This window comes from Symphalangus syndactylus, chromosome 3, assembly GCF_028878055.3.
Source record: "Symphalangus syndactylus isolate Jambi chromosome 3, NHGRI_mSymSyn1-v2.1_pri, whole genome shotgun sequence".
Lineage (NCBI taxonomy): Eukaryota > Metazoa > Chordata > Mammalia > Primates > Hylobatidae > Symphalangus > Symphalangus syndactylus.
This window is the reverse complement of record NC_072425.2, coordinates 141,533,259-141,649,987: the sequence shown is the minus strand read 5'-3', so window position 1 is coordinate 141,649,987 and position 116,729 is coordinate 141,533,259. Positions and strand designations below refer to the sequence as shown.

Sequence of the window (116,729 nt, the reverse complement as noted above, 5' to 3'; positions counted from 1 at the left end):
AAACAGGGGCTGGTAGTACCATCTGCCCTCTCCTATCTGGGAAGTAGGAGCTTTTTCAGATTTCTCAGAAGAAATCGGCTTGTATCTCATTGGCTATATCTGTGTCTCATGATTAGCCCTAAACAGGCTTAGACTATGACCCGTTGTCATGTCTGGATCCACAACCACCCCAACAAAACTGCAGCTGCATTATCAAGCAAGAAGAGGGAGTGCATGGATATTGACTAGGTAAGCAAGAGTGTCTGCCATGATGGTTTCATTACAGTCTACACAACCCCACTTATTATCCCAAGTGCACTTATTATCCCACTTATTATCTCCTGCTGAGGCAGGAGAATCGCATGAACCCAGGAGGCAAAGGTTGCAGTGAGTCGAGATTGTGCCACTGCACTCCAGCCTGGTAGACAGAGCCTGGGGGACAGAGAGCGGTTTTTTTGTCTCAAAAAAACAAAAAACAGATTTATGTGAATGAATCCCTAATATGCCACAATAATACAAGAGATGTTCGAATGCATCAGATCAATGCACCTATCTTTTTGACAAGATGAGGACAGCATGTGGAAGTTGTTTCCAGGGATTCTTTGACAACAGACCCTGAAATGTCTAAGTTGGGATGCCTTGTAATTCAGACATAAATTTATGCAATCTTGTGCAACCTTGATTTCCTAATGGGTTGTTCTAGCTTGGCTCTGCTTAGCTGAAAGAACCATTGCAGGATTCCAAGTGACTGTTTGTTGTTCCCGTAGTCACACTCAAGCCTTTGTCCCGTGGTCTCTCTCATTATTTCTATCATGTCAACCTCTCCCAGTTGTCCCATGTCTGGAGTATGGGCTTGCTGTAATTTGAATTACTAGTAACTAAGGAAAATTCCTTTAAGACAAAGATGAGGACCCAGAGATAGATGAAGACTGGATGGGTTTAGGCATTTTATCTCTTAGCCAAAAGGCCAATGTATATTGGTTTTAAAAAAGTGATAGGCGGTAGGCCCTTACTCCCTTATGAATGGCAGTGGCTGGCTGATCCTCATTCCATCCAACTGGCCACTGGTTTGGCCTGGTAGGCAGCAGTCATTAATCCATGAACTTAGTCAAGGGAATTAGGATCAACCATGTCAGACAACCCAGTGAGGAAACTTCTCTTCTCTTTCGATAAAAACAAAACTCTCCAAGGTTAGCACTGAGAGGAGATTGATTAAAGGCAGAGTGAATGTTCATCTAGAGTCCCTCATTTGTGCAGCCTTTGGAGCTCCTTTGGGGGGTGGTGCCCGTCCTCTGCCATTCCTGCAGACAGCACTCGGTAGTCCATAACAGTTGCCAATCTAGTTATTCAGATATTCTGAAAGATTAATTAGATACCCTTAGGACAAGGACTCCCTAAAAGTTCTTGTCTCCCTTAAAATGAGTATTACTTACTTTTAATTATTAGATGGAAATGGCTTATACTGACAAGCAGAAACCTCTGGGACACTGGTAGGGCACTTCTTTTTATTATACATTTTTATTATTGTAAACCAATGTATATATACATATATACAAGGGCTTAAAAATTTATTTTAGGCTGGGCACTGTGGCTCACACCTGTAATCCCAGCACTTTGGGAGGGCAAGGCAGAAGAATCGCTTCAGCCCAGGAGTTCCAGATCGGCCTGGGCAACACAGTGAGACCCTGTATTTACAGAAAACGAAAATCAGCTGGGCATGGTGGCACACGCCTGTGGTCCCAGCTACTCAGAAGGCTGCTGCAGGAGGATGGCTTGAGCGCAAAAGTTCAAGGCTGCAGTGAGCTAGGATCGCACCATTGCACTCTAGCTTGGGCAACAGAGTGAGACCCTGCCTCTAAAAATATAAAAATAAAAAGAATTTATCTTAAATTAAAGCAAAGATTCTATAAATCTAGAAGGTCTTAAACCATTTTCCAGGGAGCACTTTCTGTGCCAAATCTTTATTATGAGCATTTATTATGTGCCATCTGCTTTGTACTAAGTGCATTATATACTGTATTGATCAAGACTCTTTGGGTGGAAAAGGATAGAAACTCAACTTACATTAACATAAGCACTGATTCACTGAAAGGGCAGAGGTGGAGTTCCAGGAAGGTAAAATCTTATTAAGACTGTCGTCCTCCCTTTATGCCGCTTGTTTCTGCTTCCTTCTGCATAATGCTGACATTTCCATAATGCTGGAACGGTGGCTGCAGGCAGCTCTGAACTTAAGCCATTATAGCCTTGGGACTAAGGAAGAAATAGAATTCTTCAGTTCTGACCTCATTAATAATAATTGTAAAATTCCCAGAGGAGATCGCTGATAAACCAGATTTGAGCCTTATGCCTATCCTAGCACCAACCCTTGTGGCTAGGTGAGGGAAGTATTATAATTGACCCAGCCTGTGGCACAACCGTGTGGCCAGCTGGATTCGGTGACTGGCAGGGCCCTGCAGAACAATTTGGTAAGAGTGGGGGAAGAGCAGTTCCACAAAAGAAAAGGGTGTTTTGGACTGGATGACTAAAGAATGCACGCGCATCTCAATACATTATGTTGTGTCATACTCACAATAATGCAAGCAAATACCAATGGTGAAGAAATACCATTCCCCAATGTTTTATAGGTAAAAAATATACAGATGGGGAAAGGAAAGGTTAAGTAACTTGAACAAGGCCATACAGCTGGTAGGCAGTAAAGCTGGGCTTCTATTCAAGTCTGTTTGACTCCAAAGCTGTCCCCACTATTTGGCCACCTCTCCTGCCTGGATGAATTTCTCCTCAATCTGTGTATTTTACTTAGAGTGACAAAGCCATTAAGACAGAAGACTAAATTTGCATATTAAGCAACATTCTCCCTCTCTTCTCCCCTCTGGGAAAGGTCATTTTGGCACTGAGGGCCCTCCCAGGGTTCTGCTTCCTTCTGGAATAACTATCTCATCAAACCTGGGGATGTTATGAAGCCACTTAACTGGGCTGACGTGGCTGGACCAGGAGCGTAGAACAATGCCATCAGGTTTCTGTCTCCCTTTCCATTTTTCAGCAGTGCCTCCCTCAGGGTGTCTCTGTGTTATATTCATCCTCAGATTGGCCTTTTATGGTGGTGGAGAAAGGAAGGTTATTAGAATCCCCAAACTCTCAAGAGAAAAAGAAACCGTCTCTCTCTATGTACCTGTGTATAAAATTTCATGAAAGGGCTCTAAGCAACCTTTCTTGGGCGTTTGCTCATGTTACTGACAAACACTCCAGGACCACACAGACTGGGGCAGGGGTGAGCCAGCCCTGGGAACGGACCTTGGCAATCAAAAACATGGCCATGTTGACGCCTAGCAAGGCAGAATCATTGCAGAGTAAAGAGCTGTGATCGGCTCCCCCATTTCCCTGTATGCCCTCTCGCCAAGCGTGTGCCTTATTGGCAGTCATCACACTGCCTTGCCCTTGTTTCTGTCTTACCTTCCTCACTAGGCTGTGACTGCCTATAGAACCAGGATTTGGCCTTTCATTTTTTTTTTTTTTTTGGTGGGGGAGGGTGGTGTCTCGCTCTGTTGCCCAGGCTGGAGTGCAATGGTGTGATCTCGGCTCACTGCAACCTCTGCCTCCCAGTTCAAGCAATTTTCCTGCCTCAGCCTCCTGAGTAGCTGGGACTACAGGCGCCTGCCACCACGCCTGGCTAATTTTTTGTATTTTTAGTAGAGACGGGGGTATCACTATGTAGGCTAGGCTGGTCTTGAACTCTTGACCTCAGGTGATCCACCCACCTCGGCCTCCCAAAGTGTTGGGATTATAGGCATGAGCCACCGCGCCCAGCCTGGCCTTTCATTTTGACATCCCAGCATCTAGCATAGCGTTTGACACATGGTAGGAGCTCAATAAATATTTAATGAATGAATGACTATAATACAATGCTACGGTTTATATGATTTACAATGCTATGGTTAAGAAAACAAGCATTTTCCAAAAATCTGGTATGCATCACAATAGTAAAAAACCTACCACTTAGATGCCATTGCATAATTTAAAAAGTAAATTATAGGTACTTGGTCAACAAATTTTACATCTGTATCTCATTTAAACCTAAACACTATGGAAAGTTATGTGCCACTTCTTATCAGCCTTGCACTTGGCTGGATGAGGGTGAGGGAAGTTCGCAACGTAGAGGACGCAGTCTGTACAAAGTGTTTGGTCTTATGGAGAGGCAAGACAATCAAGATAATTAGAAAACCTCTTCCAGATGATGCATAATAAGTTCTTCCATACAAATCGATGCTTAGGTGCTTCCTGGCCAAAGTCCGGTGTCTGTTTGGGGTTGCAAGGAGGAATTGGGGATATTTTCAGAGCAAGGTTAAAGGAGTGACAACAAGATGAGCTAAAAAAAAAACATGATGTGTGGAAAGGTTCACGGAACGGGAATGACTCAGGTTGGAGAAGAGAAGACCGAGAGGAAACTGAATCATTTCCAAGACAAAGAAGGGCTCTCTTGCTGGGGGATGATGGCCAGCTGTCCTCCTTTGCCTCTGCATGCAGAGCAAGGGGAAATGGGCTTAGACCGAAGGCAGGGCTAAGATTAGAGAGAAGGAAGAACTTGGCAGTGAAGGATGTTGTATAACCTAGTTTTTGAGACAACTTGGGGACTGAGGAGACTCCCACACGCCTGGTCTGAGCCCAGTGGACGTGCATGTGGGGTGATCTGGCTGACTGGCTGGGAAGGGAGGAGGAGGTCCTGAGGCTGCATTTTTTTTCTGTGTCCTCGATTTCCCGTTGGAAGTTAAGTTCCCATATTTTGGAGCTGGCAAGGCAGCACCTCCCCCACCCACCACGCACTGCACCAGTGTTCCTGGGCTGGGTAATAATGCCTGTCATTTCCTCTCCCGGGGGAGTGGGGCTGCAACCGCCCTGACAGCCCCGAGGGATTGAAGGCAACTAAAAATAGTGCATTAAATATAATCTGTTGAGGGGCACATTTGCATTGCTTTTCTTTCCCCCTCGCCTGTGTCTCTTCATCCTTCCTGGCAGGCCAGGCCTGGGTCTCGCTCTGGGCACTGGGAATGAGGTTCTGGGCACTGGCTGCTCTCATTTTGTTGCAGAAGGGCTCTCTAGACAAGAGGCCCGAGGGAGAAAATCCATACAGTACAGTCAAGGATCCCCAAGGGTGTCCCATTCCACTCCTCTCCATTCCCCCTGGGCCTCTGGGTCCTTCAGGGCCTTAAGGTGCAGGGGGAGGAGCTGCAAGTAGGGGAGGCAGTGTTGAAAAGGAGAGCCAGCCAGGCCTTTGTTCTCCCATCAGCCACTTCCGTCTGCTACACAATCTCTCTGAGGTTAAATATTAATTAAGAGCAGAATGACAGTGAGAGCTGAGCAGTGTCACTTTCTGTCCCAACACAAATGCTAATTTCCTCCCCTGTAGAAAGTGACTTTGGAGTGGGATTGGCAGCGCAGGGGGAATAGCTGGGGAGAGGGGAGGAGAGGCAGCAGGGAGAGATGGGTGGTGGCAGTAGCAGCCCTGCGTCAGAACTATTAAGACTGATAAGGCAAGGAAGGTGTTTGTGCTGGGATTCCAGAGGGAAGACAGGACATATCCAATCACAGAGGACACCATCACAGCACAATCCTAAGCTCTTCCCACTTTAACAATAGTCATCTAAGAAGTTGAGGTACAGCTGGGTCTCCCCACTTCCCTACGACTGAGTTCTTAATCTTGGGTCTGTGCACTGGTTTCGGGGCTCATCAAACCTGGGAAGTTGTTTGCGAAACTGTTTCTGTGCACATCACCAGTTTTTTTGGATACAGAGTTTCCAGCAGGGCTGGTATGTGATCCACAGTGTCATCCTCAGCAGGTGGTGCCATCTTTGAGGTCAGCTTATGGTTTGAGATGGCTGCTGGAGCCTCAGCTGAACACCTAGATTCTAGGCAGGAAGCAGGAAAAAGTTGGTGGGCAGGAAAGACCAGAAAGTTCCACTCCAGTTTTCTGTCCCTCTTTTAATGAGCTTTCTTAGAAATCCATTTCCGTCTTACTGTCCACACCTACCTGCAAGAGAGGCTGGGAAAATATAGTTTCGCTAACATGGGGCATCTCCATGTAATACTGGTGTTTGTGTTTGTAGGAAAGAAAAGGAGAGAATGGTAGACAACTAGGAATTTCTGCTGCAATGTCTGTCTCACAAAAGGTCAACAACCTTGGATTTGGGGGGGAGGAGATGCTACCATGTCTCAAGGGTCTTTGTGCTCCTGCTCAGACAAAGCTGACTGGAGGAAAAAGCCTACCATGGAGATGCCTACTTTGGTATGGATTCCTAAGCTCACAATGGGTCCTCAGAAGCTGGTCCTCCTGAGTGAGGTTGGCAGGGTTATTCTCTGACCAGGGCTTGGTTATTAGAAAGGAGGCTAAAAAGGAGACACTTGTTCCATTAAGGACCATGGCCTTGTGGGGGGCTTTGCATCATATGCATGGGAACACCTTTGTTTGGTCTCTGATAATCATCTTCTTCTTGGCAATACTTTGCTCCGCACAGCCTGGAACAGGTGGCTGAGGAGAGGGAAGGCATTTTCACTTCTTAAGGAAAGATGAAGTGAGGAAGGCTCTGGGATGTGGGTATGGGAGGGGTGAGCTGGGCCAGTCTGAGATTCTGCTTGTTTGGGACCTGGGTGGTATATTTACTTCAATCTATTTCTCTTGGATCTTTGAGCCTTTGTACAAGCTGCTCCATCTGATTGGAGTGGTTACCCATTGGTGGACTCTTAATCCCTCTCTAAGAGTCAGGTCCATGAAGCTATTCCTGATTTTTCTTGACCATTCTCTCTATCCCCAACCCTTGCCCCAGGAACCTTCTTGTGATTCTGTAATCCTCTGTATGTGTTCTGTGATCTTCACAACAACACCTGTCACATTGTTTAAAACTATCGACTTGCCTTCCTCCATTGTGCTAAAAGCTGCTTCATGGTAGAAAATGTTTTGGGCCATCTAAGGCATACGACTCTCAAAGTGTTCGATGGGGATGAACAAACTTTACAAAGTGTTAATGAACATCTGCTGTGAGCAAAATGCACTGGAGATAAGAAGGGGATTAACATTAAAAATGACAAAGACAGTCAGGCATGGTGGCTCATGCCTGTAATCCCAGCACTTTGGGAGACTGAGGTGGGAGGATCGCTTGAGTCTAGGAGTTCAAGAGCAGCCTGGGAAACGTAACGAGACTCCATCTCTATACAAAAAATTAAAAATTAGATGAGCATCATGGCACATGCCTATAGTCTCAGCTACTCGGGAGGCTGAGGCAGGAGGATCGCTTAAGCCCAGAAGGTCAAGACTGCAGTAAACTATGATCACACCACTCCACTCCAGCCTGAGCAAGAGAGTGAGACTTCATTTCAAAAAAAAAAAAAAAAAAAAAAAAAAAAAAAAGATGAAGACACTGGCTTCTAGGAGTTCACAGTCTAGTGGGGGAGACAGAAGTGTAGATTATAGATCTGATAAAACGGTAACCGTGATAAGGTGCAGGGATCTTTAGAACAGGGGAGGGAGAGATTAATAGAACTGAGCGGCTCTGGGAAGACAACACCAATTTGTGCTAAGGCTTTGAAGGAAAAGTCACATCTCTATCTTTAGGGCAGAGAAAGGGCAAGGACAAAGGAAAAAGCAGGAGTCATCTCTGGAGATCAGGTGTTTTGGGGTTGGAGAATCCACAGGGAATCTGGGAGTATATCTATTTGTTGGGTTTTTTTAAACATGGGGAAGCTGGTGCTGTGTGTGTGTTAGGTTGATTTGAAGACTTGACCTGTGTCTGCTTTTTGTGTAAGAAGACTGGGCCATTTGTTCCTGTATGGATTGAAGGTGTTTGTGAAAGTGTCAGGACTGGGTGATGGTGCCGTTCAGGGAAGAGGAGGCAAGAGGCCTCCTCTTGGGGACAGGGTGGGGACAGGTTCTGGGATGGTTGTCACCTTGGTCTGAGTGTTTTGGGGGCCTGTGGGAAGGAGGGCCCATGCTAGGTTCTCCCCTCACCCTTTCCTTTTTTGTCTTTCTTAAAATACCCTGTGTTCCTGCAGCAGTGCGGCTGCTAATCTAAAATAAAAACAGCAGGAAATGCAAATGGTCAGGTTCTCCTAGCAACAGGAGCCAACCCACGCAGGGCGTGTGGAGCAGAGCAAAACTGTCCTGAGGCTGGGATGCGGGTGGCTGGGGTAAGGAAAACGTCTTCTCGTACAGCTTGGCCCCTCCAACTTCCAAGAGGGACTGGTTGGTGGACAGCCACCTGCTGTGCAGAAGAAACCCTCACTGGGCTGGACTGGGGCACAGGACTGTGTGCCAGGGAGAAGGTGCAAGGGTTGAGGAGAGAGCAGAGCCCTAGTTGAAGACACCTGACTACAGTGGCTGGAATGCTGCCTCTCAGAGAACCGACACTGGGAGTCTAACTAGGTGCATGGTTGGGAAGGGCCTGGATTTGTGTATACATTTCCATGTGTCCATTTCAATAAACCTGTGGAGCCTTGTCATTTTTAAGATGATGAAATGAAAGGATGTACAAGGTGGCTCAGATTCCTAGGTAAAGGGTTCAAAATCAGGAAACTGCAAGATTCCTAGAGACATCTGGTTCCATCCCCTTTTGTTACAAAGGAAAAAACTGTAGTCCAGAGAGGTAAGTGACGTTCTCAGAACACAGACGTCATTAGTGGAAGGGGTGGAAATGGAAAACAGGCATACAGGCTGAGACATTTTATTTGAAGTAGAAGCTGCCGATGTCTCTCCTCTGTTCATAGCTAGACAGTTAGAAGCCATGATAACCTCACTGGGCCCCTGGGGGGTTGCAGGGAGAAATCATCTTAGGCACATCAAAGAAGGCTGAAGACATTTGAGAGATAAATGGGGGTCACATCCCCAGTGGGGTGCCGTGGAAAAGTGAGCACCTGGAGGTGAGAGGGGCATTGGCTGGGGGTAGAAACCAAAGGATGTTGCTCAGATTGCCACGCAGCTCCGGCGGTCGCTATGCACAGCCATTCTTTGGGGATCTCATCATGGAAAAGGGTAAAAAAGAACATTTTGTGTCAAGGCTGCACAGCAGGAAACTGGAGAAGGTGAGGTGACTTGCTCAAAAAGACAGACCCAAGTGTGGGTGAACTTGGAAGAGAACCTTGGAATTCTGGCTCCCTGGATCCCAGAGAAGTCCGTGTGCCCCAGACAGTGTGGCTTCCTATTACACAAGCAACTCTTATCACTCACACTCGCTTGCTCCTGCAAGACTCCTACAGTACCTCCCCCTAGAAAACACAGTGGAAGAAAAGGGTTCTTCGTTCCAGCTGAGTCTTGGTGACTTGAATGCCTGGTCACTCCTAAGGATTCCAGGGTAACTAGGGAGGTGAATAACAGCAACAAGCCGCGTCAGGGAAACTGGTGCACTCAGAGCTTGATTTCAGAACCGTGGGCCTGCAAATGATCTATACATACATCTGCATGCTTCAGTTCCCCATGGCTGCATGGCGCCCCATGGCCAGAGCACTCTGAGTGCACTCAGTGCCTTCCCATGCTGCCTCATCCTTTCTGGCCAAAGCCCCAAGTAAGGCAGTTGATGAATAGAAGAAAGAACATGGGCTTTGATATCTGCAGCCTTGACTCAAATTCTAGCGTAGTAACTGTGTGACCTTAGGGAACTCGCTTAGCTTCTGAGTATTGGATTCTTTAGCTGTAAAACAAGAGCAATTATGCCTATCTCATAGATGTACATAAAATGCTAGCACAGCCAGACATACAGTAGGCACTCAACAATATTGATTTCTACACTTCTTACTTGTGGTTGCAGTTGCTCAGGGACCAGGTGGGAGTTTCAATTGCTATTGCCAAGGCAGGGAATGCTATTTTCCAGGTATTCCAAGATGGAGCTCAGAATGCAATGCTCCCACACACAAAGAATAGTTTGCCTTTATTATTGATTAAATAGGTTTTTATGGGTGGATCTGGGAATGCATCCTCTGTTTTTCACCATTATATTCCCAGCATCTGATAGAGTAGACAATCCATAAACATTTGTTGAGTGTTGCATATATGAGAAAAGGCATTCTAAATTATAGACAACCACCTTACAAAATAATATTTGAAACATAATGAGGTTCATAATACTTGAAATGTAAGTTCAATCTACTTATAGAACTCTTTGAGGTCAGGCCTAGGAAGACAGATCTGGGGACCCAGGGTGGTACCTGCTATGCTAGTGACTCTACCAAGCCATGACCTATTGCAGCCCAGCCCCTGGACAACTCCCTGGGTCAGACAACAGACTGCGCTAATCCCTATACATGGGTTTTGAGGATGTGGGGTTGGGGGTGGGTTCTTCCCAGGAGACCTCTGGGTCGATGGAGCCAGTAAAGTGTATCATCATCACCCTTGGCCTTGGCCACTCCATCCTCTATTCCAACCTTCCAGCAGCACAGACTAGGGTCATATTCAACTGAGATCTCCTCCCTCCAAGGAGTTGTTTGTTCTTTCCTCTTAGTCATAAAATCCCCTTTCCCCTGTCTCTCTCCTTCCTCCTTCTCTCTCTCTCTCTCACACACACACACACATACACACACGTGCACGCACACACACATACAGCTATGAATTTGAATATTGATTCTGCCATTTTAACTCCAAATTCTCTTTCTCAAATGTGGGTAGTGTTGGCTTACTCACTGTTCTCTTGTTGCTGGAGTTGTAAAAATCAATGTCCCATTGCTGAGATCGAAGCTCCCTGTGTCTCTGGGGGGCTCAGCAGGGACGATGGCCTCCAGAGTGGACCTCTGGGAAATCGCAGAGGCGTCAGAGCTGTGGGCTGAGCATGTGAGGTCCCCAGGGGGCCATAGACCCCTTCTTCCTGGGAAGAGTGCTCCTGCAGAGCTTATTTGCAATCTCCTGGAGTCCCAGACTCACCAAAGGATTCAGATCCTCTTCTTTTTGCTTCCTACATAGAGCACATTATAGACTTGAAAGAGGAATCAGAATTCCAGACTCCCTTAGTGAGAGACAAAGTGTTAGGTCTTAGCTTTTTCCTTTCTAAATTAAGGGTCCTCCCTGGAATCAGGCTGCCTGATAGCATTATCCGTGAAACTGGTGGAGAGTAGGAAAATCGTATTTCTCTTTATGGGTGGGAAATCAGGTCATCCTCTGCAAAGGTATGGAATACTCCCCCAGGCTGTGGAGAGCATGTTCTGGTTTCTACCCAGAAAAACTATAGAGGAAAACTGTGGCTGCCTACTACTGAGTATCAGGGGAAAAAGCAGAGATATTTTTAACAGACAGAATATCAGTGAACAGAATGCTAAGGAACTAGAAAACTTATTCCAATAAATAGGAAGCATATGCTCTGCCTAAAGCAAACTCAGCTTTTGCTATATACAAATTTCATGAGGGAAAATAATGTAGGAAATTGCGGAAATATCTGGCCATAGGTGGGCTACTACCACTTGCTACAGGAGACCTGGAAGGCTGTGCAGATGGACTGGGGAAAGTGACCGGTGAGCCACGGTGCGTGGAGCACTTGGCCATCTTGTCACGTGAGTCTGGGATCGTCCAGACTCTTAAGAGTCCTGGGGGCACAGGTTCCAGACGGACACTCCCCCCCCACACACACAACCCCACTGTGTAATGGGGTGCACGACACTGACAATCCGAACATCTCCGCTGGCTTCACCTCCCTGAGTCTCCAGGCATGGACGACGGCAGTCTCAGTGGCAGAGATTCCTGGGCTTTGGGTTTTATGCCACAGGTTCTTCTTGCAACTAGGAAAAGCAATTTGTATGCATCTCATTAGCGAGATGCTAGTAATTGGGGATATTAATTTTATTGCTAAACCTGACAAATATTTTGCTGTCTCCTGTAGTGGGTAATTGCATCCCCAACAGCCTATCCTTTTGTGCTGCCAGATGGAAAGTGTGTGTTTGCCGTTTTCATTAATACAATTAGTACCTTAGCATCTCGCCTGCCTGCTCCCTGGGTGCAGGCTCCCTGCTCCCCTGAGACGGGGAGGAGAAGGGGAGACGAAGCGGGAGGCCTGCCCGGGGCGAGGCGCTGGGACGCGGTGCGGAGGGGCAGGTGGGAGTTACTGGGATCCGCAGCCGCCAGTCGGGAACGCAGCGTGGGGAGGCGGCGCTCCCAGGCGCTAAGCCACAACAATAATACCGCCGCTGACAAGTGTGTGGTTAGGGAGCAACAACTCATTAAGCTGCCTAAACCTCCCCCTGCTTCATCTCGGTCCCAGAGCAGTTCCCCACACGAAGGGCACCGCACACGTGTGGGCGTCGCTGCCAATCTCCCTCCCCGCAGTCTGACGGCGGACTCCCCGCTGCGGCCACTCCCGACCCCGCCGTCCCCATCCTCTGTTCCCGTCGCCGCAAGTGCAGCCGCTCCCCTGGGAGGTGCTGGAAGGCCCCTCCGGCCAGGGGGATAGCAGCCTATTCCCTTTCACTCAGGAATAGGAGCAAAAATCCTGCTCCGGCTGCAGGGGGCCTGCACGTTGCCCTCTGAATCACTCAGTCCCTTCTCTATTCCCGCTCCGAAGGCTGCTAACTTTGCCAAATATTTACTATGCTCTTCGCCCAGGCTCCTCAGTCATCACAGGACTGTGACTGGCAGACGCTCACTTCTGATACGGTTTCCCTCTCGAAGAGATGCAGGCAATGGCATAATCTTCCTGATGGTCCCACAGAGGAGAACTTGAGTAGAAGTGGGTTCTAATCCTGGTGGGAAACTCTGAGTTTAATATGAACTCTCTCATTTAGGAATACTTCCTGACCCTGGGATTTTTGAAACAAGGCTACATGGAAATACGCCAGCTGATTAGCTGTTTTCCCCGACTGGACCCGACTAACCCTTCCTTTCCAGCATATGACCCCTCAGTTTTACTATTGCGAAGAAGCTTTCCTTGAACATAGCTGTGCAAGATAACCCTTCTGGAGAATGCACTACCTGCTGTGTTCACTTACCACTTGGTCAGTGTTATCCTGTGTGACTCAGTGAAAGGATAGCTTGCCTGGACCTGCTGCGAAGTTTTTTTTGTTTTGGATCCCACTCAAAACAGACAGTCTTATTACCTTATTATGAGCTTCCCGATAAATGGGTAGAAGGAATACATTCGTAGGTGGTATATTTTGATTCTAAAATCCAAACAGACTTGCCAAGCGCTATGCCTCTTTCTTTGGTAGGTAGATGCAACCTGTTGTTTTTTAATTTTTTTAATTTTTTTTTTTTTTTTTTTTTTTGAGAGAGTCTCGCTCCGTCACTCAGGCTGGAGTGCAGTGAGGTGATCTCAGCTCACTCAACCCCTGCCTCCCAGGTTCAAGCGATTCTCCTGCCTCAGCCTCCCGAGTGCCTGGAATTACAGGCGCTGACCACCACGCCTGGCTAATTTTTGTATTTTTAGTAGAGACAGAGTTTCGCCGTGTTGGCCAGGCTGGTCTCGAACTCCTGACCTCAAGTAATCTGCCCACCTCGGCCTCCCAAAGTGCTGGGATTACAGGCATGAGCAATTGCCTTTTTTTTACTTTAAAAAGTATATCTTGATATGAACTAGACCTGTAGACCTTTATGAACTTCACTGAAGTGGCAAGCCTTTGAACATTCTATCATGTTACCAATACAATGGACTAGTGTGATGTTCTATAAAATATTAAGACAATCAAGATTCTCCAGGCTATATGATGACAATCTGCAGGAGCACTACCATAGCCTGAGGTAAGAGATTGCTTCTGATTTCCTTTGGTGGTAGGAATGGGTTGGGGGAGGAATTTGTTAGGCTAATATCTGCATACCAGCTTCCAAGGGCTGCATTGTGGCACTGCTGATTAAGTGTGTAATAATCCATAGTCATTCTCCAAAACGCATCTGGCTTTTCTAAGAGCCAGGAAGGAAGTTAAGTGGAGATGTGGTTAGAATCCCACCTCGGCCTCTGTCAAGCCTTTAACGGGTGGCACTAACTCTGCAGTTCCTCTGGGGTGGTGGGTTTACTTTGGGTTACTAGTTTGGCATGGGGGAGTGAGTTGGGTAGGGCAATTCTAGGGTCTTCTACTTGCTACTGGCTGCTCCCTTATGGCCATAGAATACCTCACTCTGTGAGCTAGGAAATAGATATGAGGATCTTGGCAGTTTTTTGGGGTTTTATTTTATTTTTGAGACAGACTCTCACTCTGTCACCCAGGCTGGAGTGCACTGACACGATCTTGGCTCACTGCAGCTCAGATGTGAGGGTCTTTTAATTACTAAATATATCTATTTTAAATATACCTCCTGAGGCTGGGAGCCACAAAATGAATCCATGATTCCACTGGACTTAGACCAAAACTCCCTCTTTTACCTGACTTCCATAAGCACATTCTGATTAGTGAACCAAGGTAGGATTTCAGGTTTTAGGATTAGTCAGTTTAATTCCTTTCTTACTGCCTTAAAGAAGGGAGTATCCTCTGGGCCCTCCTGGGGGGATATGGCTAGGAGGGGTTAATCAAGCTGCATGTAATAGATCCATTTTAGCTTTCTCATGCCTGTTCACATTTAGACTTCTTCCTCTGTCTATAGTATGCCAAGTTCTGGCATTTCAACTTTACTGACTGTGGCTTGCTGTTGAGATTGACCAATCTAGCCGACTATTAATGCCACTTCCCAAGTGCTCAAACCATGACATTAAATACTGATTCCCAATTGTGCCCCCATTTCAATAAATTCAGCTTAATCAAGTCTTAAGTTACATTCTTCTTGGCCTACCAACCTTACAGTCCACTTAAATAAATGTTCTCCAGACTCCTGCTGTTAAAAGTTAATGAAGTTCTGCAACTCTTTTGGCATAAAGTCTATCTTCTTGAGGCCTAGCCTCTATACTTTGCAATCTGGACTATGCTGGCATTTTACTTTCCTTGTGGATCTGGAAGCAACGAGGGGCAGTGGAGGTGGGTCTTGAGGAAAATCACATTTTTTTTTTTTTTTTTTGGTAAGGGAACTGCCTGAGGAATAGCCATTGAAAGGATTTTATTCAATGGAATTGGGGTTGCAGGGTATAAACCTCCTCAGAGAGGTTTAGGGAGATTTTAGGATTCAGATTCTTAGTCTCATCCATGTCTGCACAAATGTCTATATCGCATCTCTCAGGGTCCCATATCTCTTCCATTAGTACCCTTTGCTTATTGTAAGAAATTGAAACTGAAGGATTTGAGTATTTAATTGGTTTTGCATCTCTGCAACTATTAACATCATTTTCTAGATGTGGTCTTCTTCTATATCAGTCCATTGACTACAGGAGAAGGACTCCATTAGAGCTACTGTGGAGATATTCTGATTTCCCATCATGTTTTCAGTTGGGTATGCAAGGCTTTCAATATGTTTTTTTCCCTGTTTACTCTTTAGAGCCATCAGAGACAGTCAGTTGACTCCACAGTCTTTATAATCACTATTGTCACCATGGTGACTAAGTACCACAGTCACTTTATTTCTATTGTCATCCTCCTTGAATTTATTCCTTGCCACCAACAATGGTAAGTCTAGTCACTGTTATGTCACTGAATGCCATGGATTACCAGTATCCACTGTTCTCCTGGTGAGGAGGTTACTTAAGAAGTTTTGTGCTTCTTAAGTATAAAAGCAATAGAGAATATCAGACTCCTAGTGTGGGGGTCTGTTTTCTTGGGCCCTTCCTGGTACCTATTCTTATATTTCTCTGGAGCCCAGAAGGCAACATGAGGCAACCACTAAGCCACACTCAAATGTGGCTAAGCTCTAGGTGCTCAGATACACAAAAATAGGGGTAATTGACATGGATTTAATAAAGGTAATATTTATAAAGATGAAGGCATGGTGGCAGATTAAAAAATTGACTTCAATTCTTCATTCCTATCTGTATCTGTATCCTTTCATGCCCTCTTGATGGGTGGACCATGCTTCCCTGCCTTGTGTCACTGGGCTTGGCCTTGTGATTTGTTTTAGCCAATGACATGTGAGTGGGAATGACAGCATGCCAGTTCCAAGCTTAGGCCTTCATAGGCATCACGTATTTTTATTTGTTCTTGTGTGCCTCTGCCACCACAAGCAACATGTTTGCTGGTCTAATGAAGATGAGATACGTGGGGAACAGAGCTGCTCCAATCACCCCATAGATCTACAGTGGGAAGCATAGCTGCTGTAGCTAGCAAGGCATGATGTGAAGATGCTCAAATGAGCCCAGCCTAACTCAGCCCCGCTCTAGCTGACCTGCAGATGTATGAGAAAAAAAAATAGTCTTTTAAAAGACACTGGACTTTGGGGTAGTGGTTATGCAGCATTAATGTTGCAATAGATAACTGATGCTCTGGAGTAAATAAAAAACAATAAGAGATGGGACAGAACCTCAGAGATGTTGATGGTAGGCCGAAGGAGAGGAAGCAGTTACTAGAACCTGGAGAGTAGCTAGAGGAGAGGACTGTATGGTAAGAGCTGTGGCCTTTGGTTGAGGGATGCAGGCAATCCATGAGAACCAGGGAGGGAGGCAAGGGGAATGAATAGCATCACCTCACTCTCCTCCTACCTTCTGATCTCCTCTGGTGCCTGCCATTGTCCAACCTAGAAGGCTAAGGAGCTCATTGATGCAGGTTATTTAAAAAATCCTCCTAGTGCATAAACACAGTGAAGAATAGGTCTAGAAGGGAAAATAGAAAATATCTAAGCCATTGTGTGTCTGAAAATATCTTTGTTTTACCCTCATACTTGTAGGAGAGTTTGGTGACATAGAATTCTAGGTTTGAAATAATTTCCTTGAGAAGTTTGAATACAATCCCACTACTGTGTGTGTATCTAAAGGAAATAAAATCAATATGTTGAAGAGCTATCTGCACTCCCATGTTTATTGCAGCATTACTCATAATAACCAAGATATGGAATCAATCTAAGTGTTCATCAACAGATGAATGGATAAAGAAAATGTGGGGCCATGCGCTGTGGCTCACACCTGTAATCCCAGCACTTTGAGAGGCTGAGGCGGGCGGATCACGAGGTCAGGAAATCGAGACCTGGCTAACACAGTGAAACCCCATCTCTACTAAAAATACAAAAAAATTAGCAGGGCGTGGTGGTGGGCACCTGTAGTCCCAGCTACTATGGAGGCTGAGGCAGGAGAATGGCATGAACCCAGGAGGCAGAGCTTGAACTGAGCTGAGACTGCGCCACTGCACTCCAGCCTAGGAGACAGAGTGAGACTCCGTCTCAAAAAAAAAAAAAAAAAGACAAAAAAAAACAAACAAACAAAGTGGTACTTACACACAATGGAATACTACTGGGCGGTAAAAAAGAATGGAATCCTGTCATTCATATGGATGTGGATGAACCTGGAGGACATTATGTTAAGTGAAATAAGCCAGGTACAGAAAGATGAACACTGAATGATTTCACTCACATGTGGAATCTAAAACAGTCAATCTCATAGAAGTAGAAAGGAGAACGGTGATTACCAGAGGCTTGAGTAGTTGATGGGGGGATAGGAAGGTGTTGGTCAAAAGATATACCATCATGTGTCACATAATGACATTTCTGTCAATGACAGATGGCATATACAACGGTGGTCCCATTAGATTATGATGGAGTTAGTTGAAGAAATTCCTGTAATCTAGTGATGTCATAGCCACCCTAACCTTGTAGCACACTTATTATTTTTTACAAATTTAGTGTAGCCTAAGTGTGCAGTGTTTACAGTGTTGATAAAGTCTACAGTAGTGTACGGTAATATCCTAGGCCTTCACATTCACTCACCCTCACTCACTGACTCACCCGGAATAACTTCCAGTCCTGCAAGCTCCATTCATGGTGAGTGCCCTATACGGGTGTATTATTTTTAATCTTTTATACTGTATTTTTACTGTACCTTTTCTATCTTTTGGTATGTTTAGATACACAAATACTGGCCATTGTGCCACAATTGCCTACAGTATTCAGTACAATAACATGCTGTACAGGTTTGTAACAGGAGCAATAGACTATACCATATAGCTTAGGTGTGTAGTGGGCTGTATCATCTAAGGTTTGTGTAAGCACACTCTATGATGTTTGCACAATGATAACATCGTCTAAAGGCAGAGTTCTCAGTATGTATCCCTGTCATTAAGAGATGCATAACTGCATAATTACAGTTAGGATAAGTAAGTTCGAGAGATTTATTGTACAGCAAAATGACTATAGTTAATGATGATATATTGTATGCTTGAAAAATGTGGCCAGGCGCAGTTGCTCACTACTGTAATCCCAGCACTTTGGGAGGCCGAGGCAAGTGGATCACTTAAGTCCAGGAGTTCAAGACCAGCCTGGGCAACATGGCAAAACCCCATCCCTACTAAAAATACAAAAAAAAAGTTAGCTAGGCATGGTGGTGTGCACCTATAATCCCAGCTACTTGGAAGGCTGAGGTGGGAAGATCACTTAAGCCTGGGAGGCAGAGGTTGCAGGGAGCCAAGATCACACCACTGTACTCCAGCCTGGGTGACAGAGCAAGACTCCATCTCAAATACAAAATAAAATAAAAAGAAAAAAAATGCAAAGAGAGCAAATCTAAGTGTTCTTATCACAAAAATGATAACCATGTGAGGCAATGCATTTGATTTAACTGTTCCACAATGGATATATACTTCAGAACATCATATGGTACATGACAAATGCATACAATTTTATCTGTCAATTAAAAATGTCAAGAATAGGCAAATATAGATAGATAGAAAGTACACAAGTGATTGCCAGGGCCTGAGGGGTTGTAGGGAGAGGATGGGGGCAGAGAGAAACAGGGAATGACTACTAATAATTATGGAGCTTTTTTGGGGGTTAAAAAATGTTCTAAAATTGATTTTGGTGATGGTTGCAAACTGCGAACATACTGAAAACCATTGGATTGTACTTTTATTTTATTTTATTTTATTTTAGACAGAGTCTCGCTCTGTCGCCCAGGCTGGAGTGCAGTGGCATAATCTCGGCTCACTGCAAGCTCCGCCTCCTGGGTTCACGCCATTCTCCTGCCTCAGCCTCCCGAGTAGCTGGGACTACGGGCGCCCGCCACCACGCCTGGCTAATTTTTTTGTATTTTTTTTGTAGAGACGAGGTTTCACCGTGTTGGCCAGGATGGTCTCGATCTCCTGACCTCGTGATCCACCCGCCTCGGCCTCCCAAAGTGCTGGGATTACAGGCGTAAGCCACCGTGCCTGGCCCATTTTATTTTATTTTATTTATTTTTTGAGACAGAGTTTCGCTGGTCACCTAGGCTGGAGTGCAGTGGCGCGATTTCGGCTCATGCAACCTCTGCCTCTCAGGTTCAAGCGATTCTCCCAGCACCAACCACCATGCCTAGCTAATTTTTGTATTTTTAGTAGAGACAGGTTTCACCATGTTGGCCACTGTGGTCTTGAACTCCTGGCCTCGAGTGATCCTCCCACCTTGGCCCCCCAAAGTGCTGGGATTATAGGCATGAAGCACTGTGTCGGGCTGGATTGTAGACTTTAAATGGGTAAATTGTATGACATATGAATTGTATCTCAATAGTTTTATTTTTTTTAAAAATGTTTGAAGGAATTTCCAGTGGACTCTACTGAGAGGTCTGAAATTCTTTGGAGTTCTCACTCTTCATGTGTGAACTGTTTTGTCTCTCTCTGTCTATCTCTATCTGGAAACTAGTAGAATCTTGTTTTTGCCCCAGTCAAATTTTCACAAATTTTTACCATGTGCTTTGCAGTGGACTTGCTTTTATTCATTGTTCTAGACAATTATAAGTTTCTTTCAGTCTGGAGACTATGCCCTTTTTGTTCTGGAAATGTTTCTTGAATTATTTCATCCATAAGTTACCCTATTTTCTTTCACTGCTCTCTGTTTCCAAATTTCTATTTTTCTCTCTTCTATTCTCTCTCTTTGTATTTTTACTCTTCTTTCTGGGAGATTTCCTTAACTTTTTTTCTTCAGTCCTTCTATTGAGTATTGTTTTTAATAGCATTTTTTTTTTTTTAAATAGAGTCTAGCTCTATCACCCAGGGTGGAGTGCAGTGGTGTGATCTCAACTCACTGCAACCTCTGCCTCCTGGGTTCAAGCCATTCTTCTGCCTTAGCCACTCAAGTAGCTGGGAGTACAGGTACGTGCCACCACACCTAGCTAATTTTTGTATCTTTTGGTACAGATGGGATTTCACCACATTCACTGGGCTGGTCTCGAACTCTTGACCTCAAGTTGATCTGCCCAGCTCAGCCTCCCAAAATGTTGGGATTACAGGCGTGAGCCACTGTGCCCAGCTGAGTTTTACTTTAAAAGCATTTTAGAATTGAAATATGCTTCACATAACATAAAGCTCACCATTTTAAAGTGTATGCTTCAGTGGTTTTTATTATAATTACTACATTGTGTTTTTAATATAATTACTACTTGCATAATTGCACAAATTACATCATCCCCAAAATATTTCTATCACCCTGTACCTATCAGTAGTTAGTCCCAACTCCCCTCTACCTTCAGCGTTGAAAATCACTTATCTATTTTCTATCTCTGTATTTACCTATTCTGGACATTTTATACAAATAGAATCATAAAATATGTGGCCTTTTGTGTTTGGCTTCTTTCACTTAACATAATGTTTTGAGGTTCATCCATGTTCTAGCGTGTAACAATATCTATGTCATTTTTTATGCTTGAATAATATTTTGTGGTATAGATAAACTGCATTTTTTTTATCCATCAGTTGATGAATGTTCAAGTTGTTTGTCTGTTTTGGCTACTATGAATAATGCGACCATGAACATGTGATCACTAGTTTTAGTGTTCGCATGTTTTCAATTCTCTTGGGATATACCTAGAAGTGGAATAGCTGGGTCATATGGTAACTCCATGTCTAACTTTTTGAAGAACTGCCAAACTCTATTTATAGAGTTTTAAAATTCTGCTAACAAGCTTTACATTTCTAAAAGCTCTTTTTATTCATTTTCTGAATGTTTCTTTTAAAAAATTGAATGTAATATCTCTCTTCCCTCTCTGATGATGTCAATACTTTTTTTTTTGAAATTTTCTTCTCCCTGCATAGTCTGTCTTACAAAGTTAATTTAATTTTTTTTAAGTATTTGTTTTCCCAAATATCTCAATCCTTGGCTAAGCCAGAGTGATTGTATTCAGGAGTGGGGAACCAGAAAGCTGATTGGATCATGGTCTTGATCATGTGGTGTGGGTGGTCTCAACTTGGGGTTTTAAAGTTATTTGATCGGACATTTGTTGAGAACTCCTAATGTCAGTCATCTTTAGGCCAGATGTTTTCAGAGAAGGACCTTCCAATCTCACATCTAGAAGGTTAGGATCTTTCTACCAGTGCTCTGGGAAGTGTTTGGGAAAGATGATTGGAAGTCTCTGTACTTATGATTCAGAAGGCCCATGACCACTGAATCCTCTTCTTCGGGCATGGTATTTCCATCCTCAAAGGGGCCTGGTACCTCCCAGTCTAGAGACTATTCTATTTCCTCTGGACTCTACACCTCCAGATTTCTACCAGTATGACGGAGGGGCAGGCTCCCAGTGGCATGGAATCTAAGGATCAAATACCTCTCAAACAGCTTTTACCCATGGTTTTTGAAATTTAGCCCTCTTGACTTTTACTTTTTTTTTTTTTTTTTCGGACGGTGTCTCGCTCTGTTACCCAGGCTGGAGTGCAGTGGCATGATCTCGGCTCACTGCAACCTCCACCTCCTGGGCTCAAGTGATTCTCCTGCCTCAGCCTCCTAAGTAGCTGGGATTACAGGTGCCCACCACCACACCTGGCTAATTTTTTTTTGTATTTTTAGTAGAGACGGAGTTTCTCCATGTTGGCCAGGCTGGCCTGGAACTCCTGACCTCAAGTAATCCACCCGCCTTGGCCTCCCAAAGTGCTGGGATCCGACTTTTACTTCTAGTTCTGGCAGTACCTGGTACTTGCTAATCCTGTGCTGTTTGTGAATTTTGTGATGCTAATTGTGTTGATTCTCAGCCTTCCTCATCCTGTAGGCTTGGGATTTGGCTCTCGTAGTCCTGCTGGATGAATTTGATTTCCAGCTTTCAAAACGTGTCGATGCTGTCTCATTTCTTGTTGCCCTACCCGTGTGTTAGTTAAAATCATTTGCTGTTGTTGTAATGGAGTTTTTGGAGGATGCAGAACTAGCTGTATGTTTTCAGTCATTCGTGTTAATCTAGAAGTCTCCAATCCACCTTTCTAAGTAAATAAATCAGACATTTCTATCTCTATCCAAATCAGTCATGGTCTAATCCGAAGACAGAAACCACTATACTTATTTTAACAGATAGAATTTAATATAAATAATTGTTAGGTATAAAGAATTGTTAGCATAGTGACTGAGAAAGCTCAAAGAGAAGACACAGCTATTGTGGAGATAGAAACTTCAAGAAGCAGCTACCACCCCTAGGCCCGAAGCCCTGAATTACTAAAACTCTGAAACTTGGAGAAAGAGCCTCAGGGAGCTGAAACTCAGTACTCTGAGGAGGAACCTGATAGGCTGGGGCTGGTGTTTCTGAGGGAGCATGATGAGGCCGAATGCAAGTGCTAGGACACTGGATTCCACTGTTCCTGGACTGAATTGCTGCTTGGGAGTGAGGAAGAAGCAATGTGATACCGACAGGCATTGGAAGATTGTGCCACTCTCCACTTCCAGCCTTGAAGTCTCCTCTAAGGACCCCTATTCTCCGAGCCTAAAAAATCCACCTGGCAGGGGAAAGAGGTGGTTTGAAGAGCCCAACTCCAGCATCACAAAGCCAACTAGAAGTGGGACTGGAAGCTGAGCACCCACAGCTTAGTAGTCGGTATGGTCTACCACTTCGGCTACTCGGATTCATATGCACACGACTAAACTCACTTAAATTTCTACACAACCACAAAACTGACTGTTTCTACCTTCCTACAAACAAAGGCATTTTCACTTTCTCCCCAGTATGAGGAGACACAAAGTCCAGGCAGCAATGGTATTCGTATGGGGGAGAGTCTCATGATCTATTCTGGGCTATATATTAACTATCGGTCAAATTCAGTCATAGTCCAATCTGAATATTCTGTTTCTAAATACTACCTTGCTTTTTTTTCCTATAGAGATGAGGTCTTGCTATGATGCCCAGGCTGGTCTCAAACTTCTAGCCTCAAGCCATTCTCCCATCTCAGCCTCCCAAAGTGCTGCGAATACAGGTGTGAGCCACTGTGCCTGGCCTAAACACTACCTTTTCTTCCCTGCTTTCCTCCTTAGTTTCCCTCAACTGGTTCAGAATTTGGGTTGGGAAGAGGGGGTATTATATATTGACCCTCTTAAACTCTGAGTGTGCTTATTATTGTGTTTATTAGCTATGGTGCCCATTTACATTTGTAAGAGCAGTATAAGTGAGTTCCAGTCATTCCACATCATCCACTTAGTATTGTCAGACGTTTTAATTTTGCCAATCTATGAATGAGAAATTACATCTCACTATTGCTTAATTTGCATTTCTCTTGTGGAGGAGGCTGAGCATCATTTTGCCATATGTTTATTGAACTTGAGTTTCTCTTCCGCTCATGTATTTTTTTTTCTTTTGAGACAGGGTGTGGCTCTGTTGCCCAGGCTGGAGTGTAGTGGTGCCATCATGGCTTACTGAAGCCTCGACCTCCTGGGCTCAAGTAATACTCCCACCTCAGCCTCTCAAGTAACTGGGGCTACAGGCTTGTGCACCATGCCAGGCAAATTTTTTTATTTTTATTTTTAGTAGAGATGAGGCCTTGCTATGTTGTCCAGGCTGGTCTTGAACTCCTGACCTTGTAATCTTTCTGCCTCAGCCTCCTAAGAGTTGGGATTACAGACGTGAGACACTTCTCCCAGCTGCTCATATTTTTTGCTTAATTTTTGAGATTTTTTTCCTTGCTGATTTGCAAGAATTCTTAAAAAATTTTTTTGGGGGAAATATATTTGAAACATATAGATAAGAACAGAAGATAATTTGAGAGATATTCATATTCCCACCATCCAGCTTCATTAAATCTTAACATTGTCTTATTTCTTTTAAAGAAATAAAACATATACATACTTACCGTCCTTCGGGCCTTCTTCTTCAATCCTATTCTCCTACTGTTCTTCCCCTATGATAAGCACTATCATAAATTTAGTGTTTACCATTCTCATGCAAAGCTTTTACACTGAGTAGGAGTTTATATTCTGGATACTAATCATTTGTTAATTTTATGCATTTTGAATTGCAAATATCTCCTCGCATTCTGTGCTGTGTTTTTCACTTTGCTTATGGTGTTTTTTGATATATGAAAGTTTTTAATTTTAATATGATCATATTTATCAGATGTTTCTTTTATGGTTTGTGCTTTTTGCAGTATAACTTTTCTGTGGATGTATGTCTTATCTCCTTGGTGAATGTCTATTTTTCCTTAAGGAAACGACCATGATTTTTATACTTTTTGCATCTTCTACAGTCTTATTATTATTATGATTATTTTTCTGAGACAGGGTCTCATTCTGTCACCCAGGCTGGAGGGTGGTGGCACAATCTCCTCTCACTGCAATCTCCACCTCCCAGGCTCAGGCAATCCTCCCCAGTCAGCCTCCCGAGTAGCCTGGGACCACAGGCATGTGGCAGCATGCCCTGCTAATTTTTTATATTTTTGGTAGAGATGGGGCTTCACCATGTTGTCCAGGCTGGTCTCAAACCTTGATACTCGAGGCATTTGGGCCAGATAATACTGTGTTGTGGGAGGATCTGTCCTGAGCATTACAGGATATTAGGCGGCATCCCTGGCATCTGCCTATTAGATGCCAGCAGCACTCCCCTTTTCCACATGGAGCTGTGATGACCAAAAATGTCTCCAGATATTGCCAAGTTTCTCCGGGGGGGGGTGAAATCACCCCTGGTTGTGAAACACTATCCTAATTAAATGGTCCTAAATTGTGGGTTCAGAAATAATGACAGGCTGCTGAGTGATGGAAGGTGCTGATTGGCTTAAGCTAATCTAGATTTATCTCCAGGTTTGGTTCAACCTTTGTTCTGGGTTAATGAATGTTCTAGAAACAAAAAGAAAAGTTAGGTACTAGTAGAAAGGGAGAAGGTGGAAGTGGAAGTGATGCTAAATAATCAAGAAATGGTCACCCCCAGAAAATTCTGATATGAGGCTCAACATGGCAGCTAACTGATCATTGCCAAACTTCTCCCATTTTAATATCCAATAATTAATCCAGAGCCCTCACCAGCAGCTCATCCATTCCAATTTTCTCTTCCCTTTGTCACTCAGGTATATACATTATAGCAAAATTAGAAAGGAGTAACTACGTCAGTGGTTCAGAAAAGATGGCAAACACTGACCTGGTATTAAGTTTTGCACATATCAGGTGTTCAGTTGTTACTTAGCTTGGTCTTTTTAGGATGCCATAACAAATACCATAAGCTGGATGACTTAATAACAGAAATTTATTTTTTCACAGTTCTTGGGGCTGGAAGTCTGAAATCAGGGTGCCAGCATGGTTGAGTTCTGGCGAGGGCTCTCTTCTTGGCTTGCAGACAGCCACCTTCTCACTGTGTGCTCACACGGCCTTTCCTTGGTGCCTGTGTGAGTGGAGGCTGGGTTGGGGGCAAGCTGTCTGGTGTCTTTTCTTATAAGGGCACACCCTTATAAGGGACCCACCCCATTAGCCTCATCTAATCCTAATTATCTCCCAAAGTCTGTCTCCAAATACCATCACATTAGGGGTTACAGGACTTCAACATATGAATTTTGAAAGGAACACAACTGAGTCCATAGCATTACTAGTTGGGGCTTTGGTAATTGTAATTCATTTAGAGAAGAAATGTGTATTTTTTTCTGTTATAGATTATCCCCTGACAAGCAAATATGCCTATCATTGAATTTTTATACACGTCACATTAGAGGAAGCAAAGGGTTTAAAAATGTGCAAGCATGCCAGAAATTTGCAACTTAATCGGTCATAGGTCAGGTTTTTTGGACATAGTTTTGGAGACAGAATTTGAGCATAGGTGGTTTACTAGAGAGTGCATTCTGGAAAAACACCTGTAAGGATGACAGAGAAGCAGGACTGGATAGATGAGGCTGAACTGCGATAAGGCTGCACTAAAGGTTTAGCCAGTCCCCTGAGTGAGAGCTGGGATGGCTCTGCAAAACTATCTAAATTTGAGGTAAGGGATCAGCCCTGGTACCAGAGCACTGACTAGGCATTAGATGGGGGCTGCCCCCAGAGAGGGCACAAATTTAATGCTGAGGGCAATTCTTAGAATAGAGGCAGCTTTAAGTCCTGAAAGAGTGGGGAGAAGGGGGCATATCTGGGTAGCACATTACAGCATTGACTATATTACCCAAGCAATCCAAAGGCCAGTGTCTCTAAACTCATTACTGGGACAACATCACTGCAGTAATCATTCTTTCCTACCAATTGCTTGTTAAGGGTCCAGGTGAGCATATTTTCTATAATTTCAAGGAATTAATAAACAAGTTTTTCTGATAGCTTCCAAAACTGGGTTTAGTACTTGGTTTATTAAACTGGACCGTACTTCTTAGTAATATAGTTTCAGTGGTATAAGATGCTATACTTTTTGTCATGAAGTCTTTGCCCAAGCCTATGTCCTGAATAATATTGCCTAGGTTTTCTCCTAGGGATTTTTTTTTTTTTTTTTTTTTTTTTTTTTTGAGACGGAGTCTCGCTCTGTCGCCCAGGCTGGAGTGCAGTGGCACAATCTCGGCTTACTGCAAGCTCCGCCTCCTGGGTTCACGCCATTCTCCTGCCTCAGCCTCTCCGAGTAGCTGGGACTACAGGCGCCCGCCACCACGCCCGGCTAATTTTTTGTATTTTTTTTTTTTTTTTAGTAGAGACGGGGTTTCACCGTGGTCTCGATCTCCTGACCTCGTGATCTGCCCGCCTCGGCCTCCCAAAGTGCTGGGATTACAAGTGTGAGCCACCGCGCTTGGCCTCTCCTAGGGTTTTTATGCTTTGGGGTTTTACATTTAAGTCTTTAATCCATCTTAGTGAATTTTTGTATAAGATGCTATACTTTTTGGTCAGAAGACTTCCGAGATAGGAGTGTGTCTTCAGGGGTAGAAGAGTGGCAGATCCTCATAACTTCCCCATTGTATCTGACCCTCTTAGGGTTGTAGTTCATACACTTTCTGTGGTAATCTGATGGTCTTGCAGTGTTGATAGTCCATTGTCAAAGTGTGTGGTGGCTCCTGAAATTTTAGTTATAATAACATCACTCCCCAGCAGGCTTTAACTTTTTGGATCTACACAACAGAGCCTGCTTACTTTGAAGCATATTTCATTCGTGAAAATAATTTCACATTCTGAAGTATTGTTTCTGCATGTACAGCCTCTTCTGAGAGAATCACAGGCATAAATAATTGTCAGTCCGAGTAGCTATATTTGTTTTATTTATTTATTTATTTATTTATTTATTTATTTTTTATCTATTTTTTTTTTTTGGAGATGGAGTCTTACTCTGTTGCCCAGGCTGGAGTGCAGTGACACAATCTTGGCTCACTGCAAGCTCCGACTCTCGGGTTCAGGCCATTCTCCTGCCTCAGCCTCCCGAGTAGCTGGGGCTACAGGTGCACACCACCATGCCCAGCTGATTTTGGTATTTTTAGTACAGATGGGGTTTCACCATGTTGGCCAGGATATGCTCAATCTCTTGACCTTGTGATCCACCTGCCTCTGCCTCCCAAAGTGCTGGGATTACAGGCGTGAGCCACCTTGCCCGGCCTCCGAGTAGCTATATTTGTAAAAAGCACTTCAGATTGGAAATGAGCTTATCAACATCATGAATTGATACAAAATGGATTATATGTTCATTACAGATAGCAGGAAAGGGAAAATAGGAATAAAAGTAGAGTCCTAGTCCCATTTATAATGCACTCTAGAAATATCCTCAAGCCAAGAAACCTACAGGTAGGAAATTAGTACCTAGTTTTTGTATTACCTCCACCCCTGGGCTGCCCCAATAAAACAAGAACATTGGAATAATTTTACACGGGAAAATCCAAGTTTGAAGATAATATGGTATCTGCTGAAATATTTCCAAATGTTAGATAGCTCAAGTGGAATACCTAGGAATTCATCTAACCAAGGAGGTCAGAGATGTCGACAAGGAGAACTACAAAGCACTGCTGAAAGAAATCAGAGACGAGGCCAGGTGCAGTGGCTCATGCCTGTAATCCCACCACTTTGGGAGGCTGAGGCGGGAGAATCGCTTGAGCCCAGAAGTTTGAGACCAACCTAGGCAACATAGGAAGATTCTGTCTCTACAAAAATAAAAATAAAAAAATTAGCCAGATGTGGTGGCACGAGCCTGTGGTACCAGCTACTTGGGAGGCTGAAGTGGGAGGATGGCTGCAGTGGTAGTGCCACTGTACTCCAACATGGGCAACAGAGCAAGACCCTGTCTCAAAAAAAAGAAGGAAAAAAAAGAAAAAAAAAAGGAAAACCCCAAACAAACAAAAAACAAATCAACAAGCAAATAATCCAATTAAAAATGGGCAAAGGACATGAACAGACACTTTTCAAAAGGTGATGTACAAGCAGCCAATAAACATATGAAAAAAATGTTCAACATCACTAATCATCAGAAAAAATGCAAATCAAAACCACAGTGAGATAGATCTCACATCGGCTAGAATGGCAATGATTACAAAGTCAAAAAAGAACAGATGCTGGTGAGGCTGAGGAGAAAAGGAAATGCTTATACACTCTTGGTGGGAATGCAAACTAGTTCATCCACTGTGGAAAGCATTTGGATATTTCTCAAAGAACTTAAAACAGAACTACCATTCACCCAGCAATCCCACTACTGGATATATACCAAAGGAAAATTATTCATTCTATCAAAAAGACATGCACTCATATATTCAAAGCAAAGACATGGAATCAACCTAGGTGCCCTTCAACAGTGGATTAGATAAAGAAAATCTGGTACATATATACCATGGAATACTACATAGCCACAAAAAAGAATGCAATAATGTCCTTTGTAGCAAAATGGATGGAGCTGGAGGCCATTTTTCTAAGCAAATTAACATAATAGAAAACCAAATATTGCATGTTTTCACTTATAAGTGGGAGATAAACATTGAATACACACAGACATAAAGATGGGGAACAATAGACACTGGAGGCTACTAGACAGGAGGGAAAGAAAGGGGAGTGAGCTGAAAAATCAACTATTGGGTACTATGCTTACTACCTGGGTGACAGGATCATTCGTAGCCCAAACCTCAGTGTCACACAATATACCCATGTAACAAACCTGCACATATACACCTTAATCTATAATAAAAGTAGAAATTATATAAAAAAGGGAAAGCTCAAGTTGTTTTGAGGTATAGAAACTATTGGGTTAATTTTTTTGAGGAATTGGGGAAATTACTGTTTAGTTTGCTTTAGAACAAAGAAAGTGAATGATGTAATAGTTTAGAGGCAGAATGACAGTAATAATTCAAGAACTTATTCTGGGTTCATCTCGGAATCACAGAGCCATTGTTTGATTGAGCTTCATATCACAGTGGAACAGAGAAAAATTCCCTCCAAATTATGCTGGGTTTGTGTCTATTAAAAAGAACTGCTTGATGATCTCGACAGAAGACTCCTTCTCCGTAGGTACAGTGTTCGTAAGAATGTTTTATGAAAAATTCATGTTGACAAACTCTCACACTTAGCTTCCCACAGAGAAAAATTTTGCATGTATTTCTAAAACAGTTCAAGTTCTCTCTCTCTTTCTCTCCCTCTCTCGTGATTTTTCATACTCTCTTAGACCCAAAGCTCTTTCTATACAGCCTATAGTCCTCTGTTCTACCAGCTGAGATATCAAAGGGTGCACCCAAAGCTTTCTTTTGGAAGAGTCTCCTTTTTGCATTGCATAGCTCCAAGAAGCACCATTAGCATTGCAATTTATGTGGCAGGCTACCCAAATTTCCACATTCCCATGTCTGTTAACCCCTCACATGCTGTTTCATTTTTCTTCCATTTATTCTTGATACTTCTCTCATCTTTGGTTTTGATGAATAATTCACAAATGCAGTGTAGTGAGAAGCCAGGTGGTGATTAAAGCATTGTGGTGGATATTTGTTAGTTGACAACATTCCTCTATTCCTCTGTTTCCTATAGGAGACTTCAAATTTCCTCCACTTTCAGCCAAATATTTTTGGGCAGAACTGACCTACTCCAGGGACAGGTTCTGACAGTCAAATGCATAAATTTATTAGCATATTCCTTTCCCCTGGCCTCAATAGTTGATTCAAGGATAGATGTATTACCCTATCAAAGCTAATTAGATGGAAGGAGATTTGCTAGGACTCCTTCAACTTCTGTATGAGCCACTAGAAGTGATTCATTCCTTCCCACTGCATATAAAAAAGGCGCTAGGCAGTGAACAGAATAACAAATCTCTATCTTCGTGGAGCATAGATTTTACTGAGGGAAGCAGGCTGTAAACAAGATATATTAGATGGTGTCCAGAACTAAGGAGATACATAACAAGGAGAAAGGGGAGTGCTTTTTTTAAAAGCTGTTTTTGGTAGGGGGGTGGTTCAGGGAAGGTCTCATTGACTTTTACTCATTGACTAAAGACATGAAGGAATGGGGCAATGTTTGGGGAAAAGCATTCCAGGCAGAGGGAACAACATATGCAAAATCCCTGAGACAGACACATGCCTGGAATGTCTGAGGAAGAGCTCTGAGGCCAGAGTGGCTGGAGCCAAGTGAACAAGTGATATGGGGGTCAGAGGTAACAGGAGGAAAGATCTGCACAGGGCTTTGTGACCATAAGAAAGACTTTTACTCTGAGTGAAATGAGGAGCCATTGGGGGTTTTAAGCAGAGGAGTGACATGATGTGACTTAAATTATAATAGGATACTCTGGCTGATGTGTTGAAAGGGGGAAAGGGTGTGTGATGGTTCATTTTTTTATGACAACTTGACTGGTTAAGGAATGCTCAGATAGCTGATAAAATGTTTCTGGAAGAGATTAGTATTTGAATTGGTAGACTAAGTAAAGAAGGTCTGCCCTCACCAATGTGGGCAGATTGACATTGAGGACTTAGGTAGAACAAAAAGGCAGAAGAAGGGCAAATTCTCTTGGGAAGGATGCACCACACCTTTTGGCACATAGAGTTGACTATAGTCAAATTCATAGGAAGTCCATAAAGTTTAAAAGAGAACTTTATTGGCAAAAGTACCAGTACCAACTAAAAGGCAGAGGAAGGGCAAATTCTCTTTTGGAGCTGGCACATCCATTTTTCTCTGTCCTTGGACACCAGAGGTGCTGGTTCTTGGGTCTTGGGACTTCAGGACTCACACCAGCAGCCCCCCCTGATTCTCAGGGCATTTGCCTTGGACTGAGAGCTACACCATTGGCTCCCATGGTTTTCAGGCCTTCAGACTCAGACTGAATCACACCACTGGCTTCTCTGGTTCTCTGCTTGCACATAGCATATTGTGGGCTCTCTCAACCTCCATAAGTGCATGAGCCAATTCCCATAATAAATTCCTAGTCATATATCTGTATATATTCTATTGGCTCTGTTTCTCTGGAGACCCTGAGTAACGCAAGGTGGAAGCTGGGAGAAGAAGGGATAGTGAATGCTCGGCAGTTACGATAGAAGTCTTTATACATAGAAATATTGGTTCCAATTTTTCACTCTTAACAGAATTGGAAACAAAGAGAGAGATAAAGGGAGGCAAATCTTGAAAGAAATTGTGAGTGCACCACACATTTTGGCTCATGGAGTTGACTATAGTCAAATTCATAGGAAGTCCACAAAGTTTAAAAAAGGACTTTATTGACAAAAGTACCAGTACCAGCTAAAATAGATTGACATTCTACAGGACATAAACAGATTATTGGCCTCTAATTTTCTACAGGCAGAAAGCAGGTTGAAGAACACATTTATCCACCAAAAAGGGCATGTTCTCTAATGTCCTTTGCAAGTGACTAAGGAAGATGAGGGAAAAAGAATGATTCCCTAGAGAGTAGAACCCAGAGCTATGGAGGATAGACTGGAAAGTCATTCTTAGGGAGCAGAAACAGTGCCTAATCATGAAACATAATTCCCTCCAATGGAGGAACGTGACAACCATTGTCCAATGAGGTTTCCTAATTGTTATGGACCAGTGGCTGTGCTCTGCTTCCATTTCTCCCCTTTGCGAATAAGAGTATTTTTTTGTGGTTATTATTGTCTCTATTCCATCATTTGTTGTATGTTTGGTATGTGATAAAAAGATACTTGCTATTTTAATTCATAGGTCTCTATATCAAGAAGGGCTATATCTGGACCTGATGTAGATCTTGAGATCCTGGACTTCAAAATGTGATGGAACTTTTAGGGGTTTTGGGATAGGAGTGGGTCTATTTTTGCATGTGGTAAAGATATAATTATAATCAAGAAAGCAGATCGTGGTAGATGAAATTACTGGTCCCAATTCTTCACTACCCTGTAGTAGTATTATGCACACATGAAGCCTTTGCTATTGGTGAACAGTGTATTTCCTCATCCTCCTCACTTTGGGCTTCATTAGATGACTTTCTTTTGTATATGGGATGTCAGTGGAAGTGATATGAGAAAAAGCTTGAAATATTCTTGCATGCTGGGTTTTCCTGCTTGTCTTCTGTGACCAGCACGAGAAGAGCTTGTCCTGGATAATGTCTTTCAGCAGGGGCTCAGAATAGGACACATGAAGCAGAGGCGCTGTGCTACAGCTGACCCTTGGGCCCACAGCCTGAAGCAGACCTTCCGGTCAGCCCACAAACCCACAGCTTAGAGCTGACCTGAACCTAACCTTGAGGTTGTAATCCAACCTAGCTCAGCTACATTACCACTGACCTGCAAACCCAGGAGAAAAGATAATTGTCTTAAACCACTGACTTTGGAATGGTTTGTGCAGTAGTAGTGAGATAATCACTGGCCAATATAGGTTATTGCAATAATTCACAAAGCTATCATGGGAACTAGGACCAAGGTGGTAACAATGGAAGTGGTGAGAAGTAGGCAGATTCTGAGTATTATTTTATAGGTACAGCCCACAGGTTTTGCTGATAGATTGTATATGGGGTGTGAAAAAAAGTGATGCATTAAAGATGAATCCAAGGTTTTTGGCCTGAGCAAATGGAAGAATGGAGCAGCCATTTTTGAATGGAAAAACTTGGGTGTGGGGGAAGTTTCAGATTTGGGGGCAATATCAGGAGTCATTTTTTATATGTTACTTTTGAGATGCCTATAGACATCCAAATGGGGATGTTATGTAGGCAGTTGAATATAGAAGTTCGCAGGCAGAGGAGAGAAAGGTCTGGGAGTGATCATTAAGAAGATTGGATTTTAAAGCTATGAAACTGCAGGAAATCAAGTGAGTGTAGAAATGGGGTAGAAAGACTGAGCCTAAGGGCACTTAGCATTTAGTGGTTGGGGAGTTGAAGAGTTACCAGTAAAGGGAATTGAGAAGGAACAGCCAGAGAGATAAGAGGAAAACCAGATAAGTTCTAATAAAGTGTCATTCATATGTCTTGTTCTTGTAATATCACATCCATTGCTCACCTTTTCCTTTTCCTCCTTCACTACAAATATCACCACCACTAGATCTGTGTGTGTGTGTGTGTGTGTGTGTAATGCATAGTGTTAGTCACTTTATGTGTATAACAAGAGAATTACTGAAAAAGCTAACTCATCTCTTTTTTTTTTCCTGCCATATATTCACTAGGGAAAAAATCCCTTTTTTCCTCTTCTGATCTCCTCTCCAGGTCAGGGAATCTAAGTCTTTGCACAAATTCTGGGTCCCCCCTTGACAATCCTCTAAGCAGGATGGCTCTGTCTGAGAGGGGAAGGTGTTAGAAGCCGGTGCTTTCAGTGGAATGGGAGGGACGAACAGCTGGAATCCTGGAGGAGAACTGATTTCTTTTCCTCTGTAAGCCTGGAGGAGAGGGGTTAAGGAGGAGAGGAAGGGGGATATTAGAGACTTGTGTTTAGCTAGCATGAAACTCTCTATAGTGGCAGCAAGATTTTGGAAGGAGAAAGGCTGCCTGTATGAGCAGACATTAGAGAATGAAAGCCGCAAACTTGAAAGGGTTGGTGTGAATCAACTGTGTTTGAGTGGCGATCACTTGGGGGAAGCTCTGTTGCAGAGCCTGATAAAGGCTCAGTGCCAGAGAAGGGCAGTGAGGCACCTGAGATAAAACTGCTTTGCAGAAAGAGCATGTCTAGCCCAGGACAAGGATCAAAGTGTTTGTAGGAGAGTGTTTGTTGTGACAACATATACCTGGTTTTAGAAGCTCCTCAGGACTGAGCCACCCTGGCTTGTTTTTAAGCTTTGGGGGAACACTGGCTTTGTGACTATAAACCAAGAGAGATGTAATCCTGGAACTAAATCATGGGCTATCCACTATGGTGCAGGCAGGAACTGGAAACAGCCAGAGAATCACCTCAGTCTGCTGGACTATGCTATGACATTATGGCAGAAGGCAACAGCATTAACTAAATGGTAAGACTCCACTTTCTACCCTTTATATTGGGAAAAGAACTGCACCCTTTGGTCTAAGACACGGACCCTCAGTTTCTTGGACAATCAAGGGTGGAGAGGCCTCAAAAAGGAGAGACTGAACTTTCTAAAACTAAGGCGCTGGGGATTTGAATGGCTCATTGAAAACATAAAAGAGATAAAGCCTCTGAGTTTGTGAAACAGGCATTATTACCATTTGTATATTTAAAAACTTGGGAAGTTTTAACTGAAGAAGGCAGCATGATATGATAGCTTTTGCTTTTTACAATATGATGTTATTAGTCTTGTTCTGTGTGGTTCTGGAGAGCAAAACAATAAAGCATTGTAAGTTGCATGAGTGTAAGAACAAGTATTCACTACTAATTCCCAGCACATGAATAGTACTCAATACATTTTCAATAAATGATTGAATACATGTATGATAAATGAAAACCAGTGGGTTAAACTTACAAGGAGGCAGAGGTTTTTATTTTTTTGTTTTGTTTTGAGACGGAGTCTTGCTCTGTCGCCCAGGCTGGAGTGCAGTGGTGCGATCTCGGCTCACTGCAGCCTCCACTTCCCGGGTTCAAGCGATTCTCCTGCCTCAGCCTCCCAAGTAGCTGGGATTACAGGTGTGCGCCACCATGCCTGGCCAATTTTTGTATTTTTAGTAGACTTGGGGTTTCACCATGTTGGCCAGGCTGAAGGAGGCAGATTTTTGTCCCAGCTTATCTTTCTAAAAATTCCAAAATTAAATAGACTATCCTTAAAAAGCAGTGAAATTCTTTATCACTAGGAGTGAAACAGGAGCTAAAGAACATTTTTGGGGGATGTGAAAGAGAGGATTTATTCATTTAATAATGGTTAGAACACATAACCTCTGAGATCTCTGTAATCTCAGATACTTTAGTTCTATAATTCTAAATCCAAGGGTCTCTATAGATAGGCTTGAGACAAGTGTAAACAAACTCATGATCTCAGAGAAATCTTCAAGTGGCATGTTTCAATGGTATGCTTATTAAACAAATGCTCATGACAGATTTTCACAACAGCAATGAATGTTATTTCACAACATCAAATCTTCCTTCCTCAGGAAAAAATGACATTAATAAGAAGGTTGATAGATTTGGATTATTTTTCATGTTTCCTGGAGGTAAAACCAGTGTCCTCACTTGTTTTCCTCTTTTTCCTCATTTTGAAGACTATTTGTTTTCATTTTCTTTGCCTCCTCTCTGGCTATGTGTCCCCGGAAGGCAGCTTGGATTTTGACAGCAGCAACCTCTTCTTTTTCCTTATCTTCCTCAGAAGAGTCCTTCATCGAAAGGAGAAAAAGTAAGAGACTCTTTAAACATGCCATATTTTTGATGCCACAAAAATAAATGGATAAAATTTAATCATTTTAGGGATGCAACTATCTGAGAGCTGTTGCTTCCTGAGGGAATTTCATATATTGTCACATTGTATATGTACCAAATGGCAAATGCCAAAATAGCAGGCATTTTGTTTTGTCACTCTTTTAATATGTCTCTGCAACAAAAGATCATTGCCAACTTTCATTCCCCCAAAATAGTGCCTATTTAAGTTTCCTGAGCAACAACATTTTTTAGGGAGTTGGGGGGACAAGAAAGAATCCTTGAGGCATGGTAAAAATGTTAAGAAGAAAGAATTGTAAATGTTATGTTTCAAAATAATCACAATTACATATAATGAATTAGAATAACTTCTCAATTTCTCAACGATTAGCTAATCATAGTCATACATTTAAAGTGAGGTGCCAAAGAGAAATCCATTTAGTCCAATAATGTCAGTTTTAACATGGTTGGTTGAACTTTGGCACATACCCTCTTTTAAAAAAATTGGGTATAAATTTTTAGCTATAAATTTACAGACAGTAAAATGCATGAATCTTCAGTGTACAATTGAATATATAGCTTTTAATATATCTTTTAAAATTATAGAAATGACATGTGTACACTTTAAAAACTCAAATGTCACTGGCATTGATAGTTTTCTCCCCCTATCCAAATCCTGCTCCTGGGAGATACCCATTATTATGAGTTGAGTATCTACATCCTTCCAAAATTTCTCTATATGCAAATATATTCATGTGGGTATATATATATATGCCTTTTTATTTTAAAAATGAGATCATGCTAATCACAAAGTTCTGCAGCTACTTTTTCCATGTAACGATATATCTTGGTTCTCTTTTTCTGTATTATTAGTCAGTGTATAACTCTGCCCATTCTTTTTTTATGACATCATTATATTATACTGATGTACTTTAATATTTACTCAATCTCATATTAACGGACCTTTGGGTTGCTCAAGCCTCCTATCCCCATATTATAAATAATGAGACAAATCTAGCTCTTAAACTTTTAAATGCAAACAGAATGGTACAAAATTCTTCGAGATGACATCCTAATATAGGCAAACAAATACACTCAAGTTGGAAATCAATGAGATCCCTACTCAAACTCGTGAAAACCTGTGTAAGAGCACCTATGAAAGACGTAAGGAAATAAAACTCTCTTCTTCCTTGACTTCCTGTTACATCTTAATGTTAATCTTCCTGTTATATCCTAATGTAATGTTATTTCAGTACAACCCAATGGCATTGTACATTCCAGATACAATTCTGGAATACCTGTAAATCTTATAGGGAAAAGCAATGCATCATTAGGTAGGAAGTAGGGTATTCCTTGAGGGGATATCCATTCTGGCTGCCAGTTCTTGGGTAACTACCTGGGACCTGAGACATAAAAAGGAGCTCACAAGTTTGAACTTCGACATTTTAGAGAGTGAGTTCTTCTTTCTTATGAGGCCTAGTCTACAAGAGTCTGGAGTATGAAGAATATAGACAATGATGTACTGGTAAGTGTTTTAACAACTGGCTTTCCAGAAGAAACAAAGCCCTGATTTGCAGTGTTTGCCATGGTTTTAATATTCTCATTGTGGCTGACTTCAAGTTATTAAAGTGACATTACTGAACATGGGCCTTTGAGGGTGGACTTCGCTATGTCTTTTTTTTTCTTTTTTTGAGAAGGAGCCTTGCCCTGTCACCCAGGCTGGTGTGCAGTGGCGCGATCTTGGCTCACTGCAACCTCTGCCTCCCGGGTTCACGCCATTCTCCTGCCCCAGCCTCTCGAGTAGCTGGAACTACAGGCGCCCGCCACCATGCCCGGCTAATTTTTTGTATTTTTAGTAGAGATGGGGTTTCACCATGTTAGCCAGGATGGTCTCAATCTCCTGACCTCGTGATCTGCCTGCCTTGGCCTCCCAAAGTGCTGGGATTACAGATGTGAGCCACCATGCCCCGCCTCCGCTATGTCTTGACTGCTTGGATGTAGTACATCAGGCACAAAGGCATTTTTGTAGAGCATTATGCATGGAAGATGAATAAGCCACATTGTTGTAAAGCCATTATTTTGGCCATATGTAATTCCCTGTGATTTTCCTTTTGTTATCTCTGAAATTTGCCATTGTGTATTGGTGACAGCACCAATTAGTGAAAAATTCCCAAAGTGGAAGATGAATCTGAAGGATCATGACTGGGGCTGTGAGTTCTGTCTGCCCTTCCCCATAGGGAGATTTTTCCATCCATTAGCAATCTTGAAAAATAAGATTTCATTTTTACGGGAAAAATGAATTTTTGATCATAAGAGGCATGGCTGAAAATTATCTACCAGTTAGTTTATCACTGATGTTAATTATCTGGAAAGTAAAATCATAATTTTGACAATAAAGATAACAGACATTCATATTTGGAGTTCAATTTTAAATTGGGCAATATCATTCTTTGTAGGAATCCAATAGTACATGAAAAATATTACATACTAAGATGGTGACTGATGTCTCTTCCTCCTTCCCAGATATCTGAGACTTTTCTTGTTTAGTATCACTTTTCGCAGGTGGTTCTTGCTCCTGGACAGATAGGAGAGAGCCACAATTAGCAATGTTTCCAAAATAGCAAAGTCTTGTATCAAACTGCTTAGAAGTAATGAAATATTACTTTAAATTACTGAGAAATAGAGGGAATTAAATACTATGTATTTATCTTTTAATAAGGAAAATACATTGAAACAAGAAGAAATAATAAAAGCTCTTAAGGGAATATGTGTATACAAATATTAAAGACCAAATAATTGGCAAAAATGTTTGATCTGTTGCTTTCGGAATGTGTGTACCACTGTTTTATGTTAAAAATAAACCACTGTCCTATACTAAAAGTTGATAAGATGATGTAATGAATCCTGAACAAAGTATAAAAAAGAGGTTCCGATAGTTTCTAAAATAGGAATAAAATAAATGGCATTGTGTTCCATAATGTGACATCAAATTGACTTTTTAGTGACGTTTATGGATTAAAACTAGTCAAAGAAGTAAGTTTTGCTGTGGAGTTTTGCTTTATGATTTAAATATAAAAGGAGAAACCACCTCTGCCTATTTTGACATGGCTATTTAAGTCTTCCTTCATTACTAATTCACACCTATGGAAAGAGCTTCTTTAACCCATAAAACAAAAATTTAAGAATATATAAGTTAATCAAATAAAGCCTTTAGAATTAAAAAAAGAAACACCCCAAAATTGCTATGTGATGCAAGTATTTAAAATCTTTCAACATTATTCCTTTGATTTTGATAAAACATGAATACAAATAAAACATGAGCACAGAGAATCTAGTAAAATGGAAATACACAGAACACACCCATATCTGCAGGCACAAATGGATGGAACTTCACTTTCAAACTCATGTGATAAGTGACAGCTCCTTCTTCAGGAAATTCCCCAAATCTACTGGAGAACACCACCAAAACTTGAACTTTGTTAATTCTTTTCAATTCTAATATCTGCTGTGCTTTGTGGCTAATAGTACTACCTCAGTTGTCTAGAGCAGTGTTCTCAAATTTTAATGTACCTACGAATTACGCTGATGATCTCTTAAAAATGTAACTTCTGATTTGTAGACCTGGAGTGGGGCCCAATACTTTGAATTTCTTCTTTTTCTTTTATATTTGTACAAATTTATGGAGTACATGTACAATTTTGTTACATGTGTGGATTGGTGATCAAGTCAGGGCTTTTAGGGTGTCCATCACCCAAATAATGTACATTTTAGCCTTTAACCAATTTCTCATTATTCTCCCTTCTCCCACCTCTCCTCACTCTTCTGAGTCTCCATTATCTGTCATTCCACTGTCTATGTCCATTTAAACACATTTTTTCAGCACCCACTTATGAATGAAAACAAGCACTACATGTCTTTCTGTGCCTGGCTTGTTTCACTTAAGATAATGGCCTCCTGTTTCATCCACGTTGCTGGAAAAGACACGACTTCATTCTTTATTATGGCTGAATTGTATTCTATTGTGCATATATCCCATATTTTCCTTATTCATTCATCCATTGGACAGACACTTAGGTTGATTCCATATCTTTGCTGTTCTGAATGGTGCTGCAAACAACATAAAAATGAAGGTATCTTTTGATATATTGATTTATTTTCCTTTGGGTAGATACCTAGCAGAGAGATTGCTGGACTGAATGGTCATTTTATTTTTAGTTATTTGTGAAATCTCCATACTGCTTTCCTTAGAGGCTGTACTAATTTACATTCCTGACAACAGTGTATAAGAGTTCTCCTTTCCCTGCATCCTTGCCAGTATCTGTTACTCTTTTGTCTTTTTCATAGTAGCCATTCTGAGTGGGGTAAGATAATATCGTATTGTAATTTTGATTTGTACTTCTCTGATGATTAGTGATATTGAGCATTTTTTAATATACCTGTTGGACATCTGTATGTCTTCTTCTAAAAAATCTCTATTCATATCCTTTTCCAAGATCTTTTTTCTTTTTCTTTTTCTTTTTTTGAGACAGGGTCTCACTCTGTTGCCCAGGCTGGAGTGCACTACAGCTTTGACCTGTGGGCTCAAGTAGTCCTCTCACCTTAGCCTCCCAAGTAGCTGGGGACTACAGGTGCACACCACCACATCTGGCTGATTTTTTGAAGAGATGGGTTTCACCATGTTGCACATGCTAATGTCAAGCTCCTGGGCTCAAGCAATCTTCCTGCCTTGCCTCCCAAAGTGCTGGGATTACAGGCATGAACCACCATGCCCAGCCCTTTGCCCACTTTTTAATCAGATTACTTATTTTTTGTTGTTGTTGAATTGTTGGACTCCCTTGTGTATTTTGGATATTAGTCCCTTGTTGGATGAATAGTTTGCAAGTAATTTCTCCCATTCAACAGCTTATCTCTTCACTCTGTTGATTATTTCTTTTACTGTGCAGAAACTTTTTAGCTTAATTAAATCCCATTTGTCTATTTTTGTTTTTGTTGCCTGTGCTTTTGTGATCTTAGTCATACCTTCTTTGCCTAGACCAATATCCAGAAAAGTTTCTCCTAGGTTTTCTTCTAGTATTTTTACAGTTTTAGGTCTTATGTTTAAGTCTTTAATCCATGATGAGTTGATTTTTGTGTACGATGGGAGATAGGGGTCCAGTTTCGTTTTTCTATATATGGCTCTTCAATTTTGCTAGCACTATTTATTGAAGAGGATGTCCTTTCTACCATATATGGTCTTATCAGCTTTGCTAAAGATCAGTTAGCTATATGTATATGCTTTATTTCTGGCTCCTCTCCTCTATTCCGTTGATCTATGTATCTGTTTTTATACCAGTTCTATGCTGTTTCAGTTACTATAGCCTTGTATTAGGTTAGTGCAAAAGTAATTGCGGTCTTTTCCACTAAAAGTAATAGCAAAAATGGCAATTACTTTTGCACCAACCTATAATATCACTTGAAGTCAGGTAATGTGATGTCTCCAGTTTTGTTCGTCCTGTAAGGATTGCTTTGGCTACTTGGACTCTTTTTTGATTCCATATGAATTTTAGGACTGTTTTTCTCAATTCTGTGAAAAGTGAGTTGGTACTTTGATAGGGACAGCACTGAATCTGTAGATTGTTTTCAGAAGTATGGTCATTTTAAAGATATTAATTCTTCTGATCCATGAGCCTGTGATGCTTTTCCATTTGCTTGTATCATCTTCAATTGGTTTCATCAGTGTTTTGTAGTTTTTCTTGTACAGCTTTTTCACCTCCTTGGTTACGTTTACTCCTATGTGTTTTTTAAAGCTGTTATAAATGGGATTGCATTCTTGATTCCTTTCTCAGTTAGACTGTTATTAGTGTATAGAAATGCTAATGATTTATGTGCATTGATTTTGTATCTTGCAACTTTACTGAATTCATTTAACAAATCTAAGAGTTTTCTGGTGGAGTCTTTAGATTTTTCTAGACATAAGATTATATTGGGAGTCAGTCATGATGGCACATGCCTGTAATCCTGGCACTTTGGGAGGCCAAGGCAGGATGATCGCTTGAGGCTGGGAGTTTGAGACCTGCCTGGACACCATAGCAAAAGCCCGTTTTTACAAAAGACAAAAACATTATTCAGTGTGGTGGCACATGTTTGTAGTCCTAGCAACTTGGGAGGATAAGATGGGAGGATCCCTTGAGCCCAGGAGGCCAAGGCTATAGTGAGCTATAATTACAGCATGGCACTCCAGCCTGGATGACAGAGTGAGATCCCACTCTGAATATATATACATATATATATCAGTGAACAGAGATAAGTGACTTCCTCTTTTCCAATATGGATGCTTTTTATTTCTTTCCCTTACCTCATTGCTCTGGCTAGGACTTCCAGTACTATGTTGAATAGGAGGGGTGAAAATGGGCATTCTTGTCTTGTTCCTCTTCTTTGGGGGATTGCTTTCAACTTTTTCTCATTCAGTATAATATTAGCTGTGAGATTTTTGAACACGGCATTTATTGTTTTGAGGTATGTTCCTTCTGTGCCTAGTTTGTTGAGGGTTTTTATCATGAAGGGATGTTGTATTTTATCAAATGCTTTTTCTGCATATGGTTTTTGTCTTTCATTTTGTTGATGTGATGTATCACATTTATTAATTTGCATATGTTGAACCATCCTTGCATCCCTGGTTTAAAACTGATTTTATCATAGTGTATTACCTTTTTGATGTGCTGTTGGATTCTGTTTGCTAGTATTATGTTGAGGATTTTTGAATCTATGTTCATCAGGAATATTTGTCTGCAGTTTTCTCTTTTTGTTGGGTCCTTGTCTCATTTTCGTATTAGGGTGATATTGGCCTCATAGAATGAGTTAGGGAGAATCCGTTCTTCTCAATTTTTTGGAATAGTTTCAGGAGGCTTGGTATTAGTTTTCCTTTGTATGTAGAACTGGGTAGAATTTGGCTGTGAATCCATCCAGTCCTGGGCTGTTTTTTGGTGGTGTTGGGGTGGGGGAGATTTTTATTACAGAATCAATCTTGCTACTCATTATTAGTCTGTTCAGGTTGTCTATTTCTTCCTGGTTCAATCTTGGTAGGTTGTATGTTTCCAGGAATTTATCTATTTCCTCTATGTTTTCCAGTTTGTGAGTGTATAATTGTTCATAATGGTCTCTGATGACCATTTGTATTTCTGTGCTATCAGTTGTAACGTCTTCTTTTTCATTTCTGATTTTGTTTATTTGGGTCTTCTCTCTTCTTGGTTAGTCTAGCTAGCCATTTATCAATTTTATTTATCTTTTCAATGAACCAACTTTTTGTTTTGTTAATCCTTTGTATTGTTATTTTAGTCTTTAATTTAGTTTTGCTCTGATCTTTGTTCTCTCTTCTGCTATTGTTTGGTTTGTTCTTGCTTTTCAAGTTGCTTGAGTTCATCCTTTAATTGTTAATTTGTAATCTTTCTACATTTTTGACGTAGGCATTTATTGCTATCAACTTCTCTCTTAGCACTACTTTTTCTGTATACCATAGGTTTTGTTATGTTGTGTTTCGTTTTCATTTGTTTCAAACAGTTTTTTAAAATTTCTGTCTTAAGTTCTTTTTTGATCCCATAGACATTCAGAAACATGTTGTTAATTTCCATGTATTTGTATCATTTCCAAAGCTCCTCTTGGTATTGAATTTTAGTTTAATTCCACTGTGGTCTGACAAGATACTTGATATTATTTTGACTTTTTAAAATTTGTTGAGACTTGTTTTGTGCCCTAACACAATATGGTCTATCTTTGAGAATGTGCTGATGAAAAGAATATATATTCTGCAGTTGTTGGGTAGAATGTTCTGTAAATGTCTGTTAGGTCCATTTGTTTAAAGTCAAATTTAAGTCCAATGCTATTGTATCAGTCCATTCTCACAGTGCTATGAAGAAATACCTGAGACTGGGTAATTTATAAAGAAAAGAGGTTTAATTGATTCACAGTTCTGCATGGCTGGGGAGGCCTCAGGAAACTTACAATCAAGGCAGAGGGCACCTCTTCAAAGGGTGGCAAGAGAGAGAATGAGAGCGGGGCAAAGAGGGAAAAGCCCCTTATAAAACCACTCCCCCCCATCCATGATTCCATTACCTCCAGGAGATCCCTCCCATGATATGTGGGAATTACGAGAACTACAATTCAAGATGAGATTTGGGTGAGGACACAGCCAAAGCATATCATTTGGCCCCTGGCCCCTCCGAAATCTCATGCTTTCACATTTCAAAACAGAATCATGCCTTTCCAACAGTCCCCCAAAGTCTTAACTCATTCCAGCATTAACCCAAAAGTCCAAGTTCAGTCTTATTTGAGACAAGGCAAGTTCCTTATGCCTATGAGCCTGTAAAATCAAAAGCAAGTTAGTTACTTCCCAGATACAATGGGGGTACAGGCATTGGGTAAATACACCTGCTCCAAATGGGAGAAACTGCCCAAAACAAAGGTGCTATAGGCCCCATGTAAGTCTGAAATCCGACAGGGCAGTCATTAAACTTTAAAGTTCCAAAATGATCTTCTTTGAGTCTATGTCTCATATCCATGGTGTGCTGATGCAAGAGGTCGGCTCCCATGGCCTTGGGAAGGGGCCAATGTACAGTTCAGGCCATTGCTTCAGGGGGTGCAGACCCCAAGCCTTGGTGGCTTACATGTGGTGTTGAGCCTGTGGGTCCACAGAAGTCAAGAATTGAGGTTTGGGAAACTCCACCTAGATTTCAGAGGATGTATGGAAACACCTGGATGTCCAGGCAGAAGTTTGCTGCAGGTGCAGGGCCCCCATGGAGAACCTCTACTAGGGTAGTGCAGAAGGGAAACGTGAGGTTTTGCAGGGTAAAGCGCTCCCTTCCTGGCTGCTTTCCTGGGCTGGCATTGAGTGTGTGCAGCTTTTCCATGTGCATAGTGCAAGCTGTTGGTGGATCTACCATTCTAGGGTCTAGAGGATGGTGGCCCTCTTCTCACAGCTCCACCAGGCAGTGCCCCAGTGGGGACTCTGTGTGGGCTCCGATCTCACGTTTCCCTTCTGCACTACCCTAGTAGAGGTTCTCCATGGGGGCTCTGCACCTGCAGCAAACTTCTGCCTGGACATCCAGGTGTTTCCATACATCCTCTGAAATCTAGGTGGAGTTTCCCAAACCTCAATTCTTGACTTCTGTGGACCCACAGGCTCAACACCACATGTAAGCCACCAAAGCTTGGGGTCTGCACCCCCTGATGCAATGGCCTGAACTGTACATTGGCCCCTTTTAACCAGAGCTGGAGCTGAAGCAGCTGGGACACAGGGCACCATGTCCCGAGGCTGCACAGAGCAGGGGAGCCCTGGGTCTGGCCGAGGCAACCATTTTTCCCTCCTATGCCTCCAGTCTTGTGATGGGAGGTTGCTGTGAAGGTCTCTGACATACCCTGGAGACATTTTCCCCATTGTCTTGGTGATTAACATTTGGCTTCTCATTACTTATGCAAATTTCTGCAGCCAGCTTGAATTTCTCCCCAGAAAATGGGGTTTTCTTTCCATTGTGTCATCAGGCTGCAAATTTTCCGAACTTTTATGATCTGCTTCCTCTTGAATGCTTTGCTGCTTAGAAATTTCCTCCGCCAGATACCGTAAATTATCTCTCTCAAGTTCAAAGTTCCACAGATCTTTAGGGAAGGGGCAAAATGCTGCCAGTTTCTTTGCATAGTAAGAGTGACCTTTACTCCAGTTCTCAACAAGTTCCTCATCTTCATCTTAGACCACCTTAGCCTGGACTTCGTTGTCCATATCACTATCAGCATTTTGGTCAAAGCCATTCAACAAGTCTCTAGGAAGTTCCAGACTTTCCAACATCTTCCTGTCTTCTGAGCCCTCCAAATAGTTCGAACCTCTCTGCCTGTTACCCAGTTCAAAAGTTGCTTCCACATTTTTGGGTATCTTTCCAGTAATGCCTCACTCTCTGCAGTACCAATTTACTGTATTAGGCTAGGAGCAGTGGCTCATGCCTATAATCCCAGTAATTTGGGAAGCCGAGGTGGATGGATCACTTGAGGCCGGGAGTTTGAGACCAGCCTGGCCAACATGTTGAAAATACAAAATACAAAAATTAGCTGAGCGTGGTGGCATGCACCTGTAATTCCAGCTACTCGGGAGGCTGAGGCAGGAGAATCACTGGAACCCAGGAGGCAGGAGTTCCAGTGAGCCAAGATTGTGCCACTGCACTCCAGCTTGGGTGACAGAATGGGACTCTGCCTCAAAAAAAAAAAAATTAGTGTATTAGTTTGTTCTTACGCTGCTATGAAGAAATACCTGAGACTGGGTAATTTATTAAGAAAAGAGGTTTAATTGATTCACAGTTCTGCATGGCTGAGGAGGCCTCAGAAAACTTACAATCATGGTGGAAGGCATCTATTCACAGGGTGGCAGGAGAGAGAATGAGAGCTGAGCAAAGGGGGAAAAAGCCCCTTATTAAACCATCACCCCCCATGATTCAATTACCTCCCACTGCATCCCTCCCACAACATATGGGGATTATGGGAACTACGATTCAAGATGAGATTTGGGTGGGGACACAGCCAAATGATATCAGTTACTTTGTTGATTTTCTGTCTAGATAATTTGTCTAATGCTATGAGTGGGGTGTTGAAGCCCCTCACTATTATTGTATTGCAGTCTACCTCTGTCTTTAGACATAGTAATTTTTTTTAATGAATCTGGTTGCTCCAGTGCTGGGTGTGTATATATTTACAATTGTTATATCCTCTTACTGAATTGATCCCTTTATCATTATAAAATAAACTTGTTTATTGTTGTTTTTTACTGTTACCTAATACAACTATAGCTACTTCTGCTTGCTTTTGGTTTCTGTTGGCATGGAATATCTTTTTCCACCTCTTTATTTTCAGTCTAAATGTTTTTACAGGTAAGGTGAGTTTCTTATTAGCAGCATATAGTGGAATCATGTTTTGTTTTGTTTTTTTAAAGAGATCCATTCAGCCAGTCTATAGCTTTTATGTTGAGCATTTAATCCATATATGTTTAAAGTTATTATTGATATGTGGAGTTTTGTTCCTTTTGTCATGTTGTTAATTGCGTTCTGGTTATTTTATACATTGTTTCTTTTTCTCTTCCTGTTTGTCATTGTGGATTGGTGGAATTCTGTAGTGGTGCCATTTGATTCATTTCTGTTCCTCCTTTGTGTGATCGCTTTAACAGTGAGTTTTACACTTTCCTTTGTTTTCATGATGCTAAATGCCATTTTTTTGGTTCCAAGTTTAGGATTTCCTTGAACACTTCTTGTAGGGCCAGCCTAGTACAGACGAATGCCCTCGGCATTTGCTTGTTTGGGAAATATTTTATTTCTCCTTCATTTATGAAAGTAAATTTTGCTGGATATAGAATTCTTGGCTGATAGTTGTTTTCTTTCAGCTCTTTGAATTATCATCCCACTCTCTCCTGGCCTGTCAGGTTTCTGCTGAGAAGTATGGTTATTAGTCTGATTGGGTTTCCCTCACAGTTGATGAGATGTTTTCATCTTGCTGTTTTTAGAATTCACTCTTTGACTTTAGATAGCTTGATTTTAATGTGCTGTGGGGAAAACTTTTTTTTTTTTGCATTGTATTTGTTTAGGGAATCACTGCACCTCCTATATCTGGATGTTTAAATCTCTTGCTAGACTTGTGATGTCTTCATCTATTATTGCATTAAATAGGTTTTCTGAGCCTTCTGATCTTTTTGTCCTTGGGGATACCAATAATTCAAATATTCAGCTGCTTTATGTTGTCCCAAATGTCTTAAAGGCTTTGTTTATTCTTTATTTTTGTCTTACTGGATTGTTTCAGACCTGTATTCAAGTTCTAAAATTTTTTTGTTCTACTTAGTCTAGTCTATTGTTAAATCTTTTGAATGTATTTTATATTTCCTTCAATAAATTCTTCAATTCCAGAATTTATATTAGAGTTTTTTTAAGAATAAAAATCTATCCCCTTGTAAAATTTTTCATTCATATCCTGAATTGTTTCACTGAGTTCTTTGTATTGGTTTTCAGATTTCTCTTGCACCTCACTGACCATATTTAAAAATCAGTATTTTGAGTTCCTTATCTGAGACTTTAAGAATTTCATTCCGGTTATGATCTATTGCTGGAGAACTGTTGTGTTCATTCTGGGGTTTCATATTTCCTTGTTTTTCATGTTTCCTGTGAGACTCTGAATTTCTATCAAGTTTCCAGTTGATGCCAATAATGCTGATTCCACATAGCCTTTCTCAACCAGCATTCATTATCTGAACCATGGAACACAGAGAATGTTTTGAGAGGCTCTTTTCTCAGTTCTCCCAAGGATGGTACCTAACCAGAACCATTCTAGATACAAATCAGGACACTGATTCCTTACAAGCAATTAGTGCCTGTGGTTTAGGGCTTAATTTTTTTGAGGAAACTGTCTTTGTAAAGCTGCTAAAGAGAAAGGCTCAGACTCTGAAAAAACTAGCCTTATAGAGAAAACTAGCTTTATAGAGAAAACTACACCATTACCATCTTTAATTCTAACCAGTCTTTTGTATCAATAATATCATATCAATGATAATGAAATAATTGGACTAATAGTGTTTTGGTCTATGAAATATCATCTATTAATTCAGTAATTATTTGTGGAGTACCTGCTATTGCTTAGCACTGTGATGCTGAAAACATTTGAAGAATAAATGATGAAATAATTATTCATAACTTTTAAGCACCTTCTTCCTGTTGTTCATCGTTAAACTTAAGTGAAATATCTGTACATGACTCAGATACTTTAGAAAAATATTCTCAGCAAAAAATCCCAGCACAATTAAAAAGATTTATTAAGTTATTTGTGATGCCTCCTCACATAATTCTCACAATTCTGGGGATAGCCTAATAATCGCTAGCTGTAGACGGAGAGAAGAAATAGCCAAATCCAACAGCTTCAAAGGACCATACCTCGAATGCATGATTGTTATAGAAGCGGTCTTCTACCTTACTCCCCCATTCTGCTGGATCAAAGTTGGTTTCTAAATAATAAAAATATAATAACTTCAGATTTATTTGAATTCATTAAGATAAATGTGGAATAGTAACAAAAGTATAAGTTTCTTGTTTCAAATTACAGGTTCTTTACTGGCAGTCCAAAATCTTATTGACATTGTACATAGCCTAGCACTGCAGACGTTACCAGTGATTATTAAATATATGATAACCAACTGAACATTGGATGAGCCTTTGGGGATATTTAGAAAAGCACTAAAAACTTAATTTCTGCCTTCATAGAATTTATAATAAAATGGGAAAAAGAACAAATGCCAGTATTTAAATATAAATGTAGACACTTAGAACATGTATTAGTAAACACAGAAAAATGTATAAACCTAAATGCTAAGCTGTCAGAAAGTTTGGAAAAGTGAAAGATGGGAGAAATTTTTTTAAATGAAGTATATTATGTAGACAGTTGACACAGACAAGCAGAGGGATTTATTTTTAAACAAGTTTTTTCTTTATATTATGAAAATTTCAAACTTAAAAAGTAGATATGATAACAAACTCCCATGAGCATATTGTCTAGATTCAATGATCAACCCATGATTATTTTATCTATAACCTTTTCTTCTGATTATTTTTCTGCACTTTTTTCTGATTATTTTTAACCCAACCCCATGCATCCTGTTATTTTATCTACAATTATTTATTTCAGAATGTATCTCAATATATACTCTTTTAAAATAAAAACCACAACACCATTATCATACTTCAAAATACTAAAAATATTAATAATTCCTCAATATCCTCAACTATTCAGTCCACTATCCAAATTCCTTCCATTGTCTATTTATTTGTTGGTTCAAATCAGGACTCCGAAAACGGGTACACACAGCTCTTTGTATGTCTTTTAAATTTCTTTTAAAGGAAGATCCCCCAGCCCCTATTCTTTCCTTGCAATTTATCTGTTGATGAAATTAGGTCATTTTCCCTTTGGAGTTTTTCACAGTTCAGATGTTTCTGACTATCCCCATGGTGGCTTTTAACAAGTTCTTCTGCCTTTGAATTTCCTGTAGCTAGCTGTATAGGTTTGATCTAGTTCGGGTTTGATGGTTTGATTTTTTTTCTGCAAGTACACTTGATTGGTAGTGCTGTGTAATTCTGTCATAAATTTATAATATCTGGTTACTCATTTTATAATTTGTATTGGCCCCCTGATGATCCTTGCTTAGATCATTTCTTTAGGGGTTGTGAAATAGTAATGCTCTAATTTGATCAATACTTCTTTATTTTCTGGAGTACTCATTAAGGAAAACTTTTCCTCATCAACCGTTTGGTTACTCTGAAGAACAGTTCTTACAGAAAAGAAAGGTTAAAGGTTTAGTTCTTTCCTTTTATTTACCAGTTTTCAGAATAATCAGTTGGATTCCTAGGATCCTCTCAAGATGACCAATGAGTTTTTTTTTAACCATCACAAATTCACAAATGTTTAAGAAAATGGATGCATTTCAATCCAATGCACATATTATTCTTATTGATGCTCTAATTATTAAACATTTGTCCAGTGGTAGCTTATTCAGGTGCTCAAATGTTCCTGAGTCCTTTGGAAACACCTCTAGTAACCTTTGATAGCTTCCTTGTTCTCTGGTATGGCAAGACGTTCAGCCTAATCTGGTATATTTCCTGCCAAGTTCATGAAATTCGCTTGTTTTCCAAGAAGCCCTCATTCCTGGGAATGGTATCTAGAGATGACAGCCTAGAAGCTGGGTGCTCACTGGTACTGGGTTGGTCATTGTTTTGAGACCTTTAATGTACAGAGCTAGAAAATACTTCTTTCATTTTTTAAAGAGAAAACATGAGGTCACAGTGATATTTTTCAACTCAAATTTAAGATTACAGGATTTTATTAACCTCTTTCATTTTCATAATTGTATGTTGTTTTTCCTACACCAAAAATCTTCTTCCTAATAACACTAGCTTAGTTGCTTACTTGCTTTGTTCTACAATATACAATTTCAATATATAATTTCAGAATAACCGTACCATAATATGATTAACAATGATTACTGAAAATAGCTTAGGGTTTTTTTTTAAAGTTCATTTTGTTTTTAGGATATATGTACTAGGCATGTATGGTCAAATTACTCCATTTTAATATCACTTGAAATAATTCCTTTCTGTGTGGTTATGTCACCCAGTCTATACTAGTTAGGCTCATATGTTTCATTTTGCTTTTACATTTTAGAAACTGCTTTTTTTTTTGAGACAGAGTCTCACTCTGTCGCCAGGCTGGAGTGCAGTGGTGCGATCTCGGCTCACTGCAACCTCCGCCTCCTGGGTTCAAGCCATTCCCTTGCCTCAGCCTCCCGAGTAGCTTAACAATTTTAAATTTAAAATTATAACTATGTTAACCTTTTATGATTCGAAATTCAAGATATTTTCTATCATGTTCTCTCTACCCTGTTCACTTTCTCCTAAAGGTAAATGTTAAGTTTTTAAACATTTACTTTTCCATTTAAAAATATAAACAAAGCTGGGCATGGTGCCTCATGCCTGTAATCCCAGCACTTTAGGAGGCGGAGGCTGGCGGATGCTTGAGCTCAGGAGTTCAAGACCAGCCTGGGTAACACGGCAAAACACTGTCTCTACAAAACAAAACAAAACAAAACAAAACAAAACAAAACAAAACACCTCCCCAAAACAAACATTAGCCCAGCGTGTTTGTGCATGCCTGTAGTTCCAACTACTCAGGAGGCTGAAGTGGGAAGACTGCTTGAGCCTGGGAGGTGGCAGTGGAGCCACAATTACACCACTGCACTCCAGCCTGGGTGACAGAGCCAGAGCCAAACCCTGTGGCAAATACACACACACACACACACACACACACACACACACACACACACACACAAACAGTTATGTATTCATCAACCTCTTTTGTTAAATGATAGCATACTGGCCAGGTGTTGTTTCTCACAGCTGTTATTCCAGTGCTTTGAGAGGCTGAGGCAGGAGGATCATCACTTGAGCCCAGGAGTTTGAGGCCAGCCTGGACAACATCGTGAGACCCCCGTCTGTGTTAAAAAAAATGGTAGCACACTAAGCACACTTTTCCCTATCTTGCTGTTTTCACTGAATATATCCTGAAAATCACTCCACAGTATCATCCATAGTATTATTGAGAGATCGTTCTCATTTTTGAAAACAGCTATATATATAATTCAGTTGTGTAGATGTGTTATAGTTTGTTCACTCAAACTCCTATGGATATTGGGGTTGTTTCTACAAAGAATGATGCTCTGAAAAGTGTAGAAGTGGCACTTCCAGGTCAAAGGTTAAACACATATATAATTTTGGTAGGTATTGCTAAGTTCCCCTCCCAGAAGTTATGGCATTTTGCTTATCTACCAGCAATGTATATAAATGCTTATTATCCCACAGCCTACAGAGCATGTTGGCTTTTTGCCAATGTAATGGAGAGGTTGTTATTGGTAGCTCAGTGTAGTTTTGGTTTGGACTTCTGTTATTATGAATTAGTTTGAATATATTTTCATAAGTGCCATTCGCATTCATTTTTGTGTGAATTATTTGCTCACATCTCTTGCCAATATTTTCTACTGGGTTCTATAAGCCTATAACACACTGTTTTTACAAACTATTTATTTATTAGGGCTATTAACCCATTGGGATATAAATTGCAAATATTTTTTTTTGTCTTTTGTAGTTTTGTCTTCCTCACAGTGCTTTTTCTCATGTAAAAGTTTACTTTTATGTTGTCAATTTATAACAATCTTTTCTCTAATTGCTTCCGAATTTTTGAAGCAATTAAAGCAATTTAGCTGGCAAAATTTTTTCTTCTCTTATACATAAATTCATCCATATTTTCTTCTAGTATCTGTATGGTTTCTTTTAAAAAATATTTATATACTCGACTAATTTGGAATTTGTCCTTGTGTATAAGAAATTGATACAATTTCATCTTTTTCCTTCTTTATCTTAAAATAATAAAAAGTCCACCTTTTTCCTAGTGACCTGAAATACCATTTAAATCATATACTAACATGTTTCCTGTCACAAAAATAAAAATTAAGAGTAGTAACCACCTATGATGAATGCTGGCAAGGGAATTCTTGCATCGTGTGGGAGACTGAGCCAGAGGTCCATAATGATTGGTTTTTTTCCTTTTTGAAGAGACTGAATTCTGATACCTATATCTTCTAGATAATTTGTCTTTGGTTGACATGGGTGGAATTGGGTGTGGTGCTTACAATTTTTTCAAATGGTTTTACCCATTGTTTATTAGAGAGCTAGTGTCCTGAGACCATTAATCTGAATCATCATTTGCTTTAATTATTGTGATTCAGTAACAATGACGCAAATGTTTTTATAATGGAATGTTTCTGAGTTCTAAAATTAAATAAATGACTAAAGACTTTTACTGCAAGAATTCGTAGTTAATCTTATAATAAAATTAACGTTCATTATAATTCACCTATTTTCCCAAATAATTTAATTGTTTTCCCCTTCCAACTTTTATTTTAGGTTCAAGGGATACACGTGCAGATTTGTTACATGGTTAAACTCTGTGTTAAGGGGCTTTGATGTAGAGACAATTTTGTTACCAAGGTAATCAGCATAATGCCTGATAGGTAGTTTTTCAATCCTTACCCTCCTCCTACCTCTGCCCTCAAATAGGCCCCCAAGTCTATTGCCAAATGATTTCTCTTAATAACGTTCCTCTTCTAAATATAGTTTATCAAATGTTTTCAGTGGAAAATATTTAAAGTTTCAGACTGTGCAACAAATATTCACACTGACCGGATATGGAAAAGACCAGCAACATTCAGGAAATTGGCAGAGATTTTGAGCTCTGCTAGGGCAGGGCGAAAAAAGCAAGGGGTGGAGCTATGCAGTGTGTGTGGGAGTTGTTTTAATTCTACCCTTGTGCTAGGTTTTCTTCCACTATAAAATGATTACAATAGAATGTTTGTTTGCTTGTGCCTATTTCTAGTTACCTTTACCACTCTGTTAGAATACTGTAATAAAAAGTAATGATGACAAGAATTTACACAAAATGGATGTTCTAATCAAGAATGGCTTTCTGGGGGTTGGAGCGGGGGTCGTGGTAGTGGGAAAGGGGACTATGTTGCCCAGGATGGAGTGCAGTGGCTATTCACAAGTTTAATCATAGCTCAGTACTGTCTTGAATCCCTGGGCTCAAGTGATCCTCCTGCCTCAGCCCCTGAGTAGCTGGTACTAAAGGTGTGCACCACCATGTCTGGCTAAGGATAGGTTTTTAGTACAAAACTGTTAAAGTCCTGACAGTCATAAACCTTCAAGGTTGGGGATTTGTAAATTTTATTTACAGGAGTGAAGGAATTTTGCTTTGGCTTTCAACCAAAGAGTTACTGTTAGTGGGCATCTGGGTCTCTGTGCAGGATGGAACTTAGCATAAAGAATATAAATTACCTTTCCAAGCTGGTAGTCTACCTTTCCAAGCTGGTAGTCCACCTTTCAAATCAGTTTGTCTGTGCCGTTATTGCAGAACAGTTTCATATACCCCAGTGAATATCAGTTTATTTAAGGAGTGCAGAATTCTTTTTGCAGCACTTATAATACTTTCAAATGGAAGGAATCAAAATTGAAAGGAAACCACAGATACTCATCTCAGGAATAATAGTCAGCTGCCAGGGATGCACAGGAACAGTGTGCTGGAACGTGGCGAGGGTAGACTGTATGATCTTTTTTTCCCCCACTGATTTCTCCCGAGAAATGTATGCTCTTTTGCAGTTACCTTCCATGCTATATGTCCGTGAGAAATACAATGAAGATGGTCTGAACAATGAACTGGTAATCTTCGATAATATGAAACGAATTTAAGAGAACATATCAAAGAGGTACATACTGTTTCAAAGAGCAAGAACTGTTATCTGAAACTCCCTGCCTCAGAAAGGCTTTCTGCAGAATGGAGATGGTCTTAACCATAAACAAATGCTTAGTTTCTTATTTTAAAAAATGACTAATTTTAGAAAGCTTACTCTCTCTTTTCTCTAGAAGGCTCTCAAAATAGGCTGCTGCAAAAGCTGGTATATTGTCCGGTTGCTCTCTCAGAATCTCGCGTGTCAGCCCTTCAAGAAGATTCCCAAATCCTTGTGGAATTCGGTAGTGGGTGTTGGAGAATGGAATCGACATCTTCTTGGTAAGAACTGCCTATGGAACCTAAAGATTCATTAAAGAGTACTGTCTTTAAATTTGTCTGATTTTACTTATATAATCACAGCTATGCCAACAAATTATTTCTGAGACCCATATATTTGGACTTGAATTCTTTTTTCCCCAACACAACCCAAGCCCATCCATTTCTTCCAAAGAGTTTTGAAGTCTCCATTGTGAATTAGAATAATACAAACACAGACCCATTCACTAGGCCAAATCATTTAAAACCCTGCAAAAAACCCATAATTTTCAATATGACTTTTTCTCTTTACCCTTTATATGCTCAAAAGGTAAGGGTAATTTTTGCTATCACACAGGAATTGAGAGAGAATGATTGCTAAAAAGTTAAATTGAATTCATTATCAATTGCTGAGAAGACCTTCTTTGAGGTCTATTTTTTTTTAAAGTAGAAATTAGTCCTGGTTCTAGAAATTAATTTGTTGAATGAAGAAGTTGCACAATCTTTCCCTTTGCTGCCACTTCTGAAGCATGACCCACAATGCTTCGAACACCTTTGTACTGTGGAATGGGGTTATGCGTGCGTGTGTGTGAGGGGGGGATGGGATGGGATGGGGCTGTGTGTCATGATTTTGCAATCCCAGCCTCTAAAGTTTTAGAATTCTTATATTTTCCGGTTTCTTCTTGACCAGGCTGTCTCTTTCTGTCTTGAAATAGAAGGGCTAGATTAAGGGTAGCTGCTAAGCAGCGGGCTGAGCTACTGAGTATGAGAAGAATCCTCCCGGACCTGGCCTGTTAATGTGAGAGTGTGCGTCAATGCGGAATAGAGGCGGAGGCCGTGGTAGGGGTCCAGGTTGGGAGAACCAGACGGTTTAATGAGGCTCAGACTATGGAGGGTTCTCGTTTCATCGTTTTTTTTTTTTCTTTGAGACGGGGTCTCTGGTCTCGAACTCCTGGGCTCCAGCGATGCTCCCGCCTCAGCCTTCCGAGCAACTGGGATTACAGGCGCGCGCCACCACGCCTGACTCCTCTCTTTTGCTTTTTCTGAGGAAGCAGTAGATGGGGGTATCGAACCATTAGGGTGGTGAAAAGGGCTGGCGAGATTCTGAACCAATGTGGGCAGAGGAGGGCGGGCGGAGGGGGCAGACCGGTCTAGTCGGGGGCGGGATGTTGAGGACCTGGGATTTCAGACTCGCACAGAATGGGCTGCCTCGGCTCCCAAACGGCCCAGGGCTCCCAGGCTGTGTCTGGGATGCTGAGAGAATGCGAGAGACGAAGGGAAAAGGCTAGGTCTTGGTGTCGGAGAGGAAGTGGGGAAGCGGCCTCACCTCCTTTCTCTCCGAGCTGGTGCCGCCGGTTCCGGTTGTTTTTCTCGTTGCTGGGTAACCGTTTTTTCTTTAAAAAAAAAAAAAAAAAAAAAAAAAAAAAAAAAAAAAAAAAAAACCTACGGCGGCCGAGAAGGGGCGAGCACAGCCCAGTCCTGAGGTCGCGGGAGGCTCCGAGGACTGCAAAAGGGTGGAGCCGGCCTCGCCCCTGCCCAGGCCCCGGCCCTGCCGGGAGTCCACCTTCCCAGTCCGGGGCGGCGGGCAGATCCTTGCAAGCATGGTCGCGCCGGGGCTTGTACTCGGGCTGGTGCTGCCATTAATCCTCTGGGCCGACAGAAGTGCAGGTGAGGTGGCCCGGCTCGGCCGGAGCCCTGCCCCTCAGCCTGTGCGGGCTCCAAGACCCCGTGTCCCCTGCGGGACTCGGATCCGCGCCCCTTTCTCAAGGTCGACGAAGGAAGCTAGCTAGGCTAGGGGCTCGCGTCTCCGACCGAGGCCCGGTCTGCAGGGGTCTGCTGGGTTGAACCCTGGCCTCTCCACTTTCTCCACCCGCCACTCACCATCCCTAACATGCAGCCTGTGAGCAGGGAGAAAGTGCGGTTTGTCTGAGTGGGGAGGCCCAAATGTGTCCAGAAGGAGGCCTTCGGGGTCCTGGAGTAACTACTGGGGAGCTCGGAGGGAAGGAGGCGAAGCTAGTTAGGTGATATTTGGAAACAGGTGATTGAGTCTTCCAACACATTTCAGCGCTACCCCCTCAGTGGTGCCCTTGGGGAGGGTTTGCTTCAGGTGCGGTTCCTTAGGGGAATTAAATTTTACTCGTTTAAGTGGTTATTAGGGCTAAGAAATACAACCCCCTCACTAGCTCAGACTATTTAAGGCTCAGTTTTGATTTCTGGTGCAGCTTATAGATATTGGTGGTGGGAAAATGTGAGTGGCATAGGGGAGGCTGGTGGCTCGCTTTGGCTGTTGTGCAGGTTAGATCTTGCCATTCGAATACCCTAGGCTGGACACTGGGTCACAGTATGGAGAAAGCAGAAGGTGCAATCTGTCTGATAATGCAAACTAAAGTGATAATGTTGGATTTCTTCCTTTTTCAAAACACTCAGAGTGGACCCCAGAGATCCCTGTTAAGAAATGAAAGTTGAGGTCAGAGAACAGCGTGCAGAAAAATGACTGCTGCTCTACCTGAGAGCCGGAAAAGTACCTAGATTCAGAGAAACTGCAGCCCACAAATGATTGTTCCGAGTCTAACAAAAGTGCAAAATGCTAGCACTCTGTATGCCATTTCCTGACTCTTATCTCCACTCAGTGACCTTTGAGATCCATCTTATGAGGTGGGAAGAAGATGTTTTATTAGGTTTTCAGTTAAAGGCTGTTTATTTTAGTGTCAGTATTTTATCTCCTCCTTTGGGTCATATTGTTACATCACCTTCATTAACATTGTTCACATTTTTCATTCATTAGTACTCTACTTGGTTGCATATCCTGACGTTTTTCCTTTAAGTCATTCTCCCTGTGCCCATGTTTACCATGTAATACTTGAGATGTACAAAATTATATGTAACAATGACACAATAAAATGAACACCCATGAGAGCAGCACCCAACTTAAGAACTAGAACATTGCCAGTCTATTGAGCCTGCCATTGTGCTCCTTGCCAATGCATCCGGAGCTCCTCACCAGAGGCAACCACTGTCCTTTCTTCCCCATAACACTAATTCCTGTTTTTCTACTCCAGCCCCAAATGAAGGAAAAAACCAAAGACCTAAAAAATCCAAATGTTGGCTCACGCCTTTAATCCCAGCACTTTGGGAGGCTGAGGTGGGTGGATCACTTAAGAGTCAGGAGTTCAAGACCAGCCTGGCCAACATGGCGAAACCCCGTCTCTACTAAAAATACAAAAAAATTGGCCGGGCGCGGTGGCTCATGCTTGTAGTCCCAGCACTTTGGGAGGCCAAGGTGGGCGGATCATGAGGTCAGGAGTTCGAGACCAGCCTGGCCAACGTAGTGAAACCCCGTCTCTACTAAAGATACCAAAAAAAAAAAATTAGCCAGGTGTAGTGGCACATGCCTGTAATCTAAGCTACTCGGGAGGCTGAGGCAGGAGAATCGCTTGAACCCCAGAGGCGGAGGTTGCAGTGAGCTGAGATGGCAGCACTGCACTCCAGCCTGGGTGACAGAGCAAGACTCTGTCTCAAAAAAACAAACAAAAAATCAAATGTTAAATGTATGTGTCTTGTGTTTGACACAAGGAATGACCAGCCTTGCTGTCTTTCTCATTCTCTCTCTCTTTTTTTTTGTCCATTGCACAATTCCTTGATGTTCCACCGTCTACTCTAATGAGCTTAGAATTTAAACTTTACAGACGAGGAATATGATTTTTTCTTTGATTTGCCACAAGTATCTAACTTCGGCAAAGTGGGAATTTCAAGTTTGGAATCAAGTGACTTGTTTTCTAACTTTGTCATAAACTATGTGATTTGAGACCAAAGGACATTAATGTTTGTGGTGTGTTTAGCACTGTGCCTGCCACGGGTAAAGTCTCTAGTAGAATGGAAGCTCCCTGCGGGCAAGGATTTTTGCCTGCTATTATTATTATTATGTTTTCATTGTTATATCCCCAATGCTTAAAGTAGTAGGCATCAATAAATATTTGTTGAATTAACTAATGAACATGCAAGCTATTTTAAAAAATTGTTTAATCTGCTTTGGTCTCAGTTTCTTGATCAGTAATATGATTACACTTCTTTATCAGTTAAGTAACGTGTTTATACCATGATTATGAAGATCCTTTCCACCTCTAAAACTCTTCAGCCCAGCACAGAGTCATCCACAAAGATGTTCACTGAGTTTATGTTGGTGAAAACAGACAGACTTGGGAAGGTATTTCCCCTAGCCTATGGGCTACCGACTGCACACAAATGTGCAAGCTGCAGCCATTCCCCTACCCCCACCCTCTCTCTACTTAGCTCTTATTTATGTCTGTGGTTTTCCTTTTTTTGATTCCATATGAAGCACCTACCCAAGACAAGGCCCTCCCACACATGTGCCTCCCCCTTCCCCCCAGCAGGCTGCCAACCTGCTTATGCAATTCTGGGGCGTTGTATTCTTTTCTTAGAGCATTTTGCTCATGGTAACTGTGCATCTCCAGCCCAGTAGGCCTTCTGGGTGATCTTTCATTGTCATGTAGGTTTCATGATCACACTAGCTCATAAGGGAGCGCTGAGGATTTTTAGGGACTGGGCTGTTATTCCAAGAGCAGGATAAATAGGCCACGGAGCTGTGTAGGCGATTCCATTAGCTATGCTGCCCTGTTAAGTATAGCCTAAGGGGCCCTCATCATTTGTAGCTTCCAGGGAGGAAAATGCCAGCCTTGTTAATTTTGATTCTCTTTTCTGCCTATCATTTTTGTTTAAAATGCTTAAAAAGATCTTAATTTTGTTAATTATTTTAGGTAGTTTGGGGTCTGTTTTATTCAGACAAATTGGGATATAATTTGTTTTATTTTTTTCCTTGTTAAGTTTTGATGGGAACACGCTGAGATAATTTGGATGGATGTTTGTTATTAATAAAATACTTCTATATAGGCTGGATGTTAAAAATAGGAATGATCTCGTTAAAGCGAGTTCTTATTCAGTCTTGTTAGTGACTCTCCAGAATAGAATGCAGTTTCTAGTGTGCTTTCTGTTGTCCTTTTAGTATAATTTAGCTTGTGGAATGGGTAAAATTGTGACAGAAGACCTTTGTTCAGACATGTTGACCTTCTGTCTCTCACTGACCTTATTTATGTGTCTTGATTTATTTGAATTTACCTGAGAAGGAAGCTGACTTGTCATGAATATTTATAAGGGCTTATTTAGAATTTTTGATGCAGTACACTGGGTTGTTAAAAAACCATGAAAGGGGCATTATTTGAAGGAAATTGGCATTGGTGGCATGGAAAAGGGGAGATAGAGAAGGGGAAAAAGATTAGGGAAGGCTGTTTGGAGAGAGGCATGCTGCTTTATTCCCAGTCATTAGGAGTGGGCATGGTAATGGAAAGCAGGGAAAGGAAGTGGTTTATTTTTCTCATAAACACCATCTATAGGGTGCATGAAAGGAGCATTTTAGTGATTTAGCGGGAGAGAGCCCAGCGTTAGGGCCAAGCCTGAGAGCAAAGAAAGATCAAGAGCTCTGAAGGGGAGGGAAGACTATGGTCCATTGGTTGCCTTGGGCTCTGGGAATTTTCCTTAGTGGTCATCGTGTACTATGATGCATACTGTTGGAAACTGTTCTTGTTATGTTGCTTGCCTAATTAGAAGGAAGAAGATCAAGTTTTAGATGATTAAAGGGACTTAGTATGTTAAAATTCTCTTGCATAAGGACTGTATGTTCTTTGCTGTTTCACTTGATCCAGTTGGTGCTGTGTCTCTCCAATGATGCTCCCATCAGTGTTTGCTAAATTTTTTAGGTATTGGTTTTCGCTTTGCTTCATACATCAATAATGATATGGTGCTGCAGAAGGAGCCTGCTGGGGCAGTGATATGGGGCTTCGGTACACCTGGAGCCACAGTGACCGTGACCCTGCGCCAAGGTCAGGAAACCATCATGAAGAAAGTGACCAGTGTGAAAGGTAAGGCAGCCCATCTTCTGTTCAGCTATTGCCCTCTTCTGCCACCTGCTGGATTATCTGAAAATGAATCCTAATGCCATAGCTCACGTTATCCATCCATCCATCTGCACATCCGTCTGTCCATTCATCCATAATAATTATTTGAATATTTGCCATGTGCTTAGGCACTGAGGGTACAAAGAAAAATAAGGCTGAGTCAAAGTTCCTGTTCTCAAGGAACTTATGGAATAATGGGAATAGATACCAAGTTATATAGGACAGCGTGATGAATGCTACGATGAAGGTACATGTGGGGTGTCTTGGGGTACAGAGGAGAAACCTTGAACTCAGACTGGGTGGTAAGGGAAGGTTTCCACAGAAGATGATATTTGAGCTGAATCATATATAGAGGAGAGGCAGTATGGAGGAGAGGGTAAGAACTCTGGTAGGCCTTGCCGAACAACCTTCTTACCTTCTTACATTCTTACTTTAAAAAGTCTTAAAACCCAAGACTAGCACCATGTGAATCTCATTTCTTATTTTTAAACCACAGCAGTTCTTTGGATTTCTAAGTCAGCATCATTTACTGAGAGTGCCATATGTAAGAATGTAAGACATCATATTGATAGTCTAAGGCTCTGGAAGTCACTGCTTTCAGGTCCTGATTCCGTCACTTATACAGCTGAATAATCTTGGACATGTAATATAACATCTTCATGTCACAGTTTATATGTAAAATGGAGATCGTCATGATACCTACAGGATTACTGTGAGAATTAAACGAATTAACACTTGTAAAGACTTGTAACAGTGCCTGGCACACAAGTGCAGAGTAAGTTTTAGCAGTCATGATTGTAACTATTACTATTATTATTTAGTCAGTCATTCAAATATCTATTGAGAGCCTACTATGTGCCCGATACTGTGCTAGGTACTGGTGATACAGTGATGAGTAAAACAGGTATGTCCTCTCCCTTAATGAGGCATGCAGATTAGACAGGAAGACAGTAAGCAGTTACCGTTAAGTGTGACAAGTGCCACAGTGAGGAAGAACAAGGCGCGATGGGAGTGCTTTGTAGAGAGTAGGGATAATTACATAGTCTGAGGCTCATCTTGAGAGGTGAGCAGGGCACACTGGGTAGTGAGAATAGCCTGGCAAAGGCATAGAGGCCTGAGTGTACCTGGGCCATGGGAGAGATGCCAGGCAGGTTGGTTGGTCTGGAACACTAGGGGTGTGTGACTGGGCAGATGACAGGAGATAGGTTGGAAAGACAGGGAGGCTTGTTTATCATTGCTAAGGAGTGTATGTTTTATTCTAAATGGACAGATTTTTAAACAGCAAAATAATATGATAGATATTTTAGAAAGCTCACTCTGGCAGCGCTGTGGTAGATGGATTGGAGATCAGTAAGATAGAGGTGGTGGGCCCTGTGGGCAGGCTGCTATGATATCCAGGCAAGAGATAATGAGGGTTTGACCTCATAGAGTGGCTGTGAGGATGTTCAGGAAGGTGAGAATTAGCAGTTTTCATGAGCAGGGAGATATTACAAAGGAGTGAGTCTCTGTCTAGAAGAGATAAAGATGTAGAAGCCGGTGTGGAGGAGGCAAAGCTAGAAGTTATGGGATGAAGGAAGGCATGCTCAGGGCTGGATGTTACAGATAGCTCTATAGCTGTGGGATGTGGAGGTAAGAATGAGACAGATGAGGAGGCTGCTCAGAGGTGGAGGTGGAGTTCAGGTGCAAATTGGTGGTTTGAGCAATGGCTAGCATATATATGTGACAGGGATGCTTGTGGGAATTGTACTGGCCCCCGAAAGTAAGGATTGTCTGGTTAGTTTTATCAATATACAAAACTGATGATCCAATCCAGAGTGATCCAGACCCCGATGCAGTCTCTTCAAAATTCATTTCCATTCCGCAAACATTTAAAAATACTATATGCCAGGCATTGACATAAGGTAAGTGCTTCTAATTCTTGGGTTTTAAGACTTTTTAAGGTAAGAATGTTGTTGGGTAAACTAAAAGACCGAAAGGGAAGCTTCAGCTGGTTGAGACGTGCTTCTCTCTTGGATCTAAATGCCGTCGGTGACTTGCAGGATGTCCTGAAAGTGAAGGATTCAAGGGGCTCTCAGTGCTTTCTGTTTGTGCTGGGTCACCTTAGAAATGAGGAACATTGTGTACAAATAATGGCACTCTTAGTAAATGATGCTGACTTAGAAATCCAAAGAACAGCTGTGGTTTAAAAATAAGAAGTGGGATTTACATGGTGCTAACAATTAAGTTACCAATAACATTTAGGTGACAGAGACAACGTAGTGCTGTAGAGATACACACAGAAAGCATACAATATTACATTAGCATTTCAGTTTAAAAAATCCTTGTGCATTATTTTTAGAGTTTTTCTCCCTTCATGTCTGTTTCAGAACTAATATTTGAGGTGGGCAGAGATGAGGCAGGAGGCTAGGTGGAATGAAAGGTAATAATTAGGAGAGGAGCCTCCCTTTTCCTTTACGGTGATTGTGAAGCTGCTCATTTATCTTTAGTTTAATTTGATAAACACCGAGTGAGGGCTTACTATGTCTAAAACACTGAGCCAGAAACCCTAGGAAAGTATAGAGAAGAATACAAAGAGTGCCCATCTTTCAAGAACTCACTGCCCAATTCCATCCTTTCACATTTAGTAGTTTAGGCTCAAGTAATGCTCCAGCTGCCTCACTGCAAAGGGATGTATCATTCATTTGTAGTTAAAATAACCAGCAGCAACTTAAGAGAATTGAGTGATTCATGGATACTGATGATAATTTCACAGGAAAAAGGGTTGATGTTATTGGTGGTGGTGGGGACCTATTTATTAGACTTTCCACATTTACTTGGTAGAAAAGGGGAAGGTATTTGAGTTTAGAGAGATCTGCAAACCTGCTTCAATGGGTATCTTGCTTTGTTCTGCCCGTGAAGCAAAATAGATGAAGTGTTGATTGGAGTAAAGGAGGTAGACATGGAAGAAATTTCATAGGCAGAAAATGTCTCTCAAAAGAGATATCACAGAGAATATTGGAGGGTGGATTTCTGGTTTAGATTTTAGTGAGGACTGTGAGATTTTCAGCCACATTACCTCAATTTGCTGCTTTGTCTGCCTCTGGTAATGTTTAACTTATTACCCATAGTCCCCTAGGTACCCAGAACAAAGTAAGATATAACAGCATAAAGGTTTTTGTCCAGCAGACTGACACTTAGACATTGGGAAAATTAACACCTGAGGGATGATTGGGACCATGGTCAGGTACTGGGTTGGTTCAAATGATGTTGTCAAATGATGTAAAAGGATTCTTTCAGACACAAGGAATACGAGCAGGGAAAACCAGGCATATCCTCTCACTTTGACATACATGGTAGGGGTGTGTGTACGTAGGTGATGAAATGAGGGTGTGTCTGTCTATATTTTTGTCATCATGATTGAGGTAAATAGATATATCTTCTCTACCTTAAAATAATACAGAAGCCTAAAACCCTCCCTGCCCCTGGTTGGCATGCATACTTATTTTCTTTTTTTCTTTTCTTTTTTTTTTTTTTTTTTTTATTATACTTTAGGGTTTTAGGGTACAAGTGCACAATGTGCAGGTTTGTTACATATGTATCCATGTGCCATGTTGATTTCCTGCACCCATTAACTCGTCATTTAGCATTAGGTGTATCTCCTAATGCTGTCCCTCCCCCCTCCCCCCACCCCACAACAGTCCCCGGAGCGTGATGTTCCCCTTCCTGTGTCCATGAGTTCTCATTGTTCAATTCCCACCTATGAGTGAGAACATGCGGTGTTTGGTTTTTTGTCCTTGCGATAGTTTACTGAGAATGATGTTTTCCAGTTTCATCCATGTCCCTACAAAGGACACGAACTCATCATTTTTTATGGCTGCATAGTATTCCATGGTGTATATGTGCCACATTTTCTTAATCCAGTCTATCGTTGTTGGACATTTACCCCATCAAAAAGTGGGCAGAGGACATGAACAGACACTTCTCAAAAGAAGACATTTATGCAGCCAAAAAACACATGAAGAAATGCTCCTCATCACTGGCCATCAGAGAAATGCAAATCAAAACCACAGTGAGATACCATCTCACACCAGTTAGAATGGCCATCATTAAAAAATCAGGAAACAACAGGTGCTGGAGAGGATGTGGAGAAATAGGAACACTTTTACACTGTTGGTGGGACTGTAAACTAGTTCAACCATTGTGGAAGTCAGTGTGGCGATTCCTCAGGGATCTAGAACTAGAAATACCATTTGACCCAGCCATCCCAATACTGGGTATATACCCAAAGGACTATAAATCATGCTGCTATAAAGACACATGCACACGTATGTTTATTGCGGCACTATTCACAATAGCAAAGAGTTGGAACCAACCCAAATGTCTTTTTTTTTTTTCTTTCTTTGAGATGGAGTCTTGCTCTGTCACCCAGGCTGGAGTGCAGAGGTGTGATCTCGGTTCACTGCAACCTCTGCCTGCCAGGTTCAAGTGATCCTCCTGCCGCAGCCTCCTGAGTAGCTGAGGTTATAGGCACCCGCCACCATGCCTGGCTAATTTGCATACTAGTTTTCTATGCTACATAATAAATTGTCACAAACTTAGGTGCTTAAAACAATACGCTTTTACTATCTCACAATTTCTATGGGTTATGGTTTAGCTGGATTCTCTACTCAGGGTCTCACAAGGCTGAAATCAAGGTGGAGGCCAGGCTGCGTTCCCACTTGGAGGTGCAAGTAGGGAGTTACCTGTTTCCAAGCTCCCTTGCGTTGCTAGTAGAATTCATTTAGGTGCTGAGCTCATGGCACCACCTCTGCTGTTTCAGGTCTCTGACCTCTATATCTTCTTTGAAAGAGCTCACCTTATTATGTATGCCAACCCAGTAAAATCTCAGTTTTTATTAACTTAAAGTCAAATGATTAGGGACTTTAATCACATCTGCCAAATCCCTTCACCTTTTCAATATAACATTATCTAATCACAAGAGTGACATCTCATTCCCTTTGCCATTTTCTGTTGGTTGGAAGCCGGTCACAGATTCTGCCAGCCACACAAGCATGTGACTTTGGGGTGTCACCTTAGGATGTGTCTGTCACCACAGGCTATAGTGTAAGTAACTTGCATGGGCAGTTTTATTGATACAAAAGCACTTAAGCTTTTTTTCCTTTGCATTCATATTTGATGGTAGAGATGAACTTCAGGTTACAACAGAATAAATGTAGTTTTGTGAGGGGCAGTGTAGGCAGTAAGGCCTTCTTGACTTCCAAGCCAGTACCACAAGCCACTGAGCCACTTTGCAGCTAGTGAGGAACTAGGGTTCTGTTGGGTGGGGGTGGGGGGGAAGTGAACAGGGGCGCTTTTTTCATTTCTAGGTTGTTCTTCTCGGGAAGGGAATGGTCATGGATAATTTTCCTTTTTCTCTTCTTGGCATCAGATTTTGGCACAATAATAGAACAAAATAACATCTGATATGAATGGCAAAAAGAAAAAACAAGAAAGCACTTTATGACTATGTCTCTAGACAAATTATTTTCATTTTTTCCTTGATTGTTTGCTTGTTCTTCCCATTGTGAGGTGGGAGTTAATTGGGAGGTGGAGAGAAGGTGGAGACAGAGAGTTTTTCACTGTCCTTGGCTGGAATGTGAGAAGAAGAGCAACAATAAGAAATAGGCCACTAGAGGCTGGGTGCGGTAGCTCACACCTATAATCCCAGCACTTCGGGAGGCTGAGGCGGGTGGATCACGAGGTCAGGAGATTGAGACCATCCTGGCCAACATGGTGAAACCCTGTCTCTACTAAAACACAGACACACACACAAAATCAGCTGAGCGTGGTGGTGCGTGCCTGTAGTCCCAGCTACTTGGGAGACCGAGGCAGGAGAATTGCCTGAACCCGGGAGGCAGAGGTTGCAGTGAGCCGAGATCGCGCCACTGCACTCTAGCCTGGCGACAGAGTGAGACTCTGTCACCAAAAAAAAAAAAAAAAAAAAAAAGGCTACCAGAAATGCTAACCCTAGACATGAGAACATAAAGCCCTAGTCAATTTGCATGGCTCTCTTGTCAGTGTAACCCAGGGATGGGGTTTACTTCCTGCCATTTAACTGATGGAGTGCCTGGCACACTAAGCACTCTCAGTAGCTGTATAATGAAGGAGGGAAATTAATCTTCCTAGGTGGTACAAGAAAAAATGCGAGGAAGCAGAGATTTGAATGCACTGAAAATGAGAATTTACAGAAACCTGGGCCTGGCCTGGAATAGCTAATAGCAAGTGATTAGGGCCCAGAAGAGGGATGCAGAGCAACTTGTTCAGAAAGCTGATCTAGATCAGCAGAAAGGCAGCTGGATGGTAAACTCTTTGTGGTTAGTGGCTCACGTTTATTATTTGGACTCAAGCTTATGGACTTCATGGGTCAACACTGTTTCTAAAAACTCTTAACTGGACTTCACTGGCCTGTGGTGAGCTCCATTTCAACCAACCAGTCCTGAACGGATAAGCCCAAAACTAGCCAGTTCTTATGAAATATCGTGGCTTTTGCCTTTTTAATCCCACCCTTGCTTTTGGTCTAAGAAACAGTCTTCACAGGTGCTGCTGTCCTTTGTATATGCTTATGTAGGAGTAAATCCTTATTGTATTTTTTTGTTTTGTTTTGTTTGTTTGTTTTTGACACGGAGTCTCGCTCTGTCGCCCAGGCTGGAGTGCAGTGGTGTGATCTCGGCTCACTGCAAGCTCCGCCTCCTGGGTTCACGCCATTCTCCTGCCTCAGCCTCCCAAGTAGCTGGGACTACAGGCGCCTACCACCATGCCCAGCTAATTTTTGTATTTTTAATAGAGACGGGGTTTCACCTTGTCAGCCAGGATGGTCTCGATCTCTTGACCTCGTGATCCGCCCGCCTCGGCCTCCCAAAGTGCTAGGATTACAGGCGGGAGCCACTGTGCCCAGCCAATCCTTATTGTTTTAAATGAACTGTCTCTGAGTTGGTTTAACCATTAGTAACCTCTCTGGAGTGCATCAAGTTTTCCCTGCCTTGCCTGGAAGTTAACTGTTCTTAACACTTGTTATTGTCAGAGTTTACTTGACTTTTTTTTTTTTTTTTTTTTGAGATGGAGTTTTGCTCTTGTTGCCCAGGCTGGAATGCAATGGTGCAATCTCAGCTTATTGCAACCTCCGCCTCCTGGGTTCAAGCGATTCTCCTGCCTCAGCCTCCCGAGTAGCTGGGATTATAGGCACATGCCATCACACCCTGCGGATTTTTGTATTTTTAGTAGAGACGGGGTTTCACCATGTTGGCCAGGCTGGTCTCAAACTCCTGACCTCAGGTGATCCACCTGCCTCGGCCTCCCAAAGTGCTGGGATTACAGGCATGAGCCACTGTGCCTTGCCAGAGTTTACTTTTATTTTATCAAGTAGGAAAAGAAAAGAAGCTAGAAACTAACATCTCGAGGACTAGCACAGAAGGAAGTTTTCTGAGGTCTTTGAGGAAGTTGGAAGGAGGTTTCTCTGGGAGGCAGTTCTTGGGAATAAGGCCTGGGTCTTGATGCCTAGTTCTCTCGATTCCTTAGGCCGTAGAGGGAGTGCATCCTCTGGCTGTAGTAGGATGGTATTGCCATGTTTGGCCTAAATAGTTTGGCATTGTCTTTTTATTACTGGTTAGCAGAGTTTTTTAGAACCTCTGGTGAAGGTAGTTTTCTTCACCAGCCATGTTGCCTGGATTGAGGCTAAGTGTAAATACCCAGTTAATAGCAGTGAATAGGAATAAATTGTATAGCAATAGAAGGCTAAGAAATAGTCCTTGGTTTTCTGGGGGTTGACCTCACCACCATAAGTGAATAATGTTGGTGGCAGAAGGACAGAGCTCCAGTAAGATGTGTCAGTGCAGGAAGCCTGGAAAGACCTTGGCAAGCCTGGAGTTGGGACAGATTGGAGTGTCTGCCTGCTCAGAAGTGTGAGCCATATGGAACACATCACACCTGTGCGACACAATCTGTCCTAGCTGCCCACTGTTTCCAAAACAGTGATTTTTCTGGTTTAGGTGAATTATACATTTAATACGTTGACGTGTGGCTACTGATGGTATAAAAACAATACCGAACATTTGGTTTTAGATTTAATTAACCTCTTAGGGATGCGAGTAGCAAGCTCACTTGCTTATGCTTTTAAGAGGAGCAAGCATGCACCCTTCCGCTGATGTCTTGGGGCTTTGGGACATTTTCCCCAGGACTCTGAGAAATCCTTTAGGAATTGAGGTTTTATTAGTCACCTGTTGTACATTAGGACATCTCATGCTTCTGCTTAGCTCTTGCTGATTAGAAGAACTTTGCAGTGTCTAGCACTTAGTAGGCCCTTGGATAGTATTTTTAGAATTATCATTTCCCATAGATTGGATGTAATCATTTTAGGGTGCTCCATTTCCAGTTCTTATCATTCTTTCCCTTTGAATTTACATTGATCTGATGGGTATGAATTATAAATCAGTTCATATTCTTTGGCATAATGCCAAGATTATTTATTTTAAAATGTTAATTTCTCATTTTTTTTTCTATTTTCTCATGCTTGTTTTATCAACTTTGTTCATGTTGCTTGGTTCTCCTTGGCATAATTTTTGCCATTTTGAAGATATTTTTCTGAAGCTTCTAAGTATGTTGTTGGCAGGGGTGGTCTGGTGAGTGATGAGAGGTAGGAGGGTGATGGGGTGGTTCTAGGGAATATGCTATGAATTTCTGAAATAGGGTCTCAGACAGCTTCTCATCTCCCTAATTGAGTCCCAAAGCCTTAAGTTTTGTAAATAACTCTGTGAAAATAATTAACTGGGCAAATTGGAATATCTTTTTCACAGAGAGATTAATTTATATGCCTCCCACTACTTTTTGATGTGTCAGTTTCTCCACTCAACAGTTTGCTGTTAGGAAAACCCAGGCCACTGGTAGTGTTAATCCTTGTTAGCAACACAGGAGGAGATGGGGAGTGAAGGCAAGGGTGATACTGTCAAGCCAGGGGAAGTTCCAGATTATCATTGATTTTCTCTACCCTGTGGTCACATTCGATTGAGTAATTGCAAGTTAGTTTGGGGCACTATAAGAAATTATGTTAATTTTGACGGCTGGATAGTATAATAAGAATTCCTCTTTTATGTTTTCTATTAAACTCTTGAATTTTAATCTGTGTGTATTTTTGTCTATCCTCATTTAGGATTATAACTGGGTAACTTACTTTTTTTGTAAATGCTTCTGTTAAAAGTAAGGAGGGATTGGTACAGATAAAAATGCTGCTGCTCCTGTTAGTTCTATCCTCTTATCTGAAATTTGGCCAATCTTCATAGCTTTGAATTCAGTTTATTACAGAGGCTGGGAATAGCCACAAATGAGTATAATTGGGCTTTGATTTCATTTTAATTGATTGATTAATTCCTTGGAGTCCTGTTACTATTTCAGCTCACTCTGATACCTGGATGGTGGTACTGGATCCTATGAAGCCTGGAGGACCTTTCGAAGTGATGGCACAACAGACTTCGGAGAAAATAAACTTCACCCTGAGAGTTCATGATGTCCTGTTTGGAGATGTCTGGCTCTGTAGTGGGCAGAGTAACATGCAGATGACTGTGTTACAGGTAAGTCGCAGAGTCTCAGCAATAATACACAGTGTTGGTGATGAAGAAGGAAAAGAAGGAGGAATAAGGGGGCAACAAGGAGAAGCAGGGCTGTTTCTATTTAGTGAGTACCATGAGCCAAGATATGTTCTAAGTGCTTTGAATGAATTCATTAATTTGACTTAACAATCTTAAGAGATAAGCTATTGATTACATTGGTAGTTATTGATTGGTGCTAATGTATTCTATATAGGTTAAGAACTTGGAGTATTGTTTTCTCTAGCACTTTCTCCACAACTGAGTTTCTTCTCAAGTTGATTTTTATTTTCTTGCCTTTTTTTTTTTTTTTGAGATGGAGTTTCTCTCTTGTTGCCCAGGCTGGGGTGCAATGGTGCGATCTCAGCTCACTGCAACCTCCACCTCCCGGGTTCAAGCGATTCTCCTGCCTCAGCCTCCCAGCCTCCCAAGTAGCTGGGATTACAGGCATCCACCACCATGCTCTGCTAATTTTTGTATTTTTAGTACAGATGGGGTTTCGCCATGTTGGCCAGGTTGGTCTCGAACTCTTGACCTCAGGTGATCCACCCGCCTTGGCCTCCCAAAGTGCTGGGATTACGGGCGTGAGCCACTGAGCCTGGCCTGTTTTCTTGCCTTTTAATCATTCCTTTGAGAAATATTAAATTTGAGATGTAAACCTGTATAGAACTAGACCATTACCTCAATTCATCTCTTTTTGAAAAATTTATGAAATACAATATGTTCGTATACTCTATGATTTATTGTTTTGCTTCTGTTTCTTAGTTTTTTCTATTTTTTTCTTTTTGTAGTCTACTACTAAATAATGCTACTAAAATGATCTTACTCTGAACATATCTAGTTCATTTCATCATTAGTTTTCTGATTTAGAATTTAAATTCTTGCATTGAAGTCTTCCTTATCAACATTTACTCTTACGTTCTGTTTTATTTATATATATGGAAGCCCCCCCACCCAACCCTTTTTTTTTTTAAAGAGATAAGGTCCTACTCTGTCACCCAGGCTGAAGTGCAGTGGCATGATCATAGCTCACTGCAGCCTAGAACTCCTGGGCTCAAAGGATCCTCCTGCCTCAGCCTCCTGGGTAGCTGGGATTACAGGTGTGAACCACCATACCCATCTGATTTTTTATTTTTTTATAGAGATAGGGTCTTGCTGTGTTACCCATGCTGGGCTTTTTAATTAAAATGTTTATTAAACTGAACTTTGGATTCTTTTAGCATAAGAGAGTAGAAGCAAAATCAAAGTTTTATTTCTTGATAGAAAGGATGGTTTTGTATAGAAGCAGAATTGCTGTTAACTCATTAAGGAAAACAGTATTTTTCTTAATGCTGTAATTGCAGTTCCCTGTTTGCACAGAAAGGCATGGACCAGATCTGTTTGTATCTATATAGTCGCTTTCTCAACAGCAGTCTATGCCAGGGGATTCCATCCCATTTTCTGTCAAGCTAAATCAGATTTTGATTGTTAAGAGTAAACATATTTTTTCTGCCTAGAATTTACCCCTGAGCATCTTCTGTATAAAGCTAGGTCTCTAAGCTCTGAGATATAGGGGAACAGAAAAAAATTCCGTCTGAAACATCCAAGTGTTAATATTTATTTTTTATTTTTGTTTAAATCATGCACTTAGTTTCCAAGATAACATTTTAGATGCTGACAGTACCAAAAACCAAGCTTCTCGTCTCTTAACAGTTTATGGAACCTTGTTTTTTGATTAAAAGGATGTTCTACATGGCTTCCCTTTTATTCCTTTTGCTCCTTTCCTCCTACAAACCCCCAACACACACACATACATCACACACACACACACACACACGCACACACACGAGTCTTTCTCCTTCCCTCCTTCCATGTGACTTTTCTGAGGAGGTAAGATTTCCACTATAACCTACCACTCTTCACATTCAAATCAAGGAAATGGCAGATTGTGTGCCCATCTTGTTGTTAGGGTAAAGTGGAATTTTAAAATTGAGTGTTATTTATAACGCTGAGTGAGATGTTTATAAATGGAGAAGAGTCTAAATGTTCATCTGTCGCCTCCTAAGTCAGGGGAGGTCTTAAGACTTGGATATTTCTAGTTATGCTCAGAAAAAGATGGCCAATATCCATCAGGAAACCCAATTTTCAATATCTCAGAACTCCCCACATTCCTACTTTACAAATAGAGAAATTAAGATCCAGAAGAGAAGGGCTGGTACCACATTCCAACAAAAGATTCACAGGACTTATGAAGCTGATTTTTTTTTAAATAGTTATCTTCTCAATTTTAGAACTGCTACCATAGTAGAAGGTAAAATAACTTACAGACTTTCCAAATTCTTTTAAGTAAATAAAGTTTCTGTCCTTCTGTGTGTGTGTGCACACAGACACACACTCACACACATGCTTTGCTCCGCCATGCAGACCCCATGCCAAGATTCTCTGAGGAAATAGATTCTTGACGTGTCTTCATTAATTCAAGAATGTGGTGTAAAGGTTACAAAATGAACACCAGTGAGCAGCTGCTTTGATGGTGAATGGTCCAGTCCCTAGAGAGGCAGCGGTGCTCTCTCCCAGCCTCTGTGGCGTTAATGACTTCAAATACCTTGGTATTCATTTACATCCTCATTTAAATACTTGGTAGAAAAATAATTACACTGCAGTGTTTGATGAGATGAAATCTGATCTCAGCAGATGGAGTAAGGCTTCCCCTTTCATCAGCAGGGAAACCAAGTGTCATTTAAATGAAAATCTTCCTGCAATCTCTTTATTCCTAAGTTTGCTGCCCATATCCCTGAGGAAAGGCTTTCATCAAAAAGGCCTAGTTATTGGGAAAGGATACCAATTTCTGAAGTAATTGTCATTATGTTGTCAGGTACAGAAGGAATGGTCCCCACCCCCATTTTTGCTGACACTTTCTGTGGCTTTCAAGTTTTGGCTTGAAATTACACGCAAATGGGAATTTGAAAATGGAAGTTTTCCAGTCAATGTTTTGGATCCAGTTCCGTGTGCTGGTATCAATATAGGAGAATGCCAACCATTCTGACTCTATTGGCCTCACAGTACTCTACAGTGTTAGCAACGGGTCTAAAAGACAAGTAGCATGTTCTCTCATACTGCCTCCCAAGCTGGCGTCTCACTGCGATGAGGCACTTGAGTTCCCAGTCAGTGCGGAAGCTAGTGTGGGTGGAGAGAGTGAAAGCAGTTTCATCCACTGTTTCCATGGAAGCAACATAGGATCCTGAGTGCTTAGTGCAGAACTGAATTCCAAAGGAGGCGGCTTTTTACAGGTACTTGCTGCTGAAAAATAATTTCCCTGCCAGATACACTGTGAGTGCATTAGCCTGTTCTTACTCTTTCATGTTTACTTTACATTAACCTGCCAGGTATGATCCTGAACAAACAGGTCTGGATTTCCTATGGAATTTTCTTGAGACCATGTGTAACCTGTCCTGAGAATGGGAAGACCAGTAACCCTGACAGCCTAGAGCTGCTGCCAACAAAGGAGCATTTCAGGTTGTGGCTCCCACTGTGACCAAAAGAGCTATCTCATTTCCATCTGGCCATCTTATTGGGCACAACCGGCTCAGTGGCAAGTCCAGAGAGATTCAAGAGGCAGCATCTTTCAGTGAAATGCACCATGGAGCACCTGGCTGCTTCAGAGTTTCTCTTACGCTGTGGCTGGAGGGCCAGTATTCTCTGCAGTGGGTGGGTGGGGGTGGAAAGCGAGCCAGCTGCACACTCTGTGACCAGCGGCCAATGGAACGTACCCTGCCTCCTGTGCCTCTCACTGCTGTGGCAGCCCCGACTCAGCTGGAGCACCTGCTCCCTGAGGCAAGTGGTAACTGGGCTTCCTGATGCTCCTGTTGGCCCTTTGTTTTGGGAGAAGCTAGGCCAGTCTAGGGGGATAGAAAGGACTCAAGAAGAAACACACAAATAAAAAAACAAAACAAAATATTTCTGATATATTTGTTTTAAAATAAAAAAATAACTAAAATGTCAGGATGAGAGGAAATGGCACTTGTGCATAAGTTCATAGAGGAATGATGCTTTACTGGACTAACAAAGAAGGAACTGAGTGTAGCACACACATTCTTTTCCAGAAAACCCTAAGCCACTCCCCTCATACTCCTGACAATTGATGAGGTTTAATAAAGTGATTTGGGAAAACATGATTTATCTTCGGATGGACGCTTTTCTTTAATTCCTTGGGACTGTTCTGAGCTGTTACCCTGAACACCACCTTTCCAGTCTCCATGCCTCTCTTGCTTTTCTTTGGTGATTTACCAAGACCAAGATGAGGATACTGTCAGCCTGCGGTATCCACCAGTTCCACATGTGCAGATTCAACCAGCTATGGATAGAAAATATTTGAAGAATAAAAATTAAAAATGGCAATACAACAATAAATAATACACATTGAAAAAACAATACATACAGGTTGAGTATCCCTTTTCTGAAGTTGCTTGAGATTGAAAGTGTTTCTGATTTCGGATTATTTTTGGATTTTGCAATATTTGCATAGACATAATGAGATATCTTGGGGACGGGACCCGAGTCTAAACCTGAAATTCATTTATGTTTCCTATATACCTTATGTGCATAGCCTGAAGGTAATTTTGTACAATATTTTTAAATAATTTTGTGGATGAAACAAAATTTGTCTGAAGTATTTATGTGTGGAATTTTTCACTTGTTGACATCATGTTGGCACACCAAAAATTTTGGATTTGGGGGCATTTTGGATTTTGGATTTTCAGATTAGGGTTGCTTAACATATATAACAACTATTTACATAGCATTATTAGGTATAAGTAATATAGAGATGATGTAAAGTATACAGGAGGATGTTTGTAGGCTATAAACAAATACGCCATTTTATATAAGGGACTTGAACATCCTCAGATTTTGATGTGCTGGGGTTTGGTGTGGAGGGGTGTGGTTCCTGGAACCAATGCCCTGTGGATACAAAGGATAACTGTATATGCATTTTGAGACTTATGTTAGTATGTTTCAGTACTTCAACTATGTTTCAGTAGTTCAACAGTCATTTCTGAGCTGTGTTTCTTTTGAGCATGCTTCTCTTGTGTGGTATGGATTAGACAAATCTACCTCCCCATGGCCTTTTTGGTTCCACATAATATCCTAAGCACCATTTTAAAAAGAAGTTAATTGGCTGGGTGCAGTGGCTCACACCTGTAATCCCAGCACTTTGGGAGGCCGAGGCGGGCGGATCACGAGGTCAGGAGATCGAGACCATCCTGGCTAACACGGTGAAACCCCATCTCTACTAAAAATATGAAAAATTAGCCAGGCGTGGTGGCGGGCGCCTGTGGTCCCAGCTACTCGGGAGGCTGAGGCAGGAGAATGGCATGAACCCAGGAGGCGGAGCTTGCAGTGAGCCGAGATGGCGCCACTGCACTCCAGCCTGGGCGACAGAGCAAGACTGTCTCAAAAAAAAAAAAAAAAAAAGAAGTTATTTGGTTTGGTTTTGTGTTATGAGATACTTTTTCAGAGTAGAAGTATTTCCGTTTCAAGGTATCAGAGTGTTGTAAGTGCTGGGCAATATTCTTTAGCCTCAGCTACTTCACGGCTCCTCTTGTCTAACATAGACCTGCTTCTTAAGATCACAGATTTCATTATATTTCTACCCTCTTTGGGAACATGATTTATCCTGGTATCTTTTGGTAAAAGTGGATCGAGGTGATTCAGTCCAGCCCATTGGTTTTGGTTATTAATTTGATCTCAGTATATTGAAAGCTTAGGAGCTCAGAGGATTGATGTTTACTAAGAGGCGTCAGGCTAGTTCACCACCCGCTAGGTTAAATGACGTTTCAAATTCTTTTCCAGATATTTAATGCTACAAGGGAGTTGTCTAACACTGCTGCCTATCAGTCTGTCCGCATCCTCTCCGTCTCTCCTATTCAGGCAGAGCAGGAGCTGGAGGACCTTGTTGCGGTTGACTTGCAATGGTCTAAGCCCACCTCAGGTATGTGACGGCTTGAACGCGCTGTCTCTTATGTAATGGGTTAGCGCCCTAAGTGGAATCTGTGAGACTGAATTTGGTTCTTACATGTCTATTTATTATTACTCATGCCTTTTATTCCTTTCTTATTGACTCTTCATCCTTCCTGATGGTGACTATTTCAGGTTTCTTCCCAAGACTACCAACAAATCTTCCCTCTTGCTGTAGGGAAACAACTCTTCCTTCAACATCTTCAGTGAAAATATCAAGGCCCTTCGGCATGGGCTCCGCCAGCATCTCTCGCCGATGCCTTCACTCCAAATCCTCTCCTCTTTCTTCCCTTGTTTCTGTGTCTGTAGACAACTGGTCTCTTTTCAGGACTAACTCTGATTTGGGTTCTCCTTTCTCCAGAGCCGCCTTTAATCCCTTAGGCACTGTGGTTTTCCCCTCACCCTCAGTCCATTCAGCATGAGCATAAGCTCTCCATTTCTTTTTTTTCGTTTTCCTTTTTTTTTTTTTTGAGATGGAGTCTCAGTCTGTCGCCCAGGCTGGAATGCAGTGGTGCGATCTTGGCTCACCTGCAACCTCCGCCTCCTGGGTTCAAGTGATTCCCCTGCCTCAGCCTCCCGAGTAGCTGGGACTACAGGCACCGGCCACCACGCCCAACTAATTTTTGTATTTTTAGTAGAGATGGGGTTTCACCATATTGGCCAGGCTGGTCTCTAACTCCTGACCTCGTGATCCGCCCACCTCGGCCTCCCAAAGTGCTGGGATTACAGGCGTGAGCCACCGCACCCGGCCACTCTCCATTTCATGACTGCTTTGTGTCAGGATCTGTGCCACGCCCCAGGGATACAGCAGTGACCAAACAGAGACACAGTCCCTGCTCTCTGAGCTTAGCCTTTCTTTTATTCTCACAAAACAAAACAAAACAACAGTAAACTTCGCAAACACCCTTCTCAGATGCTTCATCTTTCTCCTTTGCTTTGTTAAACCTTTCTAGAACATCTTCTGTTTTCATTCTTTTCACTGCATTTCCCTGTGTTCACTCTTCAGCCCTTTGTCACCTGGCTTCTGCTTCCACCTCAACAATTTGTTCACCTTGATGTTACTATCGTTCTTCTAATGATAAACCTAGAGACCTTTGCTGCATTCGGCACTGTGGACCACCCCCTTTAGAAACTGCATGTCCCTCCTTGCTTGCCTGGTGCTTTCTTTTCCTAGTTCTCCTCCTCTGTCTTCTCCATCCCTTTTTCTTTGCTTCTTCATTCCTTTTCCTCAGAGGTGGTCCCTGTGTTCCCCCTGGACTTTTTCTTTTTCTCCTGTGCATGCTTTCCTTGGTGCTCAGATGCGCCTACATTTACAAGTAGTAATTAACTTAACAAATATTTGAGTGCCTACTATGTGCTCAACACTGTTCTAAGTGCTGGGGATAACGTAGTGAGTAAAACAGGCAAGAATACCTGACCTCATGGAGCTTACAGTCTAGTGTAAGGGAATACTGAAAGTGAATCATAAAATAAGTAAATTATACACAAAGTATCTGATGCTATCCATCTTACACTATCTGAACTCTCCCTGTAAAAGAGCTCAGGAACTGAATGGATTCAGGTAAATTTTTGGATGAATCCTTTGCTCTATGAACTCTTACTACATGGTATCCAAAACTCAGAACTCAATCAAATTTGGATAATGTATTATGCCTTGCTATCTGAACTTTTCACTTTGTGAAATCATAAACTGAATGAATAATGTGGATATCACAGGATAGATTAGTGGGTGACATGTGCTAATGAGACAAAAACAAATAAATATATCAGGGAAGGGAGGCAATAGGAAGTGTTCATGCTGGGATGGGGAAAGGCGACATTTCAGTAGCAGCCTGAAAGAGGCGAGGCAATGCAGATATCTAGGAAGGGCACAGAGGATCCATCTCTCCCACATTGAGAATCTCTCCTGCCTGCTCTGCTCTTCCCTTTTTTTTTTTTTTTTTTTTTTGATGGAGTCTTACTCTGTTACCCAGGCTAGAGTGCAGTGATGTGATCTTGGCTCACTGCAACCTTCACCTCCCAGGTTCAAGTGATTCTTCTGCCTCAGCCTCCCGAGTAGCCAGGATTACAGGTGTGCCCCACCACGCCCAGCTAATATTTGTATTTTTAGTAGAGATGGGGTTTCACTATGTTGGCCAGGCTGGTCTGGAACTCCTGGCCTCAAGTGATCCATGGTCTGCCTGCCTCAGACTCCCAAAGTGCTGGGATTACAGGCATGAGCCACCATGCCTGGTCTCCTGCCTCTTCTTCTGTCATCACATCACTGCTGCTGGGAAAGGTTTTCTGATTTTAAGGACTCTTGTAATTAGATTGGACCCACCTAGATGAGCCAGGACACTCTCTCCATCTCAAGGTCCCTAACCTTAATCACGTCTACAAAGTGCCTTTCGCCATGCGAGGTAACACAGCCACAGGTTCCAGGGATGAGTGTGTGGGCGTTTTTGGGTTCTGTTATTTTGCCTACACCCCACATTCTCATTCTCAAGCATTTTCAAGTGGGTTTCCATTTTCTTTACTCCAAGATGTGGCTCTAACCTCCCCTCCAGTCTTATCTTCCACTGTTCTCTTTTATAATCTCTGCTCCAGCCAAATACTCTCAGAATATTTCCTATTCTGTGTGCCTTTTCATGTATTTTTTCTTCTGCCTCGAGTGTCAGCTCTGTTTATTAAACTCCTGTTGATGGTTTAAGGCTTCCCCAGCTCTCTTCTTCCCTCCTGTTTACTACTGCCCTCTACCTACTGTCAGTGAAACCACAGGCACCCTCAATCAGTCAGCAGACACCGATCTCCATCATGTCCTGGACGCTGAGGATACAGACATGAATCAGGTGAAGTCTCTGCTAATAGTGTAGTGAGCTAAGGGAAACACTGAACAGATGGTTATTGCATGGTCTAGTGATGGAGCGATGCACAGAGTGTTGTGGAAGCACAGTGTGGGGCGGGGAGGTCAGTGTTTATTAGGCCTTTTAAGCTCTGCCTCTCATTTGATATTCTTTCTTTGTGTTAAAACTCCTTAATACTTGTTTGTACTTCTTGAGGCACTTACCATCTTTTGCCATATATTTTATTCAACTAAATACTTGTCTTATTCTTTTTTTTTTTTTGAGACAGAGTCTCGCTCTGTCACCCAGGCTGGAGTGCAGTGGCGCGATCTCGGCTCACTGCAACCTCTGCCTCCCAGGTTCAAGCGATTCTCCTGCCTCAGCCTCCTGAGCAGCTGGGATTACAGGTGCGTGCCACCACACCCAGCTAATTTTTTTGTATTTTTAGTAGAGATGGGGTTTCACCACGTTGGTCAGGCTGGTCTCGAACTCCTGACATCGTGATCTGCCTGCCTCAGCCTCCCAAAGTGCTGGGATTACAGGCATGAGCCACCATGCCCGGCCCTACTTGCCTTATTCTATCAACTATGAGACCTATGAGGAGAGGTTCCATGTGTCTCTATATCACTTTCATCACTGTCTCCCATCCATCTAGTAGTTCCTGATACCTGGTAGGTGCTCTGTCCATTTTAATTATTTTGGAACTGATTTGAATCCTCACTATTGCACTGTCTGCTTTTGGAGTGCCAGTGACTTAGCCATAGTCAGTCTTTAATAAACCTTGGGCTGAACTGATCCCATCCTCGTGTGAGCAAGCACGCTCCCCTCTTCACCAGCTTTCTTCTAACATGAAATTGCTCACTCTTGCCTCTGTTAGTTACTGGGCAGTGTAATTGGATGAATGAGTTAGACTGTGCTGAGAATTTAAACAATAGTTTCGGTTTCTGTTGCTTTCCCTTTGGGCCGAATTTCCCATCACTTATCTGTCCATGTTTTCTTTACCATAGCTATTTATTTTTATTTTTTGACTTTTATTTTATTTTTTATTTATTTTTTTGAGACAGAGTTTTACTCTTGTTGCCTAGGCTGGAGTGCAATGGCACGATCTCGGCTCACTGCAACCTCTGCCTCCCAGGTTCAAGCGATTCTCCTGCCTTAGCCTCCCGAGTAGCTGGGATTACAGGTGCCCACCACCACGCCCAGCTAATATTTGTATTTTTAGTAGAGATGGGGTTTCACCATATTGGCCAGGCTGGTCTCAAACTCCTGACCTCAGATGATCCACCCACCTCGTTCTCTCAAAGTGCTGGGATTATAGGTGTGAGCCACCGTGCCCAGCCTCTTAACCATAGCTATAAAATTGGTTATAAAGCCACCAGAAAAAAAAAATACACATTTCTTCTTAAGTTGCCCCCTGCTTGCTTTTTCCCTCCCACAGAGCGAAGGGGGAATGAGTGGCCAAGTAAGAGGGGAGACATAGAAGAGAGTAGCATGGGGACATGGCAGCCTTCCCACCTCTCACCTATCTGAGGGAGAGCATTGACTATCCGAGAGTCTGCAGATCCTGTAAGTGATGGGAAGCACGGGGAAGACTATTGCCTAGCCAGAGTTTTAACTTACATGTTATGTAAGTGAATTATTTATACTCAGACTGAGAGCAAAATCGCTATCATATCTGCCTCTCTCCCAGGCAGAGAGAGCTATTTCCTTGTTATGAGAACAAGCATTTTGAGCAACTGAAAAAACATGAAGACAGATAAAAGGAAACTATCACTAAGGTTACGGTTTTCTCCCTTGGAAAAGATTCTCCTTAGGGAAGGTTTGGAAGAGATAATAGTGTTCAGACCAGCATATTGGTCTTGATGCTGTATCTTCTCTGTGCCTCTCAATCTTATCCTACTTTTGAAAGTCTTAGAAAACAACAGAAGAATGACCTCTGCCCACCCTTCTCACCTAGACCCACCTAGCAGCTGCAGTTTGTATCCACCAACCTTTCTCTGGCTCTTTTTCTTTAACCATTTCTCTGAACAGAAAACTTAGGCCATGGATATTTCAAGTACATGTCAGCAGTGTGCTGGCTCTTTGGACGTCACCTGTATGACACTCTGCAGTATCCCATCGGGCTGATTGCCTCCAGCTGGGGCGGGACACCCATTGAAGCCTGGTCATCTGGACGGTCACTGAAAGCCTGTGGGGTCCCTAAACAAGGGTAAGACAGCATTCTCCAGTCTGAGAAAGAGCCTACCAGGGAATTATGTAAGAGAGAGGGTCATGGTCCTCTGTGGGGAGTTAAGTATATGGTGAATGTCCCAGTATGTGTTGAATGTATATAATTTATTCATGCACAGGGAAAGCATTATTTTCACTGTCATTGCCACCACAATTGTTTGAGAACATGTAAAAAAAAAGTATCTTTTTCCCTAATAATAGTAATAGCTAGTGGTTACTGAAAGCTTTTTATATGCCAGACACTGTGCTAAGCATTTATATATATTAATTATTAATATATTGAATGTATATTGATATATTGAAGTGTAGATATTAAAGACCGTGGGTGAAGACACTACATTTCCGAGAGATTCAGTAACTTGCTCATGAGCATGACTAGTAAGTGGCAAGTCTGGCTTCAGTGTCTGTGCACCTAACCATTGTGCTGTATTGCCTAGAAGAATAAACAATCCAACAGGAAGAACAAATGTTATAAACATGTACTCAAAGAAACGTATCAGTATACTATGAATACCTGCTTAGGAAAGGCTGGATCAGGAAGAATACTTGGGGAGGGAAAGGGCTAGTGAGTACAAATCCCGATGCTAACATCAGTGTAGAGATGAGCAGTATGTGACCTGCTTTCATGGACCATGTCTCATTCACACTGGGAAGGCCTGTGGGAGGAGGATGGGCTTGAGCTCTTGGTATAGTTTGGGTAAAAGCTTGCCTGTGGGGGAGTGAAGATATTCGACTTTGGAACAGGAAGAATGGCCTGCAGTAGAGTAGGAGTGAGCGTTAGACCAGATCTCTGGGGGTGGAAGGGATAATCCCGAGGGTGTGGGGAAGTGGGCTTCTCACACGCAGCAGCTACAGGATAAATTCATATAAATATTCTACAGAGAAATTTGAGAACATGTTCAGAGCCTTAAAAAAGATGCCCTTTGACACAGCAATTTCATTTCTGGGAATTTATCTTATGGATATAGTTAAGCATATATGCAATGACTTAGCTATAAGGAAGATAATCCTGGCATTGCATATAAAAGCAAAAAGTTTAAAACAACCTAAATGTCTGTCCATTAAATAAAGGTTTATTTAATAAAAGTTAAGTAAATTTATTGCCCCCCCCCATGTGAGATACTCAATAATAAAGCACTCCTTCCTTGTGGCTTTAATTACCTTAGAAATTACCTTTAATTACCATAGGAAGCTGACTGATACACTTATTTTGGGAATAACCTGGAGGTGAAATTCAGAGAATATTCACGTTTTCAAGAAAAAGAGTTTCGATTCAATTTTAATTCTGTGTTGCTTTCATCAGAAGTTTGCCACAAGTGAAAGTGGATAGATGCCCAATTAGGGACCCTTATGTGATCAATCACTGGCTCTCTGGTGACACTTGTGCATCGTATGATTTCAGGTCCGCTCCATACGATTCTGTAACTGGTCCCAGTAAGCACTCTGTTCTCTGGAATGCCATGATCCATCCACTGTGCAATATGACTCTGAAAGGGGTGGTATGGTACCAGGGTAAGTGTTCAATGTACTTTTTCTCCATTGTATCAGATAGCGTTTGCTGTATAACACAGCACCCTAAAGTTATTATTAAAGCAATAATAACTTTAAATTTTATTCAGCTCACTGTTCTGCGGGTGAGCAGGGTAGTTTTTATGTCTGGGCTGCTTCAGCTAGTTCCTGCTGGGACCTCTTATGTGTCTTTGGCCACCTGGCAGATTGTCTGGTGGCTGGATGACCTAGGATGGTCTCTCCCTAGATGTATTGTCTGGGGGCTGTTGCAACATGATTCTGAGGTGACCTCTTCAGCAAGCCAGTATAGACTCATTTATTATTTATATAATAGTCTTAGGATTCCAGGGTCCTCAGGAGAGGGCAGAGCCCAAACCTGAAGTACTTTTCAAGCCTCTGTTTGTACCACATTTGCTGATGCCCCATTGGCTGGAAAAAGGCCAGTCTGGAGAGACCACAGGAAGACCACTACCTCAGGGCACGGATAGAGGGAGGAGAGTAATGTGTGGTCATTTTTGCAGTCTACTCCAAACTCCCCTTACAATTTGGACTGTTTTTAGGGGAGTCCAATATAAATTATAACATGGATCTGTACAATTGCACATTCCCTGCGCTCATCGAAGACTGGCGTGAAACCTTCCACCGTGGTTCCCAGGGGCAGACGGAGCGTTTCTTCCCATTTGGACTTGTCCAGGTACGATGTGGGTAAAGGCTTCTCTGTCCATGTCAACACCTGTTCCTGTGTTGACAGGAAGAGGTTTATGGGCATTGGTGTGGGGATGTGCTATTTAGATCTCTTTCCTGGAGTTCATCTTCCGTTTCTGTCCTCATAACATGCTCGTCAGGAACTGAATGTAAGGCTTACTTCATCTCAGTTCACTGATAGGACAATTAAAACTTCAAAAAAAGTTGATAAGTAACTAATATTTCTTATTTAAAAAGCATTACAGTTTCATTGAGGAAATATTAAAAAGATAAGCGAAAAAGAAGCTAAAAATATTGATAATTTTCCAATCCAGAAATAAGCAGCTGTCTTCTGCTCATTTATTTTTGAAATAGATCTGTACTATATCTTGCATTTTTCTCTTAAAGTGATATTTCCATTAGAGATAAGTAGTAAACATTTTTTCATGTCAATAAATATTAATCTTCAATGCAGTTTGTAATGATTGTAGAGTCTGAAATATGGTTATATTGTAGTTTATTTAACTATCTGTCTACAGATTGGGCATTTAGGTTGTTTTAAACGTTTTGCTTTAATAAGCTTTGGCATGTTTATTTTCCTTGTTGCTAAATCATTGCATATATGCTTCATTATTTCCCTAAGGTAAATTCCCAGAAATGAAATTTCTGGGTCAAAAGATACACCTTTGTAAGGCTTTGAACATGTCCCCAGATTTCTCTGAAGAAATTCATGAGTTTGTATAAATTTATACTCTTAGCAACTGTCTGTGAGAATGTCCATTTCCCCACCCCCTCCCCAACTTGGTGTTATCCCTTCCACTCCTTGGAATCCACCATGCTCTCTCACTCCCGGGCCATTGCACTTGCTCCTTGCCTTCCATACTTTCCTAGTTAACTTTAATCATCCTTTAGGCCTCAGCCTACATACTAGTTAGGAAGCCTTCTGTGACTATCCAGAGTCTGTGTTAGATGCCCCCTTTCCCTCTACCCTACCTTTTTATTTGCATGAGGTTGCCTACGTGACTACATTTTCCTGGGTCACACTTACATCCCTAGTAAGTATGTAGTTGATTGGCACTCATTAAATAGCAGCTTAACACGTGAATGAAAAAAGATAGCAAGAGAAACCATACATTTAATTAGAGATAACTAGTCAGAAAGATTCTGCTTTCAGCCTTGCATAAAAAGAATAAACATATTTGACCAAGTTCATAATTGCCTAGCCTCCACATGTTCATATGAACTACACTTTTTAGCAGGGTGGTAGTGCTGGTTTTTCTAGAACATAAGAAATCAAACAAGTAAGGTAATATAAAAACAATGCCCATCTTACAACATGACAACAGAGTAGGCTTTACTGTGTAAACGGGACATCCATGGTCCCAGACACCTACCTCCGCATGCCCCACAGATGCCTTCTCACCATCCTCCCAACTCCCCTACCTTGTCCTTTTCACTGTACCTTCTTTCGAATATTTGTATAGACCTTCTCACTTAAAAATGCCTTTATGATTATTTTCTTTCTTCTTTCCTGCATTTGTTCTGACTTTGAAATAAGATTATTCTGCTCATTATTTTCAAAGTAGCAGCTCCTGTCACCAGTTCTGCATTCCTGTTGGTGGAAACTACACTTGGGCTTTGGAAGTACTTTTTTCTCCCTTGGCCTGTGCACATGGTGATTTGAGTATGACTTTAGCCAACTCAAACCAAAAGTATGTGTTGAATGCTTATTATATGCTGTGAATCTTGTGAGGTGCTAGAAATATAGCAATTAGGCCGGGCGTGGTGGCTCACGCTTGTAGTCCCAGCACTTTGGGAGGCCGAGGTGGGCGGATCACCTGAGGTTGGGAGTTCGAGACCAGCCTGACCAACGTGGAGAAGCCCCGTCTCTACTAAAATTACAAAATTAGTCGGGTGTGGTGGTACATCCCTGTAATCCCAGCTACTCTGGAGGCTGAGGCAGGAGACTCGCTTGAACCCAGGAGACATAGGTTGTTATTATTATTGCACTCAGCCTGGGCAATAAGAGCAAAACTCGGTCTCAAAAAAAAAGAAATATAGCAATCAGAAGGACCTGATTCTTGTACTTATGCCTTACAGTTTAGTGAAAGTCCCTTAACCTCCAGGTTTTAACTTTATAATTACCAACAAAAACATGCTGGTTACTAGTGGAAGTCTGGAAATATAAACATATCCCTTCAAAGGGGAATACCCAGCATGACAGCGTCATGGTTCAGACTGAGTCTAAGCTAGACTAAGTGCATTCAGATGCTAGCTCTGACACTTCCTGAGTCATGTGATTTTGAACACGATACTGAACTCTTTGTCATTTTAAATATTGAATGAGTTCATCCATGGAAAGCTTGGAACATGCCAGTTAATGTTAGTGTTGAATAGTGTTGATGAGAGAAATCAGAAGATCTGGAGGGACGGTTGGTCTGTAAGGAAAGGAACTGGCTTCATAGAAGTGCTAAGTTTGAAACGATGGTTGCAGTGACTAGAGTACAGCTAGAGATGGAGGATGTGAGTTCCATGGAGAGACCAGGGCTGGACACGTGTATCCCAGACTTATTAGTAGAAAGGCCACCTGGAGCCTGAAAAACAGCAAGAGGCTAGGGGCTGGAGTCCTAAGGAGTGTGGTTTTTAAATAGGGATTTGGAGGAACAGTTGAACAGACCACAAACTGCAGCATGTTATTCGTGAGCGTGGCCAGCTTTATATTCTTTGGCTGGTCTACGCCTTTATTAGCCTCAGTATTTCTACCAGCCACCGTGGGAGACGGATTAGTGCCCCGCTGTATTTCAGATTAGGAAAACAGGAATTTCATGTGGGTGTGGAGTACGCCGGTGCCCCCATGTGGCGAGTATATAGTAGTGCAGTCAATGAAAGAGTGAATTGCTTCAAGAATTCTCAGCAAACTGCCATTTTGAGAAAATTCCCTTGGCTTGAGGGGCTGTTTTTAGCATTGCTCCCTGTTGAGCTTCCGGCTAGTTTTTTACCACAGACCTCTTTCCTGTGGCGTTGTTACTGTGATCTTCATTATGACCCTGGCTGGTGCACATGGTTCCACTTTGTCTTCTGGGTGTGGAAGAAGTAGGGTGACTTAATAGATTTTTTTATTCCCATTTTCTAGTCTTCATGAGATTCTACTGTGAGGCTTCAGCGGCACCTTTTATCATTTCCTATGTTAAAGCTGATTTGCCTAAAAGAATTTTAATAAGAGAATTGGAAATGGCCTATTAGTTCCATATCATATCCAAGGCTCCTTTCTGTTATTACTGCAACCTCTCCGTGTTCTCCTGATGATTTTCTCATCTTTCTGGAGCAACTCAGAGAGCAGAAAATATCCTCGATTCAAAGTTGCATTTGGCCACATTCATAGGGATGATGTCAGGTATTTTCTGGGCTGTGTGAGTAATAAGGCTGGGTGGAACAGTCTGTGTAAAATGCAGTCCTCTGATGGGGTCAGACATTTTGAAATGGAGTAAAAAAAAAATGTTGTTGCTGGCCCAGACTGCTTTCCAGTTTGTGGTTTGACTTACAGTTAGATCATGGTTTGTAAAAGAGAGATAATAGGTTGATGCCTCTCATTGGCTGGAACTGGAGCTAAGAATAAAATGCTATCTAAATCAAAGGACAGGGTGATGTAAACATCAGAAAAAGAAGGAAGAAATAGCCGGACTGCCTGTGTCATAGTAATAGTAAAGATTTTTTTTCCTGGGAGCCTCTGTGTTTTGCAGGAGTAGGAGTATATCAACTTTCCGTTTAGATGAAAACAAATCCTGTTAACTCACTCTGCATTCAGAATCTGACCACTTCTCACTACCTTTACTCCTCCTACGCTAGTCTAAGCCACCATCATCTCTCCCTTGAATTATTGCCTCCTAACTGGTCTTCTTCCTGCTTCTACCTTTTTTTCTCCTCCTGTAGGATATTCTCAATATATCAAAGTGACTCTTTGAAGTGTAAGTCAGGTCGCAAGGCTCCAGCGGGTCCCCGTGTGCTGAGGTCAGCAAGGCCATACATGATGTGGCCCCTGCCCGCATCACCCGCCAACCTCACCTCCTAATTCTCTCTGCCTTGCGTACGCCACTCCAGCCACACTGGCTGCCTTACTTTTCTTTAAGCACGCTAGGCATACTCCCATCCTGGGGCCTGCCATTTTCTTTTCCATTCTTCCTGGAAAGTTCTTTTCCCGCTGTTTTAGTTTTCTATTGCTGAGTAAGAAATGACTGCATATTTAGCAGCTTAAAACAATACAACACACATTTATTATCTCATTTTCTATGGGTGAGAAGTCTGGGCCTGCATGGCTTAGCTGGATCTTCTGCTGAGGGTGGAAGTGAAGGTGTCAGACAGAGCTGGGGTCTCATCTGAGGCTTGGAGTTCTCCAAGTTCACGTGGTTGTCGGCAGAATTCACCTCCTTGAAGCTGTGGAACTCATGGCAGCTTACTTCTTGAAGGCCAGCAGGGGAGGGGGTCTGGCTTCTACACCCTCTTTGAAAGGACTCACCTGATTAGGTCAGGCTCACCATGATACTCTCCCTTTTGATGAATGTGAAGTCAGCTGACTGGGGACGTTACTTGTAACATCTGCAAAATTCCTTCACTTTTGCCATATACAACATAATCACAGGAGTGATATCCCATTACCTTTGCCATAGCCTGTTGGTTAGAATCAAGTTACGAGTTCTCCCTACCACAAAGGGGAGAGTATTGTATAAGGATGCGGCTCCCTGTGAGTCATCTGCCTAACATACCCAGATATCCCCATAGCTTCTTTGCGCATCTCCTCCTAGTCTTCGTTCAACTCTGACACTCTCTCCCCCTTCCCTATTACATTTTTCTCCAGTGCACTTGTCACTTTCTCATAGGATATGTAGTTTACGGATCTGTCTTGTTATTCGTTCCCTCTTTCCACTAGGGTATAAGAATGGGAAGGGATTCTTGTGTTTTGTTCACTGCTGTATCTCCTAGGCCAGTATTAGTGCATGACACAGAGTTGGTGCTCAGTAAATATTTGTTAAAAGCATGAATAAATACATGAGCTGACTGATAATACATGAGCTGTGGATCCTTCACAGGCTCTTTCTGGAACAATATTATTCCCCAAATATTCTGGTGCTACTTGGATGCCTGAGATGTCACACAGTTAATTCAGATGCCATGGCTTCCAAATGATGGATTTTACCCTTTCTCTTGTTCCCCATATCCAGTTGGTTGCCTGGTTTTGTCAGTTCTTATTATTTCTCATCATCCAATTCCACTACTGTCTCTGTAGATTAGACCTTTTTTTGTGTCTAGAATATTGTAATAGCTGCTTAACTAATCTGTCTCTCTGCGTTAAGTCTTTTATTTTGGTTTCCTTTTTTTTTTTTTTTGAGATGGAGTCTCGCCCTCTTGCCCAGGCTGGAGTGCAGTGGCGCAATCTTGGCTCACTGCAACCTCCACCTCGTGGGTTCAAGTGATTCTCCTGCCTCAGCCTCCCGAGTAGCTGGGATTACAGGCGTCTGCCACCACTCCTGGCTAATTTTTTGCATTTTTAGTAGAGACAGGGTTTCATCATTTTGGCCAGGCTGGTCTTGAACTCCTGACCTCAGGTGATCCACCCACCTGGGCCTCCCAAAATGCTGAGATTATAAGCATGAGCCACCATGCACGGCCTTATTTTGTTTTTTTGCCAGAGCCATTTGTATGATCACTAGAACAATCTTTTCAAATGGTCCTTTGATCATGTCAGTATTTCAGTGGCTCTGTAATTTCTTAATTGAGGTGAAATTCATATAACATGCAATTGAGTTCAGTAGCACTTTAGCACATTCACAATGTTGTGCAGCTATCACCTCTACAGTGGTTATTGCTTAATACAAAAGTGTCACTATACAAACACTTGCCTTGCTATCTTTCCAACTTTGCCTTTCCTTCACAAATCCTTCAGTCCACCTGGATTGCCCTTCTCTCAGAACCATTCTCCTCCCCACCTTTGCATCTTACATGCTTCTAACGTGTGAAGTGTGAGCAGTACTGCCTGTAGTGACTTCTCATATTTTTGATGCCCATTTGTTTTTATGAATTCTGAGACCACGTTTTCCTATAATAATAACCTTTGTCTGTTCTAAATGTTTAGCACTTGCTGTCTGTGGCACTGATTTAACATTTAATCCATACTATTTTATATGTTTATGAAACATAAACCCATTCAATCCTTGTGTTTATTTCTTATGTGTAGGTCTGTCGTCCTCAACAAAGCTGTAAAGTACTTGTACCAGTTAGCTACTGCTGTGTAACAAACTACCTCAAAACCCCTGGCCTAAAATAGCCTTTCTTATATAGGTAGCTCTTGTCTGGGGAGCTGGGGTTTGGGTGATTTGGCTGAGCTGCAGATCTTTGGGCTCTTTCAGACCTCTGTGGGTCAGCAGGGGAGCTCTTGTCTTTCTCCAGAAGCTCTTGTCCTCCTCGAGGGAGCAGCAGGCTAGCCCAGGCACGTCCTTCTTATGGCGATCGCGGCAGTGCAAATGAGCAAGTGGAGCCATGCCGGGCCAGTTAGGCTAGGAAGTGACACACCATACTTTCTGCTTCTGTCGATTGTTCAAAGCAAACCACATGGCTGAGCTTAGAATCAAGGAGTTGGAAAACATACTTGTCCTGTTAACAGGAGGAACTGCAAAGCCACATGGCAAGAGGGTATGGATATAGGAAGGAGTGAAGAACTGGGGTCTTCGATGAAATTTAGCATATGCTCAAGGGCAGATTCTTCTCTGCTTCCCTATAGTGCATAGCCCTGTATTGTATACAGATGTATCAGTTATCTATTGCTTTGTAACAAGCTACCCCAAAACTTAGGGGCTTAAACCATCAGCCATATTTTTTGCTCATGATTGCTTGGGTTGGCCAGGTAGGGCTCCCCTGGGATGGCTCATTTCTGCCCTATGTGACACCAGCTAGGCTTGCTTATGTGGTCGTAATTTTAACTGGAGGATCTAGAAATCCATATGACTGGCCCCTTATCTGTGATTGCGGGAACACTAGAGCCTCTCTTTCTATGATCTTTCAATTTCCAAGGCCCCTCTCCCTCCATAATCTCTCCAGCAGGGTAACTGGAGAGAGTTTACATGACCAGTTCAGGGTTTCAGGAGAATGAATTCAGAAGGCAAGGCCTCATAAGGCCAAGACTCAGGAGCTGTACAACATCATTTCTCCTGCATTCTGTGGGTCAAAGCAAATCCTAGATTCAAAGGGAAGAGAAACAGACCCCGCTGCTTGATGAGAGGTGTGGCAAAGTGGCACTGCAAGAGGGCACATGGGATGAGAGGGACTGTTGCAGCTGTCTTTTGAGAGACACTGCCACAACAGTAAGAAGCTCAGTAAATACGTGTTGAATGAGCATTTAAATGCAATGAGAGAAGCAGAAGCAGAGTCTGCCAGTGAAAAAGACTCCAGTGTGGGATTCTGACACAATAAAACTAACAATGTCTCTGCTTTCTAGTTATCTTCAGATTTGTCTAAGAAGAGCTCAGACGACGGATTTCCCCAGATCCGTTGGCATCAAACAGCAGACTTCGGCTATGTCCCCAACCCAAAGATGCCCAATACCTTCATGGCTGTAGCTATGGATCTCTGTGATAGAGACTCCCCTTTTGGCAGGTATGATTGCTTCCCGGGCTTTGCATGAACAGCGTATATTCTTTGTAGCCTTTCACTCTGATGTTCACCGGTGAGGGGCAGATTAGACTGAGGATTGGCACTTAGAATCACGTATGCTGGGATGTGCTGCAGTAACACCAACAAACACCCTCAACATCTCAGTTCTTTGATGCACCAAAAATTTATTTCTTGGTTGCTCTCTATGTTAAAAGGTCAACAGAGACTTTGCTCACTGTAATCATTCATAGACCTAGAGCAGTAGAGGCTCCAAATTGACCTGTGCTTCCCCAGTCATCTTAAAGTCTCATACTGGCAATTCAGTGCTTCCACACAAGTCATTTCTGCTCACATTGCACTGGCCAAACCAAGTCATAAGGCTACGGTTAACTTCAGTGACAGCAGGAAATGGAATTCCAGCATTCCTCTGGCCTCACAGGAGGAATACTGAGATATCTGTGATCAGCCCCAGGGAACACCACACTAACTGTAGGATGTGATGGGATTTCACATAGGAAATAGAGTCCAACACACAGTGTCTGGATTATAGGAGGAACTTGATTGATTTATTGAATAAATGAATAAAAGCTCTAGGGGACCAAATAATGAACAGTTGATTCAGAAGAAACCTGACTTTTAGTGGTTAGGAACAATCTTATGAGTTAGCTCTCTTAGGTTAGTTCTGGTATCTTTCCTTCCTCCATGTCTCCCTCCCTCCCTGCAACCCTCCCTTTATTCCTTCCTTCCAAGCCATCTATTGTTTCAAGGTTTCCAACCCATAGAAGGCCCAGAGCCCCATCTATGGTTACCATTCACCATTTCCCTTAAGCTGACTGGCCACTGATTACGGAGTTCAGTCAACTTTATTCTTACTTTCATAAATGGTGCTTTGTATAATCCCCCTTTTTAAAAAAATGTGGTTATTGTTGAGCTTAAACCCCAAGTTCTCTACTTGTTCCTTATCCTGTAGCATCCACCCTCGAGATAAACAGACTGTGGCTTATCGGCTGCACTTGGGGGCCCGTGCTCTGGCTTATGGTGAGAAGAATTTGACCTTTGAAGGACCACTGCCTGAGAAGATAGAACTCTTGGCTCACAAGGGGCTGCTCAATCTCACATATTACCAGCAAATCCAGGTGCAGAAAAGGGACAACAAGATATTTGAGGTGAGAACAGCAGAATAAACGGGTTCATTTTCTGGTGGAGTCAAGATTTCCTCCACACTGAGGCCATCTCTTTGGTTATAACATTACGGCGCAGCAGGTCTTGGTTGGTTGCGGGCTGAGCTTATCTCAGAGCCGCAAATAAACAGCTGTTAATTCATTAGCTTGGAAGCACTTTTGATAGACAGGACAATCAAGAAAGGGAAAACAAGTCCGTATTAAAATGGACTTGTAAAAATTTTTAATTTCCTTTTAAATTTTCTCTGCCAAAGCAACCATCTTTGCTAGGGCAGGGCCTGCAGCTTTATTTGTAGGTTACCTATTGAAGGATCCTTGCTCCAGAATATTTACCCCATCCTTGGGTGTATTTTTTGTTACACTCTCCTAAATCCTGACATTTTCTGAGTTTAGGTTCTCCTTTGAGAGGCTTATTCTTGGGTATTTGTAACTTAGTGTGACTTAATATAATGAGACTCCTTTTAATACCTAGCAGGGGTCATTCTGCTGTGGAATTGAGGCCATTGATGAAAGAGGTTATTCAGGAGTCTTCGACAGTTGAGGGTGGGGGATGGAGGCATTCCTACATGGAACATTTAAATGAGTGACTTTGGGAATCATAAGGCCTTAGGTTGGGAAGGGGTGTGTGAAAAGAATGCATTGGAGAAGAGAAAAGAATATTAAAGGCGAACTTTAACTACACAGGAGTTTATCTAGGGCTGCTATTTCTGAAGTCCTAAGGTATCCACCTGCCTCAGATGCTTGGTTGGCGCTTACCCCACTTAGCTTCTTTCCACACTGGGTTCCAGGTGAATTGAGAGACGTCTGCATTCTGAGCTCTCCTCTTTAGTTAGTTGCCAGTGGTCTGGATAATTTGTATTCCCATTTCTGGATTGCCTTCTGGCTTGAGAAAGCCTTCGTATCTAGAGTTCCTTTATGACCCTTCTTCATTCTACAGTGCCTCTGGGAGTGCCAGAGAGGAGCAGCAGCAGCTGGGCCACTCTGTTCACTTACATTCCTGCCTGCCTTGCTGTTTGGCAAGAGGGATCACCCAAAGAATGTTCAGGGGAGCCTTCCCTAAATGCCTTATGTGATCATGCTTCCTTGTCTCCCTCAGTAAATGTTTTATTTATTAAAATTATTTATTTGATCACATGAACGTGTATTATCAACCTGTGGCTGTGCTGACTAGATCCAAAGTGGGCTCAGGTTTGTTCTGGTTACTGTAGGAGTACGTCCTTGGTGAAGAGTGTCTCCTTTCCTCCCATCCATTGTCTGAAAGAGCAGTGCCCAGTTTCTTAGAAGACCCTTCTGACCTAATCATTCCTATTTTTTGGCTCTCTTATTAGATCTCCTGTTGCAGTGACCATCGATGCAAGTGGCTTCCAGCTTCCATGAACACCGTCTCTACCCAGTCCCTGACCCTGGCGATCGATTCTTGTCATGGGACTGTGGTTGCTCTCCGGTATGCTTGGACCACATGGCCTTGTGAATATAAGCAGTGTCCCCTATACCACCCCAGCAGTGCCCTGCCAGCCCCTCCCTTCATTGCTTTCGTTACAGACCAGGGTCCTGGACATCAGAGCAATGTTGCTAAATGACTGTTTCAATATGATCAGAACTTAGATATAAGGATAGGTCCTTCAGATTTTAGCATTTAAGAGTTTCAATAATAACCATTGCTTTTAAAGGAAATTAATAGAAAGCCTCATTGAATGGCTTCCAGCTAGCACATGGCTGTTTCTATATTCTGATGAGCCCGGGCTTATAGGTAACTTGAAATGCTTGCTTTTTGTTCCCTAGTTAGTCTAAGGGTCTGTATTGGACTAATTCTGAGCTACAGACAAATTGGACCTCAATGTCATTCACTTCCCTCATATTAATGGGAGTGAAATGTCTAATACTTTTGCCCCTTTTTATCCAGAGTTGTGGGATCTCAGGATTGGAAGAGATTTTAAAGGCCAAATAGGCCAGCTAGTATTCATGTGTTCTTTACAAAATTTCTGACAGGTGGTTACTGAATCTCTGTATGAACTTTCCATTTAAAACTTTCCAAGTTTTTCCTCATGTGGAACCGAAATCTTTCTCCCGTGAAACTTTACTACTATCAGAGGCTTTCAGATAATTGAAGACAGATGTCTTTGTATTCTCTTCAAGCCCAAACCAATTCTGTTCCTTCAATCTAAATAGTGGTAATATGAATGTCTAAGAAATAAGAAATGTGTGCAGGCACTTTGGGAGGTGCTAAGTGACTGCCCTAAGGAATGAAAAGCAAGGGCCAGGTGGGAGCAGCCCAGGGAAGACACTTGGGCTGCCAGGAACAGGAGGGGTGGGAAACTGGCTTAGGAAAACATGAACATAGGGGCAACAGAGGCAAACTGTTGTTCAAGTTAAATATACAGCTCAGGCTCTTTCTTTGAAGGTAAAAGGTTTAAGGATAATCCATTTGGAAGAAAAGAGTGAGGCTGAAAGTAAAGCCACATGACAAGCATATAGAAAAATAATGCAGATGATACAAATATGAAAGAGGCCTTCTGTGTGTATTATTAAGAATCTTCATGCAGTTTACTGATGGATTAAAAAACAAACAGCTAACATTGCCTGAAAATTATGTTACCTATAAGAAGTTGGAAATAAAAGCATAATCACTAGTGATGTGTATATATTTATATCCACTTGCAAATTGTCCTTGAAACATGTGAAAAGGAGTGAGAATGCTATCTATGGGTAGCTTTCCTCCCCTTAATGTGAAAAATGAGAACTAAAGCAAAAAGCATCTCTCACTGTACATATACAATGTATTTTACATAGTGTAAAAAATATGGTTTAGGTAGTGAATATATTAATGAAATCATATATAAATTTATTTTTAGGGGCTGAATAATTTAAAACATTATGTGGAATTCACTATATTTCCCCCAATTTAGGAACTTTTTGCTGTGTGAAAATGAAATTTATAATCACTCTGTAGAGTGAATGATGGGTTTTGCTTTAGTTCCACCCCTCTGTAGCGTTCCAAGGGGTTCTGGTGTAGCTCCAAACAGCAGGAATAACTTTGTCAGTGCCAAGATTTTATATAGTTAAAAAACAAAAAATCTACACACTTTGCAAGGAACTTTGGCTCCCCTGAGGAGTTCCTAGCATTCAATTCGTTCAGTTAACCCCTATTGCCCATGCTTTGACCTCTCATGCATCTGGCCCCATTGAAACCACGAACCTTGTAACAGATTGATGCCTGAGAAAAAGTCAATCATCTACCTGTCCACTCCGCCACTCTCAATACACATACCCCCGTGGGCTGTTCTAATTCGGGGGCAGCCAGAGGTAGCCAAGAACTCCAAGTCCAGGTTCCTTTCACCTCCAGGAACCTAGAATACATAGTGTGAAAAATGTGGTTTAGGCAATGACTATGTTAATGAAGTCATGTACATTTATTTTTAGTGGCTGAGTAATTTAAAACATTATGTGGGAATTCACTGTATTTCCCCAAATGTAAGAACTTTTTAGTTTTAAAATGAAATTTATAGTCACTGTAGAAAATTTGGACATTGAAGTATAAGCAAGTAAAAATCACCCCCAAATTCATCATTCAGAGAAATGCTATTTTGCTGAACCATTCACTTGAGTTACATAATTTTATACGCTACATATTATTTTGTAATCTGTGTTTTTGACTTACTTTACCAAAATAATTTTCTTATGTAAATAGAATATAGATTTAGTGTTTCAGTTTGTAGAAGCCTCATTTAACCAATTTCCTATTAATGGATATACAGATTTTTAACAATTTTCTACTATTAAAATAATACTGTAATGAATATCACATGCAAACATCATACCACACTCATCCAGTTATTTCTTAAGGTCCTTAACATGGAAGAGGATAAATATATATTTAAAATTTAGGAGGATGGAGCCAAGATGGCCGAATAGGAACAGCTCCGGTCTCCAGCTCCCAGCCCGAGCAACACAGAAGACGGGTGATTTCTGCATTTCTGCTTGAGGTACCGGTTTCATCTCACTAGGGAGTGCCAAACAGTGGGTGCAGGACAGTCGGTGCAGAGCACTGTGCGTGAGCCGAAGCAGGGCGAGGCATTGCCTCACTCGGGAAGCGCAAGGGGTCAGGGAGTTCCCTTTCCTAGTCAAAGAAAGGGGTAACAGACGGCACCTGGAATATCGGGTCAGTCCCACCCTAATACTGCGCTTTTCCAACGGGCCTGGAAAACGGCACACTAGGAGATTGTGTCCCGCACCTGGCTCGGAGGGTCCTATACCCACGGAGTTTCGCTGATTGCTAGCACAGCAGTCTGAGATCAAACTGCAAGGCAGCAGCGAGGCTGGGGGAGGGGCGCCTGCCATTGCCCAGGCTTGCTTAGGTAAACAAAGCAGCCAGGAAGCTCGAACTGGGAGGAGCCCACCACAGCTCAAGGAGGCCTGCCTGCCTCTGTAGGCTCCACCTCTGGGGGCAGGGCACAGACAAACAAAAACTCAGCAGGAACCTCCACAGACTTAAATGTCCCTGTCTGACTGACAGCTTTGAAGAGAGTAGCCCAGCACACAGCTGGAGATCTGAGAACGGACAGACTGCCTCCTAAAGTGGGTCCCTCACCCCCGAGCAGCCTAACTAGGAGGCACCCCCCCGGTAGGGACAGACTGACACCTCATTCGGCCGGGTACTCCTCTGAGACAAAACTTCCAGAAGAACTATCAGACAGCTGAATTTGTGGTCTCACGAAAATCCGCTGTTCTGCAGCCACCGCTGCTGACACCCAGCCAAACAGGGTCTGGAGTGGACCTCTAGTAAACTCCAACAGACCTGCAGCTGAGGGTCCTGTCTGGTAGAAGGAAAACTAACAAACAGAAAGGACATCCACACCAAAAACCCATCTGTACATCACCATCATCAAAGACCAAAAGTAGATAAAACCACAAAGATGGGGAAAAAACAGAGCAGAAAAACTGGAAACTCTAAAAAGCAGAGCACCTCTCCTCCTCCAAAGGAACGCAGTTCCTCACCAGCAACGGAACAAAGCTGGATGGAGGATGACTTTGATGAGTTGAGAGAAGAAGGCTTCAGACGATCAAACTACTCTGAGCTACGGGAGGAAATTCAAAACAATAGCAAAGAAGTTAAAAACTTTGAAAAAAAAATTAGAAGAATGGATAACTAGAATAACCAATGGAGAGAAGGGCTTAAAGGAGCTGATGGAGCTGAAAGCCAAGTTTCGAGAACTACGCGAAGATTGCGGAAGCCTCAGTAGCAGATGCGATCAACTGGAAGAAAGGGTATCAGTGATGGAAGATGAAATGAATGAAATAAATGAAGAGAGAAGGGAAGTTTAGAGAAAAAAGAATAAAAAGAAATGAACAAAGCCTCCAAGAAATTTGGGACTATGTGAAAAGACCAAACCTACGTCTGATTGGTGTACCTGAAAATGACGGGGAGAATGGAACCAGGTTGGAAAACACTCTGCAAGATATTATCCAGGAGAACTTCCCCAATCTAGCAAGGCAGGCCAACATTCAGATTCAGGAAATACAGAGAACACCACAAAGATACTCCTCGAGAAGAGCAACTCCAAGACACATAATTGTCAGATTCACCAAAGTTGAAATGAAAGAAAAAATGTTAAGGGCAGCCAGAGAGAAAGGTTGGGTTACCCACAAAGGGAAGCCCATCAGACTAACAGCTGATCTCTTGGCAGAAACTCTACAAGCCAGAAGAGAGTGGGGGCTGATATTCAACATTCTTAAAGAAAAGAATTTTCAACCCAGAATTTCCTATCCAGCCAAACTAAGCTTCATAAGTGAAGGAGAAATAAAATACTTTACAGACAAGCAAACGCTGAGTGATTTTGTCACCACCAGGCCTGCCCTAAAAGAGCTCCTGAAGGAAGCACTACACATGGAAAGGAACAACCGGTACCAGCCACTGCAAAAACACGCCAAATTGTAAAGACCATCGAGGCTAGGAAGAAACTGCAGCAACTAACGAGCAAAATAACCAACTAACATCATAATGACAGGATCAGATTCACACATAACAATATTAACGTTAAATGTAAATGGGCTAAATGCTCCAATTAAAAGACACAGACTGGCAAACTGGATAAGGAGTCAGGACCCATCAGTGTGCTGTATTCAGGAAACCCATCTCACGTGCAGAGACACACATAGACTCAAAATAAAGGGATGGAGGAAGATCTATCAAGCAAATGGAAAACAAAAAAAGGCAGGGGTTGCAATCCTAGTCTCTGATAAAATAGACTTTAAACCAACAAAGATCAAAAGAGACAAAGAAGGCCATTACATAATGGTAAAGGGATCAATTCAACAAGAAGAGCTAACTATCCTAAATATATATGCACCCAACACAGGAGCACCCAGATTCATAAAGCAAGTCCTGAGTGACCTACAAAGGGACTTAAACTCCCACACAATAATAATGGGAGATTTTAACACCCCACTGTCAACATTAGACAGATCAACGAGATAGAAAGTTAACAAGGATATCCAGGAATTGAACTCAGCTCTACACAAAGTGGACCTAATAGACATCTACAGAACTCTCCACCCCAAATCAACAGAATATACATTTTTTTCAGCACCACACCACACCTATTCCAAAATTTACCACATAGTTGGAAGTAAAGCTCTCCTCAGCAAATGTAAAAGAACAGAAATTATAACAAACTGTCTCTCAGACCACAGTGCAATCAAACTAGAACTCAGGATTAAGAAACTCACTCAAAACCGCTCAACTACATGGAAACTGAACAACCTGCTCCTGAATGACTATTGGGTACATAATGAAATGAAGGCAGAAATAAAGATGTTCTTTGAAACCAACGAGAACAAAGACACAACATACCAGAATCTCTGGGACACGTTCAAAGCAGTGTGTAGAGGGAAATTTATAGCACTCAATGCCCACAAGAGAAAGCAGGAAAGATCCAAAATTGACACCCTAACATCACAATTAAAAGAACTAGAAAAGCAAGAGCAAACACATTCAAAAGCTAGCAGAAGGCTAGAAATAACTAAAATCAGAGCAGAACTGAAGGAAATAGACACACAAAAAGCCTTCAAAAAATTAATGAATCCAGGAGCTGGTTTTTTGAAAAGATCAACAAAATTGATAGACCGCTAGCAAGACTAATAAAGAAGAAAAGAGAGAAGAATCAAATAGATGCAATAAAAAATGAAAAAGGGGATATCACCACCGATCCCACAGAAATACAATCTACCATCAGAGAATACTACAAACAACTCTATGCAAATAAACTAGAAAATCTAGAAGAAATGGATAAATTCTTCGACAAATACACCCTCCCAAGACTAAATCAGGAAGAAGTTGAATCTCTGAATAGACCAATAACAGGTTCTGAAATTGTGGCAATAATCAATAGCTTACCAACCAAAAAGAGTCCAGGACCTGATGGATTCACAGCTGAATTCTACCAGAGGTACAAGGAGGAACTGGTACCATTCCTTCTGAAACTATTCCAATCAATAGAAAAAGAGGGAATCCTCCCTAACACATTTTATGAAGCCAGCATCCTGATACCAAAGCCTGGCAGAGACATAACCAAAAAAGAGAATTTCAGACCAATATCCTTGATGAATATTGATGCAAAAATCCTCAATAAAATACTGGCAAACCGAATCCAGCAGCACATCAAAAAGCTTATCCACCATAATCAAGTGGGCTTCATCCCTGGGATGCAAGGCTGGTTCAACATACGCAAATCAATAAATGTAATCCAGCATATAAAAAGAACCAAAGACAAAAACCACATGATTATCTCAATAGATGCAGAAAAGGCCTTTGACAAAATTCAACAACCCTTCATGCCAAAAACTCTCAATAAATTAGGTATTGATGGGACGTATCTCAAAATAATAAGAGCTATCTACAACAAACCCGCAGCCAATATCATACTGAATGGGCAAAAACTGGAAGCATTCCCTCTGAAAACTGGCACAAGACAGGGATGCCCTCTCTCACCACTCGTATTCAACATAGTGCTGGAAGTTCTGGCCAGAGCAATCAGGCAGGAGAAGGAAATAAAGGGTATTCAATTAGGAAAAGAGGAAGTCAAACTGTCCCTGTTTGCAGATGACATGATTGTATATCTAGAAAACCCCATCATCTCAGCCCAAAATCTCCTTAAGCTGATTAGCAACTTCAGCAAAGTCTCAGGATACAAAATCAATGTACAAAAATCACAAGCATTCTTGTACACCAATAACAGATGAACAGAGAGCCAAATCATGAGTGAACTCCCATTCACAATTGCTTCAAAGAGAATAAAATACCTAGGAATCCAACTTACAAAGGATGTGAAGGACCTCTTCAAGGAGAACTACAAACCACTGCTCAATGAAATAAAAGAGGATACAAACAAACGGAAGAACATTCCATGCTCATGGGTTGGAAGAATCAATATCGTGAAAATGGCCATACTGCCCAAGGTAATTTATAGATTCAATGCCATCCCCATCAAGCTACCAATGACTTTCTTCACAGAATTGGAAAAAACTACCTTAAAGTTCATATGGAACCAAAAAAGAGCCCGCATCGCCAAGTCAATCCTAAGCCAAAAGAACAAAGCTGGAGGCATCACCCTACCTGACTTCAAACTATACTACAAGGCTACAGTAACCAAAACAGCATGGTACTGGTGCCACAACAGAGACATAGATCAATGGAACAGAACAGAGCCCTCAGAAATAATGCTGCATATCTACAACTATCTGATCTTTGACAAACCTGACAAAAACAAGAAATGGGGAAAGGATTCCCTATTTAATAAATGGTGCTGGGAAAACTGGCTAGCCATATGTAGAAAGCTGAAACTGGATCTCTTCCTTACACCTTATACAAAAATTAATTCAAGATGGATTAAAGACTTAATTGTTAGACCTAAAACCATTAAAATCCTACAAGAAAACCTAGGCAATACCATTCAGGACATAGGCGTGGGCAAGGACTTCATGTCTAAAACACCAAAAGCAATGGCAACAAAAGCCAAAATTGACAAATGGGATCTAATTAAACTAAAGAGCTTCTGCACAGCAAAATAAACTACCATCAGAGTGAATAGGCAACCTACAGAATGGGAGAAAATTTTTGCAACCTACTCATCTGACAAAGGGCTAATATCCAGAATCTACAATGAACTCAAACAAATTTACAAGAAAAAAACAAACAACCCCATCAAAAAGTGGGCAGAGGACATGAACAGACACTTCTCAAAAGAAGACATTTATGCAGCCAAAAAACACATGAAGAAATGCTCCTCATCACTGGCCATCAGAGAAATGCAAATCAAAACCACAGTGAGATACCATCTCACACCAGTTAGAATGGCCATCATTAAAAAAGCAGGAAACAACAGGTGCTGGAGAGGATGTGGAGAAATAGGAACACTTTTACACTGTTGGTGGGACTGTAAACTAGTTCAACCATTGTGGAAGTCAGTGTGGCGATTCCTCAGGGATCTAGAACTAGAAATACCATTTGACCCAGCCATCCCATTACTGGGTATATACCCAAAGGACTATAAATCATGCTGCTATAAAGACACATGCCCATGTATGTTTATTGCGGCACTATTCACAATAGCAAAGACTTGGAACCAACCCAAATGTCCAACAATGATAGACTGGATTAAGAAAATGTGGCACATATACACCATGGAATACTATGCAGCCATAAAAAATGATGAGTTCATGTCCTTTGTAGGGACATGGATGAAACTGGAAAACATCATTCTCAGTAAACTATCGCAAGGACAAAAAACCAAACACCGCATGTTCTCACTCATAGGTGGGAATTGAACAATGAGAACTCATGGACACAGGAAGGGGAACATCACACTCTGGGGACTGTTGTGGGGTGGGGGGCGGGGGGAGGGGACAGCATTAGGAGATATACCTAATGCCAAATGACAAGTTAATGGGTGCAGGAAATCAACACGGCACATGGATACATATGTAACAAACCTGCACATTGTGCAGCACATGTACCCTAAAACCTAAAGTATAATAAAAAAATAAATAAATAAAAAATAAAATTTAGATATCTACAGCTTAACCCTCCCAAAGGATTAAACAACTTACATTCTCACCAAGGTAGTCCTTTTTTGCCCTCACCCTCATTGACACTGGATGTTGTCAAATTTAAAAAAAATCCTTAACAATCTGATAGATGAAAAGATAGTTTAAGTATACTATAGCAGTGTTTTTCAAGGTTTTTGTTTGTTTGTTTTTGAGATGGAGTTTTGCTCTGTTGCCCAGGCTGGAGTGCAGTGGCGCGGTCTCAGCTCACTGCAACCTCTGCCTCCCGGGTTCAAGCGATTCTCCTGCCTCAGCCTCCCAAGTAGCTGGGACTACAGGTGCATGCCACCACGCCTGGCTAATTTTTTGTATTTTTATTAGACACAGGGTTTCACCGAGTTAGCCAGGATGGTCTCGATCTCCTGACCTGTAGTCCCAGCTACTAGGAGAGGCTAAGGCAGGAGAATGGTGTGAACCCGGGAGGCAGAGCTTGCAGTGAGCCGAGATTGCGCCACTGCACTCCAGCCTGGGTGACAGAGCGAGACTCCGTCTCAGAAAAAAAAAAAAAAAAAAAAAAGGTTAAAGATCCTCTTGAAGGATGTGCAAAATGTGAAGAAAAAGATGAACAGTGTACCTTGGACTGGACTTTCCATCTTGAGTTTAAGCAGAACATTGGATTTTGATGATACTGACATGAAAATTAAGCAGCAGCCTGGGTTGCAGGGGCTGGGACTTGATATTCCTTGAATTAGGATCAGAATCAAGAGTAGAAGTTTGTCAGAATCTCCCTATCTCCCTCGTTAGTCAGCTGCTGCTATAGATTTAATGTTTATATCTCCCCATAATTCATAAGTTAAATCCTAACCCCTAATGTGATGGTATTGGGAGGTGGGGCCTTTGGGAAGTGATTAGGTCATGAGGGCACACCTCTCATGAATGGGCTTAGTGATCTTATAAAAGGGACCCCGGAGAGCTGCCTTCCCCTTCTACCACGTGAGGACACTGCAGGAAGATGGCTGTCTAAGAACCAGGAAGTGGGCCCTCACCAGACATTGAATCTGCGCTCCTTGAACTTGGACTTCCCAGCATCCAGAACTGTGAGAAATAAATTCATGTTATTTATAAACCAACCTGTCTATGGTATTTGTTGTAGCAGCCTGCAGCTCTCTATCACTCTTGTTTATAAGAGGCTGAAGTTTACTCTACCTCAGGCAGAGCTAAGTGAAAAAGATTATATCCCGATTACAAGATAAAAATAAACAGAATTGACAAGAGAAATTTATTACTAAAAATAAAGCAGCTGAAGTTTTTCCCAGGGAAAACCATCACCACAGGACCCTCCATGATGAAATGTTAATATCTTCTTTACTTCTGAATTGCTGCCTTCTTCCATATACCCAAAATTTTAGTTTAAGTTAAATTAATCACGACAAAAATGATGTGGCATCTGATCCCTTCTTGTTCAATCTGAAGACTGAATTGGGCTACCCTGTGATGGAGACTTCAAGTGCTGCAGGTGAGTATCTACCAAGGGTTCATGTGTCAGGTACATGGGCTGGTAAGAAGACACAAAGGCTGCAGGCTGAAGCTCTGGGAGGTCCAAGGATCCTGGAGAAAACAATTCCTTAAGTTCCACTGCTGCTTGGGAGTCTGAGCAGACTGTTTTGGTCAGACACATACAGGTCCTTTCAATCAATTCCTTAACACCCTTGCATTTGTCAGCTCAATTTTGCCTTTGTTAAGATAGGACAGATACTTTTACAATGAAAACTGGTTGAAGATTAAGTGACTTGCCTAGGGTTATATAGTATATTAGGCAAAGAGTGAGAATTTCAATTCCATTTTTTAACCCAGAGTTTTCCCTATATGACCCCAAAGCCTGAACCCTTGATCACTCCACTCATTTGTAGGAGGAAGTCATGAAACACAGGCAGGGCCAAGGCCTTGACTCGACCCCACTGACTTCACTTGAAATGTTATTCCCAGTAAACTTTCCCCTGGTGTTCTGCTCCGGTCTTGCTTAGGTTACAGAATGAGATACCTTAGTTTCTGGGGTACCCTGCCTTACTACGATCGCAGGTGCTCCCCATGACATCTGTGAGTAATCTAGGAAGCTACGCAGGCCGCAGGTCCCCCTCTGACTCAGCACTCTGCAAGGCTGATTCAATGAAAGCTTTTATCATTCAATGCATAGATATTTAGGGTACTCGGCTATGTGTGAAGATGGAAAGGTAGCCTAAACACAGTCAATTTTCGAACCAGAAAGGTAAAGTTAAAGATACCTGGCAGAAGGGGATCATTCTGATCTTCATCAAAGATCTGTCTCTGAAAGGCTTCAAAGCTCATAGCTGCATCATTCTCCGGCAGCCCCTCAGGTAGCTGCCCATCTCCAGGTTTGCACACATCAAATTTCACCCACTGGTAACTGCAGAATCAAGGGAAATCACCCTTGAGAGTTATCTGCTAGACATAAATACCCACTCCTATCACCAAAGGGATCAGGTAATTTTTCTTTATATTCCTCCCATATAGATCTAAAACACATATTTGCTAACAAAAACCTGAAAGAAATAAGCAGGCCTCTTTAGTGACAAATTATTCTGCTAGATTTCCCACCCCTTTTCCTGTCATGGTACACACAGAAAATAGTAATAATCAGCGAACAGTGGACTCCTGGCTCTTGCTCACCTATCCAGAGGGCTAACGGGGCCAATACTGAGCCATACTGGTCGAGAAGCAGGCAGGTTTTGGACACAGAAGGTCAGTGAACAAAGTAGGAACTGCCAGTCCCTGGCCGGCTGATCACTGAGCTTTTCTCAAGGGAATGAATTTGACCACACTTACTTGATGCATTTTCGAGCTCCCGGACAGCTCTGGATCAGGTTGTGGATGGCTGGATGAGAAAATCCAAAAAAGTCAGCTCCAGCTGGAAGCAGGTTAGGCATTAGTTTCTCCCTAAACAGGAGAGGGATAATTTTAGTTTGAGAGCTTAGCGGGAGATGAAGATGGGTTTAAGAACAGAATAGTGGTATGAACAAACAGGATAAGCTTTCTTGACTTTGATAATGTGGAGGCTCTAGTTGGTACGACGTCAGGAGGATCCAGGATAGGTTTCTATAAAATAAGGTATCTCCACCCATTAAAAGCAAGAGAAAAGGTTTCACTGTACCAACAGTCATCTTTTAGCCTGTTTTCAAGCTTTTGGTCAACTTACATAGTAGCGCTTATAGTCCTGAGCAGTTCTGCATGACAAGCATCTGCAGAAGAGCTGACAATGGCATTCTGGGGGTCATCTTCAGGAACAATTTCAAACTGAGGAAGATAAACGAGCAATGAGATCAATCCTCAAGAAGGAAGGGGAGAGGGGTATACTACTCTGTAAATACTTCTTTACTCTGGAACTTGAAGCTGATGTATACCATCTTCAGAAGGGACACAAATACTTTCCTATAGGGCTGCTAAAAATCTAAACAAATCCAAGCACCTAGAGAAAGTCCTTTGACTGTTTCAGTTCTACCCTTCTTGGTTGATGGCTTTCCAAAAGTGAGCGTTTAATTTGTTATATACCTTTCCAATCCACTTACTTATATCCTTAAGTACAAATACAAATGGTGTTTTAAAAACAAATGAGATCACTCTCCATGTAATCTTTTAAGTCAATTTTACAAGATCTAGGGAAAAAGGCTGACTGCAAACTGCCATTTCATTGTATTTACTTTCATTTTGAATGTTAAAATATCTTGGTTATGTTAATAAAATGAAACTGTTGCATCGAAATTACACTAATTCTGAGGAATTTTTGCCAAGAAAATATTTTTGTAACAAATGTAACAAGTTAACTAGCTGATTTAATTATCTGGCCAGTTTTCTATAAAGCGCAATGATTTTTTTGCCAGGAAAATATTTCTGTAACAAGTTCTATCTAGCCAATTAAATTATTTGACTAGTTCTAAAGTTCAGTTAAACAGTTCCTAGTTCTTCAATGTTAACTTCAGTCAAATTATCCTGAACAGGATTAATTTATTTTCTGTATAATTTTTTAGAATGATATTGAGCACTACTGATTTCTAAAAAAAGTCAAAGCAATTTTTACTGAGTATAGTTTCTACTACTGTTAGTTTTCTTCTGTGGTTATTATTTCACTGGATTCAATTTACTGTGTCAAATTTTAGAGATCTGTCAATTTTGTCAGTAATAAATTCTCTTATGAGTGGTTTCAGTCAATGGTGGTTTTCTTATTTCAACCAATGGCATATCTTGCCAGGTTAAGATTCTAGTGTTTTATATTTATTTCTCAGCTAATAAATGAAAAAACCGTGAGCAATTAATTTCTTTTCTTTTTTTTCTTTTTTTTTTTTTTGATGGAATCTTGCTCTGTCACCCATGTTGGAGTGCAGTGGTGTGATCTTGGCTCACTGCAAGCTCCGCCTCCCAGGTTCACGCCATTCTCCTGCCTCAGCCTCCCCAGCAGCTAGGACTACAGGCGTATGCCACCAGGCCCGGCTAATTTTGCTGTGTGTAATTAATTTCAAATAGTCCAGGATTGCTCTACTATTTAGTATCTGTACTCTACTGTACTGTAGCTCTACTATTTAGTATCATGTCAATTTCAATTACTTTTTTTGTACTGAAATTTTTACCCTATTTGAGTAAAGAGCATTAAAGATAGAAATGTTATACTTTAGTCTTGAAGATACTTCCTTGTTAGTATAAATCTACCTCATTCTTTTAATTGCTCTACATACAAGGGTGGATATATTTTACTTAACCATTTTCTCGTTGATAGGTATTTAGGCTATTTCTAATTTCTTGCTATTGCAAATACTGCTACAATGAACATTGTTACATGTTACTTTGTTCACATTTGCACATTTCTCTAGGTGCAAATGTGTACCTAGTGCAGTCTAGATACTAGACTATCTAGACATATTCTGGGTCAAATGATACACATATTAAAATTGTTGATACTGCCAAGTTGCCCTCCCAGAAGACTACCAATTTTCACTCCTACTAACGTGTACTTGTTTTCCTCCACCCCAGCCAGCACTGGATATTATTAATCCCTCTGATATGTGCCTATGAGCAAAATAAGATCTCAGTTTTGTTTTATTTGCATTTCCCCACTTACTGATGAGGCCCACACTTTACCATCTGCACTGTTGCTGTGAAATGCCTGTGGGTTTTTTTTTTTTTAATATTGCTTTTTCCTACTCTACAGGAGCACTTTATCTGGTATTAATCCTTTGTCATACGTTTTCTTCCTGTTTATTGCTTGTGTTTTAACTCTGATCATGGTGTCTTTTGCCATTCAGAAGAGTTTACATTTTTAATAGTTAAATATATTATGTTCCATTATGGCTTCTAAGTTTCATGTCTTGCTAAAGAAAGCCTTTTCATCTCACCCTAAGATTATAAAAAATTCTTTTACATTTTCCTTTAACATATTTATAGAATAAAATATTCAATAAAACTAAAGTAATAAAAAGTCATATTGACACGTATAGACAAATAGATCAATAAAAAGGAATCATCTGGAAAGATACAAGAATTACATATATTTAGTGTGTGTGTATATATATAAATATAAAAAATATATAAATATATACATAAATATATATAAATATATATAAATATATACATAAATATATATAAATATATATAAATATATAAATATATATAAATATATAAATATATAAATATATATAAATATATAAATATATATAAAAATATAAATATATATAAATATATATATATAAAAATATATATAAATATATAAATATATATAAAAATACATATAAATATATAAATATATATAAATATATATATAGATATATAGATATATAAATAGATATAGATATATAAATATATAAAAATATATATATAAATATATATATATATATAAAACAGCTACTTGATGTTAGTTGGAACAAAATTTGAAGCTAGATTCCTAGCTCACACACCTAAAAATAATGTCCAGTTAGGTTAATGACCTAAAAAAGAAAATTAAAAACTCCACAGATTCTTCTTTTTCAAAAATGTTCTAGCATTTTGTTTTTCAGAGAAAATTAAGAATCGGCTTGTCAATTTCTACTAGGATTCTGATTAGATTTGAATTGCATTTATAGATGTATTATAAATATGGTATACCGTTACAATAATGAGTCTTTCTAAAGAAACTATTGCATAACTGAGGTCACGTGAGCTCTCAACTATGCCTAACAATGCTCTGATAGGCGTGATGCAATATTATCTACAAGAAGTCAAGCCGTCTCAGGGTTCTGCCAGCTTCTGCTCAAAGGTTCCTTACCTTGCCTCTACTTGCTTCTACCTTACTTTCTAGTGTTCTGTAACTTCCTCAGTGAAGCTTAGAACTCCGAAAATGGTCTATTTTTTTGTTTTTCCCTTACAATCAGGAGATGATGGTTGGGGAAAATGTACTGTCTCAAATCTTAGCACTGAGAAGGATGAAAAAAGGTATTTAGTAAGACTAGGATTTAAGACTCTCAGGTCCTTAAGAGTATTTGCAGCCAGAAACTAATATGCAATTTCTTTGCTAACTCCATCTTGGTCCAACTTGAAATGGCCGTGTATCAAACTAATCTTCCCTCTATTTTGGCCTGTACCTCACATAAGTAGGCTTGATCAAGCCTCACATAGTCACAAAGTCAGCAGTTGAAGTAGCATGGTTCAAGAGAAAAGAGCATCAGTTTGAGAATGAGACAGATAATAGATTCACATCCAAACTCAACCACATATTAGCAGAGGTGTGACTTAGGGCCAGCCACTTTTCTGCATCTTGGGATTACCCAAATGGTGATTATACGTATCTACCTTGTAAGGTATCAGAACAGGTAATATATATCCTGGCACAGAGAAGGTTCTAAAGACAAACTGGTTATTATTAGAGGGGGTACCTGAGGCTGCACACCACCATCCTTGATCTGACAGGTATAGAGACACTTCTGGTCTGGGCACTTCATGCTGGCATATATTCGAGTACTGCAGTAGCCCACGGGGTAGATGGCACTCTCATCATGAAAGCCAGGTCGGTCGGTGATGATCTATAAAAAACATTCCCCCAACCTGGGATTGAGGTCACTGAAGAATTTAGAAGTCCAGTTTCCTGTGGTAGCCTTTAGAACCACTTTGGGGCTGCAAAGAGTGACAAATCACACAAAGACAGAGAGTAGGCTGTGTAGCAGACAACACTGACCTGGTTTTACAGGGGCTGGAGATATTCTGGGGTTGGTATGGATCAGCAAGGGGCTGCTGCTAATGGGAACAGGGAGGGAAGGCTCAACCCCCTTCCCATATTTCCCTGATTCTCCTCTCTATATATCGCTGGTCTCACTCACCTCCCCCAGGCTATATACTGTTAGACCCCCTAGTCCGATGGGGAACACAGGCCGTCCCGAGGGATCCAGGGCAATGGGCTGAACCAGCTTGCGAGCACCTCCCTCCATTTTCTTTTTCTTGCATGTTTTCTTCAGAACTGAAACGCAAATCTGGGGTCACCCACTTTAGGCCCCTCCCAATGTTGAAGGGAAGGGATAAATTTGCATGTGAATGGTAAGGGCAATAGGCCAATCCTGGTTTTATATACTTACTGAACGGGCATATGGGGCTTTCGCCCAAAGCCCTGAGTAGCTTTCTAACCTGCCCAGATCAGTGCTTATGAGCTAAAGGCCTTATACTTTTTAAGGCCTCTTATTTCATCTGTAAGATCAGAAATTTCTCAAGCCAGCAGTGTGCTCCAAAGGCCACCTAGCCCATTTCCCTGCCTCTAGGAAAGACTAAATGGGATGCAACCCAGAGAGTTGGCGGAAGGGGGAAGTCTCAGTCTGCTCCCCTTGCGTTTGACGAAGTCTAGCTAGAATTTCTCCACCCAAAGTGGCTCTAATACATTTGACATTTGTTTCTCAAGGGCTCTTAGGGCTCCTTAAGAACCAGATGAGACTCTAAGTATATCTGTAGCTGTGTGTGTCTGTCAGTTAGTACCAGGTCTAACTGTCATTAGTAGGTGAGTCACTGGGGCTACTGATACCATCTCCCCAAAGTACCTTCCAGTTTGTTGTTCTCTTTGCCTTTTTCTTTTTTCTCCTTCTTAGTTTTCTTCCCAAATGGTTCCTCAGCCCCAGTGCTGGGCCCTGAAATAGGCCCAGCTCCCTGTATAGTACCCACAGAGCTGGCCACACCATAAGTCAGGGGCAAACTGGAACTGTGGGAAGGAGCTGCAGCCTGTACTTCCCCTTCAGTTAGAGCCTGAAGCTGGAGGAGCTTCTTTAGCAAGTACCTGAGATCAGGAAGGAAAGGAGCAGAGAAATGAACTTCCATATTATCTCAATTCAGTATTTTACTCAAGTACTGGGAAAAGCCAGAATTGTATACAAAGATTACTATACTCATAAAAGAAAGGTTCTTATTAGACCCTATGAACCATAAAGCCCTGGAGGATAATCAATACTTCCAGAGGCCAAGGATAAGAACTGTAGCTTATCTCTTGCATCTGGACGGTTCCTCTACCTTGATGTTGGACGGTGTTAGGCTTCTGAAAGGCACATTATTTACAGATGTATATATACCCATTGTGCTTTGCACAGAATAGTACATACAGAATAAATATTTGTAGAATGAGAGGCAGTTGCTTTTATCACTTGGCTTTTATAATTGGGCCATAAGATTAAATAATCTTAATAAGATTATTTATTAGATGTGGCAAGACAGCTTTTTCAGAAAGATGAGTAGAGGAGCTGTCTCATCACCATGGCCCAACCTAACTTGGGTGTGCAGGAACCAATGCGTCAGATTGTAAGTTTCTCTGTACTTGATCAAGTGGCCAAGCGGCTGTGCGATGCGCATAAATCCCACTGGGGAAAAAAATCTCCAGAGCAGTAACACCATTATCAATCACCAAAAAGGTGATGCTGAACACAAAATGAAGCCAGCTCACCTTCTTTCTTCTTTTGCTTTAAGAAATTTTTCCTCAAGACGAGCAATTTCATCACAAATAGCAGCATTTTCCTTTAAGTAAAAATTTGAATATAATCAGATAAAATGAATTAAAAAATCACATTATTATGCTGGGAAGAGGATCCATATTTCAAACCAAAAAAGCTTGTATTACTGAGTGAGAAGGAGGAGCTATTCTACCGTGTGACAAACTGTAAATAAATCCATAGGTAAAGGTAGTCAGGTTCTACTATGGACAGGGTATAGCTATGTAATTTATTATCCAATCTGGGACATCTTTGAGTGAAAAGGGGGTATTATTAATGCTTATGCCAGAACAATATGGTAAACCAGGACTGTCCTGGGCAAGCCAAGATTAATGGTCACCCTAATTAGTATAGCTTTTGGCAGAGAAAAAGGCATACTGCTTAAATCCATAGATGCTTAAATTAAATACTATAAATATGAAAACTGTCTGTTCTCAAGTGCCTCAACTCTTGAAAAACTTATAAAGCCAATCTAACCCAAATAGAGAAAAACTGGATGGAACAAAATCAAATTTAGTGTGTAAAATTCTTAAACTTCATAATCTACTTATATGAATTCAAGTATTATCTTTTTTCTTTTTTTGTAACTGATGACTCAATCTATCTCCCAAGCACCAATCCTGAAGGGAATGCTGAATCTGAATGCCCCATAGGTGGAACCTCAAACTCTCAAGGTTCAAAACAACATCTTTTTCTTCACAAAATCTTCTTTATGTATTTGATGGAACCGACATCCTTGAAATAACATAAATTCCAAGCTTTAGGTACCCTTGACGTATAGGGGATAAAAGAAAGGGAACAGTCAATCAGATGCCAAGCTCTCTTAGTTCTACTTTTCTTGTTTCTCTCCAGCGCAAATAGCAAGCAATGCACATAGCAAGTGCTGAATAAGTGTTTTTGGAATGTGTATTCTAATTTCTGAACCTTTCCTTATGCTTCCAAAAATGTTGAGAGACGTTCCAAGCTTTTGGTAGAGAGAAGAGATGAACTGTTAACTTGGATGTGGGGGGACATTTGAGGACTCCACCCCTATTTCCAAGCACTGAGGCAAGCCAAACTATTCTAATATAAAGTGATGGCTGGCAAGCTATATTAAGTTTATTCACTCAATAAATCCAGTGCTTCTACAATAAAAGAAAGGAAGAAACACTTGGAACACTCAAAGGTTAGAGGGGGGAAATTACTGAGAGTTTCATGAACCTCTTTGGGCAAAGTGTCAGTTATGGGGATGTGAGGTGCTCAGAAAATAGTCTGTGTACTGGAAGTCATAAAATGGAATCAGGGTTATCTAAGTTGGAGTCAGGGCTCTGACACAGTACCCTTGGGCAAATCATCTCTCTGGGCTTCAGTGTTCTCATTTTACAAATAAGGCCTAATTCTCAGGGCTGTATCTCGAGAATCAAACACATTTCCTAGAGTTCTGCAGTAATAACGATGACTAAAATTTATTGGTATGTCTTTTACGCACCAAGCACTTTGCTCACTTAATATTCATTATTCTGCAAGACAGTTACTAGCTCATTTACAGATGAGGACACAGAGAAATTACGTAATTTGTCCAAGGACACAAGGCTAACAAGTAGTAACGTATACGGAAAAGCCAACACTGTATTAATACTGTCACCCTGGGAAGGGGGAACAGCTTGGGGAAAGATTTTGTGAGGGAGTCTCCAGGCGGGGACCGGCTGGACGTGGGTCAGACTCACAAACACCGTGGCCTTGGCCGCTTTGCGCAGCCGCAGGTACTTCAGCCGATACTTCTCATTCTGGCTCTTCTTCGGGAGCTTTTTCATCCTGGCCTTGCTGGACTGCAGCGGAGCCCGCGGCGAGGAGGCGAGGCCGTCCAGCAGGCTCATGGTCCAGCCCCGCTACGGGGGCCCCAGGACGCTGCCGGCATCGGATTCTAAGTCGGGGAGCGGGCGGGAGCGCTGGCTTTGCCTGTTCCGGGCTAGCGGAATCGGGCCTCTAGGAATCTAGCTCTCCGGGACGTTCCCAGGGCTGACCGCAGGGCCAGAAACACCCGCAACCGAACCGGCTCCCGGCGCCTCCCAGCACTTCCGTGTCTGTCTTGGAAGTAAGCCCTTCCCGGAAGTTACGTCCCGGTGTCGGCAGCGTGTAACTTCCGGGGCAGGGAGAGTAGGGTGTGTGTGGGCGGTGCCATCCGGGGAGCCGGGAGGAAAGAGACAGCTGGGGGCTAGTGCTGGATGAGGAGAGCAGGGAGGGCCGGCGGCCGGAATCGGAATCCGGGCCTCGGGCATTTGTGTGCTTAGCTGAAGGGTACTATAGTTGAACTAACGAACTAACAAAAAGCTTACCAACGCGAGCTCTCATTCACGCTCCCCCGCCGGGCCACTGCGTTTCAACACGTTTTTCATGCTTCGTGCAGACAGGCTTTCCCAGACTGTAGAACAAAGTGAACCCAAGTGCTGGGACTCTGCTTCTTTCCCTGCTTCGTTCCTTTCTGCAGCTCACAGAAATGTGTTTGCAGGGCCTCCTAATGCTATCGTCTTCCCAGGAGCTGGGAACACAGTAGTGAATAGGAAGAAAGGCCTTGGCTCTTTTTTTTTTTTTTTTTTTTTTGAGACGGAGTCTCGCTCTGTCGCGCAGGCTGGAGTGCAGTGGCGCAATCTCGGCTCACTGCAAGCTCCGCCTCCCGGGTTCACGCCATTCTCCTGCCTCAGCCTCTCCGAGTAGCTGGGACTACAGGGCCCGCCACCACGCCCGGCTAATTTTTTTGTATTTTTAGTAGAGACGGGGTTTCACCGTGGTCTCAATCTCCTGACCTCGTGATCCGCCCGCCTCGACCTCCCAAAGTGCTGGGATTACAAGCGTGAGCCACCGCGCCTGGCCCTTGGCTCTTTCTAGTAGAGAAGATGAGAGATTAAACACGCAGTTTTAATACTAGCACTAAATAGTCACTCAGTAAATGTTTGTCTAGTGAAACCAGAAGTGTATTTCTGTACATAATATGTACATTTATATGGTTCCAACTTTACAACCAAGGTCTATTTAAAATTAGGGAGGCTAGAAAAATCTTTAGGGTGCGGTATTGGTAAGTGACCCAGGCTGGATGGCAGAAGGCTTGCATCTGCTTCCAGGGATGCCAATAACTAGTTCAGTAACTCTCTAGTTTTTTCTCTCAAAAAAAATTTGCTGTTTTGCTGTATTTTGTCCTTGCAGGCTTCGGGGTCTGACTTTATTTGTATTATTTATTTTCATATACGTGTATCACATCTAGGGGGAAGAAAAGTGCTATCCTTTGTCCTGGTTTGCAGGCTGTTTTGGCCAATGGACTTTAGTGGGATTTGCATGAAGATATTTTTTTGTTTCTTCTTCATTGGAAACATTTCCTTACACTTATAAAACATTTCATTCGAACTTTAGAAATTTAGAAAATGTAGTACAAGAAAGGTTTAAAAATCCATAATGCTACCACTTGGAATGAACTACTTTTAACATGTTAGTATATGTGTCTAATATTTTATGCATTTTTATATAGGTTAGATAATACTGAAAATAAAGTTTCCTTTTTGTTCATTTAACATTATATCATTTCAATTCCACAAATGTTAGTATAGCTTCTTTATAAGCATAATTTTAAGTAGCTGGTTAATATTCCAGTTATGGCTATATTATATTTTGCATAATTATTTCCATGTTCATTGACTTTTTGGTCAATTCCATTAAAAGCACATCTGCGTCCAAAGCTTTTTCCATATAGGACTGTTTAGAGCCTGGATTTGTGTGTGCCACAAAGGTGATGCCACTGAGCAACTCATTCAGTCCTTATTTGTTTAGAAGAATATTTACCTAGTGCCTATTAGGATACCACCTTTAAGAACCTTAATTTAAGAAGGAAAGACAGACAAGTAAATTGGCAATGTTAATATGGTATAATAAGTTTATTTCAGAGGTAGGTTTTATTTTATTTGGCAGCACCCAGTCAGGGAAGGAGGGAGGAGACAGGAAAGGTTTCTTAAAGGAGATATATCTGGGCAGACTCTGAAGGAGAGGTAGTGATTGGTTGGCCCAGTGAAGAACAAAGGAGGGAATGCTGGGTGGTGGAGACAGCATATGCAAAGGCTCAGTATGGGAACTGCAAGTAGTTGATCAGTGTGAAAGATGTGTGTAGAGAGAAGCAAGAGGAGAGACTGAAGCAGTAAGTAGGGTTTTTTGGGTCATGAAAAGTCTTGTGTACCAACTGAAGAGTTGGACTTTGGCCCAGTGACAATTGGAAACCATCTATCAGCTCTTTGCTTGTGTTGGGCAAACTTACCTGAACTGTCAGAAGCAGCAGTTGCTGTCAGAAGCAACATAACTTTCCTACTTAACTATACGAAGAAGAGTCTAAATGGCCTATGCAAAAATTCTCTAAAGAAATGCATAATGTGTAGCTCTAAAAAGAAATATAAAATGGCAGACAGCATGATATTGTGTCTGAGTGTGGTCTTTGAAGCCAGACCAAAGTTCCATTAACTACAGGCATAGGAATGGGAGTTAGAAGCTAAATGGGGTGATAAATCAGAAGAGAAAGAAGTTCAATAGCACTTTACTGTCTACCCATTTCTAAGTGCTTGCTATTCAGTGATTAGCTGTAAGGGAAGGCATAGTATCCTCTGGGGTATTAAAAGCATACCTGGCTCCATTAACAGTTGTGAAGGAGTCCATAGCCCATAATCCCAGCCCCTGGTGAAATGAATTCCTGGTTTAGATGGTGAAAAGTGTATCTGGGCACCTGAAGGCTCCACTCATGGCTGAGACATAGCCCCGGCCTTGTTCTACTATGTCCTTACATCCTAAGAGCAGATTACAAATTGAAGCCATCATCTCCCAGCACTTTGGAGGCTACAGAGGACTTGGACAAGGTTGATAACTTCTACAAAGCAACCTGGGTAAATTCCTAGGATTTCAGGCCACACCAAAGGGTTTCCAGGAGTTTACATCTTTATTAATCTCTTGCCAGATTGCCTCACTTGCTCTGTGGGGTAAGCTGAATGTGCGTTCAAGAAAGGATATTGAATTGTCTCCATAAATGGCCTTTAGAATCTTCTTTCCTTGCAGCATGTCTAGACTTTATTTCTTTTTATTTATATTATCCTCATAGAATGTTCTAGACTTAATTTTTTAGCTCTTTGACTCTTCAGCTCCAGCTTTCACATTT

The 116,729-nt window shown here is 41.7% G+C and overlaps 4 protein-coding genes across 11 annotated transcripts in view; 1 reads left to right on the top strand and 3 right to left on the bottom strand.

Moving 5' to 3' along the window:
* Positions 1–32,803: 32,803 nt before the first annotated feature.
* On the bottom strand, positions 32,804–56,304 carry SPA17 (sperm autoantigenic protein 17). Of its 3 annotated transcripts, none has more exons than XM_063635594.1 (6): positions 55,696–55,822; positions 54,773–54,953; positions 48,705–48,775; positions 38,270–38,356; positions 35,602–35,741; positions 32,804–33,865 (listed from the first exon to the last, which is right to left on the bottom strand). In XM_063635594.1, the coding sequence occupies exons 2-6, from the start codon at positions 54,924–54,926 to the stop codon at positions 33,799–33,801; spliced, it is 519 nt and encodes a 172-aa protein (XP_063491664.1). In that variant the 5' UTR covers positions 54,927–54,953; positions 55,696–55,822; the 3' UTR covers positions 32,804–33,798. The 3 variants fall into 3 exon arrangements, with proteins under 3 accessions (XP_063491664.1, XP_055129557.1, XP_055129558.1); XM_055273582.2 differs by lacking the exon at positions 55,696–55,822 and adding an exon at positions 56,237–56,304 and having other exon boundaries at positions 33,533–33,865; XM_055273583.1 differs by lacking the exons at positions 32,804–33,865; positions 55,696–55,822 and adding an exon at positions 56,237–56,304 and having other exon boundaries at positions 35,405–35,741.
* On the top strand, positions 56,223–95,161 carry SIAE (sialic acid acetylesterase). Of its 2 annotated transcripts, none has more exons than XM_055273576.2 (10): positions 56,223–56,577; positions 60,681–60,842; positions 70,281–70,456; positions 76,301–76,439; positions 81,319–81,496; positions 82,919–83,028; positions 83,586–83,719; positions 91,196–91,353; positions 92,321–92,516; positions 93,860–95,161. In XM_055273576.2, exons 1-10 carry the CDS (start codon positions 56,511–56,513, stop codon positions 94,109–94,111), a joined length of 1,572 nt encoding a protein of 523 aa, XP_055129551.1. In that variant the 5' UTR covers positions 56,223–56,510; the 3' UTR covers positions 94,112–95,161. The 2 variants fall into 2 exon arrangements, with proteins under 2 accessions (XP_055129551.1, XP_063491663.1); XM_063635593.1 differs by having other exon boundaries at positions 56,297–56,577; positions 83,649–83,719.
* Positions 73,885–113,670, bottom strand: TBRG1 (transforming growth factor beta regulator 1). 5 transcript variants are annotated; one of them, XM_055273577.2, is made up of 11 exons: positions 113,275–113,670; positions 111,523–111,593; positions 110,633–110,865; positions 109,928–110,064; positions 109,487–109,633; positions 105,787–105,884; positions 105,417–105,527; positions 104,855–104,997; positions 103,619–103,667; positions 95,769–95,878; positions 73,885–74,804 (listed from the first exon to the last, which is right to left on the bottom strand). In XM_055273577.2, exons 1-11 carry the CDS (start codon positions 113,422–113,424, stop codon positions 74,797–74,799), a joined length of 1,257 nt encoding a protein of 418 aa, XP_055129552.2. In that variant the 5' UTR covers positions 113,425–113,670; the 3' UTR covers positions 73,885–74,796. The 5 variants fall into 5 exon arrangements, with proteins under 5 accessions (XP_055129552.2, XP_055129556.1, XP_055129555.1 ...); XM_055273580.2 differs by lacking the exon at positions 73,885–74,804 and adding an exon at positions 103,207–103,314 and having other exon boundaries at positions 95,772–95,878; XM_055273579.2 differs by lacking the exons at positions 73,885–74,804; positions 95,769–95,878 and adding an exon at positions 102,092–103,314.
* Positions 113,671–116,494: 2,824 nt separating this feature from the next.
* Positions 116,495–116,729, bottom strand: part of PANX3 (pannexin 3) — an 8,641-nt gene continuing 8,406 nt past the window's right edge. The window contains exon 4 of the mRNA XM_055270021.1: positions 116,495–116,729. This exon is cut by the window's right edge and continues 851 nt beyond it. The gene's annotated coding sequence lies outside the window, so the exon portion shown is untranslated.

Bases quoted from the DNA above. Each gene is read 5' to 3' on its own strand.
- TBRG1 (XM_055273577.2), bottom strand. From the start codon at position 113,424: ATGAGCCTGCTGGACGGCCTCGCCTCCTCGCCGCGGGCTCCGCTGCAG. The intron at 111,594-113,274 runs GTGAGTCTGACC...TTTTACTTAAAG, and splicing joins CGGCCAAGGCCACGGTGTTT to GAAAATGCTGCTATTTGTGA. The intron at 95,879-103,618 runs GTGAGGGCCCAC...TATGTATTCTAG, and splicing joins GAGCGCAGATTCAATGTCTG to GTTCCTGGAGGTGAAAGGAA.
- SPA17 (XM_055273582.2), bottom strand. From the start codon at position 54,926: ATGTCGATTCCATTCTCCAACACCCACTACCGAATTCCACAAGGATTT. The intron at 38,357-48,704 runs GTATGGTCCTTT...CTATCTGTCCAG, and splicing joins ATAACAATCATGCATTCGAG to GAGCAAGAACCACCTGCGAA. The intron at 33,866-35,601 runs GTGAGGACACTG...CCTCTCCTCCAG, and splicing joins GAGGAAAAAGAGGAAAACAA to GCTTACAGAGGAAAAGAAAT.
- SIAE (XM_055273576.2), top strand. From the start codon at position 56,511: ATGGTCGCGCCGGGGCTTGTACTCGGGCTGGTGCTGCCATTAATCCTC. The intron at 81,497-82,918 runs GTAAGACAGCAT...GTATGATTTCAG, and splicing joins TGTGGGGTCCCTAAACAAGG to GTCCGCTCCATACGATTCTG. The intron at 83,720-91,195 runs GTACGATGTGGG...TCTGCTTTCTAG, and splicing joins TCCCATTTGGACTTGTCCAG to TTATCTTCAGATTTGTCTAA.